Source organism: Phocoena phocoena, chromosome 11, assembly GCF_963924675.1.
Source record: "Phocoena phocoena chromosome 11, mPhoPho1.1, whole genome shotgun sequence".
Lineage (NCBI taxonomy): Eukaryota > Metazoa > Chordata > Mammalia > Artiodactyla > Phocoenidae > Phocoena > Phocoena phocoena.
This window is the reverse complement of record NC_089229.1, coordinates 4633439-4775502: the sequence shown is the minus strand read 5'-3', so window position 1 is coordinate 4775502 and position 142064 is coordinate 4633439. Positions and strand designations below refer to the sequence as shown.

The following is a 142064-nucleotide window of genomic DNA, read 5'->3' as shown; positions in this document are numbered from 1 at the left end:
CTTTTCAGATAAATTACTTTTCCCTCAATCCTTTGATTAAAATTGATGCTCAAGGAAGATGTGCCACATGTATCCAGAAGCTTCCCGGGCCGCCCAGGGTACATCTGAGGGTCCCCTTCTGGGCCGGGCACTGAGGGAGGGGAATGACCTCAGAGATGTCCGTGTGGGGCTCCGCTGCAGGGTCCCGTCCCAGCCATCTGCCTGGAGGCTCCCAGAGCTGCTGGCAGCTGGATCTGGCCACTGTCCCGGTTTCTGTGTCCCTGAAAGGCAGGAGACCAGGCTGAGTTGGGTCCTCGTTTTCTCACCTCTCAAATGGGCATCAAGCAGCAGGGCGTCCTGAAGCTCAGACGGAATAACATGGGTGCCCAGTACCGGTAGAGAGTGCACTGGTTAACAGCTGGTGCTGGAGCCTGACGCCCCGACCCCCGTCCCGGCCATGTGACCGTGAGAGGAGCTGGCGACTCCGAGCCTTGGCTTCCCCATCTGTAAAATATGGACAGTGTTATCACCTCCTCCTAGGGTTCCCGGGAGAAAGAAACAAATGGGTTAATGTGTGCAAAGTGCCTAAAACAGGGCAGGACACCTGTATAGGTGTTTACACTTAGCAGTACTCGTTGTCCCGCCTCCCCCCGACCCTGGGCCCAACCAGGGAAGACGTGTGGGGACCGAGCTTGTGTGGAACCTCTTCCTGCCCCTGGGCGGGGTGGGGGAAGGGGGCAAACGGTTCTTTCTTCAGTGACCTTGGACAGAGGAGGGCATGAGAAGTTTGTTTCAATCGGAGCCTGTGACTGTTCCATCGAAGCAACTGATTTGGCAGGTCAGGAGTGCAGAAGCTTCTGGGGAGCGGCCCCTTCCCTCCCCTGACCTGGTCATAAAATTAAAACAAAGGAAACCGGTGGCCAGGAGGCTGTCTGGGCTGGGGCGTTTGTCATCCACAGAAAAATGGCCTGTTGGGATGTGGACCAGCAGGGCATGTGTGGGACTTCTGGAAAGCCCCTCCTCTCTGGGCCACGATCTCCATCAAGTTCTAGGGACCTCTGAGGCCCCTGCAGCTGTGAGGGTCTCTGCTCCCACCCGTGTCCCTAAAGCTCCCAGGTCTGTGCTGTTGTAACGCCTTGCATATTAGGTAGGAGGGCTGATGGATTTGTTTAAGTTTTTCCCGTGATGGAGAATTTCAGATGTTCAAAAGGAAGCAGACATCCTAGCATCAGCCGCTACCACACTGCAGCAGCGCCACCTACTCTACCCTCCCCACTCCCCCCACCCTGATCACCCCCCACCACTTACCCCCTGCTCCCGTGTTATTTTAATACTCTTGCTCCATAAATACTGCAAGGTGCCTCCACTTTTATAACATGACCGCAATATTATTATCACACTTAAAACAATGAACAGTAACTCCTTAAAATCCAATACCCAGTTAGTATTCAGAATCCCCATTGCCTCAAATATAAACATTTCTTTTATTTTCTGTCAGGATCCAAATAAGGTTAATCTGTCTTCTGACCACTGCCTGGCCTCTTTAGGAGGGGTCTGTACGTGGCTTCCACAGCCCTGGTGACCGTTACCATGCATTTGCCTCCAGGGTGCCTGACCTTTCAGCGTGATGTCACACCTGCCCTTTATTTGATCCTCATTGTGGCACTGGTGGGGCAGGGCTTGTGCCCATTTCACAGATGGGGGAGTGGGGTCTGAGAAGAGCGGACCAGCCTCGCTGAAGAGGCACCCTGAGGAGGGGAGTACATGGGCTGGAGCCCATTCCTCTGACTCTTCATCTGTGCTGTGTGCTCACAGCGCTGGTGCAGGCGCTGGGGGCCAACACTGCAGAGGTACAGAGGGGTCTGTGGATCGGGTACACAGGGGATCAGAACCAGATCCCTGGCTCTGCAAAGTACAAGTGGCCTGACCTTCCCCGGGGACTTGGGGTGTTTTTCTCTCTGGCTTCATCGGGGGCAAGTGTTTATTTGACCCAGCTAAACTGTAACCAGATCTTTCTATACAGAAGCATCTGAAGGTGGAATGTTGGTTTATGGGGGCCCCGTGGATACCACTTCGCTTTCCAAGGAGGCCAGTGAGGAGGTACATTTGGATTCAGACTGAATTATTGAATTGGACTTGAGCCAATGGTAGTAATAGAAACCACAGGGATCATTTACTCCCTGCAGGAGCTGTGTGTTCCAGCTAGAGGGGACCGCATGTGCAAAGGCCCTGAGGCAGGAACAGCTTGGCATGTTTGAGGAGCAACCCTGAGGCTTTTGTGGCTGGAGCAGAGACAATGTGGGTGGCGTGGAGTGGTATGAGATGAGTTCCTGAGGGCGGCGGGGCCAGGCCACAAGAGTCTTTCAGGTGGTTGTAGGGGTTTGAATTTTATTCCAAGAACTACAGGACGCTGTTGGCACTCAGAGGGTGTCATGGGAGGTGTGGAGTAAGTAGTTGGGATATTCGAGTTGAGAGCTGGGGGAGAGGTCTGGGCCTGAGATCTGGGTTTGGGGGTGGAGAGCCTGGGATTTAATATCCCTTAGGGATGAGAGGAGAGGACCCAGGGTCCCCCCACCCGACAGGTCTGAGTATGGATGATGGAGATTATGACAGAGCCCCCAGCTGTGTCCTCTTCTGGGACAGAGCAGCCTGGGATGGCAGACAGTGGAGTGAGCAAGGTGGGCAGTGGGAGTGACCTGGGGCAGGGGGAGGTGTTGGTGAGATGGGTCAGGAAGGCTTTGAATGCTAGGCTTTGCTGTGTACACTTTGCCTGCTCTCTTGTTCAACAGACACCCCAAGTTCCTTTCATGTCCTGGGTTGGATGAGTGCTGGGGCTCAGGCGTGAGTCAGAGATGGCCCCGGCTGTGAGGGAACACATGGTGATGGGTCAAGAAGGACACATGGACACCTGGTGAAGGCTGATGAGGGCTGCCAGAGTTTGGAGGAAGCCCCTCTCCCAGCCTGTGGTAGGTGTGGGGTCTGGGAGCATCCTAATGCTTTTGACTGTAACAGACAGAAAACCCAGCTCTGAACCAGCCCAAAAGTCCAAGCAGCCATATTGGCCCATGTAGCTGAAATGGTCTGGGGATGCTATGGAGATCAGGTATGGCTTGATCAAGGCTGAGCAATTTCCTGCCTTTTTTGTGGGCTGCTGGATCTTCGGGGTGGCAGCAGATTGGCTCCAGCCATTCCAGGCCTCATCTTTATACACAGCTGTGTGGAGAGAAACTCCTCCAGTGGCCCTCCCAGGACAGCAAGTGATCTTCTTTCCCAGAAGCACCTGGAAAGCTTTTCCTGATACCTCACAGGCCTGAATGAACCTATATCTGTGGCCAGGAAAGTTGCCGTGTGCTGACTGGCTCACCTTGGCTTCCTCAACAAACCTTTGAGAGGGGAGATGGGCTTCCTCTTAGGTAATCAGGCAGGCTGGGAGGTGGGGTGGGTCCGCTCATTGCAGCTGGAGGGCTGTGCAGGTGAGGGGTGCACACCTGAGCGAGCACCTGGGTTCCGTGGGCAGGGCCACAGGGATGCTGGGGAGGGAAACGGCCCCAAGTCTCGAGGCTGGTGTCTACAAGAACCACAGGTCTCTCTGCAGAACCCCCCTTGTCTTTTCAGAGTGCCCACTGTCCCTGGGACTTGTGGGCAGGCCTCTGACAAAGTCCTGTGGCAGGTCACAGCTCATTTGGACCTTGCTGCTGCCACTTTTGGGTGTCACGCCCAGGTTCCAGTGGCTTCTGGCCCCGCTACCTGCACAAATGATCTACATCTGCCTTCTCACCAGTGTCGGGGACCCAATGGTGTTTGTGATGAAGAGTGGGTAGTGGGGTCTGTATAAATAAATTTGTGACATAGCTGAGACAAAAGGATGAAAATGACTCTTCATGGGGTGCAACCTGGAGACTCTGGAATCCCAACTCAGGCGGCCCCCTTCTCAGCCCCTGCCCCTCATGGCTTGACTTTGCCCCCACCCCACCCAGGTGGGACCCTGTGCCAGCCCCCTTCTCTCTGGGTGTCCGTGACCTCCCTGTAAATACAGGGTTAGGCCTGGATGGCCCTGAGCCCGCCTCTCTTCCCCGCAGAGCCCTTTATCAGACGCCCCATCCTGAGCCTAAAGCCGAGAGCTAGGTCCTACAGATACGGCCGAGGGCTCTTGCTCTGTGCGCCCCGCACATCGTCCGCGCCACTCAAATTAAATTTGGTGCTAATTTGCCCGAGGTAAGTAGGTGATAATTTGTAGCTACAGCATTAAGATAATTGCTGTGAGGGTCTATTTGTGTAATGTGCAAATATATTTTCATAGCAACAAACCATTTTGCTATGAATTATACATAGAACTGTCGGGTGATTTGAAGCCTCTTTTGCGTGCCGGCCGTGTTGCGCCTGCCCTGGTCCGTGGCTTTAGCCGGCGCGGCCTCGCGAAGCTGGTGGCTCCTCGGTGCCCATGTCCCCCATCCTTGGGCCACGGAGCCTGGCTCAGAGGGAAAGGGCTTAGCAGCAACAGGTTCAGGAAGGAGTTGAGGCGTGTGTGGACTCAGGTGGAGAGCAAGGCCGGTCGGGGGTGATGGATGGAGCTGCTGCTCTGAAGCCCACTGCCGAGGAAGAAGGGTCCATTTGTAATGTCTGGTTGATTCTCATTTGATTTCGGCATTTACGGAGGCCCGTATATGCCGGACCTGGTGCTCAGGGATCCCGTTTGATCGAGTCCAAGCCCCACCTTGTGGGGGTGGTGAGGGAGCCCCCCAGTCATGTTAACTAAAGGATCACAGAACCATGTATCCACTCGTACCTGGTGGAGAGGTGCAAATGACAGGTACCAGAGGTGCGAATGATGGGTACCAGAGGTGCGAATGATGGGTACTAGAGGGGTGAATGATGGGTACCAGAGCTGTGAATGATGGGTACCAGAGGTGTGAATGATGGATACCAGAGGGGTGAATGATGGGTACCAGAGGGGTGAGTGATGGGTACCAGAGGGGTGAATGATGGGTACCAGAGGGGTGAATGATGGGTACCAGAGGGGTGAGTGATGGGTACCAGAGGGGTGAATGATGGGTACCAGAGCTGCAAATGATGGATACCAGAGGTGTAAATGATGGGTACCAGAGGTGCAAATGATGGGTACCAGAGAGGTCGGGACTGAGTGCAGGGCAGGGCTGATGTCCATTGGTGCTGTCATAGCTCTGTTCTAAGCCAGATCTCTCCCAAAGAGTTTTCAGAAATGAAGTTCATTTTCTTGTGCCACAACCAAAAAGAAAAACAGTGTGGGCTTGATTGTTTCATTCTCTTAAAGTAGAGAATACTGAGGAAGATTTCATTGTGTTTCAATACCACTGATCTTTCAAAGAAAAAAAATCAGTACTCGTTTTGTTACAAGTGACAAGTCATGTATAACCCAAACTGGCTTAAGCAGAAAAGAGGGTTTATTGGATCTTTGCACTCAAGTACAGCTGGATCCAGGTGCACAGTGTTTTAGGGACATTTTCTCCATCCCTTGCATTGTCTTCTGCCATGGGCTTCATTTTCCTCCAGTTCCATGTGGTGACCTTGGGTAACTCCAGGCTCACATCCTCTCAAGTTTGGGTCCAGTAGAAGAAATTTTAAAAGTATCTCTTCTGGGCTTCCCTGGTGGCACAGTGGTTAAGAATCCACCTGCCAATGCAGGGGACATGCGGTCAAGCCCTGGTCCAGGAAGATCCCACATGCTGCGGAGCAACTAAGCCCGTGCACCACAACTACTGAAGCCCACGCGCCTAGAGCCTGTGCTCCGCAACAAGAGAAGCCACCGCAATGAGAAGCCCGCGCACCGCAACGAAGAGTAGCCCCCGCTCGCCGCAACTAGACAAAGCCTGCACGCAGCAACGAAGATCCAATGCAGCCAAAAATAAATTAATTAATTAAAAAGATAGTGTTGATTTAAATATTTTAGGGAATTCCCTGGTGGTCCAGTGGTTAGGACTGTGTGCTCTCGCTGCCGAGGGCCTGGGTTCAACCCCTGGTCAGGGAACTGAAATCCTGCAAGCCATGCGGCACAGCCAAAAAATAAAATAAAAAATATTTTAAAGAGTGGTGGTCACCTTCTGAAGCTCTAGTCTGGGTCTGGGGCTGTGAGCTGAGAGGCGCATTAGATGTTGGAAAGCAGGGTGGGCAGAGGGAAAGTTCCGCCCCAGGATCAGAGGCGGTGGGAGGTATAATCTTAGAGGCGAGTGGCAAAGAAGAGAGAACAGAGGGACATGCCGGCCTTGGTCCTGCTGGGTGACTGACAAGTCACCACCTTCACAGCCAGAGCTTCCCTCACAACCATGCAGACCCCAGCTGGGATTTCCTGCAGGACACAGACAAAACGAGTCTTCAAATCCCCTTTCACTCATGCAAAAAACAGTTAGCAACCTTAAAATAAAAACCTAAACAAACTCCCACATTAGTCCCAGTGAGAGATCGCTGATGCCTTTATTACGCAATTTGTTTTTGTTTTTGTTTTTTTTTGCGGTACGCGGGCCTCTCACTGTTGTGGCCTCTCCCGTTGTGGAGCACAGGCTCTGGACGCGCAGGCTCAGCGGCCATGGCTCACGGGCCCAGCCGCTCCGCGGCATGTGGGATCTTCCTGGACCGGGGCATGAACCCGCGTCCCCTGCATCGGCAGGCGGACTCTCCACCACTGCGCCACCAGGGAAGCCCCTTTATTATGCGTTTTAATCGTCCTTCACTCTCCGGAGCCAATGATGGATGGTGGTGGGCGTGTCACGGGTCTCAGCTCAGGGAATCATTCCTTTATGCATAAACAGGGCTTCTCCCGTCTCGGAGACAGTGAACAATGTCGTGTTGTAAACAGCGAGGGGAGAAGAAGGGGTCGTGAGTTAAACCGATGCCTTGTAGAATTTGCATTTTATTGATAGTTTTCATTTCCTCCCATGTATCATCTTCTTGAAGCCCGTTTCGATACACTGGCCTGTGTTGCCAGCGAGTGGCAAGGGTATCTACTCATCCTGACTGATGTTAATCCAGATGCCCAGCGACTGTTCAGTGAGCAGAAGGGCTGGGGGTCCTGGGGCTCCTCACGGCTGCGGAGGAGGCCTCAACGCAGGGGCTGCGGGAGCGCGAAGGCCTCCCCACCTGCAACATGGGGTCCCAGGGGCAGAGGGGGCCATGGAGGCTGGGCTAGGGGTGCTGCCCTTGAAGCCAGCTGGTGGCTCACTTGGCTTCTCTGGGCCTCGATTTCCTTACCCGCAAATGAAACAGCACACCTGGAAGCACCCACCATCCTGCTGGACACGTGGTAACGGGTCAGATTTATTGAGCATCTGCTGTGTGCCATGTCTGCATGGCTTAATTCAAGCTGTGGATTTAGTCCTTCCTGCTCCCCGCGAAGTCAGTTCTCCTATCCCCACGTTGTAGACAAGCAGAGAGGCTGACCCAGGGCTGCCCGGCTGGTGCGCGGGGCAGGGGTTCTGTCCCGACGGGCAGAGCGCCCAGCCTTGACTCTTCCTCTCTCCCTCCCTCCTTTTTCATTTTTTTTAAATGGAAATTTTCAAATGCATCAGAGGTAGAACAGCATAAGGAACCCAATGTACCCACCGTGGCACTTGTTCTAAGCTGCATAAAAGTTTGTCGAATCTGAATATGCTGTGATATTAGTTTGGCAGGACATTTAGAAATCTGTTGATGTGGAAGGAAAGTGCTGTGAGTTGCCCTTTCAGTTTTGGGGGAGGTAAAATGCCTTCAAGAGTAGCTGACCTTCATAGCTCAGCCTTGTGCAAGTGCATAGACCTTGCAAACAGTACGTGTTCAGTAAGTGTTTATCGAATGACATCAGTGTTTTTTGTAAACAAGATGCTCATAGGGGAAAGGAACCAGGCCCGACGTGGGCACTGGCCTTGCATCCTATACGTCCCTGCCTCAGTGCCTTTGCACATGCTGTGCTCTGCCCAGGGACCCTCCCTACTTTCGTTTGCAGATGGCAGGGCAAGAGGGGCTCACAGCCTGGCCAGAGCCCCTCCTACCCCATTGCTGGCTGAACTGAGTCCAGACTCCTCGGGGGTGCGGGGGGTGGGGAATTCATCATTCTGACCCTTACCTGCCTGTTTTGCCCTTGTTTCCAAACCCCATCCATTCTCTGGGCAGGAGCACGTCCCCTCGCCTGGCCAGCACAGGGCCCCCTCATCAGCAGTAGGTCTGAGGTGCCTCTCCCTCCGCCACTGGAAAACTGAGAAACTGTGGGTGGGAGGGAAGTGGGGCCTGAGTGTATGGGGAGGGCACTGACCTCTGCTGGAGACCTACTATGTCCTGGCGTTACCCAGAGGGATCTCATTCTTGGACACCGGGTTCCCCGGGTTTTCTGAGAGCCTGACGTGCGACTTCTTGTTGGGAATTTCCTGCTGCTCGCCCTTGGCCCGGGGGTGGCCATGCTGCCCCTCACTGGCGGGGGCATCATGTCCCCATGCCCGTCCCCCCATCTCTTTGAAGCTGTCACGCCTCCCTGGGTTCTCCGTGTCCCTGGGGCGCTGGGCTGCTCTGTTCCCAACATCTCTCACTGCCATGGGGTGTGGGCGTTCAGCTGCCCGCTTCTTCTCAGGTGCCCGCCTGAGGGCAGGGGCACTCGACCGCGACCAGCAGGACACTGAGAGGACGGAGGGTGGGGGGTTTTGGTCAGTGAACCTCACTCTTCCCTGCAACCCACTGCACTGGGCAGCTGCTCCCCAGGCCCACCGGCCTCCTGGCCCCTCGTCCACCGCCAGGGCACCATCACTTCCCTGAGGGGTCCTCGGTGGAGCCCCAGCCCGTGTCCACAGCCCCACCAGGGCCCCCCTCCCGCCTCCTCCTGTGTTCCCTCCCCAGTGAGCGTCCCGGCCACCCACACTCTCCGCGCGGGCCTTCTGGCTCCCCACCCCCCATCGCTGGCCTGCAGGTCTCTGTCTGCCTCCCCCGACTTCCTTCCACCGGGCAGTCTCCACTCGGGACACCCTGCCGTTGGCCGTCCTCCAGCTGGCACCGGGGCGGGCCTTCCAGTGACCCCCGATCGTGTCCCTACCCTCCTTGCGGGCTCCCCAGGGTCACTCGCCCTCCGCGTCACAGTAGGTCTCGTTCCCTTCTTCCCACCACCGTCTCTCGTTTGGGCCCCGAAGCTGGGAGTGGTGTGTCGTGTCGGTGGTGTGCCCCATCCGAGGCCCTGGTTCCTGCTGCTTCTCTCGCTGCATCTCCAGCCTGGTGTGTGGAGGCCCCTCTGGCACAGCGGACAGTGGGCTGGGGTGCATGGTCATGGGACACTGCAGTAAAGAATGTGTCTGGCCTTTGTCCCAGTTCCCAGGAGGTAGCCTCTCAATCCTTGGAATTTCCCAAGTGATAGGAGTATCTTAGTGATTCGTGATAGTTTATGTTAGGGGGTGACTCGTGCAGGACCCCTAGATAGTTATGCTCACGAGACGACTCCGGGTGGGGATTCTGTGCGGGAGAGACCCCCCCCATGTGACTAGAGGGTTTGGGCTTTGTGGCCTCGGGGGCACTGGAGACCAAGCTCAGTAAACCAGCTCGATGATTTAATCAGCAGTACCCATGGATAGAATGGACGGATGGATGGATGGATTGATGGATGGATGGATGAATGGATGGATGGACGGATGGATGGATGGACATGTGGATAGATGGATGGATGGATGTGTGGATGGATGTATGGACGTGTGGATGGATGGATGGACGTGTGGATGGATGGTTGGATGGTTGGATGGATGGATGGATGGATGGATGGATGGATGGATGGATGGACGGATGGATGGATGGACATGTGGATGGATGTATGGCTGGATGGCTGGGCGTGTGGTTGCATGGGTGGATGGATGGATGGTTGGATGGATGGATGGATGGATGGACGTGTGGATGGATGGATGGACGTGTGGATGGATGGACGGACGTGTGGATGGATGGTTGGATGGATGGATGGATGGATGGATGGACGGATGGATGGATGGACGGACGTGTGGATGGATGGTTGGATGGATGGATGGATGGATGGACGGATGGATGGATGGACATGTGGATGGATGGATGGATGGATGGCTGGGTGTGTGGATGCATGGGTGGATGCATATTGATTGGACCGTGATTTGTCCAGTCATGGCTATGTAATGAAACCCCAACAGTTGCGCTGGACACGGCGGCTCAGTGGAGCTGTTTGGTGGTGATGGTGTGTGGTCGATGTCCCGACTGCATGGGGAGAGGGCACACAGGTTCCATGGCCAGGACCCCCGACCCCCCACCCGACTCCCTGTGCATCTCCCTTCTTGCCGGGTCCTGATTTGTATTCTTTTTTTTTTTTTTTTTTTTTTTTTTTGGCGGTACGCGGGCCTCTCACTGTTGTGGCCTCTCCCGTTGCGGAGCACAGGCTCCGGACACGCAGGCTCAGCAGCCATGGCTCACGGGCCCAGCCGCTCCGCGGCATGTGGGATCTTCCCGGACAGGGGCACGAACCCGCGTCCCCTGCATCGGCAGGTGGACTCCCAACCACTGCGCCACCAGGGAAGCCCCTGATTTGTATTCTTTATAAGAAAACTAATTGTAAGTATAACGCTTTCCCGAGTTCTGTGAGCCAATGAATTATCGGTTGTGAGGGGGTTAGTGAGAAGCTCCGAGTCTGTAGGCAGCTGGTCAGAAGCGGGGTGGCCTGGGGACCCCCGACACATAGCTGGTGTCTGAAGTGAGGGCCGGCCTGGTGCGGACGGCAGCCCCCACCTGTGAAGTCCCTGCAGATGTGGACGTGGCTGATAGAGCCCTGGCTGGTTCTCAGAGAGGGGCTCGCAGAGCTGGGCAGACACTCCCCGCATGCCGTCCCTGTCCTCTCCCCCGGACCGTGGGGCCAGGCAGGGGCCATACCTGGTCTTTTCGCTCCAGAGCTGGGCTTCTGTTCTCCAAACCACTTAGCACGTCCCCGAGACTCTCCAGTTGGTCTGATTCCAGTGCTAAAAATGCTCCTCATTATTTTGTTTTTGACATTTCGACGTGGATGCTGACTTCCCCTTCAGCCCCAGGGTCATTCAATTCCATGTTCCTTCAGTAGCTGCGCAAACAATTCATATCTTCAGAAGCAAAGTCGTCCTTTTCCTTCCCTCTCGCAGATGGGCACAGGCGCAGGTGAGCCATGGAACCCTGGCCTCCAAGTTGGTAGAAACACTGTTTGGAAAACACTTTGTACTTCCCAGGCCTAGCCGTCGAAGGTTTTTGTGCCCGAAAATGCCCACCTGGCTAGGGAAGCAGATAAATGTGTGGGTTCAACAGGATCTTTCTAAACAAACAGAAACCATGACCAGAATTCTCAAGGAACCTGTGAAAAGGCCGCCGTCTTTGGAAACCGAAACGACTGGCAAATTCTGAACGTGCCAGTGGCTTGCAGGCTCCCGGGAGAAGCCGACGTGGCATAAATAACAAACAGCTGTCCTGGCCGGGCAGCAGGCGGGACTCCGAGGGCACGTGTGAGTGTGTGCGCGTGTGTGTGACCTTGACTCGCCCTTCAGAGCCGGCCGGTGATGAGGATGCTCTGCTGTCTCTCTCCTCGTTTTAAGTGAATGTCTGAGAACAGCTGTAAATACTTGTTCCCTGTGAGTTAAAGTGAGTTCAGAATCGCGTACGTTTCTGGAGGGGCACCCTTCTATTTTCTGCAGGTTCCGACACTCTTCCTATAACCAGTCCGCCCATCAATCAGTAAATGACTACTGGACGCCGTCCGAGCCACAGGCACGGGCAGCAAGCGTGTGCTCTGGGGATGCCCGTGGTGGTGAAGGTGACCTTGGCTAAGGTACCCAGAGCGTCAGGTAGTCGATGCCCGTCCGGCAGGTGCTGCCACCACCTCAGCGCAGCCTCCCGTGCCTCTTGGCTCAGGTGGGCTGGCCCAGAGGCTGCTGCTTTTTGGGATCGCCCCCAGCTGTGGCAAGAGACAGCAGCCTTGGGTGTCGGTGCCGGGACCAGGGCTCATGGCTGTCTGCCCTGCAGGGGAGGACCGCCTCGGAAGACGAGGCATCGCGCTCTGCGGCTGCCGGATGCGCCCCCGCTTCGCGAGCTCAACCACAGGCGGCTGCTGGGCTCAGTCTGCCCTGTGCCCCCTCCATGCCCCGCCTTGCACACCCGCCACCGTAGGCCGCCCTCCCCACCCCACTCCCGTGTGTGTCCCCCTCCCTGTGCAGGTGCCTCTCCGTCACTCTCAGCGCAGAGCGGATGTGCCAGGTCAAAGGCTAACGGACAGACTGACAGGTCCTCAGGTGGATGTCACGTCAGTGCCAGGTCACCAATCCCACCCGCAGGACTGATGTCTTCCCCCCGCCTCGGGTGGCTTTAGGTCCACAGACTTGAACTCTGGACTCAGGGCCCTTTTATCTTTTGATTAATTTATTTATTTGGTCTTGCCATGCGGCTTGCGGGATCTCAGTTCCCCAATGAGGGACTGAATCCCTGGCCACGGCAGTGAAAGCCTGGCACCTTAACGACTAGGCCGCCAGGGAGCTCCCTCAGGGCCCTTTGAGGTCTCCCCCCTCCCTCCCTCCCGGCCTCCCTCTTAAAGCCACGCAGGCCGCCCTCTGCACTCGCCTCATTTCCTGCCACTCAGAAGGCAGCGCCCCCCACTCACCTGCCGTGGCCTCAGCTGCCCTCAACCCTCCCCCATCCTGCCCCTCTCTGCTGGGGCTGCGCGCTCTGTGCGGCCACGCTGCTCCCGGGGCCTCCTTCCTGGCCGGGTCCCTCGGGTGTCCTGAGAGCTGCCAAAGTCCCGACTGCAGCCCAGAGTCAGCCGGGTGAGCAGGCAGCCTCGGGTCTGGTGACAAGCTTGGCCCGGGAAGGAGGGCAGCTCCTGGTCCAGCGCCACCGAGGCTGCTTGAAACCAAGCGAAGTGCCCTCCTGCCCAGCAGCTCTTGCTGGGGGTCGAGTCCTCTCTCAGGCTACCTGCAGAGGCCAGGCGCCCGTGTGATTTGCGTCCCACGTTTGGGACATTCTTGCGCCCGTGGGGCTCGTGTGGGTGCTCCGGGCCTCGGACTGTGGTCCCTGACAACGTGCCGATTGCATTTCACTCAAGCAGACTAACCCCGGCCCATGTCTGGGCATCCCTGGAAATGTTTGCGTCCCCTTGTGAGGGACAGAGAGGAGGAAAGGCTGGCGGGGGGCAGACTCGCCTCCTGCTGGGCCGGCTCGGGGGCCACAGCGCCGGGGGCTCTGCCAGGGCTGCTTCCAGACCCGCTTCCCTCTGGACCGTGGAAGCCCCGTTTGTCCACCCACAGCGTGGTGCCCAGCGGCCGTGGCCTGGGGCCCGCGGCTCAAAGCGAACAAAGGCACAGTTGGATCACAGGAGCATCTGGAAGCCTTTGGGCTGCTTGTTTCATGAGAATACCCCTGACCCAGCCATCCAACCTAGTTCGTTAAAGAATCTTCCAAGAGGTGCTGAAGATAGAATGGCGACAGCAAGAGCCTTGCCGGTAGCGGATGCCTAGAGGGTCTTTAGCCACTACTGCTGCCGCGTGATGGGCTTGGCCGCGGAATTCGCGAGGCGAGCCAGAATCCCAGGCAGCCCGTTACCCCGGCCGGTGAGCTGCCCTCCCAGGAGGCGCTCCCCACCCCGTCCTCCTGAGCCGCTGACACTGCTCTCAGCCCACTGTGTGTTTACGGAGCACATAGGACAGAGGATGCCCGATCCCGGAGAATTCGTCTCCTGCGGTCCTCTGAGACTGGGCACGTTCTGTTGCCAGATTATTCCTTTTGCGACATCAAATAATCCATGACCTGTGGGTCAACTCTCACCGAGGGTACCACTGCTGGGCCAGGGATGAGTTGAGGATTTGTTTTCTTGTGAAGACAGAAGTACCCCCGACAGACAGAAAGCAGGTGGGGTTCCTGGCAGTGGCGGGGCAGGGAAGGAGGAATGATTGCCTAATGGGTATGGGCTTTCTTCGGAGCAGTGAGAAGGTTTTGGAACCGGATGGAGGCCGTGATCTCACAATGTTGTGGATGTACTAAATGTCACTGAATTGTTCGCTTTAAGACAGTTAATGTTAAGAATTCCACCTCAATCCAAAAAAAAGTACCTCTGACAACAACTGATACATTGTGCTCTTTCCAGGCACCTGCCTCAGAAACCTTCACCACCAGATGGAGGTGGTAAGCATGGCCGCCGTGAACAGTTGTGTAGGTTGTTCACTGCCCAAGGGCATTGACATGAAGGGCTACTATCAAGCGGGTGTCTTCTCACCTAGCGCTGGAAGGCGTCTGCCTGGAGGAAGGAGCTCCTGTTTCTACTTGACTCAGAGGTGCTCTATGGGCTTCTCGGCCATGATAGGATGAGCCCTAATGCTTAGTCTTTTTCATGGCTTTTCAGGGAAAAAGTGACACCATGGACATCATCGTCCCTCGCCCCATCCAAGCGGGTGGCTTTCCTGTGGCCAGATGTGCGCTCCTACTTCTGAGATGGGTAAAGAAATCAGTCCTTGTCCTTGAAGCTCAACCAGTGATTGGGTTCATGACTTCCTACACTGAGCACGCCCGCAGACATGTCGAGATCCCAAGAAGAACTCGGCACGTTGTGGGCAGAACCCGGGGGCAGGAGAGAGGTGCCTGCTTTTACCACAAGTGTCCAGTGTGGATAAGGGAGCCGGGCAACGACGTCTTCCTGTTTCTCCTTTCTTGAAAAAGTTGAGAAATGCAAGAGCGACCATCCTTTCAGGAATGAGGGGGCGTTCTCAACGGCTCAAGGACTCTCTGTGTGAAGTCAGAGATCTCCATCTGGGTTCCGTCCGGGGAAGGATGGGCTCAGTGAATTGTCCCTGAGGGCTTGGTCCAAAGGACCTGTGCCCGGGTGAGTCTGGGCATTGAGGTTGCTTCCACGTTGCTGAACACAAGCCACGTACTGCGTGAGGTCAGCTTCGCATCGTTTTTACATCGAAGCCGATGATGGCTGGGGGTACGTGGCTTTCTGAGGGCAGGACAGTGTGGGTGAACTCCAGAGCCAGGCTGCTCCCTTCGGATCCTGGCTCTGCCCCTTACTGGTTCACCTCTGCCAGCCTCAGCCTACTCCTCTGTAAAATGGGCATGTTAGTACCTGTCTCATGGGCTTGTTGTGAGGATTAAATAAATGGGTAGATACGTGCGAGGGCCTGCAGGTCACATAGTCAGTGCTTTGGGTGGAGGGTACTCTGAGGTTGTTTAGAAATCAAACCGGCTAAGGAGACGCTGACATCCTTTTGAGCAAAGGAAAAGTCCCACTGTGTCGTCCCGGCCGTGCAGGCGGCCGAATGCTGGCAGGCGGCGGGGGCTGCTGGGGTCTTCTCCTCGAGCAGTTCTGGGGGTGCTCGTCCGCCCAAGCACCTAGATGGGCTGCGAAGAGGCCCTTCTCTGGGTGTGAGAGGCAGGAAGGCGGCCCCGCCTGCATCTGCAGAACCTGGTGTCCTACAGATGCCTGGTTGGTTTGGGGTCGGAGGGGAACAGGCAGAAACGCAGAGAGAAAGCTGAAGGGGGCTCCTGTGTGGGCGGGAGTTTGCACGAGGGGCTTCCCTGCAGCTCTACAGCCGACACCTCTGTCCCCGCAGCCGGCTCATGCCAGGCCCCCTCTGTCAGGGCTGGTGGCTAGGGGCCTGGGCACCCGGTCTGACTCCCCCTCCTGCGCTAGGGGGAGCCGGTGCCCGCGGTTCGGCCTCCCGTGGGCTCTGGGCTCCAGCGGGTCTGAGATGAGACAGCTGTTTTGGTTATGCAAGGTGAGGAGGTTCTAGAGAATCTGCAGGACAGCGGAGAGCCTGGGCTGACGATGCGTCACACACTTGAGGTGTCCCGGAGAGGGTGCATCTCGTGTCGTGTTCTTATCACACACACACACGCATGCACATACAGCATTGCACACGAAGGGGCACAGGGAAACCTTTAGAGGCTGTGGGCGCCTGTTACCTGGTTGTGGTGATGGTATCACAGTGTAGGCACATGTCCAAACTCATCGAATGGTGCACATGACATACATCCAGCTGCGTGCGTGTCAGTGACATGTCAGTGAAGCTGTACACGGCAGAGCAGTCGGGGGGCGGCCGTTTACGAGGCGCAGGCTGGGCCTGGCGTCGAACTTCTCACCCAGCTGAGCCTCCTGTTCTTCTCCCCACTTTTCAGCTGGGTAAACTGAGGCTCCTTACTAGTCATCGTGCCGGGTCGTGATGTCTACCAGGTGTCAGGCAGTGGACAAGTGTATGTAAATAGTCTCACTACTTGCGTAGGAGAACCCCTGCTTTCAAGGGGATGTGAGTGAACTCGGCCAGGACTTGCCCAGGGTGACCGTCCTGGAGAGAAATCGGAGGGTGTCTTTCTTGCTTGGTCCCCACAGTCATGAAGATGTGACTCGCAGAGAGATGTTCAAAAGTGAAGCCACTGCCGACCCCAGAAACCGGGCCCCGCGAGCCCCTGTGCGCGCCCCTCCGGGAGCCGTGGGCACAGGGCTTCCTGGCTCTGCGCTCTCCTACATCTGTACGAATTCACGGCCATTCAGACTGGAGGCAGATATTTATTTTTATGCAGATGAGATTCTCAAGAGTGTTTGATGCATCCGAGCTCTTATGAAAGCGGAACATCTGCAGACGTGCGCTGCTTCCATTATGTTCTGGGTTTAGGTTGTGTCAGCATTTATGTTTCCTTAATATGAGAAACGCCAGCACTGTTCTTCCAGGGCTCCTGCTGCCAGCCCCTCCCCCCGGGCCCCGTCATCTAATCATTTTTTTTATTCTCTTGCTTCTGTTGTTTTTAGTCACAAGTCTGGGAAAAAAGTCACCTGTTTCAACTATCTGAGTGAGCTCCGTGAACACCTCAAATACGACCAGCTGACCATCCCCCCGGAGGTTCTGCAGTGAGTGAGACCCTGTCCTGGGAGGCGTGGGCTACGCCCTTGAGCTTCCTTGGGCCTCCGTCCCATCCCGTTAACGCTGAAGGCTTAATTTCCAGACGTGTGTCCGGCCAGATCTGGTTCCGAAATCTGCGGCCTCAACAAAGATTCACAGTAAAAGAGGCTAACTGCTGACTCAGAGCAACGAGGCTGAGGATGGCTGTGTACACGGGTGAGATGTGTTCCTCACCCACCACTGCAAAACTGATTAACAAAAAAAAATCAGCCACGGTGGTGACTGCTGTTCGCTGCCTTGGTGTTTACCATTCTTGCTTTGGAGCAGAGAACGGGGGCGATTTCTCGGGTGTGTGGATGACACCGTGGACAGCATGAAATGTTCCCAGGCCCACTGCAGGTGTTTTGGAGGACAGCCCACCTGGTGCCTCCGGCTAGAAGCCTAGTTAACGTGTCTGCTGCTCTGTTTTATACAGCAGTGGTCCCCCCCTTGGACAGGGCGTCAGGTGGGCGGAGGGAGCCCAGGAAGGCGTGTGGTCGGTCCCGGACCCACCGTTAGCTCCGGGGGGAGCTCAGTCTCCGAGCCCTGCCTGAGCACCCTCTGCCCTTTGCATCACCCTCTCTGGGGGCTCAATGGAGCCCCCAGAGAGGGTGCAGGGTCCTCGCCAAGCTGCATGCAGGTGAGGCCGGCAGCCCCGCAGGGGGAGTGGAGATGTCGCGCTCCCTCTGGGTGCCAAGTCACAGGCGCTGGGGATATTAGAGCCGTGTAGGGAGTGTGTCTGCCCACAGGACACTCGCAGGGAGTGGGGCCACGAGTCGGTGACAGTAGGAGCCGAAAGAGGGGCTGAACCCAGCTAGGGAGGGGACCGGTGAAGAGGGGATGACAGGGAAGGCTTCCATGAGGAGGTGACTTCTGAAGTGAGTTTCAGAGGGACTGTTGGCTACATCGAGAGTCCAGGGAAAGGTGTTTCCTGCAGAGGGAAGCTCTTGTGTAGACACGTGGGTGAAGTATTGGCCGGGGGCTGGTAGGAGAGCCTGGACATTTGACAGAGGTCGGATGACCTTGCTGGCTTGTGTGTGTTCCCGTGTGTGCAAGACAGCCATAAGGCACGTGGGCCCAGAAGATCGGGACACTCAGGTGTCCTGCAGACCTTTGTGGGGCATCTGCCCCCAACCGCACCTGGAGCCAGCCCCTTGTGGCCCGAGGCTTCTCGCCTGCAGGGTGACAGCTGTGCTTCCTCTGTGTCCACAGATACGACGAGGAGCTTCGGAACCTGCACGCGGGCAGGCTGCCCCCTCCCACAAAGACGGCCCTGCCGCGGCGCCCTCTGCCCACCCAGCGGTTTGACGTCAGTCTGCGATAGTAAGTGAGCCTCCACGTGGTCTGCCCTTGTTTCCTGGGAGGGTGGGATGCTTCCGTGTGCCGGGGAGTTCTCTCCAGACCTTGGCCTCTGCATCCGAGCTTAACTCTGCAGGAAAACTGAAGTGTGAGCTTGACACTGAGGCCGGAGTGCCCGCCGCTGTGTGTGTCTGTGTGCAGAGGACCCAGCCGTGGGCAGGGAGGGGACCGGGGGCCTGGGGTCCTCGGCCCAGCTTTCGTCACCACTGCTCACCGGGCGGTTCTGGCCCCCGACCCACAGGCCACGCTGGGACACCTCCCACCACCTTCCACGAGAAGTGTGGCCACGTGCTTTGCTCTGGCCAAGGAGACAGGAGTGGCCACGGGGCGGGTCACCTCCTGGAGGGAGCTTCAGGGGCCAGTTCATAGTTCGCCTCTCGTGGTGACGGAAGCCGGGTGGAGATGGTGCCTCGCTGGCCTGCGTCCCTGAGTGACCACAGAGCGCCTCCCACTGACACCCACGCTGCGGGAGGGCACAAGTGAGGGGTGAACTTCTGTGGGGTTCAGCTGCCGGTATTTAGGGACTCTTGTTACCACGGTGTGTCCTACCCTTCCTGCCTGATCTTACCCTTATTAGGCCACATGACCTTGAACTCACTCCCCCTCTCAGCTTGTTTCCTTATTTCTAAAATCAGCAAGTTGGATGATGTGATCTTTAATCTTCACTCCTCGGAAACGATTCTGGGCCAACTGTCCATGGCAACTTTGTCTCTTTTAAGACTCATCTCACCTCCTCCAGGAAGCCTTCCCTGATGCTCTAGACTGCATCCAGGGCCCCCCCTCTATCGCAACCCAGATCTGAGCAGGCTGCTGTGGGGAGTCCCGCCAGCTGCTTTCCCTGCTCAGCGACGAGCCCCTTGTCCTCCTCCTATTTTCTGCTTCTGGCACCTGGCCAGGTGCTGAGGCACCTGAAATGATGGAAGATGAAGGGGTTGTTTTAACTCTACAACCACCGTTGGGCACCTGGGTCTGAGCTACACGATGCACAGGGCCTGGAGGGTGGTGGATCCCGGAGAGGCGTATGCTCAATTTCATTTGTTAGTAGTTTCTTGTTAGAAACTTGCATGTGATCTGTTTCTACATAAAAATCTGATGATCTTTAAGACCCATGTTGGATTTTTTTGGGTTGCACTGGGTCTTTGATGCTATGCGGGGGCTTCCTCTAGTTGCGGCGAGCGGGGGCCGTTCTTCGTTGCGGTGCACGGGCTTCTCTTGTTGTGGAGCATGGGCTCTAGGCACATGGGCTTCAGTAGTTGCAGCTCATGGGCTCTAGAGCACAGGCTCAGTAGTTGTGGCGCACGGGCTTTGTTGCTCCGCAGCATGTGGGATCTTCCCGGACCAGGACTCGAACCCGTGTCCCCTGCATTGGCAGGCGGATTCTTAACCACTGTGCCACCAGGGAAGTCCCCGCGATTGCCTCTTTAAATTAATATTTTATGTTGTTTCATTGCAAATGACTATCACAAAATTGCAATAAACATATTAAATAAAGCACCAAATATGTAATTTGTTTGGACTATGAATGAATGAAAGTCATTAAAATTCATAAGCAAATCCTATTCACAAGCGTTAATTCGCTGAAGTTCAAAAGCACACAACAGAAAGCCATCACCTTAGAACAAGCTAATTAAGGCAAAATATTAAGGGGAAGTCAGAGATTCAAGAAGTCTTTGCCTGCCTGCCATCCCTGAAGTGGGACAATGGAAACGGACATGTGCATTTTGTGCAGCCCCATCTGGGCAGCTGCGGGAAAGTGGAAGGAGGGAGGGGCCTCCTTAGGGCAGGGGAGCGGAGGCAGCTCACATCCCAGCTCTAGCTCTTTCCAGCTCTGGGAAGGCAGTCTTGTGGCTTAACTTCTCACCCTAGTCTCTTCCTGTGTAACCATAGGTATAACCCCGCCCTCCGCACCCTCCAGGGCCACGGGATCTTAGTAGGGTGTGCAGACAACGCGAGCCAGTTGCTGCTGCCCAGTGCTTTTCCTGCTCTGTTCCTCCTTCTGATCCCCTCCTCCAGGAAGCCTTCCCTGATGGCTCCACACAGACGGGAATCATCTGTTGAAAAGACTATTCTTTCCCCCATTGAATTGCCCTGGGACCCTTGTAAAGAACTAACTGACCATACACCTAAGGGTTTACTTCTGGACTTTCAATTCTATTCCACTGATTTGTATGCTGGTGTCACACGATCTTTATTGCTACAGCTTTACGGTGAGTTTTGCAATTGGGAAGTGTGATTCTTCCAACTTTGTTCTTCTTTATCAAGATTGTTTCAGCTCTTCTGGGTCCCTTGAATTTCCGTATTTTAGAATCAGCTTGTCCATGTCTGCGAAAAAAAAAAACAACAAGCAGCTGGGATTTCAATAGGGATTGTGCTGTCTCTGTAGGCCAAGTTGGGAAGTATTGCCATTTTAACAGTATTGCCTTCCAATTCAAGAGCATGGATAGCTTGCCAATTTTTTGAATGTTTTAAATTTCTTTCAATAATGTTTTATAGTTTTTCAGTGTACCAGTTTTGCACTTTTTTGTTAAATTTATTAAGTATTTTATTCTTTGTGATGTATTGTAAATCAAATTGTTTTCTTAAAGTTATTTTTTGATTGTGCATTGCTAGTGTATAGAAATACAATTGATTTTTGTATACTGATCTTATATCCTGCAACCTAGCTGAATTCATCTATTAGTTCTAATAGGTTTCTGTGAATTTTTTTTTTTTAGTATTTTCTATATCTAAGAGCATGCCATCTGCAAATAGAGGTAGTTACTCTTTTCCAACCTGGATGCCTTTTATTTCCTTTTCTTGCCTGGTTGCACTGGCTGTACTGACTGGTACAATGTCGAATAGAAGTGATGAGAGTGGACATCCTTGTTTTGTTCCTGATCTTAGGGGGAAGCCTTCAGTCTTCTAACATTAAGTACGATGCTAGCTGTGGGTTTTTCATAGACACCCTTGATCAGGTTGAGGAAAATCCCTTCTGTTCCTACTTTGTTGAGTGTGGCTTTTTTCTTTCATGAGAGGCTGTTAGATTTTGTCAAATGCTTTTTTTTTGCTCTATTGAGCTGATCCCATGACTTTTGTCCCTTATTCTGTTAATATGGTGTTACGCTGATTGATTTGCATATGTTGAACCAACCTTGTATTCTTGGGATAAATCACACATGTTCATGGTGTAATCACACCTGTTCGTGGTATGTAATCACACCTGTTCATGGTATGTAGTCACACCTGTTCATGGTATGTAATCACACCTGTTCATGGTATGTAGTCACACCTGTTCATGGTATGTAATCACACCTGTTCATGGTATGTAGTCACACCTGTTCATGGTATGTAATCTTTTTCTATGCTGCTGGATTTGCTTTGCTAATATTTTGTTGAGGATTTTGTTTCTCTTCGTAAGAAATACTGATCTGTAGTCATCTTGTCTCTGGTGTCCTTGTCTGGTTTTGGTAATACTAGCCTCGTAGAGTGAATTGGAAAATGTTCCCTCCTCTCCTATTCTTTGGAAGGGTTTGTGCAGAATTACAGTTAACCCTTCTTTTAACATTTGGTAAACGTCACCAGTGAAGCCATCTGATCATGGGCTTTTCTTTGCAGGAAGTTTTTTTGCCTACTAACTGTCAATCTATTCAGATCTTATATTTCTTCTTGAGTCAGTTTTGGTAGTTTGTGTTTTTCTAGGAGTTTGTCCATTTCATCTAGGTTATCTAATTGGTTGGTGTGCAGCTGTTCTTAGTACTCCTTTGTAATCCTTCATTTCTGTAACATCACTGGTAATGTGCCCCCTTTCATTCCTGATTGTCGTGATTTGAATCTCCTCCCTTTTTTTCTTACTCTCGCTGAAGCCTTATCCATTTCAGTGATCTTTTCAAGGAATCAACTTTTGGTTTGATTGATTTTTCTCTATTGTTTTTCTATTCCCTATTAATTTCCACTGTCATCTTTAATATTTCCTTCCTTCTGCTTGTTTTGGGTTTAATTTGATCTTCTGTTTCTAGTTTCTTAAGTGGAAGTTTTGGTTATTGATTTGAGATCGTTTTTCTTTTCAATATAGGTGTTTAGAGCTATTAATTTCTCTGAGCCCTGCTTCAGATGCATCCCATCAGTGCTAGTATGTTGTCTTTCTATTTTAATTAATCTTAAGGTGATTTCTAATTTCCCTTGTGATTTTTTTTCTTTGACCCATTGGCTTTTAGCAGTCTGTTGTTAAATTTTCACTTATTTGTTGTCGATTTCTCACTTCATTTCCTTGTAGTTGGAGAACTTACTTTGTATGATTTAATTCCTTTTAAATGTATTGAGATCTGTATGATCCAACATATATATGGCCTATCCTAGGAAATGTTGCATGGGCCTTGAGAAGAAAGTATACTCTGTTGTTGGGTGGAGTGGTCTGTAGATGTCCATTAGGTCTTATTGGTTTACAGTGTGGTTCAAATCCTCTGTTTCTTTGTTGATATTCTGACCAATTGTTCTATTCACTATCAGAAGTGGGGGAGTGAAGTCTCCAACTATTATTGTTAAATTATTTCTCCCTTCATTTCTGTCCGTTTTTGTTTCATATATTGATATTTTGGGGCTCTGTTGTGAGTTGCATAAATTTTTATAATTCTTATGTTTTCTTGATTGATTGACCCTTTTTGCCTTTATAAAATGGTATTCATTGTCACTAGAATACCATTTTCTAACGTTTAAAAATTGTCACGACAATTTTTGACCTCAAGTTTATTTTGTCTGAGATTAGTATAGCCACTCCAGCTCTTTTTAGTTACTATTGGCATGTTGTATCTTTTTCATCCTTTTACTTACAATCTATCTGTGGCTTTTAATGACAAGTGTGTTGCTTGTAGGCAACATAAAATTGGATCATGTTTTTGCCCCATTTTGCCTTTTGATTAGAGTATTTAACCTGTTTACATTTAATGTGTTTGCTGGTAAGGTAGGTTTACATCTGCCCTTTTACTACTTATCTCTATGTCTTGTCTTTTTTGTTCCTCTAGTTCCTCCATTACTACCTTTCTAGTGTGCCATTTTAATTCTCCTGTTTCTTTTGCTATATATTTTTTAGTATTCTTAGTGCTGCCCCAGTGATTAGAATTGACATCTTAATTTATAACAGTCTAGTTCTGATGAATAATAACTTCAGTAGGATACAAAAGAAATTGTGCCCCATTCCTTCTCCCCTCCTTTGTGCCATTATTGTCATACAAATTACATCTTTATTTTATGACCACTGGCACCAATATACAATTCTTGCTCTATGCAGTGGCCTTTTATATGGGGGGAGAAATAGAGTTGCAAACAATAATACATGTACACTGTCTTTTATGTTTACCTCTGGAGTTTCCTTTACCTGTGCTTCTTATTTCTTCATGCAGAGGTGAGAGGGTCGGGGGAGAAGAAAGAAATAGAAGGACTGTGGAATTTTCAAACACTTTGGAGAAGTGGGTGTGTGTCCCCCTCCCCGCACCTCCCCTGCTTCTTTCCTGTTTGGAGGAAACATCTGATGGTGACCGATTCAGGAATACTCTGGGCTGTTCATTAACGAGCAGTGCTACACGGCTCTTTCTGCTTCTGTGTCTCTCCCAGAGCTGAAGTCTTCGGCTGGGCCAGGGCCCACTTTTGCAAAGAAGGAAAAGATGGGCATCTGACTTTCTGTTCTCTTTCCCTGCCAGCTCGAGATACACTCATCTGTGGTCTCCTGCATGGGTGTCTGTCTGTCCAGAGAGCATAAGCTCCTGGCACTTGTGAATGGCCTCAGGTAGGGAGCAGGCTTTCCCAGGCTCTGGTTCTAGGTCATGTGAGCCAGCCTGACTTGCCAGAACTCCCAATCCCATTAGCGTTTTGGGGACTGGTCTAGCTGATGATACAAAGCAGTTTCTTATTCTCCATTCACCCCCCAGAGAGGGCCAGCTGTGCAGAGGTGGGATTGCAGACTTCCTGGGCCTTGTCGCCACAGATGACCTCAGCACCCCCATCTCACACCAAGCCCCCGACTCAGAAAGAAGGGCTGTGGTCTGCTCCAGGTACAACAAGGGCTTCGGAGTCAGATTTTGATTTGAGCCCTGGCTGTGTGACTTCAGATAAAATAATTTGCATCTGAGTTTCAGTTTTGTCCCCTATACAAACAGGGGCACAGTGATGAAGCCAGTGGGCTTAGGGGCGCGGCCAGCGCACAGTAGGTCCTCAGCACACGGTCTTCCTGTGATTGTCTATGTGAGCTGCCGGGAGGGGATGTGAGACGAATGACCGTCTCAGAGGCCTGGGAAGAGCTGGGGTGGCCAGTGAGGCAAGCGTGGCCCACACTCCCTGTTACCACTGAGATTTCAGGTTGTTGGTCCTCCCTCACTGTCCCTACTGTCTCTGAAAACCACAGTCCCTCCTTACTTGTATTCTTTGCATGCACAGCCAGAGAAGGAATTCATGCTGTGAATTACTGTAAGTGCGTCTCGCAAGGTGGGGGATACAAACAAGAAGATGTGCCGAGAATCCCCAGTGCGCTCTGGGGGCGGCCGACTGGCTGAGAGCCAGCTGTGCTGACAGTGATTTGCGCTCCGTCTCTGAGAGCACCCCTGCCCGCTGCGTACTTCGGAACTTCAGTTCAGGGTCTGGCCCTGGGCCACACACGTGGAGATAGATGCACAGGAGGGATGTGGTGTGTTAGGATTCACCCCTGCCCTGAGCATCCCCACACAGCCAGGACGCACACCCTGTTTTTAATCCAGAGTTCCTGGGGTGATTGCCATTCTCTGCACTGACTCTGTCAGTCCATTGAACAAGCCTGTCTCTCAGCCAGCAAGCAGGGGCTGGGGAGGGGAGGAGAAACCCAAATTGAGGGTTTCTGCTCTATTGAAAGCAGTGATTTTATGCCAGGGCCCCCATTCTGCAGTGAGCTGGATGTCGGCTCCTTAAGTGCTTGGGCAGAGGACAGCGTGCTCAGCTGCGAGCCCTGCGTCTGTGGGCACATCCCTCCCCTTCTGCGACCTCAGTCTGCCCCTGATCCTCCAGGCCCCTTCCTGCTCTGGAAGTCTGCTTTCAAAAACAAAACGTGGACTAAGCTATAGGCAAAAAGGTCTTTCAGTAGCTCATGGGTGTGCCGCCTTTGGGAAGGTCTCAGTAGAGCCCCCTCCCCAGGTTAGTTATAGCAACTAACCTGGGCTTCAAAATCAATAGACCCAGGCTCTCTGGCTGTGTGACCTTGGGTAGGTCACTGCAGCACACTGGGCCCAATTCCCCATCCATGAAACGGGCCACCTGTGTCTGGCCTGGGACGTCGCCCAGCCCTTAGCATTCCAGTGATTTTAGTAATTAGTGCCTTTGACTTACAGCTTAAAGCCTTTCCCATCGTTCACTGTTTATGACTTGCAGCTTCCTAGAGGAAGGTTGCCAGCATCTCCACTTTCCATGTGGGAACACTGAAGCTGGGGAGGCTCAGAGACAGGCTGAGAGTCACCCAGCTCCTAGGACAGGGCCAGGCCTTGTGCAGTGTGTGTGGTTCCCAAGGAAACGGAGGAGAAAGAGAGACTGCAGCTTTGGAGCGTCCTGGGAGAAGAGGACCCGTCTGCCATGTCCCTTCCTCCCAGGGGTGCAGAGGGAGACCGCCTGGACGCTGCTTGGGCCCCAGGCCACCTCCTCCCTCTCAGAGGGGATACACAGAAAATCACGCTGGGGCAGGGGTAGGGAGGGTCCAGGTCACATTCCTGTGGTAGCATGGCCTCGTGAAGGCAGTGATGGTCCCCAGGGCCCCTTTGCCAAATGGACCGTAGTTTGGTGTCCTGGACGGGCAGCCTCAGTGAAATCACCAGGAGGGACTTCCCTGGCGGTCCAGTGGTTAGGACTTTTTTTTTTTTTCTGCAGACGTCAGTAGTTTATTTTTTGTTTATTCCAAACACATTCAAAATGGAAACTCCAAGAATTCTTTCCACCTGAAACAATTAAACTAGATACTACTAGCATATAACGCTTAACACATTACAGCAATAAAGATGGTAATCCATTGTCTTCTGTACCTACTAAAGCCAAGATGGTGAAGCCACTTTCTGCCGAAGACCCCGGTTCAATCCCTGGTCGGGGAATTAAGATCCCGAAAGCCACGCGTCCAAACAAACACAAAAAACAAACCATAAACCTAAATGTAAAATTCAGAACTATACAAATTCTAGAAGATAACATAGGAGAAGTCACCAGGAAACCCAGCTTTCCATGGAGATTGGGACATGCAAAGGCCTGTCACTACTGGTGATACAGTTTTAATTGTATTCATGTGGATCAGATTTGGGGCACTCTGTAAATTTCGGAGTAAAATGGAAAACAGGACTGATATCACGTCCAGCCGATGAATCGCTACAGAAGGAGCATAGATCTGGGTCATGGCCGGCCTTGCCTCCAACTCTGCCACCTCCCAGCTGCGGGACCTCAAGCTGGTCGCCTGGACTTTCCCAGTGTCCATCTCCGATCCCTGATTTGGGCTAACAAAAGTACAGTGGAACTTAAATAGATAATATACAAGAATGAAGGTTCTAGACTCAGACGCGAGGGTCTGAGTCCTGGCTTTGTCCAGGCTCTGGACGCGCAGGCCCAGCAACCATGGCTCACGGGCCCAGCCGCTCCGCGGCACGTGGGATCCTCCCGGACTGGGGCATGAACCCGTGTCCCCTGCATCGGCAGGTGGACCCCCAACCACTGCGCCACCAGGGAAGCCCAAACAACAACCATTCTGATATGTATCCTGATTTCTGTGGGATAAAGAGGGACATTTTGTAATAATAAAGAGGATGAAATAACCCTCAGAATTTATGGACCAGTAACAGCTTTAGAATACATGCAGCAAAATCTGGTAGAACCAAAGGAAAAACAGATACACGATCCTAGTGGGAAACCTCAGTACCCTTCTCTGTATAGCTGATGGAACAAGCAGACAGAAAACCAACACTCTAGAAACACAATCAATCAAATTAACCTAACTGACATTTAAAGAACACGCACCCTAAGAACAGCGAAACAGGGCTTCCCTGGTGGCGCAGTGGTTAAGAATCCGCCTGCCACTTCGGGGGACACAGGTTCGAGCCCTGGTCTGGGAAGATCCCACATGCCGCGGAGCAACTAAGCCTGTGTGTCACAACTACTGAGCCTGTGCTCTAGAGCCCTTGCGCCACAACTACTGAGCCCATGTGCCGTAACTACTGAAGCCCGTGTGCCTAGAGCCCGTGCTCCACAACTAGAGAAGCCACCGCAATGAGAAGCCCGCGCACCGCAATGAAGAGTAGCCCCTGCTCGCCGCGACTAGAGAAAGCCCGCGCGCAGCAACAAGACCCAGCGTAGCCAAAAATAAATTTTAAAAATTAAAAAAAACGTACGCTCAGCAGTACTAGAAAATGATATTTCATTGTGTTCAAATCTATTAAAAAAAAAAAAAGAATAGCAAACCATATTCTGCTCAATTAAAAAGTGGCAGAGGGCTTCCCTGGTGGCACAGTGGTTGAGAGTCCGCCTGCCGATGCAGGGGACGTGGGTTCGTGCCCTGGTCCGGGAAGATCCCACATGCCGCGGAGCCGCTGGGCCCGTGAGCCATGGCCGCTGAGCCTGCGCGTCCGGAGCCTGTGCTCCGCAACGGGAGAGGCCACGACAGTGAGAGGCCCGCGAACCGCAAAAAAAAGAGAAGTGGCAGAGCAGGATCCCAGTCAGGTATGTCTGACTTCCAGCAGATGAGGAAAGAGAAACAGACGTGTTTAGTGGGAGCCCAGGGGTCCGTAGAATGGATCACTGTGGGCAGCTCTGGCTTCAGATCCTGACTCTGCCAGCTGGGGAGGGGTGTGGTGGGATGCGGCTGGGAGGGTCATTCTTTTATATTAGTACCCGTGTTTGAAAGTTTCCTTATGTGAATCTCTGTATCAAATGAGCACAGAAGAGACTGTTAACAGCCTGTCTGAGGCAACATACTGGGTTTTCACGAAGCATCTTTTTTTCTTTGGCCACACCGCACGGCTTGCAAGATCTTAGTTCCCCATCCAGGGACTGAACCCGGGCCACAGCAGTGAAAGTGCCAAGTCCTGACCACGGGACCCCCAGGAGTTCCCGAAGCATCTTTTTTGATTGATCAGGTCTCCTGGTTCTGCTCTCATGGCCAGATCTTCTCAGGCCCCTGGGCCTTCCTTTGTATGTTTCCTTCTGTCTGGAATGCCCTTCCCTCTTTTGTCCTCTGCCAACTCCTACTCATCCCTCAAAACCCAGCTCTGAAGTTGCCCCATGTGGAGCCCTTCCCAACTCCAGATCTCCCCCATAGCACATGCATCCTTCTGATGGAACGCTCAGACGACACACTATCATTTTTATTATTTCTGCCTCTCTTTTGGTCACCTACTTCCTTAGGGTCCAGGCTGTATCTCTCTCTCCCTGTATGGCATCTTGGTTCTGTGTTTTCACAAAGGTGTGGTGAGGACCAGAGCCCTGTGCTTGTCACGATCTCCCATCATACCCAGGTGAAAACCGTGGCTTTCTTTTCTCTCCCCTCAGCCTCAAAGACAAAAATCAAGGTGAACTCACCCCCCTGTGCTGAGGTACACAGTGACATACCTGAGAGAGAAAGGTGAGTAAGAGCTGGCTCCAGCCAGGGGAGGTGAGGGCTGCCAGGTACACCTCCCCAGGAGGCCTCTCTGGGATCCTGAGCGCCCCACAGGCCAGGGAATTGGAGGAGCTGGAACCTGGGCAGGGAGGGTGATCGGGATGGGCAGGGCTCCGGCACAGTGGCTCCAGCCATGGGCTCTGACCCTACTGTCTGGGTTTGAATCCTGGCTCCACTGTGTGCTAGCTGTGTGGCCTCAGGTGAGTTACTTACCTTCTCTGGGCCTCTGTTTCCTCATCTGCCCAATGGGGTTAATAACAGTATCTGGTGCACGGGGTTGTTGTGGGGCCTAAATGAGGTGAAGCGTGTGTGTTGCTTCTCACAGCACTAGTCTGCAAAAGGCCCACCGTGAAAGGGACTCCTTTGGCATGAGAGATAAGCTTGGTTTGTAGATGCCATTGCCAGTGGGGTGGGTGCACTCAGTGACTTGGAGGTGAGAGCCTTGTGGCTCCTCCAAGACTCCTGAGGCCAGAGCTCAGATACACAGGGCAGGTGCGTGCAGGCTGCATTTACCCTAACAGGAAGAAGATGACTGCCTCGGAGCAATGGGCTGCCAGGGAGGAGTGGCCCCCTGCAGGTGCAGGTGCGGGAGCTGCAGGGGGCGGTGTATCAGTCAGGAAGTGGGGTCCCTGGGGGTGGTTCCCAGTGTGCCCCAAGAAGTGTATGTTCAGGGTGTAAAAAGTTCTCTGAGACAAGGCTGTCGGGCTGTCGGGTCTGTGGTTGTCATTTGGAGCTGTCTCTCCTTTGACATTTGTTTCTACTTTTCATTTGTAGTACTGCCCGTTCTGTTATGTATTTCAGGAATGGAAAAAAAGCTAGTGTGTAAACAGTTTCACAGAAACTATGAAAGGGAGTCTTCCTTTTTTTTTTAACATATTATTTCCTTTATTTATTAAAAAAAATTTAACAAAACAAAAGTAGGAACTCACTATATATTTGTTGGATGAATATGTGAATTAAACACGTATTCATTGGGCACTCAGCTGTATCCAGCCCGGGTCTAGGCACTGGGGTTGCCATGGTGACCACAACACATAACCTCTGCCTTCCAGGGGCCTGTAACTGTGACAACCACAAACTCACAAGCACAGGGATGAGCTGGTCACAGATGTCAGGGGAACCTGAGCTCTGACGCCTGGGCTGGAGGTCCCTGTATTAGTTTCCTGTGCCGCGTAACAAATAGACACAAACTTAGGAGCTGAAAACAGCATGAATTTATTATTTCTAAAGTGTCTAGAGGTCAGAAGTCCGGGCGCACGGGGGTTGGATTTTCTGCTCAGGGTCTCACAGGGCTAAACTCAAGGTGTTGACCAGGCTGTGTTCCTTTCTGGAGGCTCTGGGCAAGAACCCACTTCCTTGCTCGTTCAGATCGTTGGCCAAATTCAGTTCTCTGTGGTTGTAGTTCCAAGATGTAGTTCCTGTAGTTCCTTGCTGGCTGTCAGCCAGGGGCCTATTTCTGTTCCGAGAGGCCGCTTGCTTTCCTTGCCGTGTGACCCGTCCCTGGAGAAATTCCCACACCTGGAATCCCTGCCCCCATGCTGTGAATCTCTGTTGCCAGGAAGACCCCAGTCCCTTTAAAGAAGCTCACCTGACTAGGTCAGGCCCACCCGAGATAATCTCCATATCTTGAGGTCAACTGCATTGGAACTGAATTCCATCTGCAAAGTCCCTTCACTGCAGTATCTGGATTAGTGTTTGAGTGAATACCTGGGACCCCAGGGTCTGGGAATCTGGGGGCCGTCTCAGAATTCTGCCTACGACAGTCACTCAGCAAAAAAGAGGGGGACCAGCCCCTCCCCCGCCAGGCAGAGTGAATGGCACGTGCAAAGGCTGAAGGTAGGAAGGAGCACAGAGCCAACTAGAGGCTGGACGGAGGGGTTTGTCTGCCCAGTGTTTACAACAGCCGAGACTGGGAAACAACCTAAGTGTTTCTCGATGGATGAATGGACAAAGAAGATGTGATTATACATGCAATGGAATATTATTCAGACATAAAAAACGAGGAAACCCTACCATCTCTGACCACATGGATGGACTAGAGGATGTTACGCTAAGTGAAATAAATCAGGCAGAAAAAGACAAATACCATATGTTCTCACTTAATATGTGGAACAAAAACAAACAAAAAACACTAAACTCATAGAAAAAGAGATCAGATTTGTGGTTACCAGAGACAAGAGATGGGGGGAATAGGAACTGGAAGACAGTGGTCAGAAGTTACAAACTTCAGTTATAAGATAAATAATACTAGGGATGTAACGCACAACACGAGGACTGTAGCTAACCCTGCTGCGTATACATAAGAAAGTTGCTGAGAAAGTAGATCCTAGGAGTTCTCATCACAAGAAGATTTTTTTCTTTTTATTCTGTCTATATGAGCTGATGGCTGCCGACTGAACCTATTACGATGGTCATTTCACAATATACATAAATCAGACCACCATGCTGTATGCCTTAAACTGACACAGTGACGTATGTCAATTATTTCTCCATAAAACTGTGAAAAAAAGATTTGTCTGCTGCCACACTATATTTTGGGCATTTCCTGGTTGTTCTAGAACCATCTGCATCTTTGGGTTAATTTTTTATTTATTTATTTTAATTAATTAATTATTTATTTTTGGCTGCCTTGGGTCTTCGTTGCCGTGTGGGCTTTCTCTAGTTGTAGCGAGCAGGGGCTTCTCTTCATCGCTGTGGCTTCTCTTGTTGCAGAGCTCGGGCTCTAGGCGCACAGGCTTCAGTGGTTGTGGCTCGCGGGCTCAGCAGTTGTGGCTCACGGGCTGTAGAGCTCAGGCTCAGTAGTTGTGGTGTACGGGCTTAGCTGCTCCGTGGCGTGTGGGATCTTCCCAGACCAGGGCTCGAACCCGTGTCTCCCGCATTGGCAGGCGGATTCTTAACCACTGCGCCGCCAGGGGAGCCCCCACCATTGGGCTTAAAATATGTCTTGGTTGCCCGGATGGCTGTCCACACTTCTCCCTCCATGTGCCCCACCCCCTCCACACCTCTTCAGCCCCATGTCCTGGGCATCTGGGGGGCGCCCAGGGTCTGCTGGTCTGAGTGGTATCGCCCGTCTCCTCCCAGCTCCCTCTCCCTCACGGGTCTCTCCGCAACCCCCTTCCTGGTTCTGGTTCTGCTCCCCTCCCCCTCCGTCCATCTTCTTTATCTGTCTTTGCTGTTCCTTCCAGCTCTTCCTCTCTCACCACTAAGCCGACCAGAACGATCCTCTTGTACAACTTGAAAAGTGATGATTGTTTCCTTTCTTTTCTATTCTGCTACAAAGCGTTTTTTTTTTTTTCCTCTTTCATTCTTTTTTCTTTTTTTAAAACACCCTCCAGCTCCAGCCAACCACAGCCAGGCCCTAGGGGCCCAGCCCCCAGCCCAGAGGGGTTCAGTTTGGAGCCCGAGGCAAACCCACCGCCTGTCCCCCCTGGCCCCAACCTCTGGAAAACCTGCCTGGCATCTGCTCCCCTGCCCCCAGGAAGGTGTCTTGTTCTCATACAATTCAGAACAACCCTAAAACAGACTCAGAGTTCTGTTGCCAGGAAAAAAAAAATCTGCAATAAAAATGACGGCTCCCCTAAGAGCACAGCACTGTGAACACCAGAATTAACAACGACATTAAATCAAATCTCATGCATTATGCAGAAAGGCCTACAGTGCGAAGCACATTTGTGAAATATATGTTTCAAATTTTCTAACTCCGAGAGGTGGCCCTGAGACGTTCTCCTGTGGCTGCTTTGATAACAGTCTCCCTTTCACAAAAGATAATTGTGGAATCCTAGCTCCAGCAGGCGTGGCCCTGTCACCCTTCCCTTGTATCAAAGCACAATTTCCACAGCCAAAGAAAGCGATTACGGTGACGATGTGTTGGAGACACATGCGGTGCGTATCAGCCTAAAACAATGAAACGTGATGCAGAAATGAGGGCTCCAGGGTGTCTCTATTGACAGGACGTGTGAAAGAAATTGTCCAAACATTCACTTTTGCAGAAATGACGGAGATTTTAAGTGATTTGGGAGATTAGACTGGCTGCCCAGAACTTGTAGCTGACATCTACCAGGAATGAATGAATCCTGCCCAGAACAGAAACGTCTGTAGGCAAAGCAAGTGGCCGGTCTACCCTGAAGGGATCCAGCCTGCCGTCACTTGGGGAGCAGGCAGTGGGCTCCCCGCTTCCGGTACAGCTCAAGCTCACAGCCGTGTGACCCTAGGCAAGTCATGTCACCTAGCGCGGGGAGTTCAGAGTCGGAAGGCTCAGCTTGGGTTTCTGTCCTCCACGGTGGGAGTGAGGCCGGGGTAAGCTCTTTGAGCTTTTTCTTGTTTGTGTAATGGAAGGGCAGCCTCCACTCTGCAGTTTCCTGTGTGCTTTTCAGCCTCTGCTTTGTGGCAGGCGGTGCCAGTCTCACAATTATAGAAGTGAGGGGGATACACTTCCTGCCTTCAAGGGGCTTGCAGAATAGTTGGGAAGAAAAGCAAATAGATGCACAAACTACGTCTTTTTAGAGCTACTGCAGTATGCACAGGACTCAGGCAGGTGCGGGGAGAAAGATGGGAGACAGAGGAGAGTCCCGGGCAGCTCCCAGGCTTGAGCTATGTGGGCCCCTGAGGGTGGGGTCCTCCCCTGGGGTGGATGGGATGGAAGAGGCAGGACGAACCCTGCTGTTGGTTTGATAACAAAAAGCTCTACTGTTTTGTTATCAGAAAAATAATTGCTCAGGGAAAAAAATTCACTGACAGAAAGTGCAAACAAAGTGAGCATCCTTTAAAATTTTACCACCCAGCGAGAACCATTGTTAATATTTGGAGGCATGGGCACTTTCCTGCACTGCTCGTAGAGATGTAAATTGGTCCAATCACAACTTAGCAAGCTGTTGACGTTAAAGCTGATCCGGCAATTGTAAGTCGAGGGAAATAACCAAAAACGTAGGTACAGAGCGTTACCGCAGCGTTGTCATCAGAGTAGATAATTAGGTGCAGCCTGAGTGTCCATCAGTAGAAGGAATAGCAGAGGAATGAAAGTTACATCCACGTGATTGAATAGTGTCCTGCAGGTAAAGCGGATAAACTGGATCAGAGATCCAGCCATGCTTCCACATGGCTAGATCTCCAAATATTATGCTGAGAGGGGGAAAAGTTGCAGAGTGGTAAATACAGGGCGCTATCACTTATGTAAACTTTTAAAACTCCCCAATCCTATATATAGTTTATGAACTGAAAAGATTGCACTTTTGGAACAATATACAGAAGGAATTTTTAAAAAGTGAGTAGGAAGGAGACATACCAAATTCCTCGTGGAGGAGAAGAACAAAAGGGTCTTTAACGTTTACTTCATTCTATCTAAGTTTTTCTAAGGATTCTTACTATATCTAAGTGTTCTGCTTCCAGTATGGCTGAGTAACTCTGTTGGGATTTGACTTTCCCACAGACAACATCTATAAACTCCAGACAAAATACAAAAGAACGAAAGTAAACAAAGAGAAAACCAACAGTGACTGAAAGGCACTGGAGAATGAACGAGGACAGATTCTGGAGGGAAGTCCACACTTGTAGAATGGCAGAGGCTAAGGTTACATGATGTGGCTTTTAACCCAAGCCAGGCCAAAACTGTCAATTCTGATAGAGTGGCTATGTCAACAGGAGAAAATGACAGTCTTTTTGGCTTGAAGAACAGAGGACAGAATTTGGGACAACCAGAGTCCCTAGAAGGTGGATAGGGGATTCCAGACAGGAGAGAGGCAGACAGGGAGAGCCTACACTTTGTGCATAAACTTTGCTCAAAGTTCTGCCTGATCCCAGAGCCACACAAGCAGGACAGACACCAGCTAATGAAAAAAGAACTCAACTGAGGTTTGAGCTACCGACTGACAGAGCTTGCAGTTTGAGTTCATCCAAGTTCAATGCCTGCTAAAGCAAACAAAAACCAGCACTCTTCAGAGAAATGTAACAGAACCCAGGGTCTCTACAATATAATTCACAACATCCAAGATACAATTAAAAAGTTTTCATCATACAAATAGGAAAATGCAACCCACTCTAAAGCACTCAATGGAGCTCAACCTTAAAATAATGCCAGTGTTAGAAATTACAGTCAAGGATGTTAAAGTAGGGGCTTCCCTGGTGGCGCAGTGGTTGAGAGTCCGCCTGCCGATGCAGGGGACGCGGGTTTGTGCCCCGGTCCGGGAAGATCCCACATGCCGCACAGCGGCTGGGCCCGTGAGCCATGGCCGCTGAGCCTGCGCGTCCGGAGCCTGTGCTCCGCAAGGGGAGAGGCCACACAGTGAGAGGCCCGCGTATGGCAAAAAACTAAAAAAAAAAAAAAAAATTTAAAAAAGGATGTTAAAGTAGCTATTACACACATCCTCAAGTATATAAGGGAAAATATGATTAAAATAAATGAAAAGATAGGAAATCTCAGTGAAAAATAAAAAAAGAAATCATTAAAAACACAGGGAAATTCTATAAGAGCAAAATACAGGATCTAAAATTATTTTAAAAAGAAAAGAAAAAGAAACCCATTGCTTGTATACAATAGGAGAATGGAGTTTATAGTAAAGAGTTATCTGGAATCTAGACTAATAGAAATTACCCAGTCTGAATAACAAAAAGTAAAAGGATTGAAAGAATCTGATCAGAGCCTTAGGGACCTGTGTGACAATATCAGAATGTCTCACACACACACATAATTGGAGCTCCAGAGGCAGAGGAGGGAGAGAATAGGGCACAAAAAAATTTTGAAAATTAATGGCCAAAAAAATCCAAAATTTGGTGAAAGACATAAATTTTCAGATTCAATAATCTCAACAAACCCCAAGATAGATAAAAATTAAAGAACAATACACCTAAACACACTATATAGAGACTTCTGGGAATTATGCAGAGAACAAGGAGACATTGCATGCAGAGGACCAAGGATGGAAGTCAGCTTACCTATCAGCAGACACTCTAAGGCCGAAAGACAGTAAAACAACATCTTGTTCCAATACAATAAAGGAACAATAAAGGGCTAAAGGAGGGCTTCCCTGGTGGCGCAGTGGTTGAGAGTCCGCCTGTTGATGCAGGGGACGTGGGTTCGTGCCCCAGTCCGGGAAGATCCCACGTGCCGCGGAGCGGCTGGGCCCGTGAGCCATGGCCGCTGAGCCTGCGCGTCCGGAGCCTGTGCTCCGCAACGGGAGAGGCCGCGACAGTGAGAGGCCCGCGTACCAAAAAAACCCCCAAAAACAATGAATGTTAAATAAAAACTCTTTTTAAGTAAAAGAAAACCAAGGAACTTCTTTCACTGGCAGATCTGCATCACAGACAAATGCCGAAGGAATTTCTTCAAGGTGATGGAAATGACAACACATTGAAACCTGGATGTTTAGGAGGTAATAAAGAATGTTGGAAACCATAAATGTCTGGGTTATAGAAAAGAGTACTTTCCCCTCTTAATTTAGAAGAAGTAAACAGGATTGTTTGAAGCAAATATATATAATATTGTCTGATAGGATTTATAATATATGTGGGTGTAATACATATGACAGCTGTAGCACTGAGTACAGCAGCAAGGGACTTATATTATTTCAAGGTTTCTACCTTTTACGTGAAGTGGTACAATGTTAATCCTAGGTAAAGTGAAAAGGTAAGGATGTAAATTACAATCCCGAGAACAGCTACTAAAAAATAATGTGAAGAGATATAGCTTTAAAAATAGATAAGTTAAAAGTGACTTCTTAAAAATACTCAGAAAAGTTTAAATAAGGCAAGAAAGGATAAACAGGAGGAAAAAAACCACAGGGGACAAAAGGAAAAAAATAATATAAACGGTAAACCTCAATCCATCTGTGTTGATAAAATTATCTCTAGTGTTAATGTACTAGACTCTACAGTTAAGGGGCAGATATTGTCCAAATGGATAGAAAAAAAAAAAAAAAAGGGCATAACTACATGCACTTTAAAGATAGGTCAAAAGTAAAGGGATGCAAAAATATACACCATGCACACAGCGAGCGTCAGAAGTCTGGGGTGTCTATATTAATAATAAATAGGCTTTAAGACAAAGAATATTACTAAACATGGGTGACCTCTTATAATGATTAAATGGTCAATTTATTTAGAAGACGTAACTATCATAAATATGAATGTACCTGATAATATAACTTAAATACATAAAGCAAAAAGCCCACAACAGAGTTAAGGGATTTCCGTAATTGTAGTTGGAGATTTTAGTACTATATTTGCATCAACTGAAAGATGAACTAGATAAAAAGTTGGTAAAGTCATAGATAGTCTGAACAACACTACCACCACCTTGGCCTAACGGACCTTTATAGAGTGCTACACTCACCAACAGAAGAATATACAATCTCGTCAATTGCACGTGCTATAATCACCAATATAGACCAGATTCTGGGACATAAAACAAGTCCCAATAAATTTAAAAGAACTGAAATCATGTGAAGACAACAATGAAATCAAATTAGTAATAAAAATCATATCTAGGAAAAACCTAAATGTGTGAAAAAAATTCTGGGAAGAAAAAGGAGCCACATTTCTAAAGAATCCATGTGTCAAAGAAGAAATCATAATAGAAGAGAGAAAATAATTTGAACTGAGCAGTAATGCAAAATATCGACAATTGGGAAACAGAGATAAAGCAATACCTAGAGGGAAATCTAAATGCTTATTTTAGAAATAAATAAAAATAAAAAAGAACAGTCTAAAATCAATGACTAATGTTCTACCTTAAGAAACTATACATACGGGCAGACTTCGGAAATATTGTAGGTTTGGTTCCAGACCACTGCAAAAAAGTGAATACTGCGATAGAGTGAGTCACATGAACTTTTTGGTTTCCCAGCGCATATTGTTTGCACTGTACCATAGTACGTTAAGCGTGCAGTAGCATTATGGCTAATGAAACAATGTACATACCTTAATTTAAAAAATACTTCATTGCTAAAACGTGTTAACCATCCTGTGAGCCGTCAGTGACTCATAGTAGTAACATCAAAGATCACTGATCACAGATCACCGTAACAAATATAATAATAATGAAAAGTTTGAAATACTGTGAAAACTATCAAATGTGACACAGAGACACGAAGTGAGCAAATGCTGTTGGAAAAATGGTGCTGATAGACTTGCTCGATGCAGGGTTGCCACAAACCTTCAATTTGTAAAAAAAAAATGCAATATCTGTGAAGTGCAACAAAGCAAACTGCAATAAGGCAAGGTCTGCCTGTATATATATTTGATGCCACCCTTTGGACACAGCTGGTTATCCAGGAGTGGGGTCCTCAACCTACTGGGCCTATTTTACATATATATACACAAATCAGTAGAAGGAAGAAAATGATAAAGAATGAAATAGTAACAAAAAATAGACAACTACAGAGAAAATTAACAAAACCAAACTCTACTTCTTTGAAAAGATAAATAAAATGCATGAACCCCTAGCCAGATATATTAAGATAAAATAAACCACAAATTAAGAATGAGAAAGCAATGATCACTTTAGAATCTACAGAAGGTAAAATGATAATTAAAATATTATGAGAAACTTTATGCCAAAAATTCAAAATATGTGAGATGAAAAATTCCTTGAATAATTCAACTTAACTGAAAATGACACAAAATGAAACATAAAATCTGAATAGTCTTGTGTATTAAATACGTTGAAAGTAAAAATAAAGTCTTCCCACAATGAAATTCCTGGCCCAGATGGCTTCACTGGTGAATTCTGACAAATATAAAGATGCTCTTTCAGAAAATAGAATACTTTCCACTTGTTTAATAACATAATTTGACAGACATTGCAAAGCAAAGAAATCTATAGTCAATATCCCTCACAAACATAAATACAAAAATACTTAACAAATATTAGTAAATCAAATAAAGCAATATAAAACAGATACTACATCATGACCACATAGAGTTTATCCCAAGAATTCAAGGTTGGTTAAACATTGAAAATTGATATAACTCGCTGTATATAGAGAACAATGGAGAAAATCCACGTTTTTAACTAAATGTAGTATAAGCACTTGACAAAATTTACTAACCATTCATGATTAAAAACGAAATCTAAGCAAACTAAGAATAGAAGAGAAATTCCTCTTTCTATTAAATAACATATGTAATGGTCAGACTGTTGAAACTTCTTCCCTAAAATCAGAAACAGGACAAGGATGCTTACGCCCACCACTTCCATTCAAATTATATTGGAGGTCCTAGCTATTGCAATAAGGCAAGAAAAATAATAGGCATAAAGATTGAAAAGAGAGAAGTAAAACTGTCTCTATTTGCAGGTGACATAATTGTTTATGTAGAAAGCCACGAGGGATCTACCAAACAGCCATGATAACTAATAAGTGATTTAACATGGTTTCAGGGTATAAGGTGTTCAACCAGGAAACAGAAACCACACAATAATTTTAAAAGGAAAAGTTTGGTATAAACAATCACTAAGTGTAACAGGGAAGTAACTATGAAGGTATAAAGTGACCCCTAAAGAACAGTGCAAGAGAGTACCCAAGGAAGGGACACCTGGAAGGAAAACACCCCTCCCCAAGGCTAGGATTCAGACCCCTTTGGAAAAGTGTGGTTGCAGCCTTCTGGAGGCTGAAGTTTGCTGTGTTGCCTGGGCAGAGCTGATCCACCGTCACTGGATATGCTGGAAACCCCCCGAGGGTTGCAGGTAAGCTGAAGCTGGTGGGTGCCCATACAGAGGGAATTGGGGCTTTAAATACTTCTCTAAGTTTAAAAAAATAAAAGAGATGGCTCCCAGGTACTCCAGCTTACATGGACCTTGAGTGCTAGATGCTTCTTTCCTGATGGTGTCAGTGAAATTCCTGGGGAGCTCTCTCCCTGCATGGCTTGGGTCGTGTGGCCCATCCTTTAACAAAACAGCATAGCTGGGGTGGCCCCGGCCATCTGAGTTTCAACCAGCCCCTCAGATGATTCCGATTCCCACTCAGGTTTGAGAACTGCTCCCCTAGAATTACATTAAAGGCATACCTTATCTCCAAGTTTTGGATAATTTTTCTTGATCCCCCAAAAAACTGGTCAAATTACATTTTGGTAGTATTTGGCCAAACCCATTCACGTCAGTGCCGGAAAATGTGTTAATTAACACATATCAGCCTCCTTGTGAAACTTACAGTTTAGAGACATACGTTTTTGGTGAACTGCTAAGGCCAGAGAATTTCCTTCCGTCTGGAAATTTTGTGAGGAATCTAGGGTTGCATTTTCAAACCCATCAACTTTGGCTAATGCTGGACACAAGTTTACTTTGGACCCACCCCCCTCGACTTCTCTCTCATCTGCACACGTGTACACACGTGCATACAGAGAGCAGTCTGCTTCTAAACGTTTAACCACTGGCTCTCCAGGAATGTAAAGCCCCGATTTGTGGCATTTGCAATTTCCGTGGTGTAAATACTCCCACCATGGCCAATTATAAACTATCAACATGAAGTCATGGACTTCCCTGGTGGTCCAGTGGTTAGGACTCTGCCCTTCCACTGCAGGGGCCACAGGTCGATCCCTGGTTGGGGAACTAGGATCCTGCCTACTACACAGTGAGGCCAAAAAAAAAAAACCAAAACAAAACCATGAAGTCAGTGAATGAGGATTTGGAAGAGATGCACACAGTGATTCTCTGGGGCTGGCGCGAGCCTGCTCTGGCCCCAGTGCCGTACTTCCAGAGGTGGCCCGTCCCTGGCTGGGCCTCCCCTCCACTTCCGGTCAGTGCCTCCGCGGCACCAGAGCCCCCAGCAGTGGAGGCCGTGGGGACAGCTTCTCCTGCTGAGCTAACTCCAGGTGTGGGAGAAACCGGGGGTAGAAGCACATCTGCACACACCCTCTGGAGCCAGCCTTCCTCAGCCTGGTTTTCTCACCCCGCAGGGACGTGCGGGCTGCTACTAGCACCAGTGGATCTCTGTCACCTGACAACAGTAGGGACCTGTTCGGAGCTGCCCCGCCGGTAGGTGGGAGTCCTTCCGTTCTGTTTGGAAACCAGGGATCCTTGGGGGTGGGTGCTGGGGCCTCGTCACGCAGAAGGTGGCCAGTGGATGTAGCAGCAGCTACGGTCCGCACCCAGCGCTCTGTGGGTCCTCCCAGGGGGCGGAGCAGGCAGGACAGGGTGTGCACGGTGTGGCCCGGAAGGTGGTCTCACACCACTCTCGGATGGCAGCCACCTACTCAGACTTCTCCCCAGGACGCCCTGGGAGTCCCTGGGGGAGCCCCCAGTCACAGTCAGAGCTGCTGCTCAGGGGAGGGCGGGACATCGAGCTGGGGACCAGAAACCACCCAGCGGCATCCCCAGAAACTGCAGGCACTGTGCTCGGGGAGCCATGGGGGAGTCTGAGAGATGGGTTGGGGGCAGAGCAGAGTTTAGTTAAGAAACCCTGCCCACCCCCACCCCCCCCCACCGTGGGACACGCAGTCTGGGCTGAAAGGGTGGGGAAGGGCAGTGTGTGTCAGTAGTACTCCGCTAGCCTGTGCTCCCTCATCTGTCCCCTCACGCCTCGGTGGAGTCACCCAGAGGCCAGGTCGCCATCTGCAGCCCCAGACTGGCCCGCTAGCCGGCTCAGGAGCGCGCACGCATGCATCTTGGTTGGGGTGGCCTCCAGCCAGCCACAAAGGCCCCACGATGTGCCCAGTGTCCGGTGTCCAGAGAGGCAGAGTGGCCGGGAACCACCACCTGGGATAAAGTCACCTGCTGGCCGTGTGACCTGGGCGTGTCCCTTTAGGTCCCTGTGCTTCAGGTTCCCTGGGAGGGGCTGACGTGTCAGAGCAGGTCCGAGGAAGAAGCCAGGTGGGGTGGGCACACGGCAAGTGGTCAGGGAACAGGCTCCTCGGCAGGGTGACATCATGGCCTCTCCACTCTGCGGGCTCTGTGGGGATGCACGAGGCAAGGGGGGCAGCCCTGGGTGGTCCCGGGGGGCAGAAGCCGCAGGGAAGCTGCTTACAGACACCCTATGGAAAGGTGTCTGTTATGGGTTGAATTGTGTCCCCCTGAAAAGAAGTTGAAGTCCTAACCCCCCAGTATTTGTGAATGTGACCTGATTTGGAAATAGGATGACTAAGTTTAAGTGAGATCATTAAGGTGGATCCTTATCCGACTTGTTCTTATGAAAAAGGGAAGTTTGAACACAGACATGTGCACAGGGAGAAGGCCATGTCAGGTGGAGCAGAGACGGGGTGATGAGTGTGCGGAAGCCAAAAACAGATTGTGTCCCACAGCCTCAGAAGGAACCAGCCCTGCTGCTACCCCTTGATCTCGGACCTCCAGTCTCCAAACTCCCTGCCTTCATGAAGTGGCCAAAACCATACGAAGGTGACTCGTAGGTTATGAAAGTCTCAGGAATCAGAGCAGGGAAGGAGAGAAAACGCCAGGTCTTGTTGAGGGAGCCTGGGGACAGCTGCACTGGGAGGGGGCTGTGGTCATGTCCCCAAGCAAGTGAGGGAGACAGCTGGGGAGGAGCAGGCGGGTGAGGACACAGCACGTGCAAAGGCCCTGTGGTGGGAGCAGACCCAGTGGGTTCCAAGTAGCACCCAGAGGCCACGTGGCTGGAACAGAGCCGTGAAAGTGGAGCAGAGCAGGAAGGGAAGCTGAAGGGGAGGCAGGTCCTGTGGCCTTGGGCACTTCAGCTTCTGCTGAGCAAGGAGGGGTAGCAGGGTTTAACAGAGGCCGTCTGCCGTCACACTGGCTTCCGGGGGAAGGGGAAGGTGACCATGCGGTAATCCAGGGGAGAGGATGGCTGAGACCCAGGTGGTGGTGTGGGTGGTGAGACATGGGCACATCCTGCTAATATTCTGAGGGCACAGCTGACAGATGGCCAGTGGCCAGGGGTGGAGGTCCAACCCACATCTTAGGAAGGCTGAATCCCCCCAGCATGGGGTAGGTGAGGGAGGGGCTGGCTTGGTGGAGACCGAGCCGTTTGAGATGTCTGCTGACATCAGTGGGGCTGGCCGTGGGCAGCTCGAGTCCACGGCAGAGGTCAGGGCTGGAGATGAAGACCTGGGAGCCACCGGCACAGAGACAGAAAGCCAGGAGGCTGGACAAGGCCAGTGAGAATTCAGGACTGGAGGGAGCACAGACCCGGGGTCCACAGCGTTCAGTGATCAGGTAGAAAGGCTGGAGCAGTCCGACTCTGTTACCTGGGCCAGGGGGGGACAGGACCCCCACTGGGGGCTCCAGGGGGCCGTCGCTTTGTATCCAGTCCCATTCTCTGGCCACAGCTGGTCCAGCGGTGGGCTCCTCTCCCCGCTGGGCCAACCCGAGGTGTCTGCACAATGTCTGGAGCAAGGATGCAGGGGGTCCGGCTTCCCAGTTGGGCTGTTCCCAGTTTGACTAAGCCCCAGGGCGGTTGTGGGAGCTTGGTACTGCCCGGGAGGCAGAGAAAGCGGTCACATTGATGCTGAGAGGGGGCCGTGTGGACTCCACACAACACCTGGCCTGGGTTCTGGTACTCGTAACCATCACTCCTGGCCCTAACAGGTGCGCCTGCACCTCCCAGGGCTGGGGGATCTGTGCGTGGAGGGCGCCCCAGAGCTCTCTCCTCTCTCCCTCCCTCCCTCCCTTGGGGTGGGGACCTGATCAGGAGGCAGGACCCTGATTTTCAACCTCTCCAACTCCCACCTCCCTGCCCCATGTGCTCCCAGAGGCCTCTCTGTTGAAGGCAGGGAAACAAACCACAGGGCTTTGAAATCATCCATCGAGTTTAATGCATCGTACAGAAGGAAAACTACATTGGCATATTTAAGACAAACACTTTTTTCTCTAGTCCCACTATCCATCGGACGGTCCTCCTTGGTCCAAAAAACTAAGTCTCAAGACACATTGGCAGCTACCCCTCCCGGGTCCAACCTTTCATATCTTCCCGTTACATTTTTAAAAAAATTTAATTCAATCCATCCAAGAAGAAAAACCAACCAACAAAAAAAGGAACCTGAAGACATTTACATTGCAAGCCACGCGGTAATGCGTAATTGGCATCTAGAGTAACCAATATATAAGACGTGTGTCTCACAGTTCACTTTGTTCATCAATAAAAGAATATAAAAATCTTGTTCAACCCAGTGTTAAGTGTATTAAAATAGATCTGTATCGTACAGCACAGTTTCTCCCGGAGTCGTGAAAATGACAGGAGGGACCATGGCAGTCTGTGGGATTCCGGCCAGCCTCCTTGCTCTGCACCTGGCAGCGTGCGTGCATGCGTGTCTGGGGCCACGTGTGCACACGCACACGTATGTTCAACGCAATTCGGCACCGTGTGATGTGCTGGGGGTGGGAGTCCTGTGGCTCCCGGATGCTCAACCTGTTGTGCTAAGTCCCTCGGGACTGGAGAAGCCAGTGGGCGTGACAAGCCCGCACGGCCCATCCCGGATGCAGGGCGGCGGGCACCCTTCGCTCTCACGGAGACAGCAAGAGGGACCCTTCAGTCTCCCGAGGCCACTGCCCTCTCTTCCTCCCCCTCCCCCCACTTCTTAAAAAACCCTCTGGGTCCCTCCAGTTTGGCGGCTCCCCCGCCCGAGGGGTTTTCCGTTCATCCTGGCAGCAGAGACCCCTGTGAACAGGAACAGAAGTCACCAGGTGTCCCCTTCACATTAAATATCTCACAATAAAAACGCCATACAAAAATGTAAAGTTAGTTTTTGGCATAGTGTCTGTACTGGCAAGAAAAGAGGAATGGAATACTATCTCGGCTCTTCAAAAGGAGGAAAGAAAAGGCTTCAGTCGTTAAGTTGAACGATTCAACCCAAAATAGAAAACCTGCCAAACGCCTCCCTGGCGTGGCTGCAGCCCCATCTCTCGCCCAGAAACTCCATGAGGAAAAGACATCGAGGGCAAGATGAGTCCAAAAAGTCAGCGGAGGAGGGAGGCGCACGGCGAGGGCGCCCCCAAGCCTGGGGGGCAGACGGAGGCCTGGCTGGGCCACAGCAGCGTCCCCTGGGGAGCTTCCTTCGAGTTAAACAGCTGCGATTCTGAACGCTAATAACACTGACAACAGGGATGGGCGTTCTGGAAGGCCTGGCGTGAGCCCGATGGCCCCGTGAGGGCAGGCGGCTGAGTCTACCTAGATTTGCTACCCGCCTCTCGCCCCAACTAGCTCTACTACTTGGCTACGTCGTGTCCTCAGCTCCCCTCCCACAGGGCACCTCGGCCCTTCTCTCTCCCGCGGGGGTGGCACGAGGCCCAGGAGACAGCTGTGTCCAGAAGCCGGAGGCCCGGGCAGCCCCCCAACAGCAGGGAGTTGACTCTGTGCCCCAACCTGGCTTCCGGGCACCCCATCTGACCTGGAGGGCGCAGGACTCCATGCCCACCCATCCTGGCTCTAGGACTCTCACTCAGCTGCTTCTCCCTTCTTTCTTGTCTCTGTCTGGTTTTATTTTTGTCTGAAATTCATAGTGTGTATGAATTAAGGCTGACAGAACCCTCAGGTCTTGCGAACAAGGTCCCAGTGACTTTCCGTGGGTGTGAAGACGGGTCCCTTGGGGTCAGTTGTGCCCCGGGGGGTGCTGGAGGGCAGAGTGCATGGCCGCCGCTGAGGGCTTGGTCCAGGGCCCGGCCAGCAGCGGGGCGGGGCTGGTGGTCGTCATGGTGACCTGGAGCATCTGCTCGCCCTGTATCAGTCTCAGGAGGGCCCTCAGGCGGTCCAGGGACGACTGGGTGCCCCTCTGCTGGGCCAGCAGGCTCGTCTTAAGCTCCAGGCATTTCTGTCAGGGGGGAGGGTGTCAGAGAGAAGGGTCTCAGAATTCAGTGACACAAGCCACCTGGGGCAGCCACCCCTCAGCGCTTTCTCGGAAAGCCCCTCCCTTCCACCGCAGAGGCTGAAAGAAGCCAGGAAGAGGGCCTCACGCACACCAGGCAGAAGCGAAAAATGGAATTAAACGGCAGCCAGGCCCACAGGAGTCTTGTTTTAGACATTCAGGGCTGGAAATGATGTACCTGTGCAGGAGTGTGGGAACGTTCTGCCTCGTGGTTGTGAGGCTGCCTAGCTGACCACATCTACCTCTGCTGCTGGAGGAAGCTCCGAGCCTGTTTCGGCTCAAGTGCAGCCCTGTAGAAGACCTTCAGGCCGCTGGCCAGTTTTCTGCTCTTCCTCTTGCCTGCTGTATTCATGGGTTTTTCTAGGCTTTTATATATCATAGCGACACAGTGAAGTGGTTAAGGACAGACGCCTCGAGTTAGAGTTTTAATTATTTGCTGCCCGGGCAAATAAACTCCTTGAGTCTGAGTCCCAAACTCTAAGAATAATCACAGAGCCTCTTCATAGAGTTATGGACAGGATTAAATGGAATACTACATTTAAAGAGTTTTACCAGTTGCTGTTACCAACATCACCACCACCATCAGCACCACCACCATCATCACCACCACCACCTCCATCACCTCCATCACCTCCATCACCACCACCACCACCACTTCCATCACCACCACCACCTCCATCACCTCCACCACCACCACCTCCATCATCATCGCCATCATCACCACCACCTCCATCATCACCACCACCACCTCCATCATCATCGCCATCATCACCACCACCTCCATCATCACCACCACCACCTCCATCACCTCCATCACCACCACCACCACCACCACCACCACCACTTCCATCACCACCACCACCTCCATCACCTCCATCACCACCACCACCACCACCACCACCACCTCCATCACCTCCATCACCACCACCACCACCACCACCACCACCACCATCACTTCCACCACCACCACCACCTCCATCATCATCGCCATCATCACCACCACCATTATCGTCACCTTGTTTATCACCACTCTACAGAGAAGAAATCACTGTGTTCACTTTACACAAGAAGAAACTGAGGTTCAGAGATGGTCAGGGCCCTGCTGAGGGCACAGAGCTGAGAAGGAACAGAGCCAGAGGCTCAGCTGCTCGACAACTATTTGTGGAATGAGTCACACAGCTGCCTTCTCCACCTGCTGACTCGCTAAGTGATGGCGGTGAGTCTGTCTTCTCCTGGGCCCTCAGTAAGCAGACAGCGACGCTTTGGCTCTACACCCTGTGGCTCTAAGGGCAGACGCCACACCCCCGCCCCGCGCACCTTCACTGCCGAGGCCAGGAGCCGGTCCCGCTCCTCCAGCTGCCGGCGCTCGCTCTGTAGCTCGCTGCCCCTCTGCAGCAGCTTCCGCTTCTCCTCTTCTTTGACTGTGAAAGAGAAGACCAGGCCCCACAGGGAACTGCAGGCAAGCAGGGGCTGGGCCGTGGCTGAGCAGGAGAGGTAGAAAGAATCCTAGGCCCGTGCCTATAGGTCATCCTGGCCACACCCTCCTGCAGGGGCCAGTGGCTCTCGCTGGATGCACGGGGACTGGAATTCCATCCCCGCAGTAACTGCCCTGCACACAGGACTAGTCCCAGGGGTCTTTGGCCCAGAACAGCCTCTGCCGGGCCCAAAGTGAGTCCAGCGGTCTAGGGGCGGGGTTGGACAAAAGGGAGTCGGTGCCCTTTCCCAGCTCCCGAGGGTGTCTTTCTTACCTGTCTTGTGGGTGACGTAGGAGTGCACAATAGCCAGCATCCCGGTCCAGGGCACACCTTCGTCTTTCTTTAAGGCCTGGAGGGCAGAAGGGGAACTGAGCCAGCGGACAGCCCGGGGGGTGGGGTGGGGGGGCCCACCACGCCCTGGCTGTGTAACCCGGGCTGGCGGGAGGGGCCGGGGTGGGGGAAGAGCTCTCTGGGCTGTCATAGGCCACCCTCTCCCTAGGTCCCCACAAAACCCAGAGTGACAGGCAATTACGAGAGTTATGTTTGATTTTTGTTTTTTCTTTTTTTTTTTTTGCGGTATGCCAGTCTCTCACTGCTGTGGCCTCTCCCGCCGCGGAGCACAGGCTCCGGATGCGCAGGCTCAGCGGCCATGGCTCACGGGCCCAGCCGCTCCGTGGCATGTGGGATCTTCCCGGACCGGGGCACGAACCCGCGTCCCCTGCATCGGCAGGCGGACTCTCAACCACTGCGCCACCAGGGAAGCCCCGAGAGTTATGTTTTTTGAAAAAAAGATGACTCCCCAATGATTTTACAAGTAATACATTCTGTAGAAAAGCCTACTTTTAAAAACGCTGATAACTTCCCCACCACGCGGCCAAACGCAGGTATTTTCTCCCAGGTTTTCGTTATTCCGCACATCAGACAGCTGATGATCAAACTATACGGCAGCTATAAAACCTGTTTTTTATTTTTATTTATTTTTTTTTGCCACACCACACAGCACGTGGGATCTTTCCCAACGAGGGATCGAACCCGCGCTCCCCCCTGCAGTGGAAGCGTGAAATCTTAACCACTGGACCACCAGGGAAGTCCTATTTTTATTTTTTTAAAACGTAATCCCACATAGTGAACAAATCCCAAAGAACCGCAAAATCCTTGCAAAAAATCATTTTCAGTGACCACATCTCACTGAGTAAAGCGCTGGAATCTACTCCACCAACTCCGGCGGGGAAGCCAGGCTGTTCCCTTCTTTTCCCTTTTATAAAGAAAGGCTGAGGAGCTTCTTTTTGCACAGAACTTTACCTGTATAGAACTATTTCCTTAGACTCTATTCCCCAAAGCAAGACGCCGGGTTTAAAAAGTGTACACGTCTTTAAAGCAACATGTAAGAGTGCCTGCTTCACCGCACCATCACCAGAAGGGAGTGCTGTCGTTTTTGCTAATTTGATAGCTTTTCATTTGCATGTTGTCATCAGTGAGATCAAACGTGCTAACTGGCAATGTCTTTTGTGGTTTGTGTTGTTAGTTCGGTTCTTCCCTGGGAGATCTGGAGTCGCCAAGTCAGACAGCTGCAGAGGGAACCTCTGCTCACTTGACACCCGTGGTCCTCAACCGGCAGTGTCTGAGATGGCCGTGATGGGGGCTGCTGTTGGCATCTAGCGGGTGGAGGCCAGGGACACTGCTGAACACCCTGCAGTGCACAGAACGGCCCCCAAAATGGATTATCCTGGGCCAAACGTCAATTGTGCCCAAGTTGCAAAAGCCTGCTCTCCACCCAGCTCCTTTCCTCAGCCCTCCACGGCCCTCCCCGTCTCTGCTCACAGGGGGGACGACCCAGGAAGCTGGGACGGTCTGAGTGGCCTCAGACACTGTGCCGGGTGAAGGAGGGCCCTGCGGTTCCGGGAGATGGTGAGGGTGAGGGTGCAGCCGCTCCCCAGGAGCACGGCCTCCTGTACCTTCTGCTGGCACTTGGGGCATACCCACACGCCCTTGGGTGCTGTCTTGAGGGGCGGGTCCAGGCAGCTGAGGTGGTAGGCCCCTGGGCAGGTACCGCAGGGCTGCAGGTTGGCCCCTCGCTTGCAGGCGGTACAGTGCTCATCGTGGGTGATCTCGTTCTGGAAGAGACGGGAGGGTGGGAGGCGGGTCAGCCGGGCTGGGAGTTGGGGGGGTGGGGTGCAGGACCTGCCTGGGGCCCAGCTCTTCCGCCAGGTTCTCAGCAGCTCGGGAGGGGAGGAGAAGGGGTGATGACCAAGGGGACACAGGCCTGGAAACCAGCAGCATCCGGGTCTCCTGCTTCAAAGCCAGCACCCCTGCAGGTGTGTGGGCTCCGCGCAGCAGGCCTCGGGCTCAAGGCACCTGCTGTCCCCACGCCCGGGCCGGCCTACAGCTACAGGGAGGCTGCAGACAAAGCCTGCCCGCCACGGCTCCGATCTGCGACACTGCAGGGTTATGGCTGCAAACAACGCGGCCTGAAGGGAGTTTCATCACGTGGTGCTTTTCAGTGGTTTGACCGTTACAGGCGTGTAGGGACTGGAAATGTCTTTTACAATTAGATGTGAAACTTAGTAAAGAAAGACACTGAAAATAAACTCTGAAGCCGCGCCCACAAATGAGGTCATGACCAGCCAGCATCCTGGGAAGCAGGGACATGGTGCATGCGTGGTGGGTTGGGGTCTCACACGATCATTGAAATGTGGGCGTGTGGGGTGAGACCCTGAGACCCAAGTCCAGTCCCTTATGAGGTAGGGAATGAGGACCAGAGAGGACCAGCTCTGCCCAGGGTCACACAGCAAGGCCAGACAGAACACACTGGCACCCAGCATCAGCTGCTTCCACTCAGGCCTTCGTGGCTCCTGGTGTCCCTGCGTCTGGAGGGCTCCTGCTTGAACCTGCGGGCTGAGCCCTGTGATGACGTCCAACTCTGCCGGGCAGGCTGAAAAGTGGACTGGTGTTGTACAAAGCCCTCGGCACCGAGGACGGAGCCCGAGGCCCTCAGCTCCACTCCAGGGCAGCAGGACGCTGGGGTCCCGCGCCCCTTGCCAGGAGTGACCCTACCTGAACTGTATGGAAAGCATGCCCGCCACCCCCCCAACCAGGCGTGAAGACCAGGGGACACGTACCTTCCAGCAGGGGTCCTCATTGGCTAGCACAGGGAAGAAGGGTGGAGAGCATGTTAGAGGGCACGGGAAGGGCACCAGTCAGGACTGGCGTCCATGAGGCCCAGTGTGAAAGAAGCCTGATGGGAGTATCACAGGCCCCAGTGACTCCTGGGTCCTCCCCCAGGGCCTGATGGGAGTGTCACAGGCCCCAGTGACTCCTGGGTCCTCCCCCAGGGCCTGATGGGAGTGTCACAGGCCCCAGTGACTCCTGGGTCCTCCCCCAGGGCCTGATGGGAGTGTCACAGGCCCCAGTGACACCTGGGTCCTCACCCAGGGCCTGATGGGAGTGTCACAGGCCCCAGTGACTCTTGGGTCAGCCTGATGGGAGTATCACAGGCCCCAGTGACACCTGGGTCCTCACCCAGGGCCTCATGGGAGTGTCACAGGCCCCAGTGACTCCTGGGTCCTCCCCCAGGGCCTGATGGGAGTGTCACAGGCCTTAGTGACACCTGAGTTCTCACCCACGGCCTGATGGGAGTGTCACAGGCCCCAGTGACTCCTGGGTCCTCACCCAGGGCCCGATGGGAGAGTATCACAGGCCCCAGTGACACCTGGGTTCTCATCCAGGGCACCATGGAAGTAAAGATCTCTGCCCCGGTCATGGCCAGGACCCACCCGGAGATAGGTTCATCGTGGCCCCTGAGCTCCCTGAGGCACATGGCAGCAGTGAGCTGTCCTGCGGAGGAAACGCTGCTCCAGGGATCCCTCAGAGTGACTTACTGTCAACTCGTCTTCATTCTAGTGAGTGATGCCAAACCACATATTTTAATGATCACAAAAACTAGTTTTCTTTTTCATTTCTGGAAATCATACCATCCAGTGGCAAAAACAGTTCCTGCGTGTACACAGCACTCGACAGTTTACAAAGTGCTGTCATGTTCACCCCTCCTGTCACTGTCCCAGCTGAGAGGCCGGGACTATTATGGGCCCGTTTCATATAGATCAGCAAACCAAGGCCCAGGGAGGTAACGTGGTACGTGAGGACAAGCGTGGCCACGGCGCAGAGGGCCTGGTGAGCTGTGATGCGCTATCCACCGGTCAGCAGCTATGTGGCTGCTGCTGTGGACAGGGCAGGCTGGGTAGCCGGGTCGCTGCCAGTGGAGGGAGGTATGGCCCAGCCCAGCACACAGCTGCCCTGCGGGAGAAGCGCTTACCTCTTGCTGTGAGGAACAGGGGGGTGTTGAGATAGTTGGACGCCAGCCGCTTCCTCTGCAGGGGACAGAAAACCAAACCAAACCACCAGATCGTGGGGAGCCCTCCTTGGCGACACTGACCCCGCCCAGGGCTCACCCAGGACAGGCTCCCCATCCTGGGCTCCGGACTCCAGCCGGACACCCACGGCCAGAGGCAGAAACGGGTACAGACACAGGGGTGTGGGGAGGGGGAGAGACAGGTCGGCCAGGGCAAAAGCCAGCAAAGGCTCTGCCCAACGGGTCCGTCCCTGCTCCCCGCGGGCACGTCTGCCTCATTCAGGAATGGCGGTTAGGGCTTTCCGACTGGGGCAAATCAGTAACCAAGTTGACACGTGGCTGTCCCTCTGTGTTCCTCCTGTATCTTCCTTCTCAGCTGGTTCTGGGGTCAGGTGGGGAAATGAGGTGTATTACGGACTGGCTCGCTAAACCCCACTTCTCGGCATGAGTTCCAGGAACCCTGACAACAAAGAGTGGCCCCCGGCGCCCAAAACATCATGGGTAGATGGAAGCTCCTGGTGTATTCCAGAAGGTGGCTTTAGTCCTGGGCTTTAGCAACCACAGGCCACGCGGGTTCAGACTTTGGTGGTTCGACATGGCTTTGGCTGTGGCAAGAAGATGGTTCTAGACTTGGGTGATGGGCTGTAAACCCATCTCTCTCAACGTGATTGGGCCGTGTTCAGGGCCAAGGGAGGGACCCACGGAAGGGCTGCTCCTGGGCTACGTATGTGTCCAGGGCTCAAGGTCACAGGGCTTTGCGTCGGTTCTTGATTCGCTAATCAGGTCATCTCTGACTGTGGCCACAGGCTTCGGAGAAGAGGTCACGGCCATGCCCACAGAGCAGGGGATGCTTCCATCAGTGAGCACAGAGGACACACCGTCTCCTTGGGTGGAGATGCGGAAACGGCTCTGTGACTCTCACAAATGGGGCCCAGCGCTTGGGGCCCTGTCTCAGGACATGGCTTGCTCAGAAAATTGGGGAGGAAGTGAGCGGGTATAAACACGTGTGTTCTCCGAGCAGGAGTCGGGGGACAGTACAAGCAAGGACAGGAAGGCGGGCCGGGGAGCCAGGCAACGCAGACACAGGTGGGCTCTCCCCCCAGGGCCACCCACGGGAGCCTCCCTCCCAGTGAGGGCCAGTTTGTGAGCCACAGATTTGGGACCACTGGCCCAGGCTGACGAACACCCCCGGGGAAGTGACCACGGCATTTCGGTGACCCTCCTCTGGGCCCTGCAGTCTTGCTGGCCTCTGGAATGTGCCAGGCCCTGGCCTCTGCAGACATGGCTCCACGTCAGGGGGCTGCCCGACTTCGGGGCCTTCAGGCAACGGCTTCCTTCCTAGGGGAAGATTCCAGGGAGTTTTCCCCGGGAAAGCCCAGAGCGTCTGGGAAAGGCTGCTGGCAGCCTCTGCAGAGCCGGCTTCTGGGAGATGACATCTGGATTTTAGCCTAGAATTGTGGACTTTAATTTGCAAAGGCAAGAAGATCTCATTCTGGATTCAGTGCCTCCCTGGGAATGTGCTGATGGGAGGGGGCCAAGGCGCTCCCTGGAAGGCATCCTTAAGTCCTGACGCCGCATCACTGCCTGGTGTTTAGTTCCTCTCATCATCTCCTTACGGGCCGCAGGGGGCCCCCGGGCGGGCAGTCTGGACGGGATTTGGATCGGGAGGGAATTCTCTGCCTTGGAGTTCACTTTAATGCCCTATTTTACTAGTTTCGGCTACCCGGGGAAAGTGCACGCTGCCCACCATGAGGAAGCAGTCTTGGAGCCGGGGTACCGCCGTGTGAAGGGGAGCTGGGCTCAGTGCGTCGGGAGGAGGGGAAGCCGGGCATGCCAGGCCACGTCTCTTGTTCCTGGCCTCGCGCCTCCACGTGGAGGGAAGTCAGCTGGAGTCACGGCGGTGCGGCCACTCCCTTCCCTCCTCCCCGGGGGAGACAAGGAACCACCCTCACTCAGCCCAGCCCCTTCCGGGCCTTTCTCTCTGTGGCCTCACATTCTCGGCTCTCCAAGTCATGAGCTCTACCGAGCCGGCCGGGCTCCAAAGTTGGGCCTGAGTGGTCCCGGGAGGCCCAGGCGGCCAGCACTGCCTGCGACCAGACCTCATGCCGGATAATCTGCAACCGGCATCCCCACCACACCCCCCAGGGCAGCCTAGGTGAGGTGCCCCACTGACACCCGATCCTCTGCATCTGTCTCTCAATTGCCTCTGAGCCCAGGAGGTAAAGAAAGAATTATTGATGGCACTCCCTGAACTCTAATCCCTGGAGGGGCAGGTGAGGGAGGCCAGCCCAGGGGAGCCTCCCCATTCCCTGGTGTGGAGGCGGCGGGTCCCTCACCTCGGTCTCCAGGAGGCCGCTGTAGGCGGGGTTCGCTGTGCTTCTTCTCTTCCGCTCCTGGCGCTTGCTCTGGATTTCTGGAAAGGCACAGACGCAGCAGTTACTGGCATCTTCCTGCCCCAGGACCCTGGATGCCTCCTCTGCAAACCCCGGGCGCCACCATCCCTTCCTGCCCTGCAGCCTCTCTGCCCAGCATCCGCGCCCCAGAGTGGCCCCGGGCGGGTGGGTGCCCCTGGAATCGCTCACTCTGAGGCAGGACAGACCTGCTGGCCCCAGGCTGAAGGACTGACTGGTGGGAGGGTGGGAGGTACCCAGAATCCAGGCACCTGCTCTCAGCAAGGCCCCGTGTGCCATCCTCCAGCCCGGGGATGTCTCTCATGGGACCCTGGGGACAGCAGATGCCCACTGGTCAGACACTGGCCTGGCTGAGCTGCAGGGTGGGACTCCGGGCTCCTGGGAAGGGCAGGGGCAGCCTGTTTGGCAGCCTGACCCCCAGGACGCCAGGCACGAGTCCTCCTGATGGGGGCCGGCGTGGTGGGCCTCATGCAGCTCGAGAACTGGGTTTTCTCTCCCTCTTCTCATTTTCATTTTCTTCCTTTGCTTTGACTGCCAGGTGGGCCCCGTCTCTCTGTGTGTAGCTGTTTTGACATTATTTCCGAATCTCTGTCTCTCGGACCTGATTTATTCTTTGAAACTGTTTCAATATTATTTGTGTGTTTCCTGTAAGGCACCTCAGACCCTCTTTGGGAAAAAACAGGGTCCAGATAAATAAGTATTTAGGGTATCATGGGTGAGAGGGAGGAGAGTTTTCACAATGAGGATGATTTATAAAAATAATAACATGCCCAAATGTATTCGCAGAGTGTTTTTATCTCAGTTGCCACGACACCCCTGAGAAGTCTGAAGATGTGGTTTTCCTCACGTTGTAGATGAAGAGACTGAGGTTCAGAGTGGGGAAGGAGCCTGCCCGAGGTCACCTAGCTGTAAGCAGCACGGCCAGGACTTGAACACGGGACTACGGACGTGGATGTGCAGGCCAGTCCCACTGCCCCAGGCTGCCTCCGTGACCCCAAAGGCAGAGCACAAACAGCTCTCAAAGGCTGCCAAGCACAGCTGGATTCCTTACACTCAAGTTCAAGCAGGAGTATTCAGACCTTCAGATGGAAAGCTCAGAGAACCCCTTCCAGCCCCGCACAGCAGAAGGAAGGGGGCCGCAAGCAGGGGCTGCTCAGATGAGACTTGCCCACTGGGGCCAGGTCAGTGGAGCCTGGGGGGCTGGGGGGCTGGGCCACACCCCTGTCCCTCTCCGCCCAGATCTACACCCCAGCTGCCGCCAGAGAGTGAGTCAGACCCAGGGAATGCAGATGGAGGTGGCCGTGGAAAGGCCTGGCCCCACCTCCTGGGCACGTTTGACTCAGTTGTGCACAGGAGGCCCGGGCGAGCTGTGTGGGCTCCCCAGGTCCCTTCCCTTCCCCAGGCTTCAGTTACTCACCTGCTGTGATGGAGAGAACCTCCACCGGAGATTAAAGCCTGTAAGTGCCTCGGGCACTGGGGGATTCAGTTCATTCCCTTCCTATCCTCGATTTTAAGGAGGAAAAGCAAGTGAATTTTCCTTCCCAAATCCAGATTTACTTAGGGTGTAGAGATGTTTTCACTTTATAAAATATCTTTAGCGGTGAGGTCAGAATCGTGGAGAACACCCTGAGCTGGGAGTCAGGAGACCTGGATTCCAGCCTGGGCCTGATACTGACTGGCTGTGGGACCTCGAGCAAGAGAATCAACTTCTCTGGCCTCAGCTTCCCCACAAGTGCAACCAGAAGGTTGGTTTCCGTGCTTTCCAGGCCCTTAGATTCTATGACGATGCACAGAGCTCGTTTGTGGTTGATCCCATCGGTAAAGTCAAACAGCACCTGCAGTGTTACACTGACCAGTCTGCTCAAAATACTGTTCTGATTTCCACCGATGGGTGTGGGGGCAGACAGGACCCATGGACCAGTTCTACAGCAGGGGAGGTGGTGCTGGGCACTCCTCTTGGTTCTTTACAACAATCCCAGGAGGAAGGGTGGGTTATTATCCCATTACACAGACAGAGAAACTGAGGCCCAGAGGAGCTGGGGGACTTGCCCAAGTCTGAGTAGTTAGTAACGGCCGAGCTGGGCACCTTGCTCTTACCACTTCACTGTGCTGCCTCCAACTTGGGGGCAGGGAATGCCCAAGGCCCCTTCGATAGACACAGTGGGTTTCGTGCGCAGTCACAAGCTGGGAGAGCGGGCAGGCGCCCTGGTCTTCGTGATGACCACCTGGCACTTGGCACCAACCGTGCAGAAGGTGGGTCACACCCGGGCGCTGCCATCTGACCGGGAATCCGAGACCCACTGCTTCTGTCTGATGCCAATTCAGCAACCCCCCGCCCCATCCCGCGGGCCAGGCCCAGCTCCGCCACAAGGGTCCTCACCTTCCAGATGCTCCGTCGTCACCAGGCCCAGCGCTACCATGAAGGCGATTTTCTGAGGGAAGGAAACAGAGAAGGGTTAACGCGGCTTTTCTGTTTTGGGTTTCCTTAGTTCTCACTTCATGCTCTTTCTCCGTCCCGGGACCCCACCCAGGACCCCATATGACGTCAGTCATCCTGTCTCCTCAGCTCCTCTGGGCTGTGACGGTTTCTCAGACTGCCTTCTTTTGGATGACCTTGGCCGTCTGAGGAGGACTGACCAGGAATTTTGTAGGCAGACCCTCGTCTGGGATTTGCCTGGTGTCTTTCTCAGGATTAGCCTGGGGTCCTGGGTTTTGCAGGGAGACCACAGAGGTGAAGGGCCCTCATCCCATCCCCTCGGCACGCTGCACGCGCCGTCAACATGGCCAGTCACTGTGATGTTGACCTTGGTCACCTGGCTGAGGTGTGGCTGTCAGGCGTCTGCTCTGCAAAGTTCCTCTTTACCCCACCTGCCGTCCACACTGTCACCTTTGGGAGGGGAGGTCACTACGCACGGCCCACATCTAGGGAGGTGGGGATTAGGTCCCACTGGTGCTTTTTTTTTTTTTGGCCATATAGACCATTAAAAAATTGTACGTAGTAGAATTTATCAGTACTTTCTTTTGCAGTGTCTGGATTTTTGCATCTTAGCTAGAGACTCTGAGTTTAGAAAGCAAGTTGCTTATGTTTTATCTTAGGACCTAGAGTTTCACTTTTTCCATTTAAAGTTTTGATCTACTTGGCATTCATCCTGTTGTATACGGTACATATGGATTCATTTTATTCCAATACCATTGATTGAAAATTCCATCTCTCCGCTTTTCACTGATTTGAGTGAATCATACACTAGATTATCTCACACACACACACACACACACACACACACACACACACACACACACGGCCCTCTATTCCGTTCCTTAAATCTTCCCGTCTATTCACGAGCTACCACCTCACTTTTAGTTCTCAAGGCTTTACAGTAATCTGACAGCATTAGAATCCCGTCCCTGTTTTTTCCCGTTCTGAGCTTCCTCGGCTCTTCTTGTTTATTTTTTCATGTGAAATTTAGAAAGCATCTTCGGTAGTTCTGAGAACGAGGGAATCAGTTGGTATATTTCCTGGGATGACGCGAAAATTATAAATTAACTTAGGACATGATGACAACCTAGTAATATTACATTTTCCTCTCCAAAACCACAAGGTGCTTCTGTTCTTTGTCTTCAGGAGTTTCAAACTTTTCCTCCAACAGATATCGATTATCGTGTTTATTCCTTGGCATTTCATCCTTCTGTTGCAATCGCAAAGGCAGTTCTCTAGAAAGCTTCTAACAGGTTGCCGTGTGTTTCTCTAAAGACTACTGACGTTTGTAAGTTACCACACCCGCTGCCACGCTGAATTCTCTCATTGTCTGCAGCGGTTTTTCCAGTGAGAGTCTCCTGGGTTTTCTACAGCATCTCAAAGAGCGACTGTTTACTCCTTCTTTCCAGGTACTTCAATGCTGTTGAAAATAGTTTGCCTCAATTTGTCACCTTTAAATCATATTCTTCGATCCACGGACAGTTCCAACTCTACAAACGCGACAATCTGAGAGCTTATTCCTCCTCTCTCCCTTCTCTCCCTCGCTCTCTGTTCGCTTAGGTGAATCTTACACATTAATATTTATGTGTCATCTCGTACATGTAATATTTACATTCTGTGCCCGCACCCTTATCCTGTTTGTTTTACTCCATAGTTAAATACGCACGACGACGCTCAACCAGCGTTGGTGCCAAGCTTTCCCAAGCGTCTCGTGGTCGATGGGGGTTGAGTTTCTAGTAGCTTCTCACGAATGGCTCATGGGAACAACATTTCCTGAGTTCTTGGCAGATTTAAAACCTTTAGTCTGTGGCCTTTCAACGTGAAGGACATCTTGGCTGCACCTAAGAGCCTTGGGTCCCCTTCTCTCTTCCCGCTCTCCTGTGTTCTGGACTGAACGTTGCCGTGGAAAAGTTAGAAGCTGGCCCAGTTGTTCTCCCTCTAAAGCGACTTGATTGCTTTTGCCTGGATGCCTACAGATCCTCTCGTTTCCATTAAAAGTCAGTGACTGGGCTTCCCTGGTGGCACGGTGGTTGAGAGTCCGCCTGCCGATGCAGGGGACACGGGTTCGTGCCCCGGTCCGGGAGGATCCCGCATGCCGCGGAGCGGCTGGGCCCGTGAGCCATGGCCGCTGAGCCTGCGCGTCCGGAGCCTGTGCTCCGCAGCGGGAGAGGCCACAACAGTGAGAGGCCCGCGTACCGCAAAAAAAAAAAAAAAAGTCAATGACTTTACTGGGCTGTGACCCAATGTTAACCCAGCACACACGTCAACTTCCCCTGGAACCTAGTGTGTCCTTGCAGTATAGAAATTAAAGTCTCCTTTGATTTCAATAAATTTTCTTGAATTACTTTTTAATTAAAAAAAATTTTTATTATTATTATTATTTTTTGGGCTGCTTTGGGTCTTGGTTGCTGCACGCGGGCTTTCTCTAGTTGTGGCGAGCGGGGGCTACTCTTCTTGCAGTGCACGGGCTTCTCATCGCGGTGGCTTCTCTTGTTGCAGAGCACGGACTCTAGGCGTGTGGGCTTCAGTAGCTGTGGCAGGTGGGCTCAGTAGTTGTGGCGCATGGGCTTAGTTGCTCCGCGGCATGTGGGATCTTCCCGGACCAGGGCTCAAACCCACGTCCCCTGCGTTGGCAGGCGGACTCTCAACCACTGCACCACCGAGGAAGCCCCTTGAACTGTCTTTAAAAACAGTGAAGCATCACCACACCGTGAAATCTCAGGCCCATCAGATTCAGTCCTGTAAGACGTGTGCTCACGTCAACACAAGACTACTAAAGATGCCTGAGGTGGCCGCAGACCTGCTCAAACAGGGGTTCTGAGGTCCAGCAAGTCTTCAGCCAGTCGATGCCAGCACAGGCTGCAGTTTGGTGCCACCTGGTTTCAGTGTCACTTCTAGGGTCCTGTGGCTGAATGGACAGTGGCCTCTAGGAATCTGCCAGTCCTGGCACCCCCTTCACTGGCCTGAACTGGGAAGGCTGGGCTGGGCCAATACTAGCGGAGCCCATGCTCTGCCTCCTGGTTCCCCACTCGGCCTTCCCTTCCCTCCAGCCCTTCCTCCGCAGAAGACAACTTCAGCCCACCATCGCCGACATAACAGGAGCAAACTGCCTACCACGTTATAGCCCAATTCATATCGCAGGGAACCGTGGGAAAGTTTTACTGTCGCTCTTCTGCCCCGTCATCCCGGTTTTCTTCTTTAAAGCCTCCAATTATCCACCTGTTGTATCTTCTTTGCTTGTCTTCTCTAGGTACCACTTCCTAATATTTAAAAATCCATTCTTCCTCTTTTGTATACTTCTCTCGCTCCTGCCTGCTAGGTCTTCCTCTGTCTCCTGCTGTGACTATGGTGCCCTGTGCTCCCCCAGTTATGTAGTTATGTGATGGTCTTCCTATTTTTTCCTGAAAATTTTCAGCTCACGTTTCCCTCTCTCCAGTACTTCGGCCTAAATGGCCATCTCTTCCCTCAGCCCTTGTCTTTCAGCACTGCAGCTTCCTTCTTAGTAGTGATTACTGTATTGATTTCTTTCTTTTAATTCATAGTAGAATACTGGACTTTGGGGGTAGTGTTTTTTATTTACGGTAAAAATTGCTTCTCTTTCTCACATTTCTCCTTACGGTGGCTTTGTACTGACTTCACTCTTCAACTATGGTGCCTCAGTGGGATTCTGTTTTATCACGCCTCCTTGCTGCCCACCAAGGTCAAGGAGGGTCTGTGGCACCTCCTCTGCTCCTGGAGGCCTTACAGAGGTTCTCTTTCCATATCCCTTTGTGTGGTCCCAGCCCTGTCTACCCTAAGTGCGGCTCACAGACACCGCCTGTCCTTTTGCAATTGAATACAGACTTGTGATCCTCAGCATGGATGAGGCTTTCTGCAACCTGCAGCTCCCTGGCCGTCAGCAAGGCCCCGCCCACACCACTCAGTTCTGCTGCTTCATATATATATGTGAATATATAATTTATACATATATAATTTTATATATAAAATTAAATATATATAATTTTTTATGCTTCTTTGCATCTCTGTGCTATCTCTGTGGTGCCATATTCCAAAGCACTAATTACCTCTGTTCATCCTGTCTAGTAATTTTTTTTTATCTCAATCACCGTGTTTTTCATTAGCAGATGTTCAAATAATTTTTGTAACTGTCTGATGTTTTATTTTCATGATTTTTTGGCTTCATTATTCCTTATTTATTTCAAGGGGATGTTACTCCTTTATTTTTAACTTCTTTTGAGTATCCTAAACATATTTAAAAGTCACTGCTGTGAATACGCCACAAAATTAGCTTCATCTTGAATAAATTCATGTTCCAAAAGTTGAGTTTACTGACTGTCCTTCTTAGCATTAGATCGCATCATGCGTTTTACAATTCTGTCTGCAGACTCACCTTGGGCACTGCTTCTTTTCTTCTCTGTTTTATGTTTCATTTTCTCTCCCTACTGCTTACCCTCGCCTTATAGCAAGTTTGCAGTCACCCTGGCCTTGCCCAGCCCAGGGGTGGCCCCAGGCACAGGCTGGCTCCTGGACTAGCAGGGAAGCCTGGTTCTGCTCCTCTCTTGCCAGAAGAATTCCGGGGACCCACTGCCCCTTGGGAGCCGCCTGGTCACCCTCATCTGATTCTGAACCTGGGGGCCACGATCCGGAGCATCTGTCGCGCTCACTGCCTGTGTTTCTGGGACACAGTGATGCACAGTCACATCTTTACTACTGGCCCTTCCTGCATGCTGTCTGTTGTTGCTGAGGGTTTGCAGCAGAGAGGTATGGTCCAAGCGAGAACTCAGAGCCATACTAATGGGGACTGTGCTCTGATGGGTTTCAAGAAAGGGGGTGACCAATACAAAATTGAGGAGACCCTGCCATTTTTGATGATGTGGATGAAACTTGAAGGCATTACGCTGAAAGAAATAAGGCAAACAGAGAAACACAAATGCTCTATGATTTCACTTATACATGGAATCTTAAGAAAAATGAACTCTTGGCAACAGAGAACAAATCGGTGGTTGCCAGTGACAGGGGGTGGAGCTTGGGGGAAATGGGTGAAGCTACAGATTTCCAGCTGTATGATAAATAAGTACCGTACAGCACTGGACTGAAGTTAACAACACTGTCTTGTAAATTTGAAAGTTGCTAGGAGAGTAGATTTTAAAAGTCCTCATCACGCAAAAAATAAATAACCATGTGAGGTGATGGATGTGATAACTACAATTACCCTGGTGATCATTTTGCAATATATACATATATCAAATCACTATGTTACACACCTTGAACTTATACCATGTAATATGCCAATTACATCTCAATAAATTCTAAATGGAAGAATTTTTTTAAAAAGAAGACGGGTGACTTGGTTATTTCTGAATTGCAGAAAGATCCTTCTAGCTGCAGGGAAGAACCCATCTAGGGGTTGGGAGCCTGGGCAGGGCCAGGGCAGGAACCGGGGCTGTGGCAGCAGGAATGGCGTGGAAGGAGGGAGCATCTGTGTGCACGGGTCTTGCCCAGAGAGGCGGCCAGGGCTGGCGTGTGGCAGGGCTGGGACAGGGCTGGAACGTGCTAATCTGAGGGTGACCAGCTTGGACAGATGCTGCCCGAGGCCAGAATAATGAGTAGCACAGAAAAGGCCAGGCTCTGTCCTAAAGAAGGCAGAGGACTTGGGACAGGAAGGAGACTATGGGGCCTGGGGCAGGAGCCTGGAGCCCCGGTTCTGTCTGGGTCGACTGGCGGACACGCTGGCCTCTCTCAGCCCGCCTCCTCGTTTGTACAATGAACACTGTAATTCCTGCCCCACCTGCTTCGCAGAGCTGCTGGAAGGATGCGGGAGAAAAGGGGAGGAAGCAGAGTTAGCTATGAAGGCTCACTCGGCAGAGAGGTGGGCTCACTGCGCGGGTCCCTTCGACGTCTTGGGTGGGCACTGTCATCTCATCTCATCTCACAGGCGCCTGTGGGCTCAGAGCTGCTGTGCGTGTGGGGTGTATGGACACTGGGACCTCGACAGCCGCTAACCCAGAAGCCACCGTACAGCTGAGCCTTACAAACAACCGTCAGTGTCTCTTTACCCCAAATCCACGCCCCACCCCAGGACCCCTGAGCCCGTGCCTGGCTCAGCTGGTGAAGTTTCTGGGGCAGCTGCTGCTCTGGCCTCAAGTGCTCCTGACTTAGATCCTTCACGAACAGGTTCAAAGGCCGCCACGAAACCCGCGTCTGTGCAGCACGACTGCTCCCAGCCCTCTTCTGAAAGCAACTTTAATAAGGATTTTTACACCAGGACGTGCTGTAATTGCAAGTTCTATTTAAGTCATTACGCGTATTTACACTAATTATGTAATTAGATGTAATTACACTAATTGTATAAATGCACAATAATTGACTAGGATATACTTTGAAAGGACAAAGAGAATGTACCCAGAAAACCTTCCCGAAAACTAAGGGTACAGCAAATCCCGTGGGAGGACAGAAGGGTGCTCATGGGAGCCCGAGCTGCGAGCTGGCCCCAGGCCTCACCCCGCACACGGTAGGAGCTCATACGTTGCCACCAAATGGAATGGGTTGTCTCTCTTGAGACAAAACTGGGCCTGAGGCCGCAGAGGAGACTGGCTCCATCTCAGCCTCGGTGAGTGGTCGACTCTATGAATTCCCAGCAGGCTTTCTAGACATGTCAAAGGACAATAGCCAAGTCACTCTCCTGCTCAAAGATATTCCATGGCTCCCCACTACCCGAGAAATCAAGTTCCACCTCAGCAGCGTGCATTGGGTCTTCCAGGATTGGGCTCCGATGTCTATCTTTAACCCCCTGTCTAGAAATTCTCAGGTACACGTGCTACCCACGGTCCAAACGGACCAGCTGACTTTCCTGGGAGCGCTGAGTCCTTTCCCCTCTGCCCGGGCAGTGCCCTCCCCCTGCCTCTTGCTCTTTTACTGAAACCCTACCTGTTCCCCTGGTCCCTTCGATTGTGCCCCTCCCCTGCAAGGCCTTCTGCAGTCCTTCCAGATGGAAACACGGCTCTCTCCCTCTCCCTGGATCTCCCACAGCTCAGAATCTGTAACTCTCTGATGACACCTGACAATTTTTTAACCCAAGTTCAAGTCCTAGTGGCCGTGCCTGTGTCTGCCAGTAGGAGTGAGTTTCCCTAGAGCCGGGACGAACTACATCTGCCCCGTCTCAGTGTCCCCACCCTCAGCCCAGAGCCTGGCCTGCAGCAAAGGCTAAGACATGATTGACAAATAAATGAATGGATGAATGACTTCTTTGGATGACAGCACTTTGATAAAAAGAATCAGAAGGAACTGGAGGAGCCCAGAGGGATCTCTTCTGCCTGCTGGGGATGGGTGGTCAGGGAAGGCTGCCTGGAGGAGATGGTTTCTGAAGGGAATCTTGTAAGATAAATCAGTCAATAGGGAGAGAAATGGGGGCTAGGTAGGGGCAGTCACATGGAGAAAGGCCCAGGGGGTGGTGATCTGGGCCCAGGACGGCTGAGGGTACAAGCAGGAACACAAGGATGTCGCTTGCTGTGACCAAAAATCCCACAAAGAGCTGACGTTCAAGGCCTTCAGGGTCCTCCTGTGCCACCTCCAGACATTCAGTGAACACTGGGGTGGAGGGAGGAGCAGGGCTGCTTTAGGGCCACATGTGCCAAGAGCGGCGCTGTCCCCTGGACGGAGGGTCCTGAGGACAGGGGGACGGGTGGGGACAGCGGGGGCTTGGGGTGGTGGGTAACAGCCAGCAGTGCCCAGGCACTGTTCTGGGGCCTCGGCAGACACTGACTCACGAGATCCTCCCAAAAACGCCGCCAGGAAGGCAGACTCATCCGTGCCGTCCTCACAGATGAGGAAACGGACGTGATCTGCTCCCCACCCCCGTGCACCCCGCCACACCTGCGCTGCGATGCAAATCCAGGCAGTCTGGTCTACGGCTGGTGCTAACCACTGCCCCACGCTGCCGCTCAGCCAGCAAATCCCGGACACACAACGGATGAGACCTCGGTTCACTGGGCCAGTGCTGCCTGGAGCTCCCACGGCCCAGGGCGGCTGTGCTCAGGGCTTGTCGGGGTGAGGCCCTTCCCCACTCCCTGGGCAGCCGTGTCCTACAGCGGCCCCCAGACCACAGCCACCCACCTCGGGGTTCTCCTGGCTCGGGGGCCGGTCTTCCTTCTTCTTTTTGGTGGCCTGAGCTCCCTGAGATGGCTCCTCTGTGGGTGGCCGCGACTCCGCCGTGCTCTCGGGCTGCGTCTGCACTTGAGGCTGAATGATGATGACCTGGGGACGGGGCAGAGGGGTGAGGGGGGAACGGGAGGGCCCAGGGAGGGCAGGCCCACAGAGCCCAGGGCCAGGTGTGTCCGCCCCAGACGGGCACGGGGCCTCGAACGGCGGTATCACAGAGGAACGAGGAGGCTTGCACCCACCTCTCCAGTCCACGGGGCGCCTGCACCCTAAGGAGAGTCTGCACGAGAAACGGTCCTGGTTTAGGAACCAGAAGGCCTGGGTCCAATCCTGTGCTACTGTCTCCCGGCTGTGTGGCCTCGGGGAGGTCACTTCACATCTCTGAGCCTCAGCTTCCTTATCAGTAACACCTTCGCAATACCTACGTCCAGGCAGGCTGTGAAGATGCAGGCGCAAGGACACTCGAGGCAGGTTGGCTTCTTTCTCCCCAGTTCACACGCAGGGAAACTGAGGCTGAGAGGGCTCCGACCTGCTCCCTGCCTGAGGTCATCAGGTTAGGTAGCCGAGGGGCTGGGACCCTTCCCGGGTCTGTCTGGCTGCCTGCCCTGCCCGCCCCCCCCGCCCCCAGGCCACTGTTTCCGAGGTGCTCAATCCTGGCCTGGGGGTTCGGGCAGGTGGGAGAAAGGAGGTCCCGTTTTGCTCACTCTGAGGGGCCCTGCCAATCCTGGGGGGATGGAGAGGGGGAGGGGAGTCTAGACCCCCCTCAGCATCAGGCAGCGCAGCCCCGATCCAGCGGTCCTCATGGGGTTCAGGGCTCATTGGTTGGGGTGAGGTGCCTGGAGCTGAGAAGTCTGAGATTGACTTCTGCTGCCCGGCCTCTCCCTAGGCCACAATCGCCTTCACCTGTGAATCATCTAGCTTATTTATTTTTTGGGGCATGGAATTGGGAAAGAATCGTTATCTTTTTCATGGATCTAGGTGAGAGAATTTACCAGGAGCAGCCCTGGGTCTGGCCTCAACCGGGACTGACTCGAACTGTTTTTCCCTCCTAAGAACACCTAGTGACTTGTGAATTTTTTCCTCGGATACTTGCAGCAGACTTTTTGTTTTTCTTTGTTTCTTTTTCGGTGACTTGTGAATTTGAAGCTCTTACACATGAAGAGAAAATGCATCCCATTTTTCTGCTGGCTTAAGGGAAAGGACTTTGTTCCTCTTTGTAACCTAATTTTGAAATCCCAGAATTCTCTGGATGGAAAAAAATGCTCCCTTTTTATATTCGTGGGAAGAAAAGAGTAAGATCCCCCGCAGAAAAAGGGGCAAAGAATACCCTCAGATGAGTCACGTGGAAGGAGACAGGATTCTTGAAAAGTACAGGGAAACCTTCAAGTTCAATACTAACCAAAGGAATTCCGCTTTCAACAACCAGCATCTGTCTGCATCAACTAAAGGAACAAAAAGCATTTAAAAATGACAACACTGGATGCTAGTGAGGTTACAGTGAAACAAACACACTCAACCAACCAACGTCTGCTAAGCAACCCTTCCGGACCAGGTACCATTCTGGGGTGCACGTTTCCTCACTGGAGCTTGCCATCCGACCCTGGCTGGCGATAACTCTCTAGGCTTGGAGAATCCTCGGGGATACTGTCCATAAGTGAGAGAGCTCAAAAACATACCCAGAAATATACTGAGTGCAATAACATACGGCTGCAGGAAAGTGGCTGACACCAGGGCTGGGAAACAGGGGACACGGGCCATAAGCAAGAGAGGGGCAGCCTGGTGGACCCTGAATTGGAAACAAAGAGAGGAAATGGCACCTCCTATGCAGCCCCAAACACCTCACACAATCATCAAGGAGCTCAGACGGGAACAGGAAGAGGATCTGAGTTTTAGTTTTAAATCTTGGCAACAAATCACAGATATTCCGTTCAGGCACCCGGGGTCCAAAAAGTCCTTGACTATCTCCCTCCATTGGCAGAGACTCTTCCAGTGGTCCACTTGGCCACGTTTTGTTAATTAATTATTCCAGCAAGTGAAGCAATTCATCCGTCGACCAATCATTCTGTTCCATTCAGCCACCCAGTCTTTTGTTCACAGTCATTCCCTTGTACCCCCCTTGTTCCCACGCCAATTCATTCATTCATCCACACCCTCATTCACACACCGTTCATTCTACCACTGACTCATTCATTCATTTGTACACGCCCCACCCCCACCCCCCATTTACGCACTGATTCATTCACTTATTGTTCATTCCCACGCTGTTCATTCAGTCCTCTGTTCACACTCCATCCATTCCTTTGGCCACCTAATCGCTCCGCCATCCGGTCATTCATTCTGCCCGGGCCCCCTTCACCTGGCCCCTTGGGGAGCCTGCCCGCGGGCGCCCTCACCTGGTTGTCGGCACTGATGAGGAGGGGCTGGACTTTGACGCTGTCGCTGACCACGGACACGGCGGTGCTGGGGGCCATGGCGGTGGCATTGCTGGGGGCGGTGGAGATGAGGGCGTAGGCCACCCCGGCACTGCTCAGAGGAGAGGTGACGGTGGCAGGCTCGGCGAGGGCACGGGGCTGGCTGCCGGGCGTTGGCACATGGCTCACGGTGCTGTTGGCAGTGGGGAGGGCTGGGCTGGGGTTCTTGATACTGACCACGGTGGCCTTCTGGAAGGTTGGGGGCTGCTTGGGTGGCCGGTCCCGGCCCGGGGTGACGGGGAGGCTGTCTGGAATCAGAGTCTTTGGCCTAACCTGGGGAGGGAGGGACAGTGGCACGGTCGGATAGACACACAGACGGGGTGATGACAGCCATGGCAGATGACAGGGGCACAGACATGACCTGGTCAGGGACTCCCACGTTAGAGGTGAGGGGACGGCAGCGGAGAAACCATGGACCTGCCAAGGCTGCCCGGGTCCTGGGCGTGCACTGACTGGCCCGGGGGCTCTGGTCGCGGGTGTGTGCCTGTGTGCGTGTGTGCGCGCGCGCATATATCGGGGCAGAGGGAGAGGTGGCCCTTGGACTTTTACAGTTGAGGGGTGTACGTGGGAGTGAAAACTCCTAGGAAGACAGCACTGACCTTGAGCAGAAGCCTTTCCTTGGAGCCCCAGTCCTGACCCTCCCTTGCTCAAAAGCCTTCCGTAGCTCCCCACGGCCATTCAGTCACTGACAGGCAAAGCTCAGCTCCATTACTCCATACCCAAGGCCCCCAGAAGGCCTCTGCTGACGTCTCCAGTGCTATGCCTGCTCCCACTTCCCCTTCCAGTGCCGCCAGGCCTGCGGTTCCGGTCTCCCCACTGCCACCTGCCTCCTTTTCTCACCCCCGTGTCCTCATGCTCCAGTATCCTGGGGTGCTCGTCCCCTGAGGCCTGCCTCCACCTTGGACTACCAAGACTTCCTACCCTCGGAGCCCTGCTTCTAGCACCATCTCCTCCAGGAAGCCCTCCCTGACCCCCAGGCAGGCTATGAGCCTCCTCAAGGCTCCCATAGCCCCCGTGAATCCTTCTGACTCAGGCCAATCACTCTGGGTTCAAATCGTCTGGTTCCTTGTCTGTCCCCCGCCGGAATCTGAGCCTCTTGGGGACAGGATCCTGTCTGATTCAGCACAGGTGGGCATTCAGCGAGGCTGCCACAAGGACAAGAGGGCCCAGGGCAGCCGCCCCTCACTGTCCTCGAGCTGGTGGCATCGGCCCAGGCCTGCGGCCCCAGGACAGGCAGGAGCCGTTGTCACCTGTGCAGCCGGCAGCCCCTCGCAGCTCAGCAGCAGGTGCCCCGCAAAGCTGCGTACTGGGCGGTACCCAGCAGGCTTCTGCTCCAGACCAGGCCCGGCTACAAAGGCTTTGTGCCCCGATTCAGTCCTCACGGCCACCAGGGAGGCACTGGCACCACCCTCTCTGCAGACGAGGAGACGCAGCCCAGGTGACTTGACCACAGTGCAGAGCCCAGCGGGGGACCCCGGCTGGAACCCAGGCCCAAGGCCTGGCGTCTGCGCCGTCTCCTGAAATGCACCCTTTTGTCCAGAGCTTCTAACACTTTTTTGACTGTGACCCATATTCAAAGATCTCCATTAGGACTTCCCTGGTGGCGCAGTGGTTAAGAATCTGCCTGCTATGCAGGGGACACGGGTTCGAGCCCTGGACTGGGAAGACCCCACATGCTGCGGAGCAACTAAGCCCATGCACCACAACTACTGAGTCTGTGCTCTAGAGCCCGCGAGCCACAACTACTGAGCCCACATGCCACAACTACTGAGCCTGCATGCCTAGAGCCCGTGCTCTGCAACAAGAGAAGCCACTGCAACAAGAAGCCCGCGCACCGCAATGCAGAGTAGCCCCTGTTCATCACAACTAGAGAAAGCCCGCATGCAGCAACGAAGACCCAATGCAGCCAAAAATAATCAATCAATCAATCAATCAATTTGTATTAAAAAATCTCCATTACATCGTGATCCAGTCCAGAAACAAATTGTTCACAAAAAAATGCTTATGACACGTCTTGGTATTTTCTGCTGTCTTCTAGTCCAGCCTAGTTTATTCCATTAAAAAAAAATCCTGGTCATGACCCACTAAATTGATTTCTCAATTCCTCACTGTGTGAAAAACTGGGTCTGGTCCAAACATCTCCTCTGAAGGGCAGGCAGAGGAGGCAGGAGAGGAAAGGGACTCCCACGACGTCACACCCAGCTCAGGGCTCACCTAAACCTCACTGCTGAGGGGCTGTGGACAGACAGACAGCCAGCCCGGGGCCCACCCGCAGGCTGCTTACCTGAGGTAGCACTGCCGCTCCTTGCCCGGCCAACCTCTGCAAGGAGCTCACCTGAGGACCTGTGACAGGCACTGCAGTGATGGTTCCCAAAGCCTGGAAGACAAGAGGAGGGCGGCACTGAGACAGGACACGGCACCGGGACTCACACGACCCCACCCTGCCGGCACCCGGCGACTCTCCCCAGCCTGGCGGCGCAGGGGTGCCTTGGAGACAGCGAACTCTGCTCTCCTCTCTCTTAATGGTAAGCTTTTTTTTTTTTTTTTTTTTTTTGCGGTACACGGGCCTCTCACTGTTGTGGCCTCTCCCGTAGCGGAGCACAGGCTCCGGACGCGCAGGCTCAGCGGCCACGGCTCACGGGCCCAGCCGCTCCGCGGCATGTGGGATCTTCCCAGACCGGAGCACGAACCCGTGTCCCCTGCATCGGCAGGCGGACTCTCAACCACTGCGCCACCAGGGAAGCCCTAATGGTAAGCTTTTAAATCACGAAAGTAATATATAACACGCAAGACATTTTGGAAACCAGAAAAAGAAAGAGAATGGCATCCCCAGAAAACTATCACTGTCTCACATTAGCTTCCTTTTAAGTACGTTTTCTCTATAGCTGTACATGGAATTCTGTAACCTGTTTGTTTTTTTTTCATATTGATTCCCTGCAAACATTTTTTGTTATTTTATTTGATCTATGAACATACAAACATGCAAAGTGAAAAGGAGGGAGGAAGGGGCAGAAAGAAAATGAAGGAAGGAGAGTCTGAGAGATAGAGAAGGGGGAGAGAGAATAGAGCAGGAAAGACAGAGAAGGGAGAATAAGGAGTTTATTAGATTTATAAAAATCACCTTAAGTTTACAGAGTACACACAGCTCAAATTGCCTATAGTTGTGACCTCAATAATCCTGTCAAATTTCAGGACAGGTTATCTAGTAAACATGATGTATATCTTGACAAAATAAAGGAGGCCACTAATAAGAACCGGTGAAGGTTAATTAAGAAAAAAAATCGTGCTAAACTTGGAGCTTCCTTCCTTCCCAGTTTCCTTGGACTTGTCTTTTCTCATTTCCCCAGAGTGGAATCCACTCTCATTTTACCCAAAGACACAACACCACTCACGCCAAACAGAATGTGATGTGTAACCTGTTTTTCTACTTGTACTTCAGGACACGTGTAAGGTTTCCTGAACTTGTTACAATCTCCATAAATCACTCCTTTAATGGTTATAGAGTCTTTCATTCAGCAGACATCATGCTATTTCCTCAGCCAATCCCATCTTCCTAGGAATTTGGGTTTTATTCCCATCCTTTTCTGATTAATAAACAGTGGTGCAACATACATCTCTATGGATAAAGCCATTTCCACATCACAAAGTATTTCTGTAGCAGAGTCTGGAAACAGGAATCAATGGGTAGGGATTTTATTTATTTATTTATTTATTTAGTTAGTTAGTTAGTTAGTCTGCATTGGGTCTTCGCTGCTGCACGTGGGCTTTTTTCTAGTTGCAGTGAGCGGGGGCTTCTCATTGCGGTGCTTTCTCTTGTTGCAGAGCACGGGCTCTGGGCGTGTGGGCTTCAGTAGTTGCAGCAGGTGGGCTCAGTAGTTTCAGCTCACAGGTTCTAGGGTGCGCAGGCTTCAGTAGTTGTGGCTCACGGGCTCTAGAGCACAGGCTCAGTAGTTGTGGCACACGGGCTTAGCTGCTCTGCGGCATGTGGGATCTTCCCAGACCAGGGATCGAACCTGTGTCCCCTGCATTGGCAGGCGGATTCTTAACCACTGCACCACCACGGAAGTCCATCAATGGGTAGAAATTTTAAAAGGTAGGACTATTTTGGGCCCTTGATATATGTCCCCACTGTGCTAACTCAGGAGGGGCCATGACCAGGGCTCACCCCAACACACCCTCAAATCTCAGCCTCCGAGTCAGGGCTCTTGCCAATGCATGATGGGATGGCCACAGCTGCAGCAGGGTGGATATTCAGGGTGTGGAGATAGGAGATGACACACTCCCAGGGACTCCAGGCCCACACAAATACAGAGGATGTGTTTTGGGGTTCCCGTTTGCCTAAGGTCCCTTTTCTAGGAATCAACACTACCTACAGCTGCTGAAGGGGAGGTTTCACATGGCCACGTTTGTACCCCATGAGCCTGCCTGATGGGGAGCGGCATCTCTCACTTGGGGCCAGCCAAACACCAGTGACCAGAGGGGTTCTCTCTTGAACTCAGAAGCCAAAATTCTTAACAAAGTGTCAGCAAGTCAACCCCAGCAATAATATGAAGGATGATACATCCTGAATAAGTTGAACTCATCCCAGGAATGCAAGGCTGCATCACCATGTGAAAATCAGTCAGAAAATAATGATATGGTTATCTCAATGTATGCAGAGAAAGCAGTGAACGAAATTCAACATCTGTTCATGATAAAAAATTTCAGCAAACTAGGAAGAGAAAGTAACTTCTTAACCTGATAAAAGGCATCTATAAAAAATGAACAGCTACCATCATACTTAATGATGAATGTTTTTCCACTGAGATCAGGAATGAGGCAGGGATGTTCTCTTACAACTCCTGTTGCCATTGGACTAGAAGTCCTAGCCAGTGCAATAAGGCAAGAAAAAGAAATAAAAGGCCTTCAGATTAGGAAGAAGAAATAAAACTGTCTCTGCAGATGGCAGTAGCAACTACGTAGAAAATCTGACGGAATCTACAAAAAAAGGCTGTTAGAACTAATAATTGAGCTTAGCGAGGTTGCAGGATACAACTTCAACATACAAAAAGCAATTGTATTTCTATATACTAGCACGAACATTTAGAAATTTAAAAAAACGTTTACCTGCCATTTGCAACAGCATAAGAAATGAGGAATACTTAGGGATAAATACCACAATAGCTGTATAAGAGCTGTACACTGAAAACTTTCAAACACTGATGAGAGAAATTTTTAAAATACCTGCATAAACTTTAGAGAGACATACCATAACCATGGATCAGAGGCCAGTATTATTAAGATGTAAATGCTCCCCAAATCGACCTATGGCTTCAATACAGCCTTCATCAAAATTCACCCCAAAAAGGGTAGAAAATGACAAGGTCCTTTTTAAATGCATGTGGCAATGCAAAGGACCCAGAATAGCCAAAATAACTTGAAACAAACAAAAAACAACATCAAACAAACAAAGTGAAGGACTTATATTTCCCAACTTTAAGACCTATTATAAAGCTACAGTAATCAAGACAGTGTGGTATAGGTGTTAAGTTATGCAAATAATAGATCAATGGAACTGAATAGAGTCCAAAAATAGACTCAAACATATATGGTCAATTGATTTTTCAGCAAAGGCTGCAAACTCCATTAACATAGTGGAGAAAGGACAACAGTTTCACAAATGGTGTTGGAACAAGTAGATACTCATATATTAAAAACAAACGAGACATAACTAATCCATACGTCTCACATATTTTTAAAAAACCCAAATGGTTTTTTTACATTTAGAGACCTAAATGTTTTTTTACATTTAGAGACCTAAATGTAAAGCCTAAAACTGTAAAATTTCTAGGAGAAAACACAGGAGAAAATCTTTGGGGCTGTGGGTTAGGCACAGTGCCTTGGACACCACACCAAAAGCATAATCCATATAAGGACAAATTAATACACTAGACTTCAAAAAATTAAAAACTCCTGACGCTGGAGAGACAGTGTTAAAAGAATGAAAAAACGAGCCACAGACTGGGAAAAAACATGTGCAAATTACCTATCTGATAAAAGACTTGTATCCAGAATGTATAAAACAACTGTCAAAACCCAGTAACTGGAAAACAAACAACCCAATTAAAAACTGATTTGAATAGAACACATCACTAAAGAAGATATGCTGTTGGCAAATAAGCAAATGAAGAGATACAAAACATCATTCGTTAGAGAAATGCGAATTAAGCCACAGTAAGACACCACTATGCACCCATTCAGACAGCTACAATAAAAGAGGCTGACCAAGTCCAGAGCTGGTGAGGTGCACGTACTACTCTTGGGAAAATAAAGCGGTGCAATCACACTGGAACAGTTTGACAGTTTCGTAGAAAGTGAAATATACATTTACCTGCTATGGACTGACTGTTGATGTCCGTCCCCCCAGAACTTGTATGTTGAAACGCTAATCCCCAGTGCGATGCTTTTGGAGATGGAGCCTTTGCGGGTGATCAGGTCATGAGGGTGGGGTCCTCACGATGGGATTAGTGTCTTCATGAGGACAAACATAAGAGGGCTCGTTTCCCCTCTCTCTCTGCCACGTGAGGACACAGCAAGGAGTCTGCCATGGTTTAAATGTTTGTGTCCCCCTAAAATTCGCTTGTTGGGATCCTAACTCTCAATGTGATGGTGTTAGAAGGCAGGGCCTTTGGGAGGTGCTTAAGCCAGGAGGGGGGAATCCTGATGAAATGAATGGGACTCGTGCCTATAAAAAAGGCTGCAGAGACTCTTTTTTTTTTTAAATGTTGAGCCTTCTTTCAATTTATTTATTTTTGGTTTTGGCTGTGTTGGGTCTTCGTCTCTGTGCGAGGGCTTTCTCTAGTTGTGGCAAGCGGGGGCCACTCTTCAGCGCGGTGCGCGGGCCTCTCACTGTCGTGGCCTCTCTTGTTGCGGAGCACAGGCTCCAGACGCGCAGGCTCAGTAGTTGTGGCCCACGGGCCCAGTTGTTCCGCGGCATGTGCAATCTTCCCAGACCAGGGCTCGAACCCGTGTCCCCCGCATTAGCAGGCAGATTCTCAACCACTGCGCCACCAGGGAAGCCCTGCAGAGACTCTTAGCTCCTTCCCCCAGGCAAGAATACACCAAGAAGTCTGCAGCCGGAAAGAGAGCCCTCACCTGACCATGCTGGCACCCTGATCTCCAACTTCCGGCCTCCACAACTGTGAGCAATAAACTTCTGTTTACAGTAACCACCCAGTCTGTGGTATTTTGTTATAGCAGCCCGAATGGGCAAAGACAGGATCCAACTGCAAATCAGGAAGAGGGTTTGCACCGCAAACCAAATCAGCCAGCACCTTGATCCTGGACCTCCCAGCTTCCAGAACTGTGAGAAATGAATGCCTGTTGTTTAAGCCCCGCCCCACCCCCAGTGGGTGGTATTTTGTTATAGCAGTCCCAACTAAAACATTCTACCCCTAGGCATTACCCAAGAGAAATGAAAGCACACGCCCACACAGAGGCTTGTTCCAGAGCAGTTCACAGCACCTCTACTTGCGATCGCCCCAAATGGAAACAGCCCAGATGGTCATCAACAGGTCCACAGATGAACAAACTGTGGCAAATCCACCCAATGGAATATGACTCAGAAATAAAAAAGGAATACGCAGTTGATACACACAACGTGGATGAATCTCAAAGTAATCTTGCTGAATGGAGCAGGACCAAAAAAAAGGACTTCTTATTGTATGATGGCATTTATGTGAAATTCCAGAAAATGCAAACTCATCTAAAGGGATCAGAGGTTGTGTGGAGATGAGGGGATCGGAGGAAGGGATCAAAGACACAGGGAAATTTTTGAGGGTCAAGGGTGTGTTCACTATCTTGATCCCGGTGATGGTTTCACAGGTGTAGACCTATGTCAAACATCTTGCACGCTTTAAATATGATAACTTACTGTATATATTATTCTAACAAAGCTGCTGAAAATCACCCCCCTACTTCCCCCCTTGTAGCTCTCTGTCCCTGGAATGAGCGTCATCCTTCTCCAAATGACACAGCAGAGCCCCACAACTCACAGAGCTGCTTCTCCAGATTATGATGGGGTGGCTCCTCCCTCCTCTGGAATTTTCCACCTGCCCTAAAGTGGGCGAAGCTCTGAGGCTCCCGTCCTTCCAGCCAGCTGCTTGCCTCTCTGCATGAAGCCAAATTATCCACATTTAACTGGAAAGTCCCTGTGGACATTTGCTGGAACAGAGCTTAAATGCAATGCAGCGAGCACCCAAACAGACGCGGTCACTTTAAGAGGAAGCGTCTCAATCCACAGTGCCGCTTTCAGTCCCTCTCCAGCACCGCTTGGCGAGCCCTGCCCAATGCCCATTTTAAAGGCTCTGCCCGCCTTCTGCAAAGGGATGCGCGTAGAAGGCTGTGCCCTCTCCCTCCCCTGGACCTGCGGTCTCATCGGCATCACAACCCCTGGGCCCCGGCCCAGACCTGGGCAGGTGAGAGGCAGGCACGAAGGGAGCACCATTTGACTGACAAGCTTCCAGATGATTCCATCAACCTGGGGACCACAGGATGAGAAGAAGCTGGCCTGTCCATCCAGCAGGTTCTGTGATGAAAGGCCCACACGGGCACTTCACTCCATCAGTGAGCGGAGCTGTGTGGTCCCCTGGGTGCAGGGGTTCCTGCGCGGGTGACGGGTAGCCAGAAGATTCCAGGGCCCTGGGAACACAGGGCAAATCCATGCCCAACACCTACAGGAGCCAGGGAACAGGCACAAAGCTGCTTTCCCTGGGGACTCCCTTCTGGCTAAGATGCCCAATCAAGCCCTCCAGACGAGGGGTGTGTGCCGTCTGTGTGTTTTTCCAGTCCGTGTGTCTCTGCACGGAAAGGCGTGAGGGTTGCTGTGTGTCCGTTTCCGGGTGTGTTTTCGTACCAGCTACTCCATTCTCTGGCATCCACGTGGGTGCCTGTGTCCTGTGTGTTTTCATATGGATTCTTCTCTGGGTACCTCTTTTGCTCTGGTCCGTGTGTCTTGCGGATGCCACCGTCTGTGGTTCTAAGCCTTCATTGCAGGTTGGCGCTCAGTCCTCTCTCCTGACTTGGGACACCGGGGACATCTGTCCACACACCTTAGAAATTTACAATCAGGGGGAGGGAGGGAGGGGACCACGAGAGGGAGGGGTGGGTGGAGGCTGCTGGGGGGGCAGAGCCCCCGAGGTCAGAGTAGGTAGGGGGGGAAGATAGGGGGAGCTTTACTTTGACCTCGTTCTCAAATACTCAGTTACCAAGAAAGAAACAGGACCCGCCACAGGGGAAATACCGAACGCCTGCGGGATGTTCACAGCACGAAGATGGTTCACTTGCTGACTCCATGAACTAAAATACTGCCCGACTCCAACCCGATGGCTGGCATTTATACTACTGCCAGGGACTCGGGGTGGCCGATGGCTCTTTAAGGAGCACCTTACCATGTGTGGGGTGCCCTCTGTGCCACAGCAGCGGGAGGAACACGGAAGAACGGATGACTCCCTGGGTCAAAGGCCGAAGTCCCAGGCTTTGGGGAGGAGTTTGCTACAAAGAGGCTCCTGAGCAGGGTCCCTCCGCCGCCCCGCTTCTGGGAACCGTGGGTTCCTTCCGGGAACACCAAAGCCCCCTTCCACCCACTGTCCATCCTGTGATCACCATCTGTTTGCTTCTCTTCGCTCCAAAGCTTACCCCAGAGCGCGTTTTTCCACATCCTTATAAACCTTTAATTAACAAGCCGAAGAGACATTTTATCTGGCAGGGCCTGACCTTTCTGCTCCGTGTTGGAATTTATCGATACCAGCAGAGACAATCATCTCAGAGACTATTTCACAAGCACCGGATAGCTTATAGCCACACTTTTGTCGAGATAAACGAGCTCCTGGGCTTCCCCGGTGGCGCAGTGGTTGAGGGTCCGCCTGCCGATGCAGGGGACACGGGTTCGTGCCCCGGTCCGGGAAGATCCCACATGCCGCAGAGCGGCTGGGCCCGTGAGCCATGGCCGCGGAGCCTGTGCTCCGCAGCGGGAGGGGTCGCAGCGGTGAGAGGCCCGCGTACCGCAAAAAAAAATAATAATAAATAAATAAAATAAACGAGCTCCTTATGACTGCAGTTACAACTCTAAGCATTTTAAGGGCATGAAAGTCAAAGATAACTTCACATTTTTCCTGCATCGGTGGAGTCCCTGGGGCAGCCTGGGAAACCCTGGAGAAGCTCGGTTGCGGCCGAGGCAGGTGGGAGACGCCCAGGAGACAGGTGTTTGTACACAGGGTGGGGACGGACTGGGCTTGGGGCTGGGCTCGGGTTCTGGCTCTAACACCAGCCACGTGTGGCACCCTTGCTCTCTGTCCCCAGTCTCCTCGTCCACGACTAAGAAGAGTTCCCGCTGCAGGGGCGGGAGGGGGCTAAAGGGAGTGGGCCTCAAGGATCAGCACAAAGCCTGGTGCACGTCTGGCTCCGTGAGACCTGGGTGGAGAGGAAGCAGGTCAGACCCGGCTGTGCCCGGAACTGGGGCACTGAGCGGGTGCCTGGGAGGGACGTACAACCCTGGCGTCCCGGCAGGGACAGCCTCAGGGTCAGCCTGTCCAGGTGCCAGTCCTGGAGTGGCCCCTCTCCTGTTGGGCCAACCTGGGGAAGCCCCCTCTGCTCGCCAGCTCCTACCGCCCCGTCTCTAACACGGGGTGTACGTGCTCACCTCCCCCGCAACAACCGGAGTAAAGTACACGAACGTGAGGAAGCGTGAAGAAGAACGGGAAACTGGTGTCCCAGGCTTCCTGCTGTGCTCGGTTCAACAGCTCTCTCCCTCGTCAGGGGACAGACCCCGGAGCCAGCCTGCAGCCAGGGCTTTCACTGTGTGTCTCAGGAAGGGGAACAGTGTGGTGAACAGGACGGGCAGTGCCCGGCCTCACAAAGGCTGCTCTCATCCCAGACCCCGACCCGACGGCTCAGAACTGGCCTTTCTCATCTCTGCTGCCCCGCTGGATGGCGGATCCTGGAGTCCAGCCCAGGTACCGGCCCAAGCAGGAGCTTGGTGAAGTGACTGATGCATGTCGTCAGACAAGGAGGGCCGCGGACCCCCAGGGTCCAACTCCGGGACCCCGGCAGGAGATGCTCAGGGAGCTGCTGAGGGCCAGGGGAGCAGGACTCCTTGAAACCTGCACACACGGTCACCCAGAGCCCCACTCCATGAGGCAAGCCTGCCCCCGACCCCCTGGGCTTGGCTCCAGTTCCTGCGCCCAGCGAGACCCCAGACCTCACAGAGCCCCCCTCCCAGCGGGACCCCTGGCGTGTGTGAATGGGTTTTGAAGTGGCCCCGTCCTGTCTATGTAAACGTGTTCCCAAAGCAGGCAGAAAGCCAGTCTTGGGGACCGGCCCGTCTCCAGGACCGGACAGGACGACCCCACGCGGCACCCTGAGCCAGGGTCCACCCTGGCCTTCGTCTGCCACATCTCGGGCACCATCCGTGAGCAGGCCTCCTGCCCGGGCTTTCCAGATGGGCCTGTTAAGCTGAGTCCAAAGGTCTTGCATGCTGGCAGCAGGGGGACCGGCAGTCACAGCCAGCGGCACGAGAAGCGCCAGAGCCACGCGGCCAGCTGTGTCTCCCATGCGCCCTGGCCCCGCGACACGCAGCAGGTCGGTGAACTCAGTCCTCTCTCCTGGTTGCAGGAGGAGAGGAGGGCAGCAGTGGGATGGGGGCCACACTGAGCCCTGCCCCACGCTCACGGCCCCTCCCCCAGGCCACGTGGGCAGGGCTGAGAGGAGGGAGAGTTCCCCAAGCCTCACAGCCGGGGAGGCAGAGACGCAGGGCAATGCCCCACCTGGACGCCCTTTTCCAGAACTTTCTCCACTCACGGGACTCACAATTCAGGGCTGACGCCTGCTCTAACCCGGCCTGTCCCTGGACACACTGTGCGTCTTCTCCTGACCCTGAACCCAACCTCCGACCCTGACCAGCTGCATGCCCTGGGGGGCTGTTCCCTAGCCTCTCCGTCCCTCAGTTTCCACAGCTGTCAACCACAGACAACCTCACGCCAACCTCTGAGGACGGCTGTCAGCGTGAACTGTCGCAGCAGGCGGGAGAGCACAGGGCAGGCCAAGCTCAGCCCTGGGCCAAACACAGACGACACGCAGCCCCTCCGGACGCTCGGAGTGAGCAGCCATCCCCAAACTGGCAACATTCGCACAGTTTCGATTTAACGCTGGTGGCACAGAGGGCTTCCCTGGAGTATGAGCTTGGGAGGCTGGTGGAGTGGGGGCATGTACAGACATTGAGGGCTTCCACACGCCTTTTCCCCAGCCTGACCCACCGAACCCAAACCACCGACCCTCAGACACGTGCCCCCAGAGGAGACCCAACCCTGCTTCCGGTTGCACCCGGGACACCAGAAGCTATTTTAAAAACTTATTTCCATCCAGCACTGGCAGAGCTGGCCGCACAGAGGGGCTTTCTCATATGATGGCACCAGAGAGGGTTGCCATGGCAAGAGCTACCTGGGGATGCAGTTGGGGCAGGTAGTGGCCGTGTGGTCTCGCACTACCTCGTGGGGGACACTTGGCTCTCACGCTCCCGGGGGCCCGGGCTCCTGTCCCCACGTGGAGGGGGCGGAGTGCCTTGATCCCATGAGCTCCAACAGCAGTGACTGTCCTCACCGACAGTCACCGGAGAGACACATCCTGCCCTCTGAACTCCCGTCCACGTATCATGACCCAATCGCTGGGCAGAAAGGGCCACAGATCACCGCTCAGAGGCTGCGGGATATGGATCCAGGCAAAAGTTTTCTATTTTAAAATCTCAGAACCCAGAGGAGAGAAACTTCTCAATCGGTGCTTAGTGGACTTGCCAAGGGAGCTCTGCTTTCCCTTCAGAGAAACCAAACGACGCGAAGCGAGTGTCTGCTGGGCACCACGCAGTAACCCCCTCGGTTTACAGGTGGAGGAACTCAGGCCCAGAGGCTGAAGGCGTTTTCCTAAGGCCACGGGACTCTCTGAAAGCTCAGGTCTCTTCTCGGCTGAGAGCAGGCAGCCGCGAGAAGAGAAGGAATGCGCAGCTGGAGAAAGGCTGGACCCTGCCCTGCCCCGTCCCGAACAGGCCACGCTGTGGCGCGGGACACACAGGAAGCCACGATGGCTCGTCGTCCGCTAACCTCGCTCGGAGCCCAGAGCGCCAGCGGACACAGGAAGAAAGGCCGTCAGGAAGTTAGGATGACTGGCCGAGCCACGGACGACTCAGACGTCAAGAGTCCATCCATCCAAGGAGGTGCTGGGCCGGCGGGTGGTGGAAGGTGGGAGCTGAAGAAGACTGTGTGGGGCCAGCCTCCACAGGACACTCCCGGCGGCCCTGGACATCAGTCTCCGGCTAAGCCAGGTCCTTCCTGAAGGCCTCCTGGGGAGAGGGTACAGCCTTCACTCCTGTCTCCCACACCCAGTGCTGCTTGTGTGACCTCGGACTCAGTCTCCCCATCTGAGAAATGGGAGCTCAGCCTTCCCCTCTCATAGGGCTTCTGAAGACTTGGCAGTGATATTTGTGGAGCTCCAAGTGGGTCCCAGGGCCCCCTCAAGGTGAGGGCAGTACTAGCCATGGACGTTGGGATTAAGCCCCAGAAACTGGCACCACCGCCCTGGGGAGGGAACGGGCTGGTCAGGTGGCCACAGCTCGGTGTCTCTGGTCTTCAGCCCCCTCCGCACCAGGCCGTTGCTGTGGGACATTCAGAAGGGTTGGGTTTCTCCTCATCTGTATGAAGACCAGTGTCTATGTCAACACAGATATGCAGATAAAACTCTAGAAAAACCGACAGGGAAGCCGTCCTAAAGAAACGACATCCACACGATGTGTTTCCTGTCGAGACTGCGTTGAACACGGTGGGCAAGGCTCCTAAGAGGGATCACCTGCTACCACAGGGCAGCCAGCGGGGCAGTCTTTGTCAACTGAGGCCCTGGGGCTGGAGAGGGACGTCCCGAGGCCACGCTCTTGACCCAGAGGCTTGAGCCTTTGCCCTCTGCCGAGGTGTAAGAGAAGGTCGTCTGTGCCCCCGGGGCCCACCCCAGGATACGCTTCCTAGTTCCTTCCGGGGGCGGGGGGGGCGCGGGGAGGTGGGGGGGAAGCCATCACTCAAGAGCAGGGAAAACAGAGACCTCCCTGGTGGTCCAGTGGGCGAGACTCCGTGCTCCCAATGCAGGAGGCCCGGGTTCGATCCCTGGTCAGGGATCTAGATCCCACATGCATGCCTCAAGTAAGACCTGGCGCAGCCTAAATAAATAAATATTTAAAAAAAAAAAAAAGAGCAGGGAAAGCAGCCGTCCAGCTGGTCACCTTCAGCCACCCACCTCGCCCACTTCCGGAAGCACAGCCCAAATCAGTTCACGGGAAAGGGCTGCATCCTGAGTGGCTGGGGATACGGTCGTCTGCACAGGAGTGACTTGCTGCTGTGTCTTGTCTAAACGGCAGGGGGGTTCGCACCATGCCTGGACCGGGCAGGAGCTCGACCAGGGCTTCTGTGTCTCTTCGTCGCCCACCAAGAAAGAAAAAGCAGAAGCTGAGTTTCGCTAAAGGCAGCCAGCCAGGTACTGCCGATTCCCTTCCCATTTACCTCTGCCACGCCTCCTTCCCCACCGAGGGATGTCGAGAAAGGGGGCTGGTGCCCCACGGCCAGCCTGCGGTAGGGCCCGGCTCTCGCCAGAGCCTGAGCCCTTGGCCACCACGTGGGAACCGCAGACAATTTGGGGGGGGGGTTCCTGGGGCCCCCGTGTCCTCAGTCCCTAAATGCCCCTGCAGATCTGTCCCCTGGTTTCATCCCATGACCAGAGAGGGGCCCCTGCTCTCCACACCCACGAGGCTCCTGCCTCTGTCTGGCTGGGTGAGGAAAGTAGGGCAGTAGCCCCAGACATCCAGGCACCACACCGGGCACCCCGGGAGAAGGCGGCCTGCTTCCCGCCCCGCGCCCACTGAGCGACGGGGCGGCTTGTCGAGCTGCAATTTTCCTCGTATCTTTATGGAATCACTGGGATGTGGGGCAAAGATAACAACGAAGCTGAGACATCAGCAAGTATTAATATAACGTAAGCACCACTTTCACTGTCGTGCGAAACCAGTTTACTATTCACAGACGAGATCCGACTGCTGCCTTTATCACTGTCGGGAACTGAGACCTTCCCTGTGCTGCGGGCCCCAGCACCTCGGCCCCCATGCCTGCTCTCCGCCTCCACTGGCCCCGAGCTCGTCCACATGGGACCTTCAGAGGCCTCTGGGGGTTCATGTGAAAACCCAGGGAAAGGCACGTCTGCCTCTGCTGCCCCATGTCTCCTCCCGGCCCACGCCTGTGTCCACAGCTGGGACCCAGCACATACCCGGGTGGGGACCAACCAACCTGCACTTGAATTTCACTCCCCTGTTGGCCTGGATCACACCAAGCACCCCTGTCCTCACCTCCGAAGCAAGAGGATCAAGAACCACTTTCCCAGGACTTCCCTGGTGGTCCAGCGGTTAGGGCACCATGCTCCCTATGCAGGGGGCCCAGGTTCGATCCTTGGTCAGGGAACTAGATCCTGAATGCTGCAACTAAAGATCCCGCATGACGCAACTAAGACCCGGAGCAGACAAAAAAATTAATTCAATAAATATTAAAAAAAAAAAAAAAAAAACCCAACCACTTTCCCTGTGCCCAGGACCAGATGGGTGGGTGGGAGTCACCTGGCACCGAGCCACTGGTATGAGTCATTCAATGGGTCCTCGATTCACAAATGCACATCAGGGACCAGGTGTCACGGGGACAAGGGAGGGGGAGGGAAGGACTCGAGGGGGACAGCACTGGCCCCAGAGGGCAGTGGGGTCTCCTGATGAGGTGAAGACCAGCATGCCCAAGCCTGTGGTTCTCCTCCTGGGCACACCCGGGGCCACCCGCGCCCACGTGCACAGGGACCACACGGGAGCAGCCTCACGACAGCACCTGCAATGGGCAAGACTGGGAACAGAGCCGTCGGCCCATCTGCAGGGGGTGGATCAACGGGAACGTTCTCAGGATGGGAAGCCTCCCAGCCGCCACAGTGAATGAACCACCGTACGTGCGTCTCCTGGTGAGCAGGGGCCTTGGATGCCGCACCTGGGGCTCGGGCTGTTCCCCGAGGGTGACGGGGAGCCAATGCAGGCTCTTGGCCGGTGTAGGGGGCCGAGCAGGGCTGCTGCAACGGAGGCAGGACCCGAGGCCAGGTGTAAAGTGCCAACTGTGGCCCAGGGCGGAGCCCTCTGGGGCTGGGGGAGCAGGGGGCTGGGGTGCATCTTCACCTGTTGGGACGTGCCAGCCGCCTCCCTGGAGGAGCAAGGGGTCAAAGTGGCCAACGGTGCTGCAGAGGCCGGTTTAGATGTCCCCTCCTGGTGCTGGCCATGGTCGTGAGGCTCCTGCCCATGGGCACCCACACCCTGGGCATCCTGCTCTCTCCCGGGGTTTGGGGAGTGGTCCCCAGTATACTGCAGCTCCCGGGGGAAGGGAGCTATACCCAGGGGACCCTCGGGAGACCATAACACTGGGTCTTTAAAACAAGAACCCTCGTCCAAAACCCGCTTCTTCAAGCCTCACGAGGGGAGTCATTTCCTGCAGCTCGGATCCCAGGGTTGCTGCCAACTGAGTTTTACTGAGTGCGCCTGGGGGAACCGGCTGCTGGCACAGGTGGCTCTAGCCAGGCTGGGTCCCGGTGACCCTGACCGAGCGCGGCCAGCCGAGGCAGGCTGCCCGGGGCCACTTAACCAATGCAGAGGTCTTTACAGGGGAGGCCGTTCTTAATCAGAAAGCCCCAGAAAACACAAGTGGCTACCCGGCGCTGACATTTAAAACACGCTTTCAGCAGCCCCCAGCGTGGCAAAGTGGTTTAATTAACTTCAAAGGGTGTAATTTTACGCTATTTAGTAGGAGACACACTCTAAATGGCATCGTGGACTAAGTATTGGGGGCTGTGATCTTGAGAGTGCGGAGAAAAAAAGAGCCACGAGCCCCTGGCAACCACAGGTGTGGGGTGGGTGCACGCCGGAAACCCCCCCAACAGACGGCAGTCTCTGAAGCCACGCAGGATCTGGGGTGGAGGTGTCCACAGGGCCAGCTACGTGGCCGCGTCCCATCAACTCAGCTGGGAAGCAAACGCTGGGTCTGAAAGAGAACTGAACTTGGGGGAGGCTGGAGCCGGTCAGGACCCCCCGTCGAATCCCCCTACTTGGGCCCCCTGGGTCCCTGTATCCCGAGGGCGAGGCACCCGCCTTGCTGCCCGGCTCCGCCTATGGGGCACGTCCAAAGTCACAGGGATGGGGGGCGGACAGTCCTGGATGGCAGCCCCTGGCTGGAAGCTCCCCTGTCCCCACTGAGGGGGCTGCCTCTTGGGGAGGAGGCCAGCCTCTCAGCCCTGAGGCAGGAGGGGCGAGGTGGTGTCACCCACAGAGGACCCAGGGGCTGGGGCTGCAGCCTCACGGGGACCCTGGGAAGACCCTGGGGCCGGCTCTCCTTCCTCTGTCCGTCCCCTGGAACGACGCAGCAAAATCCGACACCAGGAGGGCGTGGGCTCCTGTCCAGGGCTTCAAGAGAGGGGTCACCGGGGCCGCTCCCTCCCCCGGAGGAGAGGGGCTGCCCCCGGGGCCTGGGGCGAAAGGAAGGCACCGAGTGGCGAGTGCCGGCCCCTCTCCGTCCTCTGGGCCCCACGGACCGCCTGGCCCCCTGGCTTCGCGCTCCCTACTACCCCAGACTTGGGAGCGGTCGTGTCCGCTCCTCGGCAGGAGGCTCCGGAGCTGCTCCCCAGGCCCTGGGGGCCACAGGCAGCCACCGCCCGCCACACATCCTCAAAACAGATCACAGTGACAGCGAAAGGCAATCCATAGGAGCGTCCTAACGGCCTGCCCCGGCCCGCCCCCCGCCGACCCTGGACATCTGGAAAACAGTCATTTAGGAAGCCTAATTCCCACGTGTGATCGGCTGGCGCACGCCCCCACTGGCCCCGGCTTCATCATCCTGCCGTCTCCGACGGCCCAGAATCTAATTCAGGGGACACACATCTGCACGGCGCATGGGAGAGCCTGCTAACGGCCACGACTCGCTCCCCTATCGGGAGAGGCCCCCTGTGGCGAGCCTCAGGTGGGCAGTCGTGGGGTGGGGGAGCACTGGTCCCCCAGAGGCGCCTGGCTCTCCAGAGGGGGGGCCCACAGGTAAGACTGAGACAGTTTACTCACTGTGAACCAGAGAACTGAGTGTATGGCTCAGTGGATTTTGACAAATGCCTACAGCCAAGTAACCACCACCTAGACCAAGATCCAGGACACACTAGCAACCATGGAGACTCCCAGGAGCCCTGCAAAGAGGGTCTGGCTGGGGGAGCAACGTCCTGCCCTTGGCAACCGGCTCCTGGTTTGATTGCCTGACCCAGCAGCCAATAGAAAAACAGGATTAAATCGCCACCTACTTTCTCAACCTGTTGGCGCTAATTGGCACCGTTTATTGAGCAGCTACCCTGCGCCGGGCCCCATGTGGACAGAAGGGAGCGAGGCAAGGTGGCCGCCCTGCCTGCGGGGAACAAGCTCCAGGCAAGTGCTCGGCCAGCGGAGATGCAGGTGGATGGAGGTCCCGCCAGGAAGGCAGGGGTGTGAGGGTGCTGACCGCTGCTGACAAAGCACCTCTGTGTCTAGGTGGCTTCCTCGGTTCTGGGAGGTGAGTGCAGACAAGGAAAGTGGAAGGAGGCAAAGTGACCTGCCCCAGGTAAGAGGCTGCTGAGATGCACGTGGGAGGGGACCTGAGGGGGGGCCCTGGCCCTCAAAGTGGATGGTCCTTCCACTACGTCAACCTTGCCCTTCCCATACGCTTCCTCCTAACCCTGTCCCGCAGGATGAGACCAGGCCAGAGGAGAAAGGGAGGACACACGGAGAGGAGCTCGGGGTCCCCGCGGGGCTCAGCGCGGTCATCTCAGACACACAGGCTGGGGTACAACAGTGCACGGTTACGTGCCAGACCCAGCCTGGGCAATCACAGCAATGGATCATCTGGGAACTGTTAATGGGCTAGTGGGTGGGCATGTGACCTAGCAGAGCCAATCAGAATCCCTCCCTGGGAGTGATTCTCCGACACAGAGAGAGAGGCCGTCCTCCTTGCTCAGGGACCGGAGGTTGTCCCCCAAGCCCTGGGGCCCCAGAGCATCCCCAATGGGCTGGTTCACACTGAGTAGAGGGGAGAACACAGGATGGGAGCCCCGTACAGGCGGCTCTATGCTTTAGAAATGAGAGCAGTGCCTGCTTCGCCCAAGGGGAAATTCCTGGGGCCTCTGAAATCTTGACACCTGGTTAAACACGCCCACACAATATAAATACCTACTCTGAATCAAGGAAAAAAGCAGCGCCTTCAAAATGCCATCCAGCCAAGTGCCCACACGTGCGAGAGCTGCCACTGATGGTTCCCAGGAAGAGTCCACTGTCACCTGCGCCCCCAACACGCTCCCCAGGAGGCCAGAGGCGAGCAGCAGGAAAGCGGCCCGGGGCCCTGTAGTCAGAGCCCGGTCCTGCCACCGCAGGGCTATGAGACCCTGCACAGGTTACTCAAAGCCCCTGAGCCCCTGCTTTTCTCATCTGTAAAGCAGCGACACGTAACGTGCACACAGGTTTGCTGTGACAGGTAAAAGAGAAGTGTGTGACACATACCTGGAGCCTAGGAGTCCCGAAAAAAATGGTAGCTACCATGAGAGGGAGGACGACACGTTCTCGGGCAGCTACGCTCCCGAGCCTCAGTTTCTTCACCTATAAAATGGGTGTGTGGAAAGCAGATCCACAGGGTGGTGAAGAGTCAGTGAGATTAGGAACGTAAGGAGTCCAGCTCACCAAGAGGTGGTCCTGCCCCATCTCTGCCCTCCCCCAGGATGCCCAGGCCTCACGCAGGGCCCGCCGAGCTGGACCCAGTGACCTGCTGAGCTGTGTCGTGCCCGGGGATGGGGCGCCCCCAGCCCGCTGCCCTCGGAGGACACTCAACACTCTGTCCTCTCCGCTGAGGTCTTTTTTTAGAAGGGAACAGTACTTCCGGCTGGAAATGAGTATAGTGTTAGAAAATAAGCTCTAGAATTTGAGGTAAATGTGCTGGGGAGTGGGGAACAGGGAGGGACAAATCCTCGTAGGCTAAATATAGTGGAAAACACAGTGGGAGAGTCCTGAGGAAGGCAGCGCTGCTGTCTTCACTCCTGGGATGAATGGCGAGTGCTACGGCAATGGGGCTGGGCCTGTTTCGTTACCCCCACTTACGGGCAGCCTTGGAGGGCTCCTCCCAGCAGCATCCATTTGGGGCAGGGCTGCCGGGGCAGCGGGGACAGGGACGGAGAAGCCACTAGCAAAGAGACCAGTTCAAAGCATCTCCTTGCAGAGGCTTCTGTGAGCACCCAACCACAAGGTCATACGCTCTCCCCCTGACCTGGCAGAAACGCTGGCCCCTGGCCGACAATCCTCATCTTCTCCCTGTGCACGCACCCATCCCCAAACCCCTCTCCTCTGAGCTCCAGACCCTCCCCTTCCTCTCAAGCCATCTCTTCCTCCTGGGTTCCCACGGCAGGAAGGGGTCCCCTCACTGCCCCTCTCTGCCTGTGTCACAGCTGGGCTTCATCCCTGCCCCTCTTCCCGTCCTGGAAGCCTTCTCCGTCTCCCCGGGCCAGGTGGGAGCTGGGGCCCTCACAAACTGCTGGGGAGTGGGAGAAGGTGCAACACTTTGGAAAAGAACTTGGTAGTTTTCTTAGCAAATTAAACACACCCTGTGCCCTCGGACCCAGCAATTTCACTCCTAGGTACTGACGCAGAGAAATGAAAACGTGTCCTCAAAACAACGTGTGCGGGCTTCCCTGGTGGCGCAGTGGTTGAGAGTCCGCCTGCCGATGCAGGGGACATGGGTTCGTGCCCCGGTCCGGGAAGATCCCACATGCCGCAGAGCGGCTGGGCCCGTGAGCCACGGGTCCTGAGCCTGCGCGTCCGGAGCCTGTGCTCTGTAACGGGAGAGGCCGCAACAGTGAAAGGCCCGCGTACTGCAAAAAAAAAAAAAAAAAAACAACGTGTGCACCAATGCTCAGAGCAACCTCATCCATAATTGCCCCAAAGTGGAAAGCGACCCAAATGTCCATCAACTGGAGAGTGGACAAGCGTGGTGACACAGCAGGGCCGCGGGATGCACAGGAATGGATGGTGGCTATGCCAGCATCAGGGAGGGGCCCCGAGAGAACGCAGGGGGACAGGAGGGCCATTTACTGACAGTTGCATCCACACGGAGTTCATTGAGGTGAGAGGAGCAGCTGCCCTGGGGGAGAGCTGATGGGGCAGGTGCCTGAGAGAACTTCCAGAGGAGATGGGAACGTCTGCATCTCCATCCCCATCGCGGTGTAAGTTACTCGGGTGTATACAACTGTCAAAATTCATCAAACGGTACGATTAAGACCTGTACATTTCAAAGTTTGTAAATTATATCTTAAAGAAAAACATTATATATTTAAGACAAAAACAGCGAGAGCTGTAGCTCCAGCACTCATGGGAAGAAAGGAAAAGGGGGTCCCTGGAGGTGAGTGCAGACCCACGCCCATGGATCTGGGATCACCAGATCACCACACCCATCCGCCTACCACCTTCCAGAGGCTTCACAGGCGCCCTGCTGCATTTGGACGGGAACCCGCAGTCCTACTTCTGTCAACGAGGGCCTGGACAGCAAGGTCCCGTCTCCGGGAGGGGCCCCGGGACTGGAATCGGGATCGGTATGATTTCCGGGAAGCGCTGAGCAAAGCACTGGAATGGGCGTGGGCCATTTATGGAAGTAAAATGCGGACGGGCCTCACAATCGTGGACAGGACTTTACTGTCCTGTTACATACTTTTGTTCTCACGTCTCTGAAAAGCATCAAAAGCACCTGAAACAGCAGGGAAGGGGTGCCGGTTGAGGACTAAGACGGACGGAGGACGTCCCAAACCTCACTCAGGCTCCTGGGCCGGGCACGCGACGCCTGCAGCAAACGCGCAGAGCTGCACCAGTCAACGGCGGCACCTGCAGTGAAGGGACAGCTCGGAGGTGCAACAGGGACCAGAGGCCGCACAAGTGGAGGCAGGGAGGCCAGGGAGGAGGTGCAGGGGGCCCCAGGGAGGCCACATGGTATGACAGACAAGGCAGCATGGAGACCTGGGGGTGTTTCAAGCAGGACGTGACACACAAGTCATGAAAAATCCAGCAAGAGCCCAGGGTTCATTGGTCGGGACACAGCTGTGAAAAAGGTGAAGTCCCTGTCTTCAAGAAACGCACAACCAGGGCTTGGGGGAGTACAGCGTGTGGGCAAACTACTGCTGCTCTGAGCCTCGATTTCCCCATCTGTAAAAGGGAACCGTCAAGGTAAAATGCAGACATGCCCAAAACATGACCATCCTGCACCAGGCAGGATGTGGTGAGATCACGAGGAAACTGACGCCTCCTCACGGCAAGAGGGCCTGACCCGGCGGCCTCTGGGCAGGCCTGCTCCAAACCCTCCAGTCAACTTAATTATTTCCACACTCCGAACATGAAACCCGGTCCTTAAATTCCGCGGGAGCCTGTGTCCTCGGCGCGGTCCTAATTATCGGCGTCAGCGCTGCTGATCTGCCGCCCTCCTGCTGCGAGCGACTTCCCAGGTGGCCGTGGTCCAGCACCGCACCCCACCCATCCCTGTGTTAATGAGCCGGAGTAATGAGGCCGTGCGGAGCTCCAAGCCTCACTGGATACAAAGATATTTTAATTTCACATTTGGGGTCTCGAGTTATGAGGGACAACCAGAGGTAGAAGCAGGCACGACCCCAGGGGGCCAGAGCAGGAGGCCGAGATACTGCCCGGGTCAGGCAGGCTATCGGAGGACGTCGTGGACCAGGCTGGGATGCGAGGCGGGGCTCTCGGGGTGGGGGTGGGGGGGCTTTCTGTTCAACCTGCACAGACGTGTGGGTCCCTCGCACCATCCCTGCCTGGGTCTGTCCCTGCACACCCGGGGGGCCAGGACACGAAAGGGGGCACAGCTCAGAGGGAGCCCATCTCATCGGCCCTCACTCAGGGGGAAAAGGAGGGTCGCTCTCAGCCATGACCCCCTGCCCTTGGCCAGGGAGCCCTCCAAGTGCACCCACACCTGTCCCCGGTGCAGACGGTGGGTGCCCTGGAGTTCCCCAAAGTGCCGAGGGTGAAAACAATGATCGAGCAGCCCTCGAGGAAGGAGAGGACCAGACAGGAGGCCAGGGCTGGAATAGACACCAACAGACAGAACTCCCTCGCGAGGCCTCTGTGCACCTGGGACACCTGATCCCCGAATCGCCCTGCTGAGGAGTCGGCTGGGCAGTGGCGCGGCAGACACACGGGGGCTCTACCACCACCGGGACCTCCGCTTCCCGCCCACTCGCTCCAGCCAGGCTGGGGGGTGGGGGTGGTGTGGGGTGGGACACACCAGGGCCCGAGGCCTCCAGGGAGGCGGACTTGCGGTCCAGGGGGAGGAGAAGCGATGGGCGGGGGCAGGGCTGCAGGGCATGGCGGGGAGGGGGGCGTCCACCTGACCTGCAAAGGGGGACTGGCCAGCTTACCGCCATTTCGTGGAATTTAATTTCGTGTTAGTATGCCAACTTCTAAACATTCCAACGTGTTCCAGTTTTTAAAAGCTCAATCAATATTTGTTGAATGAGAAGAGAAATTAGAGAATGATAATTCCAGCATTTTTACCAAGCCCCTGCTGTGTGTCACGCAGCCCGGAATTTATTTACTACTTCAGGACCCCGGAGAGCACTCACAACGACTGTTCCCTTTCACACAGGAGGACACGGAGGACCAGAGGGGCTGAGTGACTTGCCCAAGGTCACTCGGCTTTGAGCCTGCGATCCACTCGAGGGAAATCCCAGAGACCCCGGGTCGGGGGGCAGCAAGGACCACTAGGTCCCGGCTGCAGGACTGCCTCCCAGCCCCTCCCCATGTCCCCGGCACCAGGGCTCCCCGCGAGCTGCATGGCACTGGGCTCACAGCGAGGGCCAGGTGTGGCGGTCTGCCCGAGTGGCTCAGGTCCTGCACCTGCAGGCTCGCCCCCTCCTCTCCTGCAGCCCCGCTTTTCATCTCAATTGCTCAGGACAACAGCAGGTACAGGAGGCCGGCGGGGGGGGGGTGGCGGGGGCAGAAAGACCAGAGATTACAGGTCCCACGGAAGCCGAGAATGTCCTGATTCTCTGACCTGCTGCTGGACACCGAGTGTAGACTGGTGAAACTCGGCCAAATCCACCAGCCACACTAACGGTGGGGGGACCTCAACCTGGACTCTCAGAGCCTCTCCCCCATTCAAAGACCTGAGCTGTGCACCTACTGTGTGCCAGGCACGGGGGCTGTGGACAGGCCTTTGGTCCAGTCTGTGCTGACAGGCCAAGGTCAGGGCACTGGGGGCCGTATCAGAGGGAGTGGGGAGGCCCTGCCCGGCCTTCGGAGCCGCACTCACTCCTTCATCGATTTCTTCCTGCCTCCCCTCCTCCGTTCAGCCCATCCTCGAGGGCTTGCGGTTCAGTGTGGACAGACCGTCTGCTCTGTTCATGGGAGGCAGAGGAAGCATGTCACCTTCCCAGAGGAGGCGACAGTGAACCAGACCACAAAAGGAAAGGGCACAGCTGAGCAAAAGCCTGGCCAGGAGCAGGGGCCCTTGGGGACAGGGAGGAGCCTGCACCAGGCAGCAAGTTTGGGGCCAGAAGGGCCTCGGAGGCCAGGCTCAGGGGCCACACTCGTGCTGGCACTGCCCGAGGGTTCACTCCCCTTTCCCAGCTGGACTCACAAAAGAGACTGACATTCACCTGAAACCTGGAGGTGGGGCCTGGTAACACAGCGCCAGCACCACTCGCAGGGCAGTGCCCCGGGCCCCAGCACCACGGAACACAGAACCGGGGGCAGAAGAGCCACAGGGACACGGGGCACAACGGCCCTGGTCCAGGCCCGTCATGGGCGCGGCTGATCTCCCCCTGACAGCCCTTTGAAAAAGCACCAGTCTCATCCCCACTCAACATATGGGAAACTCGGCTTAGTGACTTGCCCAGGCTGGGAGGGGTAGGGGGCTGGGTCTGAACCGGGCGCCTGGCCGCAGGGCCTGTGCTCTGACCACTGCTCTAACCGCTCTCACAGCTGTGCGCCTGCAGCTCGGGCACAGCCTGGCATCTGAGCCGAGACCCAGGGCAGCAGCAGGGAAACCGCGTGGGGGGCAGGACCGCCCGAGCTGCCAGGGAGACACAAATACATCTTTGGAGACCAGCCGGGGAAGGAGGTGGGTGTGCAGGGACCTGGTTCACTTCTAGCAAAGCCCTCGTCTTGGCTGGACCTCAGTTTCCCCATTTGTATGATGGGCCCTGAGGTCCAACGTGAAGGGTCAATGCAGGAAAAGGGTGTGCAGGGCTCACCGTCCGTCCTCTGTCCCCTACTGACAATTTCACCTTCGGTAACAGGCTGAGCCCCCTTCAAGCCTCAGTTTTCCCATCTGTGACATGGGAATGACACCACCACCCACTGGTAAGAATCAAGTGGGATGTGGAGGACGTTCTGTAGACTGTGAAGGGCTCTGAACCTAGGCAGCTTGACCTACCACTCGCATCAGCAGACTGCGTAAACTCTGACAACGAATGTGCTCTAAAACCACATCCCTTCGAGGGAAATTCAGGGAGGAAGTAAGCTTCGTTTCCACGTGCATCTCATTTCCACGCCTTGGTGGCATCAGGGATGGCGTCCTGGGCCGGGGGTGGGGGTGGGGGGCGTGCCTCCAGACCATATATTTGCCTCTAAAACCCATTTCAAGCTGTTCTTCCTCCCCCAGTCACTTAAAGGCCCTCTGGATTCTGGGAATGATCATGACTTAATGACGGCCACCAGGAGGCCCTGACAAGGGCCTGGCCATCAGGAACACGAATGCATTATTGCCTCAATACAGGGACAAACCGGGGGCCCACAGACAGGCACGAGCAGAGCTGGAAGATGTACTGACAGTGACACAGGACGCCCAGCCACACCCGGCTGCTCCAAAGCCAGCCTGCCAACCAGCAAGCTCACCCGACCCTGGGTTAGGCCGGCACACCCTGGTTCCGCATTGGTGGATATGGGTGTGGGACGCCAGGCCTGTGGGTGGGGTGCCCCCTTGCGGGAGAAAGTCCTCAGGGCAGGGGAGGAGGAAGTGGGCAGGGCTCCTCAGAGCGAGTGACTTGAGGAAAGACGCATCCTTTTCTTTTTTTCATATCTATTTATTTATGTATTTGGTTGCACCAGGTCTTAGCTGCGACTCGCAAGCTCCTGAGTTGTGGCAGGCCTGCTCCTTAGTTGCAGCACATGGGCTCCTTAGTTGTGGCATGCAAACTCTTAGTTGCGGCATGCATGTGGGGTCTAGTTCCCTGACCAGGGATTGAACCCAGGCCCCCTGCATTGGGAGCGCGGAGTCTTATCCACCGTGCCACCAGGAAGTGCCCAGGAACGACGTGTTCTGAAGCCAAAAGTAAAGCCGTGGATGTGCAAAGAAGGACACGGGGGAGAACACGTCAGGCTCGGGGTCAGGCAGAGAGGGACCCTCGCTCGCTCACTCGTTCTCGCCTTGTCCAACATCCCCCTCTCTGAGCCTCAGTTTCCTCCCCTGTAAGCCGGAGCAAGATGCTTACCTCACAGGATCACATGAGATTTCTGCATAAAGGTTGGACTGTGTGTCTAGAACCTGCTCACTAATGGCCCGCTCCTACCTCCTCCTGCCTTAATTTCCTGTCAACTGCCGGTGATGACGCTTGAATAACGTAACAGTAGAAAGGCCCTTAGTGCGCAGAAAGGGCTGCAGGAGGAGGGCTCAAGCTCTCATTCACGAGTCACTTCTTTCATCTTTCTCCCCCATCTTGGGAGGCCCGCAGGCTCCGTACTTCCCCGGGAAGAACAGGCAACGTGGTTTTCGCAGGAGCCGGTAGGAAGAGGGTGAGGGGGAGATGGGGGTCTGATCCGGCTCCCCCCTCCTCTGTGAAATGGAGCGATTTCATTCCGGCCAGGTGACGTGAGGTCTGGTGCTTCCCATGCAGACACACACCTAAGTCCGCACCTCCTCCACTCCCGAGAGGGAACCCAGAGCTCATGAAGCTTCTGCTTTCTAGGAATCCCCTGCTTCGTGAGTGAATGTGGCCTGGGTCCCAGGACAGCAGTGGGCAGCCTGGGCTTGTCTCCCATCCATGGCCCTGGCCCCAGATCTCTGCTCTGATCGGGGCTCCTGCACCTGGGCTCAGGGCAAAGCACCTCTGAGAAGGCTGCAGTGGAGGCAGGGACAGTGGTGGGGGTCCTGGGATCCCCATCTTCTGCCACCCGACAAGGCTCCCCCAAATACTGATGGCAGGATGGGGGCAGGGCTAATTGGTCCCTGCTTACCTTGGCCTTGGCAGACAGCTGTGGGCAGGCACAAGGGGGGCAGCCTGGACACACCTGAATCTTGGGGCTCCACAGAAGGCTGACGGTTGTGCCTTCTGCCAGGATCACTCTTTCCTCACTCTGCCTACATCACCACTTTACTCACTGCACGAGGGGATGGGCTTGGAATCTTGGGGGCACTGAAAACTCTCAGGGCCCCCCTTGGCCGGCCCTCAGGAAAGCTGAGCAGGGGGTGCTCAGCCTACTGACCTAGCTCCTCCCCATTCTGAAGACCCTCAGGTTTCTTCCGTAGCAGCCCAGGGAGAGTGGGGGGTGGGCGGGCTGGGTGCCAGGAGCCCACATTCCAGGCCGGACCCCGGCCTGAGCACTGGAGCCAGAGGAGACAGTCCCCACTGTGACCTCCTCACAACGCCGAGGACCCCTGCCAGGGAGGAGACGCTGGTCCCCGGGAAGGGACGCTGGTCCCAGGGAAGAGAGGCTGGTCCCAGGGAAGGGACGCTGGTCCCAAGGAAGAGAGGCTGGTCCCAGAGAAGAGAGGCTGGTCCCAGGGAAGAGAGGCTGGTCCCAGGGAAGGGACGCTGGTCGCAGGGAAGGGACGCTGGTCCCAGGGAAGAGAGGCTGGTCCCAGGGAAGGGACGCTGGTCCCAGGGAAGAGAGGCTGGTCCCAGGGAAGGGACGCTGGTCCCGCACCTTGGGACAGGAGGCGCTTGCTGGTCTCAGTGTGGCTTCCCCGTTTGCTTGGTTTTAACTGGAAACTGTAACACGAGGGCGCTCGGCCTTAGAAGCTCCCGAGGGCCCCCTCCAGTCGCCCCCAAGCCTTCTGCAGACCCGACCAGTCACAGGCACCACTGGGCTTTGGTGGTGTGACCACTTTTCGGTTTCCCATGTTCCCTTTCATTTTATTTCTCCTGCTCTGAGTTATTAATTAGTCTCTCTGCTCGCAACATAATCCCAGCCCCGGAGAGGATCTAACGCAGCCAACGCCTCTGCTTTCTCTTCCAGGGCGCTGGGGAGGAGAGCGGAGCGGAGTGGGGGCTTCCTGCTACAATGGAGACTCCCCAGGGGAGCCCGCCCCGACCCCGCCCAAGACCCGCAGCTTCCAGGTGTGCGGGTTTGGCTTCCCGGGGTTAGGCTGCCTCCAAGCTGCGACTTTGTCTTGTTTGACCCTGAAGGTGCCCCCTCCCCCCTCAGCTGGGGCTCCCCATCTGCCTCCTCTCCCGGATGGACTCGCCCTTCTCCCATCACTGCTCCCAGGCCTCAGGCCGGTCCTCCAGCTTCGGCCCATCTTCTTCAGGAGCTTCCTTGGCCCCTGGAAGGGCCTCTGCTTTTGCAGGGAGCGAGGGAAGCTGCACAGCCCATGAGGTTAAGGCAGTGCTGTGGAGGTCTCCTTCCCTGAAGGCACTGATGCGCCACAGCTTCTTCCTTCCTCTTCCCAAATCCCCTTGCAAGATACTCGTTCAGCACTTTCCAGCCCCTGAAAGAATCCGCAGCCACCAGGACACATCGGCCCCTCCCTCCTCTGGGGCCGAGCACCTTCATCTCAGAGACACCGGGGGACTTTGCGCCTCTCCTGTAAGCAAGAGAATCATCTTTACCTCTGAGCCCCGCACACAGAGGGATCTTGCCGAATTCTTTTCTCTTGTCCTGGGAAGACTTGGGTTATACGGTCTCAGCGAATGAAGCTGCCCCCTCCCCAGCAGAGCGTCTGTGGCCAGGGGCCCCTCAGGCTAACCCAGCCAACCTGAACCACACGGGATGTATCCCGGTGTCAGGTCCTGCCCCGACTTTACCAGCTTCCACCCTGTCACACCTGTTTCTCCGCAGGCATCTGTCTGGTCTCTCTGGGGCCATTCGGGTCTCCAGATTAACTGAGAAGCACAAAACCATCACTTCACCAACGGCAACATCCCTTCCCGCACCAAGTCCATGGAGTCTACCCCATCAGGCTCAAACCCTCCCACAGAGCACCTGCAGAACACACGTGGGAGAGCGAGGAATCCTGACTCGGACTCTGCTCCTTCCGTCTTTAACGAGGGGGCCCTGGGTCCCCGGAAGGCCACCAGGCTTCTACAGTTCACAGGTCAAATCAGGCCCATTGCCTGTTTCTGTACCGCCCCCCAGCTAGGATTTGTCAAATGGTTCGCGGCGGCAGTGGCGGGGGCGGGGGTGGGAATCAAATAAAGAATAATATTTTGGGGGCTCCCCTTGCGGCACAGCGGTTAAGAATCCGCCTGCCAATGCAGGGGACACGGGTTCGAGCCCTGGTCTGAGAAGATCCCACGTGCCGCGGAGCAACTAAGCCCATGCGCCACAACTACTGAGCCTGCATTCTAGAGCCCACGAGTCACAACTACTGAGCCCGAGAGCTGCAACTACTGAAGCCTGCACGCCTAGAGCCCGTGCTCCACAAGAGAAGCCACGGCAACGAGGAGCCCGCGCACCACAACGAAGAGTAGCCCCCGCTCACCGCAACTAGAGAAAGCCCGCGTGCAGCAACCAAGACCCAACGCAGCCAAAAATAAAACTTAATAAAAAGAATCTTTTGTGTCACATGGAAATTACATGAAACTCACATACTCGGTGTCCACGAACAAAGTCGTACTGGAACACAACCGCACCCGTTCTCTCCGTACCGTCCACAGCTGCCTGAGAGCTAGCTGCAGGGCTGGGTAGTTACGACAGAGGCCCTGTGGCCCATAAAGCTGAGAAGATGCACCGTCTGGCCCTTTTCAGGAAGTCTGCTGACCACCCCAGCTAAGCGAGATGAAGGGCACGTCCAGATCCAACCGTGTGTACGTGCGCGCAGACGATGCGTTTCTTTCCGGGGCTGCTTGTGACTTCCGGGGACACCTGGAGGTCAAGCAAGGCTAGAGCTCGTGGCTGGGCCTCGCCATCCACTCCATTCAGGAGGAAGAGCCTTGACTACACCAAGGGCCCCAGACAGGACAGCCGGAGGGACAGGTCACCCACAGTACAGCTACTACGAAACACAGTTAACTCAGAACCCAGGCTGCCAGTGTCGGGAGGGACGTGAGCGGTGCTTTTCGAACGCAAACACCTACACGGCACTGATGAAGCTGGAAACAGAGAAGCCTCCACAGCAGAGGAATGTGGTGGCCTTGTGACAAGTCGAGGGCAGCCTGGACCATGACGGGATGGGGCTCCGGGCCTGGGCTAAGCAATCCCATGGGCTCAGGTTTGATTCCCAGCTCTGTCCTTCCGAACCCGCGAGGGTCTGGGGAGGGCACACACCCTTTGGGCCTCATCTCCCCCACTGTCTACTCCGAAGGACTCCTGTAAGGAATAGAGAGAAGGGACGTGAAGCAGAAGGACCAACGCCAACGCAGGGCACGTGCTAAGGACATCGTAGCTGCTGCTCTTATTACCAGTCTGTCTCAGCCCAGCTCCCAAACAACATAGTGGGCTAAGTATCCTTATCCTTGTTAACAGTTTTTGAAATAGACTCAGAGAGGTGATGTGACCTGCCCGAGGCCACCCAGCAAGATGTAGCTGATCTGGCGAGACCTGGGCCTTCTGACACCAGATCCACTCCATCCAAGGGTGTGCCCTGGGGAAGAGCCGTCCCACCCAACCGTATACAGGTGGCGCTGGACGGGGCACCTCAGTCGGGCTTCGAAGAAGGGGCAGATCTTGACACGTGGCACAGGGGCTGCCCTCCAGGGACAAGAGAAGGGATGTCCAAGGCAAGGAGGTGCGAGCCAACGAGGACAGCAGTGCCATGGGGTGGGTGGGCAGGCAGGCAGCCCAGCAGCCATGGTCAAGCTAAGCCCAGAGCAACCGCAGAATGGACCACAGCCCAGCGATCCAGTTGGCTCAGGCCTGAGTGGGCAGAAGGTGGTGGCCCGGTTCCTGGTCAGAAGCAACGGCTCTGGACTTAGCCCGGTGCAGAATCCTGTTCACTACTCCTTGGCTGTGTGACCTCGGGAAGATCAGGAACCTCTCTGGGCTTCAGTTTCCTCATCTGGGTAATCACGACCTGTGATCTCAGGGCGGTTGTGACCATTAACTGCCACGATACAGGAAATGATGGAGCAGATGCTCCGTGTATCTCCCGAAGCTAAGTCCCAACAGGCTGGCCAGGAAGGCCAGAGATCCGGACTCCTCCGTGGGAAACAAAGTGAGGTTGAGATCTCCCAGGAGGAGGACAAGGTTTTTGCGAGCCGGCCTGGGGAGGAGCTGAGTAGGAATGACAGAGACGGGGGCTGTCCAGATGGAGAGCAGGCCCAACCACCCGGGCACCAGATCGATGGGGGTGGAGGCCTGACCAGGCGCCTGACAGTCAGGACCGTGTCACCGTCACAAGTACATCTTTTCCTCATTACTCAACTCTTAACGGGGATGACAGCAGGATTAAATAGTAAGTCACCTCCAGCCCCATTACAGCCCCAGCAAGATGGCTCCAAATTAAATCTAACAGTCAATGAAATTGTCAATATTTAATTTACTCATTGCGGGTGGCAATGCAGCCCTCGTGACGCTATAGTTTAATGGGAGACATCCTGGGATTTATCACGCATCACGGGACTCAGAATTGGTGGGCTCTCTCCACGAGGCAGCCGCTGGCCAGGCGAGCAGGGGCTGGAACCCTGGGGGACCCTCCACTCACTGCTCAGGGAGCCCGCCCCCATGGCCACTGCGGGGCCCTCCCAGGGCAGTGGTTCCCATTTCTTTTTTTTTGCGGTACACGGGCCTCTCACTGCTGTGGCCTCTCCCGTTGGGGAGCACAGGCTCCGGACGCGTAGGCTCAGCAGCCACGGCTCACGGGCCCAGCCGCTCCGCAACACGCTGGACCCTCCCGGACCGGGCCACGAACCCGCGTCCCCCGCATCGGCAGGCGGACTCCCAACCACTGCGCCACCAGGGAAGCCCTCTTGGAGGATTTTGATTGAAAGTTTGGGGGAGCTTCTCCTGCTTCCTGCATGGCCTCCTCATCCTCTTTTTTTTTTTTTATAAATAAATGTACTTATTTATTATTATTATTATTTTGGGCTGCGCTGGGTCTTTGTTACTGCGTGCGGGCTTTCTCTAGTTGTGGTGCGTGGGCTTCTCATTGCAGTGGCTTCTCTTGTTGAGGAGCACAGGCTCTAGGTGCGCGGGCTTCAGTAGTTGTGGCACGTGGGCTCAGTAGTTGTGGCTCGCGGGCTCTGGAGCGCAGGCTCAGTAGTTGTGGCGCACGGGCTTAGTTGCTCCACGGCGTGTGGGATCTTCCCGGACCAGGGCTCGAACCCGTGTCCCTTGCATTGGCAGGTGGATTCTTAACCACTGTGCCACCAGGGAAGCTCCTCTCCTCATCCTCTTCAACCCTGTTTTCTGTCTGTCTTGGTCTCTTCCTTGTTAGAAGCACCCCTGAATGCACAGTGACCACTGACTATATGTTCCCATTTCAGAACAAGGGAGGGACTGGAAAGCCTTCTGGGGGTCTGTCTGGGTCATCAAAGTTCTCTACAAAATGAGGGCCCTTTGCCCTGATCCATCTTCTCACATGCCCACTGGATGCTTCATGTTCCAACTACGGAACTTGTCACAATTCCTGGGCCCCTCGGTGCCTCAGTGCCTTTGCTCCTGCTGTGGTCCCTCTTCTAACTGTGCTCCAGATGAAGGATCCCACCCCAAGCCCTCTGGAAGTGTCCACTCACTCAGCAGGCATCTGTAACACCTGCTGCAGTGGCTCGGACTCCCAGAGGAAGCCGGGGGGTAGGGGTGGGGAGGTGGGCAGGTGTTAGAGACAGGCAGGAGAGGGCCCAGGGGCTCTGGAGGACAGCGTGGTGGGTGCAGCGGAAGGACCCAAGGGAAGGGAGAGCCAGAAGGTCTTTACGAAGAGCTGAGAATTGAAAAATGTGTGGATGGTAGACGGGTGAACAGGAGGGAAGACGCTCTAGGAGAGGACACAGCTTAGGTAAAGACCAGAGGCGGGAACAAGGCCAGTGTGTTTAGGGATACGCAGGGATGCGGTCCAACTGGAGCGAAGGCAAGGGCATGGGGCGAGCCAGGCACAAGTGAGCCCGGCCAGCTCCCCAAATTGGCGGGAGCCCCGGGATCGGAGCAGGGTGGAGGCGCCGCCAGTGTGCAGTTGGGAGCACGCCTCCCAAGGTGCTCCGGCAACCACACGCCACCCTCACTGAAAGCCCACTTCCAAGGGCGCTTATTCACCATCGTGCATCCAATGTCCAGCACGAGGCCTGGCACAGGGTAAATGCTAAATAAACATCCACCTGGAAGGAACCACCATCCCGAGACATCCTCGGAGGCTGAGTCCTCCATGAGCCAAGGGACCTACTTCCCGAACGTATTTCTGCTGATTATTTCCAGTTGTCCTAGGTCTGCAGAGACGACCCCCCGCCCACCTCCATCCTCGGCTACCTAAGTTCAATGTCAAACGCTGGCTTTGAGAGATAACGTCGAGACTTCTTTTCTTTTTCTCACTGCCTTAAAAATAAGGAAATCTGTTTGGCGCGATGCGGTTTGGCGGCACCGTGCAGACACGGCTGGCCCTCCCGTCCCTCGAGGCCTAAGGCCATCCCCTGTCTGCAATCCCCCCCCCCACAAACCCCCGTCTCTCCTCTGCCAGTTAGAAGTCACTTGTGGCTGGCCATGATTCCGGGCTGCATTAGGGGATGTGTCCTGCACCCCCGGGGCTGCCGGATCTTTCGAAGGCCCGGTCTCCCCAAAAGCTGTGCGATGGTTAATATATGTCAGCTTGACTGGGCTGTGGGGCTGCAGACAGGGGGTCACGCCTGACTCCAGGTGTGTCTTGTGAGGGCATTTCTGGTTGGGATTCACACCTGACTCCATGGACTGAGGACAGCAGACCGCCCTCCCTGATGTGAGTAGGCCTCACGCAATCCACTGAGGGTCTGAAGAGAACAAAAGGCTGGGAGACGGGGAGCCCCCCCTGCCGACCGTTTGAGCTGGCACATCGGCCTTACCCTGCCTTTGGACTTGAACTGACGTGGGCCCTTCTGGGATCTCGAGCCCGTCAGCTTCTGGAATGGAACTTACACCAGCAGCTCTCCTGGGACCCCAGCTGGCCGGCTGTAGATCTGGGAGTTCTCAGCCTCTAGGACTGCCTGAGACAATTCCTCATCATAAGTCACATACCCTTGAGCAACACAGGTCTGAACCGCGTGGTCCGCTGATATGCAGATGTTTTCAATAAGTACAGACCATAGTAACTACAAGACCCGAGGCTGCCAGAATCCGTGGATGGGGAACCAAAGAAACGGAGGGCCGGCTGGAATGTTACAAGCGAATTTTTGACTGTTCAGGGGGTCAGCGCCCCTAACCCTGCGTTGTGTTCAAGGGTCAGCTGTATATCTATATCTATACTGTATCTGTCCCCATTCTATTGGTCCTGTTTCCCTGGAGAAGCTAACACAAGCTGGGTCGCTTGTACCCCCGTGTCTCGCTCACAGGGGACACGATGTTGGGTGGATATAAGGAGAGCTGCTCTCCTTCCTCATAGAACAGGGGTTGGGGTGCAGGGCGGGGGAGAGAGGAAGGCAGACCCTATTCACGACGTGGCCAGAGGACCGAGGTCTCCCAGGAGTGCCTTGCTGGCCTGATACAGGTCGACACACTGCAGGCCTGTTCTTCCAAGCGCCGAGGTGGCCACGGGGATAAAACCAGCAACGATTCCTGCGAGTGCAGCATCTCGTGGCTGACGAAGGACCGGCTCCTCCACGCGCATCTGACTCTCTCAGCAACCCAGGGAGCAGGGGGCACTGAGTCCATTCTGCACATGAGGAAACCGAGTTCTCTGGGTGGCAAGCGCTCACCCCAGGCCTCACCTCGTAGCAGAATCAAGGTCTTGCTCCAAGCCAAGTGCTCTCTCCACAGGGACCCTCTGCCAGCTGTGAAATGGGTTCCCAGCCCCCTCTTCATCTGGGGACGAGAAGGGAACAGTCCCATGAGCCTGCGTGGTGGCCCGGGCAGTGAGGCAACCGCTGATAAGTACAGGGTGAATGTCACATGGGAACGCTGGACATGCAGGGCACTCGGGATGAAGTGACTCTTGCTGTTCCAGTGCCTACGGGTTTGTTTTTACCCAGAAAAAAGCGACTGCTATGAAGGCCCCTCCAGGGAGCCGGTCCGGTGGCCCCAAGATGGCTCAACTGCTGTTTCTCCAAGTCTTTGGGGGCAATCATCGTCATCATTACCATCATCCCAAGCCAAAAGTGCTGCTCGAGGAAGGACGGTGCTTTCTAAACAGCCCGGCAGAGCTCAGACGCTAACCGCTGAACAAAGACTCCCCTTTAATTCCGAGACCCCGAGGACTTTCCCTGACCGTCCGCACCACGGGAGCCAGGACACTCTTGTAAGGGCAAACACCCGCAAAGTCAGGGCCCAGCCCGAGCCCTCTGCTCAGGGCTTCTCTCTCCACATGGAGGGACATGCCAAGGACCAGCCCCGAAGATCGATTCTGTGAACATGCGTGTGACCCGCCTTCAGCTCAACTCACTGAATCCCTCGTGATGGAGAAAAGCCTGGCAGACAGAGGGCACTCAGAGTTCTCCGAAAGGGCACCGGCTCCAGAGAAAGACGGCCTGCGTTCCCACCCAAGCCCCGTCGTGCCCAGCTGAGTGTTGGGAAGGGCCCTGGAGGTCTCAGCTTCCCTTCAGCACCACGAGGCCAACGAGAAGGCGTCTGGCTGGGCTGCCGCCAGATGGCATGATTCCTGACGCAGGTCCCAGGCCCCTGTCCTCCCCGCATGGTGTTTACCATCATCTCCCTCAAAACGCAGAACCCCCCGAGACACACTGCAGCTGAGTCCCTGCTGACGGAGCGCCCAGCCCTGAGGGCGCGGACGGCGTGTGGCCCACCCCGGCCCTGACCCCTCCCACTGGGCGTCCCTTCCACACCCCGCCTCCAGCAGTAGGACAGCAGCCCCCCTACCCCACAGGAGAGAGCCCCAGTCACTGTGCCCCGCATTCGAGCGAACCAATTATGCTAATTTCAGCTACAGTGAGTAAAAAGTACGTCTTAAAGGGAGATACCTCCCAGGGTGAGCTTCCTGGGGGAAAGTTCTTGCCTGCAGCAAAGGTTCTAATGTGGCTTTAGACAAGAAACGGGTCTCCTCGACTTATTTATTTATGTGGCGGTGGGAGGATCAAAGCTCTTCCATCCCCGGGTTTAGGCCCAAGTCACCCGTAGCCCAAAGGGAGAGACGTGCCGCTGGGCGTCCCGGAGACTCCCTCAACACTGAGCCTGAAGCTGCCTCTCTGCATGGTTCTCAGAGCGGAGCCTGTGGCTCAAACCTATTCTCGCTGCTTTCTGCTGTGTGAGCCCGGGCAAGCACCTTAACCTCCCTGATCTTAGCTTCCTGTCCGTACACCGGAGATGAGGTGGTTGGGAAACGATGCATCGCAGGGCTCATTACCACCCTTTCTCTCCTCTGTGGTTGGTGGGTCTCCCCGCTAGGCTGCCTCACCTGGTGCGGACGCCCCAGCTACTCTGAGTCTCAGCCTTGGAAGCCATGGATCGACCTGAACCACCAGCCTGGAGATGGGCTTTGTGGGACTTCCCCTCCCCCAGCCTCCTGCCCCTCCCCACCCACCAGATGCTGGTCCTTCGGGATCTGTGCTTGCACTGCAGCCCTGGACAGCACATCCCCTACCACGCTGCCCGTTCCCACCCCTCCAGCCACTTCCACCTGGGCCTTCCTTCTGGAGAAGGGCAGGGGAGGAAAACAGGGTTCTGAGTGTCAAAACGCCCCCATCGGAGCTCATCCTGTTCCAGCCGGAGCCTCGCCACTCCTGAACCTCCCTCTTCACCCCGCATCCTCTCTTCAGGCTCTCCCCACGCTTCCTGGCCCTGGGCCTGATCGTCATCCCCTCTCAACCCTCCAACTTGCAGCCTGAGTTCCCAATTGTCCTTCAAGACCTGCCCAGTGGCTCCTCCCCGACTCCTTTCCCAGCCCCGTGGGCCCAGCTGATCCCCCACATCGGGATCCCCTCCATCGCACCCAGCCCTTCTCCGGACGAGGGGCTGTGCCTGACCCAGGACCCAGCGGGCAGGGCCTCAGGAAGGGTCTGTCCAGCACCTCCTCCTGCAGGGCCTCGAACCTGGCATGGCCAAGCCAGGGGGACAGGGGAGGTGTTGGAGCCACTGTCCGAGCACGGCTGAGACACAGCTGGGCAACGGAGGCAGCCGGTGGACCCCGGAGCAGCGTGGCCTCGGTCAGCCACGCGAGGCACCCCTCTGCCCCAAGGCCCTGCTCTGCTTGGACACGGTCCCCTGCGGGCCGAGGCCACGCCACCCACTGGCTGGGAAGTCACACGCGAGACAGAGCCAGGTGCCAGGTGACGGCAGGCACGAGCCCACCCCGGCAGCCTGGGTGCAAGCGGAATACCAAGGACTTGCCCACCCCACAGCTGCCCAACCCCTGCACACACTTCCTCCCCATGGGAGCTGGAGCCCCAGCCAGGTTCACCTGGATACCGTCAGTGGGTGCTCGGAGGGTCAAGGACGCTTCTTGTGGCCAGGGTCATCCTTGGCTTCGTGCAACCAACTGACGAGGGTCTGAGCAACATGGCCTCCACACGATGGTGGTGCGGCCTGGCCCTGCTCCCGTCAGGTAGCAGGAGATCCCTAGACAAAGGGCGTTTCCAGCACCAAGGACACCCTGCAGGTAGCGGCACAAACATCTAACAGCTGTGGGGTTCCTGCCCCTCAGATCCCCCTCCCCCCGCCCCCGTCAGAGGCCCGGCACAGCACGCGACCTGTGGAGTCAGGAGGCCTCGGGTTCGACCTCCAGACCTGTGCTCACCAACCGACAAACAGATGCTCGAGGGTAACAGGAGAGCAGGTGTGTGAACGGCCGAGAAGCCAGGTGGAGCTTGATAATAATAAAGTCTAGCGTTTGTTTGCCATGTAGGCTGTACGTGACAAATCTCTACCGGCGCCTTTGCTCCTTGTCACAATCCTACAGAGGCCATTTTACAGGTGAGAAAACGGAGGCACAGAGAGGTTAATTAATTGGCCCAAGGACATCCAGCTACTAAGTGTCAGAGCTGAGACTTGAACCCTGCCTCATTTCTCTGGCAACCTTCAGGGTCATGGCTCTGTCACCCTCATGTCCCCCAACAGCATGGTCATCTCATGAAGCCACAGGAGGTGAGCTCTGGAAAGGCCCAGAGACCACAGCCGCCTGCCAGCATTTGATACTTGGGAAAAGCAGAGCCCAGAGAGGCTGTGCGGCCAGCCCAAGGGCACACAGCTTGCTCGTCAGAAAGCTAGGACGGCTTGCCTGCCTCACCGCTCGGCATGCCCACTTCTAGGGAGGCACGTTACAAGGGTCCTGAGATGGCAGAAAGGTCGGCAAATCCTGAGGCCCTGGGCAACGTGACCTGCTGGTGCATCCCCACCCCGGAAGCTGGGCTGGCCGTGTGACCTGCTCCTGCAGAGAAGGGCCGGGGGACTCTTTTTCTGCACACTATTTTCTCAGGATGGACTCCAGCAATTCCCAGTCCACCCTGCAAGGCTACTGGGCAGATGCTGGCACAACACCACAGGCAGCTTCCGGGCCAGGTGAAGACAGGGCTGGGCAGGGCCAGGTGTGCCGGAAGGCAGCCCCGCCGCTACCCACTGCCTGACTGCCGGCGACGCACCAACGCAGACCCCTGAGCCAGCTCAGTGTGGCACGTGCAGACGACCCCCACCCCTGCCTGCGCAGAGGAGTGACCTCTGCAGCGCTGGCACCCTCGGCAGCAGCAATTCCCAGGCTGGACTCACCCGCCCTCCCTATAGCTGTGGGCTCGGCCGGCAAAGGTGGGGCTGGGCACCTGTGTGGTCAAGGCTCCTCCCGCTGCTCTGGGGAACGACGCCTTGGCGTCTGGGTCCAGCCTCCGCTTCAAGTGTTCCCCTCCTTGCCCCCAGGGCTGGACGGGATGGAAGAGGGTGCTAACACACCCTGGGAGTCTTCCACTCATGGCATTTCCTCATTCAACACCCCTCACCCCGCGCCCACAAAGCCTGTGACAAGTCCCTGGGACGTGCCCCTTCTCCACACACTGCAGCTGGATTCAGGATTTCAGCCTCTTGCAGGGGCCAATGAGGGCTGGCCAGACTGGCCCGAGGCACCCAGCACGCAAGGCAGACCCACCCTCCAGAGTCGGGAAGATGGAAAGAAGGGGCTTTACATTTCCACCCTGGGCGTGTCCACCACTGACCGCAGGTACCTGCAGGCGCTCGAGGGAACCAACGCAGCCCTGATTACCTCCAGGACAGGACGGGCAGCCGAGAGGGGGCCTGGCCTTCCGGCAGTCTGGTTTCCCCACGCTGTCCCGCCCGCCTGCCCGCTGTAGAACACAGACCCACCCATGCCCCCGCCACGTGCCCAGTAGACACTCTGTCCCCTGGGTCCCAGTGTGCCATGATTTGAAGCTGTGCTGATCTTTCACACACAGGGGTTGGGTCTGTCTCCCTGCTGGACCGAGGGCACCCTAAGAGGTGCTACATCCTACAAGCCTCGCAGCCCACCTGGGCACTGGACAGGCGCCCCACAGCTGCAGACAGACAGAAAGGAAGCCAGCTCGGATCCTCGAGGCTAAGCACTCCTAGGTCTGGGCGGGGAGGGTGGGGTGAGGAAGAGGGTCCCGCGGGCTCACGACGGCGCTGCCCACACTGCGGCAGCCGATGCTTTAGAGTGAGCTCTGATGTCACTTCGTTCACACTCGTGAGCTCCCGGAGCTCCCTGACGGACCACAGCTGAGTCTTGGGGGAGCCCTCGGAGCAGAAAACATTAATGAGAGATAAAGGCTGGGCTTTGAAATTCAAATGCCTTTTCATTCTTCACCAACTTCTTCCAAGATGACTATGACCTCAGGTTGGTGTTTCCAGAACGAATCGCTTTGATGTTGCTAATGAAAGGTGATTAAGGAGAACTCCTTTTCTTTTTTTTCCTTTCTTGTTTTATTTCTTTTTTTTTTACTTTGGGAAAATGTATAATGAGTTGTGGATTTAGGCATTTTGACCTATTATGCTTTTCATCATTTTGTTAAGGGCGGGGGGAAACCCTGAAAAGCCAAACAAGTCTGGAACCTAGTCCTGGCTGAGCTGACTTCCCGAGTGGGTGGAGGGAACGGGTGGGGCTCTTACGGCCCACAGGGTTGAGCCCAAACTCCTCTGCGTGGCATAGCTCAGGGGTGCTCTGGGCAGAGCCTGGTGCAGAGCTGGGACGTGCAAGCCCTCACTTAGTCAGTCAACAGACACTGAAGGAGCACTTCCTCCGAGCCTGGCCCTGGTGGAGCTGTCCCCCTGGGACTAATGCAATCCCAGCCCTTTCCCTCTCCAAAGCAGTGTACCAGCTCCACCAGAGCTGTGTGGGTGTTTGCCCCGACAGACAGGGAGCTCCGTACTCAGCAGGGATGGTGTCTTTGCTGCCGGACAACTGGGGCCCTAGTACAGCCTGGTACCTGGCAGGTCAAAGGAGGGGAGGCAGGGGATGGAGGCAGGAGGCTGCCTGGACACACAGACAGACAGGTGGCTACAAAGAATCACAGCTTACCAGGAGCAGAAGCTGGGCAACTGGGTACCGGCAGGAACACTGATAAGGTAACTTCAGCAAATTGCTAGAAGCTGAGTGGAGAAGAGTTTGAGAGCTAAAAACTCCTAGGGGCCAGTCTAAGGGTGGGGCCCGCACTTTTGGGTTTTACCTCCAGGAATCCCAACAGGTTCTCACAGTGAACCTGAAGAAAAGTCCTCTCACATTTGGCAAGGGGAGGGGGAAAATAACTATTCCGAAATATAACGAACACATATTGAGCACCTCCCGTGTTCCCAGCTTTGGCAAGGCACCACGGGGAAAAGAATGTGGCCCCTGTTCCCAGAGCTGTGCAACCAGCAGGGGAAGACCTAGCCCAGCACTGTGCAGTCAGGGAAGACTTCTCAGAGGAGGCGCCAAATCAATTTTTAAAGGATTAGCAGGGGATTTCCCTGATGTCTCAGTGGTTAAGAATCCGCCTGCCAATGCAGGGGACGTGGGATCGAGCCCTGGTCGGGGAAGATCCCGCACGCCACGGAGCAACTAAGCCCGTGCGCCACAACTACTGAGCCTGTGCTCTAGAGCCCGTGCGCCACAACTACTGACTCCGTGCTCTAGAGCCCGTGCTCCGCAACAAGAGAAGCCACGGCAATGAGAAGCCTGCGCACCGCAACGAAGACCCAACGCGGCCAAAAAATAAACTAAAAAAATAAATAAATAAAGGATTAGCAGGTATGTCAGAAGAGGCAGGAAAGAGACAACACAGGCAGAACGAGCAGAAACGGTACCGGGTGCATATGTTTTGGACACTTGATGAATCATCCGAGTCTATGGATTGGCAGGGGCAGTTGTGTCCGTGGAGCCCTGGACTGAGTTGACACCTCCTTGCCCAAAAAGCACCATCAGCTTTGGGCTGGGGTCACAGCAGTTATGACAACAGACAGGAGTGAAACATCAGTTCCACTCTTGGCCCTGAAGTGTTGGTGTGCGATGGTGTAAACACGCCTATGTGTAAGGACACAGGGGTCTCACGAACGTGCCCTGACGTGACCCACGCTTACCTTCTCACAGACACAACCTGCACACCCAAATATGCTGGTGCCACACAGCACTGGCTCCCTTGGACTTAGGTTGAGTTTTATCGCTAGACAAACACTGCCCACAGCTGGTCACTTCCAGCCCTTGTCACCACCTCACCAGCTCTGACTACAGCGTACGACACGTCAGGCCAGAAATCAAGGAGAAAGAAGGATAGGTCTTCAAACAGCAGGAATCCTTGCACCCACGCTGGGCTCAGAGTTCAAAACAGAGCTGCCCAAGTGTGAATGTGATTTAGACTTCATAAGGCCAGGGTGGGATATGGAGATGAAGATGCCAACCAACTTGTTTCAACTGATGGAATGTTTTCCTTGCTATTGAGAGTCTACATCATATAATACGCCCAGTACCCAATCACTGAACAAATAAATAAAAAAGAAATGTGCAGTAACAGATGGGTGTTGTTGTGACTAGAAGCAGATGCCCCAGAATTTAAAGCTGAGAGAATCCCCTCCTGGACGGACGACTCCCCACCCTTGCCTCTGTCCTCATGCCTCCTCCACCTGCTCCCCAGCCGCACGCATGGTCGAGGGCCTTGCTTCTCACTTCACTAAGAGCAGAGAACATTCCAGAAGCTGCTGCCACCACCACTGCCATGTGCATCAAGCCGGAGACTGATGGTCAAGGGTCCAAGCTCCTGGCCGAGACACCTCTGCTCCCTGCACCTGCCCCACCCCTGGGACAAGCCCGAGGCGATGCTGGCACCTTCCTGGCCTCGTCCTCCTCTGGCCACCCTGAGGCTGGTCCTGAGCAGGAAGTGCAGGTGGCAGATGGGCAGGTACCTTGCAGAGCAACAGCAGGGCTCCCCTCCGCCCTGCCCCCTGTGCCAGCAGCCTAGGAAGCGTGTGAAGAGCCTGGTGACACTAGTCACCACTCATGGTGTCCTCCACATGTCACATGACTCCCAGAGGCAGGACGAATCTGGCTTCTCCCACCCTGACGTGCTCACCCTAGCCCCCATAACCATCCTGTCACCTAATTAGACACTTCACAGAGACACGTGCTGAACCCACCTGTGTTGGGGAAAGGAGCCTCTTCCCCTCCCACAGCACAAAGGGTTTTCTAACCAGGACACCCACTCCCAGAGCACACGCTGGGGACCATGGCAGCAGCTTCCCGGCTTATCTCCCCTCCAAGGAAGGCAGTAGCGAACTGAGGCTCCAGGGCCCTAATATGCCCAAGCCCAAACAGCTAACAAGCGCAAGAGGCAGGATGCCAACCCAGGGCTCCAGGCTCCAGGCATCCCCATTGGCAAAGCTGCCCCACGCGGCAAGGTGCGCCTGCGCCAAAGCAGGGAAGCGGGGCCGCGGGCGCTGTCCGTGGTGCTGAACCAGCGAGAGGACAGCCCTCCTCCCGCTGGAGTCGCCAAGGCTCCTTCTCACCTTGCCCAGGAGGGGGCGCTAATCAGTTCTTTTTCATTTCCAGATACATCTTGGTTAAAAACAAAACTTTTAAAATGTGGCCTTTACGCTACTTTAGGAAAAAAAGCAAATTTATGACTTATGTTTCACCATATACGCAGCTGGTTTCATACACTTTTTGACCATTCTGCCTTATTTCCAAAAGTTACACAACTTTTTTCCTCTAGGAAGCTGGAGGTGCCCTGTCCCTGTAGGTTTTATGGCCAAGGACAGCCCTGACCCATCTGCCTGCCTACAGCACATAATCTCACAATGGGTTTGAGGCAGGATGCCCCATTCCGCAGGTTCACTTTATTAAGGTTTTTATTAAGTACTGAAGAGATCCTAGAGATAATAAATTGCATGGCATTTAAAGAATAACAATACCATCTGTGTACAAAGTACCAGCTTAAGAAAAGAAAATGAGGGACTTCCCAGGTGGTCCAGTGGTTAAGAATCCTCCTGCCAATGCAGGGGACACGGGTTCAATCTCTGGTCCGGGAAGATCCCACATGCTGCGCAGCAACTAAGCCCGTGCGCCACAACTACTGAGCCTGCGCCCTAGAGCCCGTGAGCCACAACTACTGAGCCCACGCTCCACAACAAGAGAAGCCACTGCAATGAGAAGCCTGCACACCGCAATGAAGAGTAGCCACCGCTCGCCGCGACTAGAGAAAGCCTGCGCGCGACTAGAGAAAGCCTGCGCACGGCAATGAAGACCCAATGCAGCCAAAAATACACAAATTAAAAAAAAAACAAAACACTAGCTTTGAAACACCCCTGCCTGCCCTCCCTACTCCCTCCCACATATGAGTAACTATTATTTCGTATTTATCATTCCCTGACTTTTCTTTATAGTTTACCAAATGTTTATAAATATAATATACATTTATATATATACATTTTATATATCATATACATATTTATAAATATATATAAAAACATATATATATTGTTTTACACGGTTTGAACTTTCTATAAATGGACTCATACCAAAGCACTTTTCTGCAACTTCCTTTTTGGACTCAAGTACACTTTCCTAAGTTCACTGTGTCATTGCACGTAACCCGGCTCATCCCTTTCTGCTGCTACACGAGCCAGGCATGTAGCTGTTCATCAATTTACCGTCGGGGGGCATCCAAGTTCTCACCGCTTTTATTTGTTGGGAATGCGCGGGTCTCCTGGTACACCCGTGCAAGAATTTCTCTAAGATATATACCTGGAAGTAGGATTTCTGGTCACAGGGTGTGTGTATCTATCTTCAGCTTTACTAGACGACTCCAAATTGTTTTCAAAAGTAGCCAGTTTCTGGCCCACAAGCACTGCATAGAGTTCAGGTGGTCCACACGCCCACCAGCCCTGGATACCGTCAGCACTTTCCACCGAGGTTAACATGATGAGGAGGAAATGGAATCTCACCGTGGTTTTCACTGGCGTTTCCTGAACTCAGGTAGGGCCAAGGGGCTTTTCACATGTTGATCGGCTATGCTTCTCCTCTTCTAGGAAGGCCTGTCCAATCCCCCAGGTCCGGTAGGAAAGCTCTGGACCACAGTTTCATTCCAAGGGACCAAACACGTGTCCTTTGCGGGACCGTACAGGCTAGGGTTCTGTGTGGGCTCTGCACAGAGTCCCCTAGCGAGGCAGGCCACCCACCCACCCTAGGGACCTCGCTTTACAGGAGAACTCATGTTCGCAGTTCACAGCTGAACGTTCCTTTCGCTGCCCTCTCATAATAATCCCTTAAACTGAAATTGAACTTCGAGTTCACAGAGCATTTCCTCAAGCTGTACCCCTTCCAGCTTCCCTGACACTCCCACCACATGGCCTCGGGCAGCTCTGGACAAACAACGCCCCTGCCCGGCTCCCGAGGGCAGACAACATCTGTCTTTCTCTGCTGAACTCAGTCCGGACCCTCCTGATGGCTTGGGGGCTGTGCGGACGGGGGGAGGTGATGTCTGGGGGCCGCCCCTCTGAGCAGCCCTGGCAGATGCAGCCGCTGAGGCCAAGTCCACCCGTGATGCCAGGGAAAAGGGTGGCCACATTCCAGAGGCTGCTCTGGTCCCTAATGTGCCCAGGCAGCCTGGGGCCATCGGGGCAGCCTCCTCCCAGCCATAAAGATGGCCCACACTGCTCTCTTCCTGCAGTCCCTGGAGGGCAGCCAGGAGAAGAAAGGAAACACGGTCTTACCTCTGCCGGCTTTTCTCTCCACCTCTCCCCCAAAGGATGCACCGCACCTCTGCGCCTGGGTCTTCCCTGCACCCCAGGCCTCATGGACACGCCTCTCCCCTCCTCTCCCTTCTGGCTCTTTCCCACCTCAGAGGCAGACTCGGCATCCATGATCATCTCCCCTTACGGGCGCTGAGTTTTCAGAAACTTTATCTCACTAAAGCCCCTGAGATGCGCCCAGTTTAGTGTTTGGACTTCCAAAATCTCTCTTGGCACTTTTTTTTTTAATTGAGGTGAAACTGACATAAAAAGAACCATTTTAGGGCTTCCCTGGTGGCACAGTGGTTGAGAGTCTGCCTGCCGATGCAGGGGACACGGGTTCGTGCCCCGGTCCGGGAGGATCCCACATGCCGCGGAGCGGCTGGGCCCGTGAGCCATGGCCGCTGAGCCTGCGCCCGAAGCCTGTGCTCCGCAACGGGAGAGGCCGCGACAGTGAGAGGCCCGCGTACCGCAAAAAAAGAAAAAAAAAAAAAAAAGTTAAAGTGAACAATTTAGAGGCATTTAGTACATTCACAAAGCTGGGCAACCACTACCTCCCATCGAGCTCCAAAACATTTTCATCACTCAACAAGAAGCTCTCGGCTACTTCTGCAGGATGGCTGCTTCTCTGGCGTCCCCATCGCAAGTCTGGAAACTCCTGGAGGACAGGTAGAGTCTTGGGCATTTCCATCCCATCCTCCATCTTTGTCAAGGTCCCTGACTACACAAGTTGAGGTCAACTAACTTGTAAACATGCGGTTACATAGCTCCTGGTGTCTCCTGAGTCTATGCCAGCACCTTAAAGCACTACTGGCGTGCACCACGCATCAGCAAAGGCACCCCAGAGGTCCTCGCTGCAGCCCTGGCCGGGCCCTGGTCTCGCGGAGAGAGGCCACAGGTAAACCTGAATGAACAGCGTTGGGAGGGGCTGTGTTACGACAAAGGACCTATAAAGAGATGTGAAAGGAACGAAACCATCCACGGCTGCTGTCATCAGGGGTGCCAACGCAGGGCAGGCTGGGAGGGGCTCAGACTCCCCCAAAGTCAAGCCCACTGCCCCCCAAACATCACGAAGCCACTTTACACAGTACCAGCAGGTCTGGCATACGTCTGTGTGATGTGACTAATTAGCTGTTACTCAGACTTGCTGACAACTGGGCTGGGGTCCTAGGTGCTCCGGGGAGCCGAGTCCCTTCACAAGGGTAGAAGTGCCCTCCCAGTCTAACCCAGGACCGGGAAGCAACATCTGTCACCCGGCACTGCCACCCAGAGTCATCAGCACAGCTAATTACCGCTAATTGTAATATCGTTTCTGTCTTGCTGCTAATACATTTAGACTTGCTAATCAAATCAAACCATTCCACCTTGCCGCGCTGCTTTCCAATAAACATTTCTGCAGAGCGAGAAATAAATAAGTAACTTCCGAGCTTTGTTCTCTCCTTTCTGTAGCCACTGTCTGCAGAGACATGGGGCGGGGGGGGGTGCCATTTATTTGTCTCTGGGACCAAAGGCATAGAAGGAATCTGATGCGGAACCAGCGTTTACTGTCCAGAGCTTCCAAAGAGACAGAAAGAGGGAAAGACACACCTGGGGACTGGGAGAGAAGAGGGGAAGTAGACACAGAAGGAGGGAAGGAAGGAGGGAGGGAAGGAAGGGAGGTAAGAAACTGTCACAATGGAGCCTGCATGATCCGTTAAGCACCCTTCCTGTGTCACCTTCACCCTCTCGGGGATGCAGTCTCCTGCACCCCTGGCTGGACCGGTGGCTCCTTCTCAGGACCCCACAGACCTCTGAGCCCCCCACTTCCACTCACCAGTTGGGCTGCTCTGATCTGTCGCCAGACCTGGCTGTGAGCTCGTCGAGGGCAGGGGCCCCGTGCTGCTGGTCTGTTTTCCCAGCACTGAACAAACAGCCTCACGACTAGGCAGATGCCCCTCTGCCTGCCTGCAGATTGAGGAGACTGAGGCGCTGAGCACGCTAGGTACCCGCCTAGCATTTGTGATCAGTAAAGAGCAGGCCCTAAGAGTCAGTCCCGGGCATGTCTGGCCCTGCACCTGTGCTCCTTCAGGAAGGGGAAGGGGGAGGAAGGTGGTGCTGGCTCCTCCGTGGGCCTAAACAATGGCCACACGGGGACCAATGAGGAAATGAAGGCTACAGGGTGCTCTGCTCAAGGACACACCGGCCTGATTCTGAGAATTCCAGAAAGGAAACTGACAAAGGGTTGACCATGAATGCAACTTAATATAAAAGCACCCAGTTACTATAGCGATCTTGCAGAAGAATTTCCTCACCCTACACATCCACCCAGTGCTGAGAGAGGGGCAGGTGATCACAGAGCTTCCCAGCCACGGTCCTCAGCCGGCTCCCTTTGCCTCGGAAAACGCCAACTCCGACCACCCTGCCAGCCTCGAGCGCACAGGAGTGGGGTTGGTGGGAACAGGTCCTCATGGATGGGTCTGCAGGCCCGGCCTGGACCACGTCATTCCCCCACCCCTAGGCCAGTGCTTGTGTCCAGACGACAGGAACTGTCTGGCATCCCTGTCCTCTCTGCCTCCTGTCAGCTTCTGTTTATCTGGCAGCAGAAGTGAGGGAGGGAGGGAATGAATGAAACCATGGAGACTCTGCAAGGCTGGTTTGCTGCAGGGAGAGTGGGGAGGGAGATGGGTGAGACCAAGCCCGGACCACTGACTCTGACCAGGCACATCCTTGCCATCACTGGCCAGCGATCCTGGGAGGCCGCTATTCCTAAACCCATTTCACAGATGAGAAGCCTGAGGCTCAGAAGGTCATCCAACCACCAGAAGAGGAGGCAGGGCTGCCAGCAGCGACCGGGCAACCCCAAACCCATGTTCTTCCCACTCCTGCACGGTGTCCTCCAGCAAACGCCCCCGCCCGGCATCTCGCAGGCACGGCTTCTGCCCAAGCAATACCCACGCGGCTCAGATATATAACTGAACAAAGAAGCAGCACAGCCTGCGTCAAATGAGGCCGTCGATTTTCATTCATTTCAGACTCTGTGCGTTTCTGGCAATTATCTGTAACAAGGTTTACAGAGGACATTTAAAATTAACTGTGATTTTTATCTAGAAATCAATGCTTATTTTTTAAGTAGCTCATTAGGGGTGAGTATGCATTACGGGAGCAGCATGCCCTGTGTCAGGAAGGAGGCACGGGGGGTGAGGCCAGCAAGAGGAGACGCGTCATCTGCGACGGCGAGATCAAAGCCCGCGGAGTTAGGGGATGAAGCTCCAGTGGACGAGGCAAAATCTGACTTGCGTGGAGCAAAGGCCAAGTGGGGGGAAACCTTTTCAATAACCTAAAAGGGGAAAAGAGAGCCGGGCTTTCACTCCTCAGCCTTGGCTGGCGACGACCAGCCGCCCAGGCCACTCGGCCCGGGGAGCTCACCAACCCGGGCAGAGGCTGCGGCGGTGGCAGCACCGTGAGCGGCAGGGCCCCCGCGAGGAGAGCAGAGCCGAGGCTGTGAGGAGGGGCGGCCCGCGGGCACCAGCGGCCAGCCTGGAAGAGCCAGGACGGGGGACACGGGACCCAGGCCAAAGGGCAGGTGATGACGACTCTAGATTATCTTTTGCACTTTCTGTGTTTGTTTTTTAAAGTTTTAAAAGGAATGTTTTAAAATTCAACCTAGAGGGACCAACGCAAGTGAATGGAAACGTCTAAATACATCAAATCTAAGGGACAAGAGCCTGACATCAGACTGTTCACAAACCGCTGGCCCTCCTTCCACCTCTCCCGCTTTACGTAAAGATGCCCCGTGATTAGAATCGAGCACAGTCCTCTGAGTTTGAACAATAAACCCACTAATGTCTGCAGAAGCCTTACAGCTCGTAAAGATATTGCTACTTCCACTTTGCAGGCAGGGCAAATGCGGTTCAGGAAGTTTCCACGCCTTACCCAAGTGTGTGAGACGAGTAATCTGAGGACTCAGCTGGCCTCTCCTTCCAGGCTCTGATCTCCTCAATCTTTCCCTGAGGTTATAGCAAGGGATGACATCACCACCATCACCACCACCATCACATCACCACCACCACCATCACCACCTTCATCAACACCGCCATCACCATCACCACCATCACATCACCACTGCCACCACCACCACCACCACCACCACCACCACCATCACATCACCACCACCACCATCACCACCATCATCACCATCACCATCACCACCACCATCACATTACCACCACCACCACCACCACCACCGTCACCATCATAAGCACAGAAGAGGAAAAGACCCAGTAAGGGCTGAAGATGCATGCTGTCCATACCTTTCCGTTTGGTCAGGTGGCCAGGGGAAGGGTTGTCCTCACCCTGAGCCCGGGTTCTCACACTTCAGGGGCTCCAGAATCTTGAGGGGAGCCTGTCACACACACTCTTGGGCCCAGTGCTGAAGCTCCTGGTTCCACAAGTGTGGGGTGACACCAGGCATCTGCTGGCAAACGAGCTCCTGGGAGATTCAGATGCAGGCAATCAAGGGGCAGGCTCTGAGGGACCCTGAGCGAAGATCCAAGCAGGGCCCGAGTCTTTGCCAAGCCCGAAACCGCTAGTCAAGAGTAAAGGGTCACCTGAGAGTTAAAAAATGTTAAGTAGCAATTACATCAGTGAGAAGACTTGTCAGGTGTACTCATCTGTATTAAGTCTTGCTCCACAATTTATCAAGTACGTTTTTAAGGTGTAGGATTACTTATCTTGTTGTTGTTTTTCACTTAAAGTTTTAATTTTCAAGAAAAATCATACACCATTTTCCACGCCTGTGATTTCCTTCCGGGACCTCAGCGGTGCCCACTGGCGGCCAACAGAACTGCAGGCTCAGACAGAAGAGGAACAGACAGCTTCCAAGGAGCTGACCTGGGATGTTCAGACCTACTGAGTGACATCAAATGTCACAAAAATAACTGCAAAGAAAGACGCGTTTGCATTGAAACACGCAATCTGAGCCCCACAGTCTTTAAAAGTAATGTTCGCAGCATTTTGTGTTTTACGTCATCTTGTTTTTAACCCTGTAGGGGGTTCCCAGGTGGTACACAAGGGGCTTTGTTGCCTGGGTGTCCACATCAGTGACTTTAGAACTCTTAAAGCTTTTTCCTTCTTCTTTACACAAACATCTTGTCTTCAGGACATAATATAACAGCAACAACATTTCCATCACGTTTACAGTTTCTAAGGCACATCCACTATCCATTAATTCAAACGTAACTGCTGTGAGCCTGTGTGTCAGACACAGACATTTTACTGTGGAGTCTGATCGCCACAAAGTAATAAAGCCAAGACCGAGCGGCGCTAGTACCCGATACGTGTCTCTGTTCCCTCCAGTGTATAGTGGGGATGACATTTCCTCATAGGGATGTGTTGTGACGGTAAGTAAGTTAAACTGGAAACGCTCAGACCTACCACAGGAAGTGGCCAATACATGGTAGTTCCACCGTCATCACTGATGTTCATTATATCACCATCCTCACCATCCCCTTTATTACCATCATCTCATCATCCTCACCACCAATATCACCATCTTCACCTTTATCACCACCATAATCACCAGCATCACCATCCCTGCCACCCCCTTTGGCCCCACCATCATCAACACCGCCACCACCATCACCACCGTGACCATCAATACCACCAGTAGGACCCAGTCCACATGAATCCGGAGGTGCCTTTCTTGAGGGTAAGGAGCTAATCTGGGCTTTGTGGGGTGGGCAGGATCTTGCTCAAGAGAAAAGGGCAGTCCAGGCAGGAGCGCTGCCCTAGGTTAAGACCCGTGACCCACAGGCATTTAGTATGTCTGGGAAATGGTTAACAATTCCGTGTTGGGAGATGAGGGTGAAGAAGTTATCTGAAACCAGAAAATGAAAGGCCCTGTCTATTGACTGCAGAGAACTTCTGAACCTTCCTCCTCAAGTTACTGACTTACAGACTGTGTTCCCCGCTGCCCCAGGTGTCTCCACCTGCCAGTGGTCCTGGAGCCGGACCTGAGGCTGTCTGGGGGGGCTCTAGGCCCGGCCCCAGCTTCAACACAGCAGCTCCTCTGTCTGACTCAGCTCACCTGGCCAACAGGTTAAGGAAGATGTGAAGCTCTTGCTGTGGGCAGTGGGGTGTGGGACATGCTTTTTAAGCACAGAGAAGTCCCCGAAGGACTGTACTTTAAAAAGACAACCTTAGTGGTGGTGTGGAAGACAGACCCCAAAGGCAAAGAGAGCAGTCAGGAGGCTGCTGAGAGATGAACTGGAGTAGCAGAGGCAGGAAAAAGTGAGAGAAATATTTAGGAGGTGAAATTGGCAAGACAGTGGTAGAGATGAGAGCTGAGGCCAGTGGGACTCCAGAGAGATGGTGTCTCCGAAACTCAGCAGCAGACGATAACGGCCTGGCCTGGAGACACACGGTGAGAACTCGTTTCTCCGGAGCCCTCACTGTGCACCAGGCTCTTTGCTAAGCTCCTACCATCCATCACCCTGCCCCATCCTTCGAGTTCTATGGGCAATTGCTTGTATTATCTCCGCTTCTCAGGTGAGTCAAAGGAAGCTGAAGGATAGTCAATAACCTGCTCAAGGTCACAAGACGAACAAGAATAGAGCTGGGGCCTGAGAGTTGAAACCACACGGAATTGTTCAGGTCAAGGTCTAGAGCAAGAAGTCTCCCCGTCTTCTGACTGCCTGGAGCACAGCTGGCTGCCATCTCTGGTCATCACATCCTGATCCCAGGCTGCTACCTAACTGCCCTCCATGGTAATGAGTGGCTCCCTGACGGCAGACACTGAGGCTTACGGTTCTTAATTCTATGGAGCTCCCAACACACACACACACACACGCACACACACGCACTCCACTGCCTACCAGTCCATGGATCATAAAGGTCTCCCCCAGTGGGTAGATGGATGGATGGGAAGTATGAGAACTGATGGGCCTCAAAACAAGGTGGACTGCCCTGAAACTCAGAGCTGTCCAGGCCTGGGTGGACTTGTCAGGAGGTAGTAAGCTCCCTGTCACAGAAGGACTCAACCAGTGGGAATGATGAAGAGGGAATCCTTGGAGAATGTGGTCAGCATCTGTCAAATTTAACCAGGAAGCAGAGCCTAGAGATAACATACTGCAGAACACCATGAACTACTGACACATCCAATCCCACCAAGGAAAGACTTTACTGTAGAAAACAGAACTGCATTTATCTGCACGTAAAAACAGACATCCTCCGAGTCTTCAAAATAATCACAGCCAACTGTACGTTTTTGTCTGCTACTTATGTCATTCCGTCCTCTGCTAGAGCCCAAACAACAAAAGTTTAAGAAACACTCATGCCAGAAAAAGAAGTTTAATTGCGAAGAGTCTGTGGATTGCTGCTCTTTTCTGCACGCCGGGAGGAGCCTGTGTACAAGTTGGCGGTGGCGTACCTCACCCCGGGCCAGGCCAGGCCAACACAGCGAGGGAACCCAGCTGAGGGTCCCCTCGAAGAGCCAGCCACTTCATCAGCAGACTTGGGGAACCTTTCAACAATGACACCCCTGAACCCCTGGTCAGGGAATGGGCAAGACGCGGCCGTGGTGACAGTGGCTCCAGGAAGCAGCCTCCCAAGCCCACGGGCCTCCCTCCTCTGGGTTCTTACCCATGGGGGCCGTGGACATGGCTTTTTCACCCGTGAAACGTGACCTTCCAGTAGGTTAATATACGTGGCAGTGCTGGATACACCAAAACACCGCTGTATAGATGTTAGTCGTTAATGAGTGAGAGGACTCCAGGGAATCGGTCCCATATCTGCATTAACTAATCATTGTAAGAGAAAAAAAGGGAAAATAAATCACATACTGTAACGTCTGCACGAACTACCACAAGCAGGTTCCGTGTTTAACGTCCGTTTTTTTTTTTTTAATTTATTTATTTCATTTATCTTTGGCTGCGTTGGGTCTTCGTTGCTGCGCGCAGGCTTTCTCTAGTTGCGGCGCGCGGGGGCTACTCTTTGTTGCAGAGCATGGGCTCTAGGCACAGAAGCTTCAGTAGCTGTGGCTCGCAGGCTCAGTAGTTGTGGCTGGCGGGCTGTAGAGCACAGGCTCAGTAGTTGTGGTGCACGGGCTTAGTTGCTCCGCGGCATGTGGGATCTTCCGGGACCAGGGCTCGAACCCGTGTCTCCTGCATTGGCAGGCGGATTCTTAACCACTGCGCCACCAGGGAAGCCCATTGTCCATGTTTTTAATGTCAACACAAAACTCTAGCGGGAGAAATCCTTGCAGATGCGAACTCCCCTTTGTAAAGTGTGCTCTGAAGGACCCGACAGGCTTCATGGAAGCTTCTGCTGCATCCACGTGAGCCACACCCACCTCCACAGTGCAGAGACTGGCCAGGGACTGGGAAGCCAGCGGGGACACCCCAAGTTCCCTAGAAGATGATGATGTCGAAACTAGGGATCCCAAGGTCACAGGACGTCGGTCTGATGGAGGGGGCTGACCCTAGACTGTCTACGCTCGGGACGACCCAGGCAACTGCTCAGGCTTCTCTCTGCCATGGGTTTGTCTAGGATGAAAAGCAAAAGTCCAGCCCAGCAATTACACTTCAGCTATGTACCCAAAATAACGGAAAGCAAGGACTCGAACAGATACCTGTATCCCCACGTTCACAGCAGCATTATTCCCATGAGCCAGAAAGGTGGAAATCACTCAAACGCCCATCCACAGGTGAATGGATGAACAAGAGGTGGTGTATACACAGGAGGGAATGTTACCCAGCCTTAAAAAGGAATGAAGCACGGATACAGGCGACAACATGGATGGACTCGAGGACGTCATGCTCAGTGAAGTAAGTCAGACACAGAAGGACACACACTGTATGATCCCACTTAGAGAGGGACGGAGAGTCATCAAATTCAGAGACAGAAAGTGGAATGGCGGCTGCCAGGAGCTGGGGGAGGGGGAGGGGGGGAGGGGAGTTGTGTTGCGTGGGGACAGCTTCAGCTTGGGAAGAGATGACGGTGAGGGGTGCATTAACATCGCGAATGTACTTAACGCCACTGAATTGTCCACTTGAAAATGGTTGAGATGGTAAATCTTACGTTTTATATACTTTTCCACAATGGAATATTCAGTGTTACTTAACAAACCCATGGCGTGTTAACAAAAAAAAGAAACGGCCAAAGCCCACTAACTGCCCGTCCGAGGCGAGCTCTGTGCACCTCTGAAGGGAAGCTGCAACGGTCAACGGTGGGGTCAACACGGGTCCCCCTCCTGAGCCTACTTCTGGGCCTGCCCACCCCTCGGGGCTGTCACGGGGGACGGGACAGCCTCAGCTGCTGTCCACAGCAGTGCAAGCGGGCCTTACTCCAGCTGGGGCACAAGTCAGTCATGAACGTTTGTAATTTTCGCCTTTGTGCACCAAGGATGTGAAGTGAGAATGAGTAAACCCGCCTGGAGGAAGAGGGCTCTTTCCAGAGGCCGCGTCCTGGCTGGCGGCTCTGTGCTGCCGCTCGCCTCCCCCGCCTCCCCCGCCTCCATCGAGGTGTGCCCCATGTGGCCCCCTCCTCCAGCCTGACTCTTGGCTCTGCTGGCCTCCATCCAGGCACATGGCAGGAGGACTCACCTAGGGACACGGGACAGCATCCCCACTGGTTTTTCTGTGCTGGCCAGGGGGGTCAGCTGGGTTTGGAGGGGGAAGGGGCTGCCAAGAACCCTGGACTTCCCTTCCTTTGGTGCCTCCCAGAATGCACTCAGTAACGTGTCGATGAGGTAGCTGAAGAACGGGGCCGGGGCCGGGGCCACAGACTGCTGCGCCAACTCCTGGTCGGAAGGGAGCCCACCTGGCCCCGTCTAACCCCACGTGCAAATACCCGCAGCATCCCTCACTGTGGCAGAAGCTTGTTACCTCCTGGGGTGGCCAGCTCTCTCCATGCGCACCCTGATCCTTAGAAAGTTCTCGACGTTAGGACAAAATTCAGCTCCGTGCAGTTCCCGTCCCTCCACACCCTCTGCAGTCTCAGGAAGCACCGCTAACTTCCCCTCCAGGGGGGGATTCCGCAAGGGTGTGGACAGAGCCACTCGAAGCTTACGTGGCATGTAAGGGCAGTGCTGCCCTGCCTGCCGGGCCAGAGGGGACGCTCGGGAGGACGGTGGTGATGGGCGCACAGCAACGCGAATGAGCTGCAGCCTGAACTGGACTCTGAGCTGGGAGGGGCGCGGACAGCAGAAAGGGAAGGGAGCGGGCAGTGTGAGCACGGCCGAGCCAGCTCGAGGTCAGGACGGCAGGGCTCCTTCAACCGCGGCTGCAGGCCTCCTCCTCTAGCACAGCCCAGGGGAAGGGAAAGCTCTGGGGTCGAAGACCTGGCTGGGGGCCTGGAGCTGGTGACGTGGGAAAGTTAACTTGGCCTCGCAGGGCCTCAGTTTCTTCATCTGCAAAGTGGGGATAAGAGGGCCTCCTGCAGTCAAGCAGATGCTTCCAGAATCCAGGTGCTGCCCCTCACTCGCTGTGGGCCTTGGGCAGGTCACCTCATCTCTCTACCTTTCGGTTTCCTCATCTGTCAAATGGGCAGATTCACACCCTAATGCTTCCCAACAAGAACTGAGCGCCACCACCCCTACCGGCAGCTTCACCCCAGAGGCTTGCACCGGAGCCCCTGTGACACCTGGATGCAGCAGTGACAACTGCTGTCGGCCTGCTCGCTCCCCCTCCCTCTCCCCCCATCTCCCTCTCACTCTTGTTCTCAGAGGCTGTGTCTCGTGTACATCCAAGTCCCTGACATCTGCCACAGGGCAGGACCTAGAGAATTAGGAGGGGTGGACTGAGCGGGCTGGGGGTAGGGGTAAAAGGACATACAAGCACCTACGTGGGGTAAAGCAGACTTTTACTGATGACATCAATATTGCTAATAACGATGTGACCCCAGACCACCTCCTCCTCTTTACCTCTCAGGCCACGGTCACCCGGCGCCGAGGACACAATGGTCACTCACTGAATACTGGCTGAACGACCAATAATGGTCTTTCAACAAGTGTTTCCGCAGGTCCACACTGAAGCACCTGATTAAAGAGTGGCCCAGGCGAAAAGGGTTCCTTTACAAACCACACACGGCCAGTCCCCCAGGGGCCAGGCCATTGGCCAGCTCCTGCAGTGTGCCCAGAGCCAGCGGGACAGGAGAGGCCTCGGGGGGGCCTACCTCACGCAGCTCCCACTCTCTAGTAATCACTGGAGCAGCAGCATCGGGGGGGGGGGGGGCGGTACTGGAGGCAAAGAACACGGGCCCAGGGCAGTGGGTGTCAGGGAGGCACTGCCTAAAGGACGACGGTGGAACCCTGACCTGTTGGCAGGATCTGGGAGCCAGGAGAGCACACGTGCGCGCGGCCTGGGGCACAGGGCAGAAGAGGTCTCTACGGCCAAGACTGCAGAGGCAGAGGCAGGACGTGGACCCACGTGCGTCCACTAGGAGGCAACTCCCACAGCTCATCCTGAGTCTCGCCTGGACTCCAGGACCTTTCAGGGGAATGGGATGCACATGTGCCAAGGAGCCACTTGGGCAGGCGACTTGCTGGGCAACCAGCTACACAGTTTGGCGGGATGACATCCCGCCCTTTGTCACGTGACCCTTGGGGCCCTTGCTCATCCTGTGGGCCCCACACCCAGCCCTCCGAGCCCACAGGCTGGATTTCCCCTTGTGTTTTTTCATCTCACCCTCACAATTACCCTCTGAGGAAGATGGTAAAGTGTTAGCCCATTTTACAGATGCAGAAACTGACTCAGAAAGATCAAAGCCTATCCATCAGCCCTGGGGATGTGGCAGGGATTTGGCATCCTCACCCTCAGTGCAACAGGGATCCCCCCGGTCCGCCACTCCCCGAGGTGCCAGGGGCCACACGGCATCAGATGCGGGGAAGGGGGGCGTTGGTGAACCTCAGATGCCGTACACACGTGTGGCGTCCCTGGGCTGGCAGCACGCTGGCCCTGCTGGCAGGGGCCAGCTGCTTACGCAGGCTGGGTGTTCTGTCTTGGTGGCAGCCGGTATGATACACAGTCGGTGCAGGGGCCGGGGGCCCAGACCACCCTGGTTCATGTCAGCCCAAGCTAAGCCCCTGGATGAGTAACTGCACCCCTCTGAGCCTCAGTTTCCTCCCCTGAAAAATGCAGACGGTGGAAATCCCCTGGCGGTCCAGTGTTTGGGACTCCGCGCTTCCACTGCAGGGGGGCCTGGGTTCGATCCCTGGTCGGGGAACTGGGATCCCGCAGGCCGTGCGGTGTGGCCCCCCCCCCAAAAAAAAAGTAAGAAAAATGGGGACGACGGTAAAGTTGTTGGGAGAAGTAAAGGCATATTCTCACCTGCCACAGCGGGGTGCAGGCTCCATCCTCCCACCCACAGAAGGTAACGTGTTCAGCAGACACAGCCAGCCCACTCCTGCAACGGGGCAGGTTACCTTTGTTTCTCCATCTCGGCTCCTGGCTGTAGGGAAGGCGGCCCTGGCAGGGTCAGCAGGGAGCAGCCTCCAGCTACTTGGACCCCCAACCATAATCTGAGGCAGGCGTGACTAGCTTCAACTGGTAGATATAGTGGGTTAAACAGTGTCCCCGCCCCCCCACCCCCCCCAGAATTCACACCCACCCAAAACCTCAGAGTGTGACCTTATTTGGTAATTGGGTCTCTGCAGATATAATCAGTTGAGATCATACTGGATTGGGGGGCCCTAAATATAATGATTTGGGTCCTTGTAAGAAGAGAAGACACAGATTCAGAGGGAAGACGGCCACGTGAAGACAGAGGCAGAGACCAGAGCGGTGCGGCCGCGAGCCCAGCAGCGCCAGCAGCCCGCAGGAGCTGGAAGCGGCAGGAAGGATCCTCCCCTTGGCTCTGGAGGGAGCGCGGCCACGCAGGCACCTTGATTTCAGGCTTCCGACCTCTAGACCAGGAGGGAGTACATTTCAGCTGCCCGGCGTGTGGCGCTCTGTTACAGCAGCGCAGGAGCCTCATACAGCAGACGAGAGGGAGTTACGACTCAGGGAAGGGAAGTACCGGCCGAGGTCCCTGGGCCGGAAGGTCCCCCCAGCCCAGTGCCCCAGCCCCGCTCCTGTGCTGCCCTCCCCCATGTCCACTTCATCTAGAACACCGCCCACCCCCACTTACAGGCTTGCTGATTACGAGGAAAGATTTGCAAATGTCCCTACTTCCGCCGTATCCAAATTAGTGTCAAAACAGGAAAGAAGTCCAGATAAAAATACCCAAACCCAGGGTGCGCTGGAGAGAGATTCAGCATGTCCACAAGGCAGCCTGCGACACCGGAATCCGAGCTGGGCGGCCACCCACCCTCCAGGCTGGGGCCACCGTCCCTCCTGCCGGCCTGCAAGGTCCCCTGCTCCTGGCACCCTGTTCGCCTTTTTCATCAACTGAACAAAGCAGAAGGGATGCAAGCCCAGCCATGAAAAATCGGGTCAGTACATTCCTCCCTCCAGTCACCAAAGAAAGTCAGAGTGGGGGGAGCTGGGGGGGGGGGGGATAAATTACCGTGCCCGAGTCCAGCTGCACCGGGACGTAATAAAATGTGTTGCTAAGATACAAGTGCCAAAGAAGTTCATTAAAGGACACTTTAAACCAAGCTGTCAGACTCTTCTCCCTTTAAAGCCTGCTTATTTGGTACCGTCCCTCGTGTTTATAATTAGATCCGCGATATGAGAGCGCGGCCCCCATTCAAGCCCACTCAGCAAGCTCATTAATAAAGTAACTTCAACAAGCCACCGACTTGGGCCCGGGCTGGGGGCGGGACTGTTTTATTTACAGAAATATATTTGAGCGCCACTTCTTTATCTAAAGGAGAGATGAAGGCTCTTGAAGAAACTCGGCGGCCCTCTGGTCGCAGCATCACCGACTGTTCCCCTTATACCAGCGCTGGGGGCTCCAGGGCAGCGGGCTCGCTGGACCTCAGGGCTCACGGTCTGACTCCAGCTCGCCCCATAGCTCTGAATGTAGGTACCAGGCGGGATGGTGAGCGGGGGACACAGAGGCAGGGAATTACCAGATCACGGCCAGCCTGATGGAGCTGGACGAGGGGACTCGGAAGGGCGACCAGAGGACGCAGGCTCGGTCTGGGCTGCGGAGCATCCTGCGGGCCAATGCGTCTAGAAAAGGCCGTAACGTACCACCCACACCTAAACTGCAGGTTTCTCGTAAGCATGGGTTTCCGGCTCATGAATTCTTGATTGTTCATGATTCTTGAACAAAATCAAAAAAGCAGACTGCCTGGGGCCCACACCAAGTGATGGCAGGGGTGGCGCTGGCCTGGCTGCCCCCACCCCCCACCCGTCCCCTCGCACCGCAGGGCATGACTCCCTCAGCAGGACCGCTCTCCGGCCCGCCCACAGCGTCAGAGTCTGTGATCCTGCGAGGGTCAGAGCATCTCAGGTTGGGACTGGTCAGGGATGGAGCCCTGAGGAGCCTGGGCTTTTCTGAACCACAGAACCTCAGCACAGGGCCAGCCAGCCTGACCTCCCATCCAACTGGCGTTGGTGCCACTTCCCCTTTGCTATGAGGTCCTGGCTTGGCGGTCAAAGGTCTCAGAACAACCAGTTCTAGCCCCAGGCAGATCCCTCTGTACGGGAATTCCGCCAGCCCTGGAGCTGAAATTGGCCTTCTAGTACCTTCCAGCTTCTAGTCAAAATTCCGCCCCACGAAAGGGCCGCTTTCTCTCTTTTTTTTTTTTTGAGGTACGCGGGCCTCTCACCGCTGTGGCCTCTCCCGCTGCGGAGCACAGGCTCCGGACGCACAGGCTCAGCGGCCATGGCTCACGGGCCCAGCCGCTCCGCGGCATGTGGGATCCTCCCGGACCGGGGCACAAACCCGCGTCCCCTGCATCGGCGGGCGGACTCTCAACCACTGCGCCACCAGGGAAGCCCCCGCTTTCTCTTCTTCATCACGGCCAGTCGCTGATTTAAAGGTGGGGGTCAGCCGTGCTGGAGAGACCAGTCGCCGCCCTGTTCCATCAGCTCTCTGACCTCCCCCCTCACACCCACCTGTCACTCACTCTCCCGGCCGCACTGGCCTCCGTGGGAAACGCCAGGCATGACCCATCTCAGGACCTCTGCACGAGCTGTTCCTTCTACCTGGGACACTCTTTCTGCAGAGAGCCACAGGGCTCACTCCTCCAGCTACTCCTGCAGGCCTCGGCTCCAAGGCCTGAGGCCCCTCTCGAACACACTATTTAAAATAGCCACCTGCCCCCAGCCCCGCGCGCCTTGCCCGCTCTACCTCTGCCAGGGCACCGGTCACCTTCCCACCAACTCCATAACTCATTTACGATGGTTTTTGCCTGTTGCCTGTTTCCCCTCTCAGACTGTGAGCACATCTCAAGGGCCTATTCTGTCCACTGCTGTGTCCCCAGTGCCCAGCACAGACTGGGCGCCCAGTAGCGTGTGCCAAACGCCACAACTCGGTACCGAGCCGTGGCTGCCACCCTCACCATCCAAGCGCTCACTTCTGCACACGCTGGTGGGCACGCCCCGGAGGGAACACAAAGGAGCATGAGACACAGGGGCTCTGCCACCCTGTCCCCTTCCAGCCCCGGACGCCACACCTCCCTGGCCTCCCCGGCCCCAGATCCGCTCTGAGACCCAGCCGGGCACTCTTTGCCACGTGTCCACTTCCCAGCGCCTGCAGCCGCAAGAGCGTCCAGGGCCCCTCCGACCTCTGTCCACAACAACACGGCTGACTGTTTTGTCACCTCTCGTCGAGCCAGGACAGGCCCTTGGAGGACGCGTCCTGAGCCCCTTGGCAGTGACAGCTGGGAAGAGGACGCTGGTGCTGAAGGTACAGAAAACTCTGCACTCAGCGGGGCCGTAGCTTAAGGAATAATGCAGCGTTCACCCGGGCCGCGTTCATCACTGCTGAGACGCGTTGATCACGGAGAAGAGTTAGTGTCACTGGTTGTGAGGAATGCAGCTTGTCACCTGGTGACCCGCATCTCACAGGAAATTCTGGATCACCGTCTCTAATATGTATATATCTCTAATTGCATTTTCAAGTTCATTTACATGCGCAGATTGGCTTTCCGCCTGAGTCACACTGAAAAGAAACACACCCCTCTCCCTTCCTCTCTCTGCCTGCCCCATCCCCGTCTTGTTCTCTTTCCTGGGGCAAAAAGCTTCTCCCCAAACTGATGACGGTGTCCCCCACGACGGCCTGCTGGGATGTGTCCCCCAGGGAGGCCCCACCAGAACCCCCACCTGCCATTTCAAGTACCTTTCTGCTGCCTCCACCCAAGAGATCAAGAGGCAGCCACTGTTCCCCCTAAAGAGGGACCCCCCCAAATTAGTGTTTTTATCACCTTTTCTACTTTGGAGGGTGACTTTGCAAAATCTGATAGACGCTTCGCTGTTTGTGAACGTGTAGGTTACGGCCTCGGCCATACACACGTCCACGACCAACCTCCACCCCCCAGTGCAGACGCGCATGCAGGCGGTCTGGGCGGCAAGCAGGCTCGGCAGGTGCTCATCTTCCTGCAATGTACCCGCACCTACAGACTGACAGTCGATCTGATGCAGTAAGTTTCATTAAACGGACAGTTCCAGAATGCACCGTGTCCTGCCGGAGCTGCCACCCCGACTTGTGCCAACCGGAAGCCAGCTGCTCTGAAAGTACGACCACCTTCTGAAAACCACCGTGCCGTGCCCCCAGCGGCCCTACTGTCGGCACGAGGACATCGTGCGTGGGACCCCAGCATGTCTCAAACAGCGGCCACCCTTGTGGGCGAGCCGCTTCTGAAACAAAACACCAGCGAACAGAACTTAATGGCTTAAAGGAAAGCCACGGGCTTCCCGTGCGGCTGCGCCGCGGTCAGGAAGACTGGAGCCCTGGGACCCCCGGGGCCCCCGGGTGTCATCACCACCTCTACTCAGGGCCGTAGTTCCAGTTGGAAAAAGGGGGCTTGGGGAGGTGCCCCGCAAAGGCCCCCCCAGCCTTGCACATCCTGTGTTTTACGCCGTCAGACCAAGTCTCGGGTCCAAAGACCAAATCCCAAATTTAGGGCCCAGTCCCAACTGCGGACACACCCGTCCGTGGAGACAAAGAGGCAACCCAGAGGTCTCTGTCCCGACAAAAAGCTACAGTTGCCCGTCTACTTCTCCATGGCAGTAGCATCTCTGGGGCACAGCCAGATCGCTGCTTCTCGTATGACTGTTAATAAACTATGCTGATAACAGCTCCCCCATCACTCAGCTGCCCCACTGCAGGCCAGCCAGGAATTACAGCTGGCACTCGAGACACGCGTCCTCACTGACCCTTGGGACAACCCTGCTTGGGAAGTAGCACTGTCCCCACTTTGAGACAAGGACCCACACAGCCTGACCTTATCCTACCTGGGGGCTAAGGACCGCTCAACCCTGAACTAAAAAAGAAAAAAAAAAAAAAGCAAAGCGCAGCCCATCTGAGGCTTCAGGGACGCCCGCTGGTGGCAGTCAGAGGTCATCACCAGAAGAAAGCTGCATCAGCGTTTCTCATCACACGCTCGGAAACTACTACCAAACAATAAGTAATGACCCAAAGGGGGAAAAAAACTTAAGGAAGCGTGTTCGTTCCTTTGGAGAATACAGGCCGTTTCCAAATGAGAAAGATGCCTCCACCTTAAAGCAGAAAACAACAACAACAGTGATAACAGGAAATACTGAAGTAGCCAAGCCAGAGAGGGGCTCAGGCCACAGCAGGGATGACAAAGCAGGGGGTGGAGGAGTATTCGCTTCGGGGTCAAGTCCAAACCTCCCGCCTGCCGCTGGCTCAGCTTCTGCACTGCCGACACCCCTCACTTCACCCAGCCTGCCCCACGCTCCCCAGCCCGGTGCCAGAGGCAGAGACCGGATGCAGACCCAGGCCCCCTCCCCAGTTCCACGACATTGCACTTCAGGGTAAAGTTCCCACTCGTTAGCGCAAGCAGCTGCTAGCCTGCTGGTGGCGCTCTCTGACGTACCACCTCCATCTCCTTTTACTGGAACACTCGCCCTGGAGTTACATCTCACACGCAGGACACAGAGTGTTGTCGCGTCTCCGTCACATGCTCCAGCGTAGGCGCCAAGTTGGTGAGGCCACAAGGGCCCAGACCTGGACTGCAGCTCCTGCCCTTGCCAGCCGTGTGATGTCAACAAGCCACTCAACCTCTCTGGGCTTCAGCCGTCCCCCAAGTAAAATGGTAATTAAGAGCGGGCCTTCCCTAAAGGGCTGTGTGAACAGCGACCGACTTGGTCCCTGGAGAGCTAGAAGGGGCCTGGCCCAGGGTCAGCATCAGATGGGAAAGCTGTGACTTGTGACGCCCGCACCCCACCTGCCGAGGGCTCACCATGGCCCGAGGGTCACGTCTCATCTCACTTAATCCCGCCAGCGCCACGTTGTCGTCTCCCAAGCACCCCACACGCCAGCACTCGGCTGTCTCACGGGCGTTGCACTGTTACCCCATTTTACGGCCTTCGAAGCGCGGAGCGGGGTTTACAACTCCAGGCTACCCAGTTGTAAAGCCGGTGCTTAACCTCTTTCTTACATGCTTCTCGGAGACGAAAGTGAAAAGCCTTCGTAGCGGGACTCTTCTGCAAGTGAAGGCAAACCCAGAGTCCTGTTTCCTGAAAAGCTGTAAATTCCAACAGTGTGGAGAAGGTGAACGGCAGCTGTGCCCTCCTCCAGAAAACCGCCTCTGCCCCCAAAGCCCTCCCGTGTCTGCGGCAAGGGCCTTGGAGGGCGAGCCGACACACACCCCGCAAAGGGGCCTCCTCGAGCCCTCCGTGCGTGACCAGGATGTGGCCGGGACGCTGCCCCGCGGGCAGGCCCCCCCCCACGTGCTCAGGCCCCGAGCCGGGCTCGCTGGCAGACCGGACAGCAGCCACGTTCAGGCATCGGCTCGCGCAAGTGGAGCAGAAACGGCGGCAAGCCCGCGATTCGGTCCTGAAAAGACAAAGGCGTTGGAGGAAAAACTTGCTAAACCACAGGGCTAACCATCATAGCCAGCAGCTCTAATGAGGCATCATGGGATTTCCACAGTTATCATCAGAGTGGTCGCCACGAAAAAATTCAAAGTTGATTGAAATCAGTTGTACAGTTCCGACAGCAGGTGTTTCAAGAGGCTAACGTATCAGAGCCAACTCCTTGGACTGGCAGAGAAGGCGGCGCAGTCACCGTCAACCTCTACCAGGAGGGATGAACAGCATACGCCCCGAAGAGGGACCAGCAACAGTGCAAAGGCTCCAGCCCCCCGGGTGCAGGGCAGGGCGTGGCAGGAGTGTCCTGGGGTCACTGATGCAGCCAACACAGTTCTCTTCAAATCAACCCCTTTGCTCTGCTCGGGAGTTGAGATGCACTTTCTCATCTCTGATCTGATTTCATCTCAATAACCCGGTGGGGTAGTTTTTACAACGACCACACCCACTTTACAGAGAGGAAACAGAGCTCAAGGAAGCAGAACGACTTGCTCGAGGCCACACAGCCGGAGGCAAAGAGCTGGGATAGGAACCCTGGTGTCCTGACTGTCGGGCCTCTGCTCCTCCAGCTACCTCCAGCTACGCTTTGTCAGACCCTAGAGGCAGGGGGCCAGCTAGACGCCAGGCAGGGACTGAAACAGAGGGCACCCTCTCTGGGGTCCCAAGCCGTCTGACCTTGGGAAGCTGCCCTTCTCTCACCTGCCCCGCCTGACCCAAGCCGCGAGATGACCATGACAATCGAACAAAAAGACGCGACGGAACAGACCCACCGAAGAATACCAGTGCATCAGAGAGCACCGGGTGTGCGATGGCTCTGCTTCCCCACAGGTGCAAATGTCACCTCCTGAGAGCAACCCCACGCACCTCATCACAGCACATCACCCCGTCTGCTGCTGGCTGAGCCCCCGAGCTAAACCTCTCCTGCAGAGAGCTCACGGGAGGGGTGATGGTGGATACGCCAGCCTCCCCAACTACACGTGAAACTTCCTGCGAGCAGAGACCAAGCGAAACCACGTCGCGAGGGTAAAGCCTCATAACGTGCGATGCCGCGATTACTAACCCCAGCACATCACCCACCATCACCCCCGCATCCTCCACCAGGCAGGAGCCCATCATTAAACGTTCGTGGAATTAAACTGCGTTGGTCCCAAGAGATGTCCGGAACACAACGTCAAGGGTCAGAAGCAAGTGTAGGTATAGCGTGCCTGGCAGCGTGTCCACTAAGCATGTTTATCCATGTTACAGACGCCGCGTGCGCACAGAGCACATCCTACGAACACGCCTCAGGGCCAGCGCTGCTCTCGTCCACGCGTAGGATGGGGCGGAAGAGGGGTCACGCTTTATGACTCTCACATCTGCGCTGCGGACTTTTCCCCAACGAGCAGGTGTTGCTTTCACAATAAAAACTTTGTTAAAAGTCGAATTCTTCCTTAGCTCCTAACGTTACAGAAATAATAGCAAGAATCCCCGCCTTCCTCAGCAAGATTTTACTTTAGCAGGGGCGTGGTAATTATTTGTCTTATTTCAACAAATCCTTCCTCTCGTTTTAGAAACACAATCCTGGACAAACTGTCAACTGATGTCATATACACTGCACAGACTTCACGCGTATTTACTGGCACAAATCAATACACGGTTGACCCTTGGACAACGTGGGTTTGCACTGCGCGGGTCCACTTTTACATGCGGGTCCACTTACACACAGATTTTTTCAGCAGTGCACACTGCAGTCCTATGTGATCCACGGGTGGTTGAATCCACGGATACGGAGGCCCTGCCTTATATGTAGGACCAACTATATACACAGTGTCTGTGCAGAAGGTCGCCACCTCTGACCCCCGCGTTGCTCAAGGATCGACTGTAATTACCATTTGCTATTATACACTTTATAAATAGTAAAAAAAAAAAAGTCAACAATAAAAATATAACCTATACATGTAAATATGTTATATACACACACACATTTTTTCCCCTTAAACCAACCGTGCAGAGATGCCCACCGAGTCATCTTCTAGAGGGTTCCAGAAGTGTCCCCCCACTAACTTCTCAGCCTTAAGAAGCTCTGGTGAAGGCAGGAGGGGGAGGGTCCGCACAAGTCCCTGCCCTCACAGCCTGTTATGTGCTGGTCACCCAGCAGCCTCCTCTCCTCTCCCACGTCACACGCGGGTGCCACCATCCCTGCAAGAGCCTTCTACGCAGGTGACAGGCATCACGGAGCTCACGTGGCCGGGCCAAGCTGGGAGTGGGTTCAGGCCTCCTTCACGCTTCTCCCTTCTAGTCTCCCCTCAGCACCAGAGCCCGGACAGCCCCCGGCCATTTCCCAGCCCTGGCACAAAACCCAGGCCCTTCACCTGGCATTCGGTGCCTTCCTGGCTCCGGCCCCAGCCTGCCTTCTCTGCTGTCTGTCTGTCTGTCTCTCTCCCATGGTTCAACTGCCAGAAACTCGCCAGCACCTGCAGGTTTCCTCAGGCCATCAGCCCTCAGCTGGGCTACTTGCTCCTCCGGTCCACAACCCCAGGCGCCCTTGGGGACCCCCCTCCCCCAGGAAGCTGTCTTCCATCCCCAGGGGCCGCAAGGCGTGGTTTTCACAGAACTTCTCTGGAATTTCCTTGACACGTGGTTACCTACACCTCACTGTCCTGTGAGGTTTCCGAGAGCAGGGAGCTTCCAGTCTTATCCATCTCTGCCTGCTCGTTCCAAACATATGATTTTAAGACTCTGTTCACTGCAGGCCTAAGAAGGATGGCTCCCAGGGACTCCAGTTGGGCCCCGCTGCTCACCACCACCGATCGCACACCTATCTTCTTACGGTCACCCGCTCGTTCACCCCATAAGCATCCAGCCCAACAAGGCATTGCTCTCGGATCCCAGGGGGAGGGGCGGAGCAGCACGGCCCCTGCTCCTCAGGGAGCTTACGGTCCAGCAGAGACGTCGGACGTTCATGAAAAGATGAGGACGGATGACGCGCAGCAGCCTCCAGGACAGGAAGATGTTTGCGGTACCCGAGGCCCTGCTGGGTAACAGCCAAGGAGCCGCACTGCTGGGGGCCGAGCAGGGGGGCAGGGTCAGCCCCCGCAGAGAGCAGCGGGGAAACCACTGGAAGGTCTCAAGCAAGGGAGCGCCGTGATCCTGTTCAAGTTTTAAGACACTTACTCTGGTGGAGGATGAACCAGAGGGGGCATGAGGAAACGCAGTACACCGTTCACAGGAGCCTAAAGGTGGAAACAAGCCCAGTGCCCATCAGCTGGTGAATGGATGCAAAACGCGGCCTCCCATACAATGGACTATTATTCAGACATAAGAAAGAATTGAGTACTGACACGCGCTACAACTTGGAAGAACCCTGAAACATTACGCTCAGTGAAAGAAGCTCGTCATATAAGACCACACGTTATATAACTCCATTCACATAAAAGTCCAGAATGAGTAACTCTATAGCGATAAAAAGTAGATTTATAAAGACAGAGAGTAGCTTAGCGGTTGCTTAGGGCCTGGGGGTGGGGTGTGCAGCGGGGATGATACCCAAAGGGTTTCTTTCTGAGATGATGAAAATGTTCTAAAATCGATGGTGGTGATCGGCTGCAAATATCTGTGAACGTACAAAACAATACTTAACTGTAAACTTTAAATGGGTGAATTATGCGATATGTGAATCGTATTTCAATAAAGCTTTTTTTTACGTGGATGCAGTGTGGAGGCTACTGTAATCTTCCAGCTAAGAGATGATGCGGGAGGGACCAGAGGGGTGGACAGATGGAGGGGAAGAGGGGCCCCAGGAATATGGCTCAGATCAAAGTGTGGGTCTGGGAGACTCTGGCTGTGGGAGGGGGAGTCAGGGGTCAAGGCCAAGCAGGTGGCAGCGGGCAAAGCCAGGACTAGGCCCCTGCTGTCTCAACCCCATGCTCTTTTCCAGAATGTGAAAGGCGGAGCTTGGAGAGACAGCATTCGTTTTCTCTTTCACATGTAATGGTGCTATTTTAAGAATGCGATCTTGAACTCTAGGTCAGGAAGATTAAAATTTAGCCTCCTGGATGAGAGCAGACTCGGGGGCAGAGCTTGGACAATGGCACATCCTTTTACTGAAGGACTGAAAACAACTGGGGAGCTTTCAGAATAAACCCACCCTGCAATTTTGTTTGGTGGACGCTTCCACTGTGGAATCCCTCTGGTGTCCAAGGTACAACAGCTAGTGAATCACAGCGAAGATGTGATTCAGCGCCTGGGCGAGTGCCACATACGTAATACCTTTCAAGAAGACATTTTTATTGCTGCCCTTGAGGACATCCCCTCGGAATCCGGAGTCCATCAAGTCGACGGATGGAGCGGCACGCAAGGCCCCAAGTTCACTGGGGCGGAGGCCGGTGCTCTCTCTGCCACGCCAGCTCGGACTGCCGTCGATACAGGAGGCCCCTCTCACAACCCTGTGGGGAAGCTGGACTTGCGTGAAGTTCAGGTCTGAAGATGCCTGCTTCCCGTGGCATCTACATGTTGCGTCGAGAACTCCAAAGAGGGAGGAAAAAAACACAAACCCTCCAGGATTTATGACGGGTCTGGTATTTACACGGAAGTGCTTGTTGCTTGACAATTTAGATGAAAATGTTACTGCCTCTCTCCATGTGCTGCAAATTCACGGCGTAAAACCACTGGAGCAACTAATGACGTCTTCACACATCATATCTCGTTAAAGACAAGGAAGGGGTCCATCTTCCACCAGAATCACAACCCAGTGGTGAGGGGCCGCCACACCTGGGAATGCAGCCCGGCCGAAGTGGGCTGGCCCACGACTCAGATCTGACCAACTGCCCCACAGCTCTCTCATTATTTTTTTTTTAAGGAAAAAATATGAACTCTGTTTTCAAATAGCGCGGTCCTATGGAAGCTGGCTTCTTGTTTATCCCCTAGTCCACCAATGGTGGGAGAAACGCTGGACACTTACACAGACCTTGTATCTCTCTACTGCTGACCAACAAACAACCCATCTTCTTCTAGGAGTCCTTGATAAACATCTTTAAGCACCTGTCCATGTTTCTAGAAGTAAGTAAATAAATTCTAGTGCCAAGGGCATGAATGGGAAATTGGTGGCTAGGCACCAAAAGGTGTCACTTGCTGCTACCGTATCTCTAACAAATGTGGATAATGGGGTCATCTGTCCCTTTTACTATCAAGCTCGCCCTCCTCACATGCACCTCTAATTGAAACGTAACCTTTCTATCCCATATTCCAAGCAGGAGCAGGACAAAAAACCCACATCTCCCGGGAGGAAGATGGTGTGAGTTCTTCCCCAAGCACATCACTAAAGGGACACTACCTTTACTCTTCTGGTGAGTTAAAAGCAAACTCTGAAACACTGGCTTTTTAATCCCCGATCCGGCATTTCCGCTCCTCCTGGGCAGGCGCTGGGGTAACTAAGCAGTGCCTACTTCTCCTCTTCAAAGCCCTGGGTGCAGCCCCAATCACCTCCAAGAGCTCACGCATCCACCTTTCCCCAGCCAAGCTGCCAATCTCCACCGAACTCTCCCAAGGAGAGAAAGACAGTAAATGTTAAGTCTGCCCAACTCATTTCATAGGTGACCTCTGAAGGATTTCACCGCGGAGCTTGGGAGAGACAAGGCAGCTTTATTAACATGCTACACCACAGCCCCAGGCCCTCCCTCCCTCTTTTATGAGCCCTTGCTATGTAAAATGCCACAAAGGAAAAAGGAAAAACAACACACTTACAGTTACAAACACAAGTTCCAATGGCCAGGACAAACGCCGGATACTTACCAGATGTTATTTTTGGTCATTTAAAAGAGAAATATTTTTAAAAGGCCAGAAAACAAAAGTTTCTGTTTTTTTCTTTCTTTCTTTTTAAACACACACAAAAAGATGGAGGTACATTCCGTTCACAAGCATCCTTCTCCGAGTTCAATTTTAAAGGCAAAGGCAGCCTGGAGTAGGACAGTTCCTTCGCCGAGCGGCACGGCAACCTTCAAACATGATTTTCAAATGTTTCTCTCTGCCTCATCTAAATTCAAGCATGACAGATAATAAATAGCCACTCATTTACTATCATCATAAAAATTTAAACAGCCTTGAAATAGTTGGCTACAATACAGAAATGATCAAACCTAAGCTCCGAAAAGCCACTCCAAACAGTAAAACTACTGCCATGTAGAAGCACACATAAAGAGACATTGTTGCGATAAAAGCTGCCGGATTATTGGATTTCCTCTCCCCTCTCTTTTAAATCTTCTACTCCGAGCATAAGAGTCAACAACTTGCCGTTTTACCCAGTGGAAAAAAGGCTTAGTAACCCTCGGCTATCACACTGTACCAGATTTGGTGGTGGATTTTTTCTTTTTTAAAGAAAGTATTTGATTTGATTCCATACAGTGATTAAACATCTTTGTGCTCAGCGGAGAAGGGTCTTCCAACCCCTCCCCCTCCAAAAATGGCATCAAAGCAATCAAAATGGTAATGCCGGGCCTGGGTCCCCTCCCCCCGCGAACTCCCCGACTTCGCCGGGGCCGCGCGCCGCCCCCCCACCCTCCGGCGGGAATGGAAGCTTCCACTCCTGAGCGGGGGCGCGGGCCGGGCGGGCGGGCGCGCGCGGCCGGGGACGGGGGCCGCGGCACCGCCAGAAAGGGGTTAATGCATTCGTCCCAACCCTCCCGTCCAGCCGGGCGCCCCCGACCAGGCGCGGACCCGCGGGAACAGCCATCTTTCTTTCCGCAACCCCCGGCCCCCTCCTCTCCCGCACGCCCCCTCCCACCACTTTTCAACTTTAAAGACTCGAAATGAACACCCGGCCTCCGAGTTCTCCCCCGCCAGTCTCGTCCACGTCTCTCCCCGCACCGTCAATCCCTCCAGGGCGGGGGCTTCTGCACGGGCCGCCCCCGCCGGGAGTTGGGGGAGGAAGAAGGGGGCCAGCTCAGCGGCCGGTGGGGGGGCGGGGGCCAGCGCGGGCCAAGTTTGATGCTGACGGCGGCGGCCGGCATTCCGAAGGAAGCGCGATCGATGGCCCGGGGGCGCGGCAGGGCGGGGGCGGGCCCGCGGGGCGGGCGGAGGAAGGGGAGGGGGCAGCGGGGAGGGCGCCGGCGCCCCCGTCCCCGCCAGCCTCGGAGCCCCGAGAGCGCCATTGGCTGCGCCGCTCAAAGTTCTCGGCTCGGGGCGGCTCGGGGAAGGGGCGGGAGTGCGTGTGCCGGCAGGGAGCGCAGGGGGAGGGGCGGAGGGGGAGGGGAGCGAGCGGCGGGGAGGGAGGGGGCGGGGGCGCGCGGCCGGCCGCGCTCCGGCGGCGGCATCTGTTCGTGGTGCTGAAACCCCTACCGCTGAGCTCAGCGCAACTAAGTCACAATGGACAACTTTTCCTCGCCGAGGGGCCGGGAGGGGTCGGCGGGCGTGCCCCCCATCGCAATGAGCTTCTTGCGTGTCCCAGTCTACACCTGATGCCCGGAGACCAAAGTTGGGGCAGAACTGGGGGGTCCTGGGGGCGCCTTTCTTTTGTTCCCCGGGAGCTGGCGTCAGGTTCCAAGAATAAAAGTGATGCTGGAGAAGTGGAGGGGAGGGGGGCCCGGAGGAACGATTCTTTAAATAAGATTTGCAACGGAACCCAGAAATCGCTTCCAAGTAGTTTGGTGTCCAGGCCCGAATTACCGCCCCCTCTCCCCCCACCCTCACAACAGCGTGAGGCGGGGGACACTGAGCCGGGAGAATTTCCACATTCCAAAAACATGTCCACCAACTCAAAATGGACGCCGGGCTGCTCGCCGCCTTTTAAGTGCAGCTTCTCTCTTTCGGCCACCGCGGGAGCCGCGCTCTCCCCCCTCGGCCTCCAAGAATCCGGCTCTTTCTTTCCAGAAAAGGGGGTGCGGGTAACTTTGAGGGCTGGAGAGACTCCTCTGGGAGTCTGAGCGCGCGGCGCCGAGGCCGGCACTTTTCAGGGTGCTGCCAAAGTGCCCGGCGACCCCTCCTCCCCACCCCGGGCGGGAGGCGGGGGGCAGGCTCCAGCTCGCTTACTTGTTTGTCGCTGAGCGCGGCGATCCGCGGCTGCCTCTCGTGGAGCTGTTTCTTGAGGTCGCCGTTCTGCGGAAACACGGAGAAGCGGGCTCAGGCCGGCCGCCCCGGGCGTCAAGTGCGCCCGGAGTCCCGCGGGCCGCAGCCCCCGGCCCGGGCCGCCAGCCGCGCGCCCCAAGTTCCCCCGGCCGCGTCCCGCACGCGCGGCGGCCGGGCAGTGCCGCACGGGGCCGCTTACCTGTGGCTGCCGCCGCATCTGGGCAGCTCGCGGGGCGGGGCGGGGGCCGTGGCCACCCGGCGGCGCGGCCCGAGCCGTGCAAGTTTGCAGGCCGGGGTACGTGTGCGAGTGAGTGTGAGTGTGTGCCGGGGGAGGGGGGAGGAACAAAGAGCCAAGTAAACACGGCGAGTCCGTGTCGAGCAAAGCTCATAAATATTCAAGTCGCGTCCTAATCTCCCCAACACACACACGCGCACGCCGCAATACCGCTCGGGCTCCGGCCGCCACGCCGCTGCTCGCCGGAGCAACAATCGCCAAAACTACTTTTGCAAACTGTGCAGGATTGCACCGGAGGATGGGGGCCGGAGGGGGTCGGCGTACACACTCTCACACGCACCCCGGGCAGGCGCACCAAGGGGTCCCCTCCCGGGACCCCTGTCCTGCAGACCCTGCTCGAGAAAGAGAAGACTCCAGGCTCGGGTCCCAAGGGCCCTCGACCCCCAAACTGTGCAGGATTGTACGAAAGGAGGGGGCAGAGGGGAAGCCCAAAGAGGGGGGTCCGTTCATGTACATACGCCCCCCGCCCCTGGGGCAGGCTCAAGGAGGGGCCCCTCCGAGCCCCTCCAGCCCTGAAGACCCTGCGACGGGGAAGAGGACGCGGGTCTCCGGTGCCTGGAGCCCCGACCCCAGGCCCGCAGCCCCCGACCGCCTACCTGGTGGCGCGCGAGTTCCACGGCGAGCGCCTCGGGCCGGCTCTGCAGCTCCATCCCGGCAACTTGGGCAGCACTTTGCGCTCACTTTGGCCCCGGCTCCGGGGAAGTTGCGCGGCTCCGCGGGGGCTGGAGCGGACGGGGGCCGACCGGGTCTCCGGGGAGGGGGGGACACGAGCCCCCTCCCCCACGGCCAAAAGGGAGGCGGGTTCTGGCGAGGGGGAAGAAAGGCGGCCGGGCGCCGCGGCGCCGAGCCCGCGGCCGCCCCAACTCCTCAGGCTGCCCGGCAAGTTGCGCCGGGTCCCCAGGCTGCCGGCGCGGCCCGGCGCATGGCCCCCCGGCGCCGGGAGCCCCGCGCAGCCCCGCGCAGCCCCGCGCGCGCCCGCCCCGCCGCCGCCGCTGCCGCCGCCGCCCGCGAGAGCCGCCAGCCAGCAGGGACTATATTTCCTCCGGAGCGCGCGCCTGGATCTCGCTGGGCCTCGGCAAAGTTGTGCCTCGGCACGATGCTAATTCGGCAGTGCCCGGATGGAGCGGGCCGGGGCGGCGGGGGGCGGTGCCGGAGCCCGCCGCCCGCCCCGCCCCCGCCCCGCCCGCGCGTGCGCACTGCCGCCCCGCCGCGGCCCGGCGCCTGGAGCGCAGAACAAAAGTGGCGGCGCGGAGGGGCGCAAACTCCCGAGCCCGCGGCTTGGGGCGCCAGCCCCCGGGCCGCTCGCGCCGGCTGCTCCTCCTCCGTGCTGCCCCCGCCCCCAGCCAAAGCCGAGGAAAACCGGACGCCCAGCTTGAGGCCGGGGTTGGAGATACTTTCCGGTGGGAGGGGAAATGTCCACTTTTCCATTTCTGTTCTCCTCTGGCTCTCGCCGATCCCCCTTTCCCGCTGCTCCCTCTTTCTCTGTCTCCGTCCGCCTCCCTCCCCTACTGCCTCCTGTGCACTGGCGCTGCGACTTGGGAGATTAAATTACTCATGTCGCCAGATTCCGCCACCGCCTGATGGCCACCGTGTTATTTAAACAGTATGAAAATTGATCTCTTGACTGTTCCTTTAATGATTTTTTTTTACACTCACAATTAAACTCTCAACAGATGTCACTAGACTTTTTAAGACTGTTGTTAAAAATCGTAAACGTGCCCGGTCAATGTGACATTAAACAATTATAACTACAGCTGCCGAGATCGCATTTCAAAACTCCCAGCCCCGCAGCCAGGAGGTTAATGTCTCCGAGTCGATTAGCATCGTGGAGTTACCATCTTTACCAATTAACGTCGGAAAGCTTTGTGCCGTATCGGCAGCATCCTGGTATGTTTGAGAGATGCTGGGGAGAAATGGTGCAACCGTATTACTCAAAGTAAACGTTAAACGTTTACACCGATGAATCATTATAGCTTCGTATTCCTCTGCAGCACAAAAAATACCCAGGCACAGGCAGTTAACAAATGGCCCCTTTCAGCATGTACCAACGTGCCGCCCCTTGCTTCTACTGTCAGCAGAAGTTGTTGGAATTTTTTTCAGGTCGGGACCCCAGTGTTGTTCTGACCTCCTATTCAGGACATTTGCCACAAGTGACTTGCTGTGTTTCCTGGGCCCCCCGAACACCAGGGTCTTCTCCCCACCCCCAGCACCTAGCCTTTGGGAAACACTCAGCGAGGAATCACTGATTACTTTGTGAGCTTTGTTAAAAACTCAAAAAACTAATGCGCGTGCTAAGCGCTGTCATCGGTTTCGTCTAGCGCCAGCTGGGGAGAAGC

At 54.6% G+C, this 142064-nt stretch overlaps 1 protein-coding gene across 3 annotated transcripts; it reads right to left on the bottom strand.

Annotated features, from left to right (window-relative positions):
• Nucleotides 1-45306: 45306 nt before the first annotated feature.
• On the bottom strand, nt 45307-140378 carry PHF21B (PHD finger protein 21B). Of its 3 annotated transcripts, none has more exons than XM_065887763.1 (13): nt 140325-140378; nt 139398-139463; nt 69202-69294; nt 66840-67190; nt 64402-64677; nt 56194-56245; nt 53739-53815; nt 51367-51421; nt 50174-50196; nt 49010-49168; nt 47328-47403; nt 46897-47000; nt 45307-45525 (listed from the first exon to the last, which is right to left on the bottom strand). In XM_065887763.1, the coding sequence occupies exons 1-13, from the start codon at nt 140376-140378 to the stop codon at nt 45307-45309; spliced, it is 1605 nt and encodes a 534-aa protein (XP_065743835.1). The 3 variants fall into 3 exon arrangements, with proteins under 3 accessions (XP_065743835.1, XP_065743836.1, XP_065743837.1); XM_065887764.1 differs by having other exon boundaries at nt 64402-64542; XM_065887765.1 differs by lacking the exon at nt 140325-140378 and adding an exon at nt 139633-139650 and having other exon boundaries at nt 64402-64542.
• Nucleotides 140379-142064: the final 1686 nt, after the last annotated feature.

Coding starts and splice junctions, on each gene's coding strand:
- PHF21B (XM_065887763.1), bottom strand. CDS start 140,378: ATGGAGCTGCAGAGCCGGCCCGAGGCGCTCGCCGTGGAACTCGCGCGC. Junction 49,169..50,173: donor ATGAGGACCCCTGCTGGAAG/GTACGTGTCCCC, acceptor CGTCTCTTCCAG/AACGAGATCACCCACGATGA. Junction 47,001..47,327: donor CTACGTCACCCACAAGACAG/GTAAGAAAGACA, acceptor TCTCTTTCACAG/TCAAAGAAGAGGAGAAGCGG.